Source organism: Schistocerca gregaria, chromosome 2, assembly GCF_023897955.1.
Source record: "Schistocerca gregaria isolate iqSchGreg1 chromosome 2, iqSchGreg1.2, whole genome shotgun sequence".
NCBI classification, from domain to species: Eukaryota; Metazoa; Arthropoda; class Insecta; order Orthoptera; family Acrididae; genus Schistocerca; species Schistocerca gregaria.
Window position 1 is genome coordinate 154,655,204 of NC_064921.1, and position 144,179 is coordinate 154,799,382.

Here is a 144,179-nt window from a genome sequence, read left to right on the forward strand (position 1 = left end):
GACAGCACGGCGTAAACCAGTTAACTTTCCGTTAGTGTACATACGCAGGGCTAATGACTGGACAGTGAGAGCAGGGACGTGCGACAGAGATAACGTGTTAGCATTCTGAGCCGTGACTCACAGATCTCGTCAACACGACGACAACGAGACTGTATGTAAATACCGGTGCAGCTGTTTTAGATTTCGTGTTTGCTTTTGCTGGCCGCGTTATAAACCCACGGCCAGATCACGTTGCCAGTCCAGCAGAGCTTTATGTGGGTAATAAGTCCCTCCTGTTACGTGTTCACTGGCAGCAGAGATATATGGCAGAAGTTATACGTTGCTGTTTCCCTCCAGCGACTCAAACTCGAAGAGAGAAATGTGTCCAACACGGATGTTTCACAATCCCTATTACAGGCTTCTGGGATTGCTGATGTCGGTTTGCAAAGTTAGGCCCAGAAATTCAATGAAGTGTCTGTGTCAATCAGCAGACCACTCATACTGTATTCGAAAATTACAGGATTGTATTTCCTTCTCATGTGCATTAAGTTAAATTTTTCCTCGTATTGAGGAAGCTGCTGTTACGTACTAATTTGAAATTCTATCCGCGCAGTTATATTCCTAAGATAAATAAGAATGTTGCACTAATGGGCACGCTCCACCAAAGTGGAGAAATAAGTGACAGGGCTGATAAGCAGTCAAAAATGATTTTAGATTATAATTCTATGAAAGGGGCTGTACACACACTCGATCAGCTAACAGGTACGTATACATGCAAACGAAAAATCAGTAGATGGCCCATGATGGTTTCCTACAATGTTCTTGATGTTGCTGCTTATAATGCGTATGTCTTGTGGACTTCGATTGACCATAAATGGAATGCCAGAAAACTGACTGGAAGGAGAATATTTTTGGTCAAACTTGGAAAGTCACTGGTTGCAGAGCACATTGCATCAAGGAAGCATTTTATAAAAACAGAAGAAACCTTTGAGAATAATCAGGAGCATCCAAAACATTGAAGGAGTGGCGGGTGTGGCTAAATCAATAAGAACAAGAGACTACTTAACGTGAACGCCGTAAGTTTTGTCCTTCAAGCAGTAACAATAAAACTAACATATTGCGTGGAAAGTGTCATAAACATGGTCGCTAAACGTCACCTACTTGCGGCCAAACAGCAGTGAGTAAGAAGGAAAGAAATTGATATGAACAGACGGACGATTGCTTGTCGCGAATGACTTTTTGGTGGAAATGTCTACATGAAACTAATATAATAAATTCTCTTCACTGAAGTTCTGTGTATTATTATTATTTCTTTCTTATCTCAGACGTTACGTCTGGTCAGAAGTAGAGAGTGACGCGGACCTTGATCAAGCGTGACTTCCTTTTAACTGTACGGTATATGTTATATTGCATTTAGGAACTTTCGGGTAATTGAAAATGTATCAATAATTACGGATTTCTGTAGTTGTATATATAAGTTTGGGTGTAGCTGTATTGCATTGATGTACTGGTGGATATTGTGTGGTATGACTCCTGTAGTTGATAGTATAATTAGTATAATGTCAACTTTATCCTGATGCCACATATCCTTGACTTCCTCAGCCAGTTGGATGTATTTTTCAATTTTTTCTCATGTTTTCTTTTTTATATTTGTTGTATTGGGTATGGATATTTCGATTAGTTGTGTTAATTTCTTCTTTTTATTGGTGAGTATGATGTCAGGTTTGTTATGTGGTGTTGTTTTATCTGTCATAATGGTTCTGTTCCAGTATAATTTGTATTCATCATTCTCCAGTACATTTTGTGGTGCATACTTGTATGTGGGAACGTGTTGTTTTATAAGTTTATGTTGTAAGGCAACCTGTTGATGTATTATTTTTGCTACATTGTCATGTCTTCTGGGGTATTCTGTATTTGCTAGTATTGTACATCCGCTTGTGATGTGATCTACTGTTTCTATTTGTTGTTTGCAATTCTGCATTTATCTGTTGTGATATTGGGATCTTTAATAATATGCTTGCTGTAATATCTGGTGTTTATTGTTTGATCCTGTGTTGCAATCATGAATCCTTCCATCTCACTGTATATATTGCCTTTTCTTAGCCATGTGTTGCATGCGTCTTGATCGATGTTAGATGATACGGGTGCTTGTCATGTAGTGTTTTCTTTTTCCAATTTACTTTCTTCGTATCTGTTTATGTTATGTGTTCTAAAGGGTTGTAGAAGTGGTTATGAAATTGCAGTGGTGTAGCCGATGTATTTATATGAGTGATTGCTTTGTGTATTTTGCTAGTTTCTGCTCGTTCTAGAAAGAATTTTCTTAAATTGTCTACCTGTCCATAATGTAGGTTTCTTATGTCGATAAATCCCCTTCCTCCTTCCTTTCTGCTTAATGTGAATCGTTCTGTTGCTGAATGTATGTGATGTATTCTATATTTGTGGCATTGTGATCGTGTAAGTGTATTGAGTCCTTCTAGGTCTGTGTTACTCTATTTCACTACTCCAAATGAGTAGGTCAATATTGGTATAGCATAAGTATTTATAGCTTTTGTCTTGTTTCTTGCTGTCAATTCTGTTTTCAGTATTTTTGTTAGTCCTTGTCTATACTTTTCTTTTAGTTCTTCTTTAATATTTGTATTATCTATTCCTATTTTTTGTCTGTATCCTAGATATTTATAGGCATCTGTTTTTTCCATCGCTTCTATGCAGTCGCTGTAGTTATCCAACTTGTAATCTTCTTGTTTAGTGTGTTTTCCCTTGACTATGTATTTTTCTTACATTTGTCTGTTCCAAAAGCCATATTTATATCATTGCTGAATGCTTCTGTTATCTTTAGTAATTGGTTGAGTTGTTGATTTGTTGCTGCCAGTAGTTTTAGATCATACATGTATAGCAAATGTGTGATTTCCAGTAATATTGTATCCATAATTTGTATTATTTACCATGTTGGGTAGTAGGTTCAGAGCAAGGTAGAACCAGAAAGGACTTAATGAGTCTCCTTGGTATATTCCACACTTAATCTGTATTGGCTGTGATGTGATATTATTTGAATTTTTTTGGATATTAAGTGTGGTTTTCCAGTTTTTCATTACTATGTTTAGGAACTGTATCAATTTAGGATCTACTTTGTATATTTCCAATATTTGTAGTAACCATGAGTGGGGTACACTATCAAAAGCTTTTTGGTAATCAATATATGTGTAGTGTAGCGACCTTTGTTTGGTTTTAGCTTGCTATGTTACCTCTGCATCTATTATCAGTTGCTCTTAACATCCTCGTGCTCCTTTGCAATAGCCTTTTTGTTCTTCATTTATAATTTTGTTCTGTGTTGTATGTGTCATTAATTTCTGTGTAATGACTGAAGTTAATATTTTGTATATTGTTGGTAGGCATGTTATGGGGCGGTATTTAGCTGGTTTTGCTGTGTCTGCTTGATCTTTAGGTTTCATATAAGTTATTCCATGTGTAAGTGTATCAGGGAATGTGTATGGGTCTGCAATGTAACTGTTAAATAATTTAGTTAGATGTGAATGTGTTGAGGTGAACTTCTTTATCCAGAAATTTGCTATTTTAGCTTTTCCAGGGGCTTTCCAATTGTGAGTAGAATTAATTGCTTTGGTGACTTCATGTTGCAAAATTATCACTTCAGGCATTTGTGGTATCATCTTGTATGTGTCTGTTACTGCTTCTATCCACCGTGCATGCCTGTTATGTTGTACCGGGTTTGACCATATGTTGCTCCAGAAGTTTTCCATGTCTGTTATGTTTGGTGGATTGTCTATTTTAATGTGTGTGTTATCTATTGGCTGGTAAAATTTCTTTTGGTTTGTGTTGAATGTTTGGTTTTGTTTCCTTCTATTTTCACTTTTTTTGTATCTTCTAAGTCGTTTGGCTAATGCTTGTAATTTCTTCTTCTTTTCATCTAATTGCTCTATCGCTTCTTGTTGTAAGATTTTACCTAACCTTTTTCTTTTTTTTTTCTGACATTTGATGTCTCATAAATTGTGTTAGCTGTCCAATGTCTTTTCTCAGTTTTTCTATTCTGATCTGTAGCCTGTGTTGCCATACTGGTATTGTGGGTTTCTTCTGTGTGTTGGTTGGTTCTGATCTCTGCCTAGTGTGTATATTTAGTGTAGTGGGTGCTCCTATATAAACCAGTAGTTGTAACTCTTCCATAGTTGTGTTTTCATTTATTTTGTTGTGTATGATTGTGTTGATAGTTTTTACTGTTGTTTCGACTTGTGGGTTATTTGGCGGTCTATGCAAGAATGGTCGAATGCCTGTATTTGTGTCTTTGTATTCTATATATGTCAGCTGAAATTTTTCTTCTATATCTAACATGTGTGTCACTTCGTGATCTATTTGTACTTGTTCTGGTGGCTGTCTTAAGATTTCGTTTTCCTCTGATTGTTTAGTTGATGCGTGTTGTTCTCTGTTTGTTTGCTCTGGGATGTTTGAGTCCATTACTGTATTTTCTTCTTCTTCTGATTGCACATTATTTTGTTCCAGTATTTGTTGTACTTGTTGTTTGATGTTTTCTAATTCTGACTGGGGTATCCTGTTATTTTTGATTATTACACAGATCTGATCAGCTAGTCATTGTTCTGTTAAAAAATTTTAATTCTGGGTATCTGGTAATAAATGTTGTGTGTACTTGTGATCTGTATCCCGTTGTGTTGGTTCCTAGGTTTGTTGCTTGGTAATAACTTCATCTGACATCTCATCCTCTGTCTTTGTTTTTCTTCTAGGGTGGTTGCAGGAAGCAAATCCTGCAAAACACCTCTATTTGGATTTAAATCATTTTCCAGTTGACTAGCAGTGTCGTTACCATTGTGGGCGGGCATAGGGTTCAAGAGTTGTCCCCGACCATGACGGCGCTTGTCCAAGGCTTCTTTAGTTGTATCCTGAACCAACTAATCACACTAAAAGGGGGGTTAGCCCTATTAGTGGTTTATTCTTTTCGTCGCCTTTTACGACTGACAGAACATACCGGAGGCCTATTCTTTTCCCGGGCTTCCACGGGGATTATTATTATTATTATTATTATTATTATTATTATTATTGTTACTATCCCTGTGATCGTTAACAGCCTACTGTTATATAACAACAATGTCAATGGCTTACAAGTGTACGAAAAAAACATCAGGGTTATTGGCTACCAGTAGACTTCTCTTGGCCAAAGAATGCCGTCTTTGTCTGTAGTAGTCTGCTTTCTATGTCCTCATTGCTTCGTGTGTCATGGCTTATTTTGCTTCAAGGTAGCAGATTTCCATCACCTCGCATACTATGTGGGACCCAATTTGATGTGAATTTTATGGCAAAACTCATTTCTGCAGTTCCTGATTACTTTTGCCTATATTCGATTTACTCTCACTCCACAGTGTGTGCTCATTGTATTGTTCACTCATTTCAACGTGTACTGCAATTGGTTTTTGCTTTCAGTGAGAACAGTTATGTCACTGATATTCATACACCCTGAACTCTAATCCCTCTCCTGAGTACTGTTTCCACTTCTGTCGTTGCTTATTCGATGTACTGATTGAACAGGAGGGGCGAAAGACTGCACCACTGTCTTATACACTTTGTCATCGGTTCACTCGGATCTTAGTCTTACTCTGTTATTGTCCCCCTTTAGTTCCTGTTCTATTGTACCTTACATTCCTCATATTCTCCTGACTAATTCAAAGACTTTATTTTAATTCATTGAACAATTTTGCTGCGTTGGGAAAATCTCTGAACGTGTCGTGAGTCTTCAAAGTTTTGCTTCCATTATGAAGCACAATGTCAGAACCATTTCTCTGCTGAATTTACCTTTCCTAAAGCGAAACTAATCGTCTAGTAAGAGATTCTCATTTTTATTTTTCTTTCCCATTATCCCGTATATTAACGTTATCAGCAAGTTGGATGTACGGGCTGTTAAGCTGGTCGTGCGATAGTTATCGCACTTAACTGCCCTTGCTATTTTCGAGATATTGTTTGTTGGTGAGAATCTTATTTCACTCGTTTACTACACGAAAAACGCTTTCTGCATTTTTTTTCGTAGACGAGAATATCTCAAGACAGTGATAGACATTCCTACCAAACCTCAATTTCATACGTTCTCTGTTTTCTGATGTAATTTTATGTAAATCTGCGTGGCAGAATCTCAGTCTGATGAACTACCACATTCCTAATCTCTCATTTTGGTAACCTTGCCACCAATACCCTCTGTGATGCCCTCGGCTAGGATAACATACTTAAAAGGCAAAAGAAATTTGTTGCGACTTCAAGATAGATATTATGGTAACAAGTAAACGAATTTTTATATAGTACATCAAATTCTACAGGATAGACAAAATAAAGCTGAAGAGAGAAGGTGGGCAGAGGAAATAGACAGAGTTTGGACGGAGGTTGCAAGAGTAATTTATAAGCAATTACCTTTACAGACTGACTGAATTTCCCCAGTATTCTACCAATACACAGGATTCTACCACCTGCTTTACACATGACTGCGCCTATGTAATCATTCCATTTCACATCCCTACTAAGTATTACACCTAGGTAGTCGTGTGAGTTGACCAATTCCAGATGTGACTCTCTGATTTATAAGGACGATATTTTCTTATTGGTGAGGAGGAGAAAGAAAGGGAAGAGGAGGAGATGAACAGAAAGAGGGGGAGGATGGAATGAAAAAAGACAGTGAGTGAGGAGGAGATAGAAGGTGAAGGAGCGGATGGACAGAGAGAGCTTCAAGAAGAGATGGACAGAGAGTGGAAGTTTGAAGAGAAGGACAAAAAGTGGGGGAAGGAGGATTTGGATTAAAAGAACACTGGAAAAAATACATACCTGGGTGACGCATGTACTGAGCTAGTTATTCGACTTTATCTTCAGCCAGAATAACAATACAAGAAAAATTAATGAAGGTACACATAAACAAGTTGAATCACCTAAAATTTGCACCCCTAAAATAACGGAAACTGAAGTGTTATTGACGTGCGATTTTCATAGAATGGATTGGTAGTCGATGCCTTCTCATATTAGCAATGTAAAAGTAGGGTAAATTAGAACGTCAATGGTATTTGTTGCAGGATTCTAGTGGGAGTGGTTTACGAGATACCGTATTTTCAAAAGTTTCCACAGCAACACTTGTTTCTGCCATTCAACCTACGTATTTTTAAGGTATGGTGATGTTATGTTTGCTTATAACAGGATTGTGTGTTCTTTGAGTGCATTGCCACCTGCTAGTCACTTAGTGTGTAACAGTCCTAGCAGTAGGTCGTGAGTGGACGATGGCATTTACCAGTGCAGAAAAAGCCGGCATGCCCATGGTGAGTGGAGAAAGCAGTTGGTTTTTTTATGGTGGATGCGGCAAGATATGCCAATAGACGTCAACCATCTCAGCAATTATTTATCAACACATTCAACAAGTTACGTGAAAGTGGCCGTGTAACACGTAGACAACGTAACAGAAGCAAACAATTGACGGCAGGGGGATGGGGAAATTAATGTTCTTGCTGCTTCTGCACTTGATCCGCACATTAGCTTCCTCGCAATCTCACGAGGGAGTTGCATGGGTCATACAAGTGTCGTACACATTCTCCATCGATACAGGTTCCATTTCTCCCACGTCTCTCTCCATCAAGAGCTTCATTGAATCGATTATGAGAATCAGATTAAGAATGGGCATTAAGATAGGATACTCCAGATGTATCATATATCTTGCTTAGCGATGGGCGGGCCGGTGTGGCCGTGCGGTTCTAGGCGCTACAGTCTGGAACCGCGCGACTGTATGGTCGCACGTTCGAATCCTGCCTCGGACATGGATGTGTGTGATGTCCTTATTTAGTTAGGTTTTAGTAGTCCTAAGTTCTAAGTGACTGATGACCTCAGCAGTTGAGTCTCATAGTGCTCAGTCAGAGCCATTTGAAGCATTTGGGATTAGCGATGAAGCCACTTTTATCAAATATGGCCAGGTAAACCGCGCAAACATACACGATTGGTCTGTAGGCAATCCACGTTGGCTTCGTCATGTGTAGCGTCAAGGTCTATGGAGGTAAACGTATGGTGTGGTATAGTGAATTATCAGCTCATAGGCCCATGTTTCATAAATGGAACATTGAACGAACGCAAGTGCAGAGACTCCTAACAGACCATCTACCACAGACGTTAGAAGACGTTCCTATGTAGACTAGAAGGAACCTATGGTATGGACACGATGGCTGTCTACCCTATAGTGTACGAAGCAGTTGAGCAAGTCTTCACGAACTTTTTCCAAATCGCTTGATTGGATTCAGAGGATCTATACTTCGGCCGGCCCTTTCTCCAGAATTGAAGTATTTTGACAGTTTTTTGTGGGGGAAAGCTGAAAGACGCTGTCTATAGGGACATACCAACTACACCTGATGATACGCAATGACATATTTCTGCAGCCTGCTCCAACATCACAGCTGAATGCTACCACATGTGTTGTAGCCGTTGCACACCTGACTGGAAGTACGTATTGCAACTGCCTGTAGTCAATTTGAACACAACCGGTGATGGTCAGTTGTCTCGTTATTGGTCAGAATACACGTAACTGGTGTTAGTACTTGTGTTATCCTGTAGTGTGTGCTACCACAGGTAAAAACCTCTGACATTCCAATTTACCCTACCGTTAGTTTTTTAATGTTAACAGACATTGTTCCATTGAAAAAAAGTGTATGTTTACACAAAAAATAGTCTTTGTAAGTATTATTACAATCTGTTTATTGGCTAACCGTTTCATTCTGTAAAAACTGAACATGAATAGCATTTTACATTTGCGTTATATTTTGGGTGCATGTTTTAGGTGGTTCACACTCTATATTAAAGTTGCTGTTTACAGTCCTAATATGTGCTGAGGCCCTTCTGTGGAGTATGAGAAGGAATGGCGTACCCTTTACGTCATTGAAGCTCAGTCCGACTCGATACTCAGATAGGTTACAGGCAGTGTTGTTGCCAAGATGGCCTGGTCAGTGCACTAAAACTCGTAGTCTGTATACCCCCAAATCTATTAAAAAGTCTTCTTACTACAATATAGTAACATTCGCTATTTGTCATCCGTCGTCGTGCTGCAGTTTCAGAAGCTAGTATTTACAGGTGGAAAATTTGGTAACTATTGTAGTCCTTTGTCTATTTTCTATAATTTGAGACCAGTAAACAATCGTGCTGTAAAACCAGCCAGGGTAGCAGAGATCACTAACGAGCTGCTTCCTGGACTCGAGTAGGCGCGCCGGCCCCAGATCGAATCCGCCTGGCCGATTAAGGCCGAGGGCCGGTGTGCCGGCCAGCCTGGATGTGGTTTTTAGGTGGTTTTCCACATCCCGCTTGGTGAATACCGTGCTGGTCCCCAAGTTCCGGCTCAGTTACACGACTCGCAGACATCTGAACACGTTCGCACTATTCCATGAATTACACTAGACGCACACAGCAGGGGTACACCAATTCCGCCCCGAGGGGGTACAGGGTGGTGGCAGAAAGGGCATCCGGCCACCCCTTTCCGGTAACCTTGCCAAATCCGTTCCTAACAGTGCCGACCCTGCGTCAGCGCGGGACATGGCACCAGTGAAAGAAAGAAACAATTGTGCTGTAAAGCCGGAGCTGCGTAGACAATTTTCAGACTAGTTGTTCACATCACATTTTGTAAATGTAATCCTGATCAGAGGTGAAATGTACTGAATGTAATTAGTATCGATTATGTATTTATGAAACAAAGTCAAAAGCAATGGCTGAAATTTCCAATGCGAATTGTAAAAACAGAATGGAAATGGCAGTATGATGTTGTCAGTCGTCATAACAGACTGATATTTAAATAACATCTGACTAGGTAAAACTCCAGTTTTTTTTTTACTTATTAGAGAACAGCACTTTCCAAAAACGACCAACAGCATGTCAACATTGTGTGTTGCCGCTTCTACGGCATCTACCGGGCAACCACAGCTACAGTAATCCCTGTCGAGCCGTGCGCAGCGAGCGACACCAACGTTCTCGGCGGAAACGCGGGCTGCAGAGATACGCAGCCGGCGTTTGGGGAGATGAATGGGGCCGCGCTAGGGCTCCAGCGATCGATGTCTGACTGGCCGGCTCGCTCCAGCTGAGCGCGGTGGCCGCAGGCAGGCGGACAGACGCACTGGCGGCCGCTTTGCAAGTCTAGTGACACGGCCGCCCCAGGGAGCAGTTCGCGGGCCGCCGTGTCCCCACAGCGGACAATGCGCACACGGCGTGTGGCCGGAGTTCCTGTGTCACAGGGGCCAACTGCTGGGTCAGGAGGCGTGGTAGTTCGTGACTACAGAGCTCGCTCCTACACCGCTCGAACGACCACTCTAACGTCCCAAGCGTCTATGTGTTAAGGTAGTCAGTCATGTTATCGGCTTCATGCCGAAAATAAAAATTAATACTTTCGAAAACAATCTCCTTTAACACTTCCAGTACCAGAGGTTTTTGGCTCAAAACCACTATTCTATTTTGTTTTAATTAATTCTTTGTTTTTATTTTTACTTTATTTAATACGTATTTGGACCGTTGGTGACTTTAGCGTGTACACAATGCCAGAGGCATATAGACTGAGGTACTTTTAGGAATGTAGAGCGTACCAAAGCGCGCGTCATTTACGACGCCGGCCGAGTTTAGGTTCGTTCTGAGCATCAGACGTCACAAAACGCAGTCAGCCAATGAACAGAGAACGACGCTGCCAGAGCTCGACTGCAGAGCAGAGCACAGACCAGTGTCTTCAGTTTTAGAAACGTTCAGTCATAAATAAAGTAATTGAACAAAAGCAATGTCTTGTTAGCAGACTTACTTTTATAGAAAGTTTGGAAAAACCATTCTTTATACCAATTGCTTCATATTCTATTAATTAATTAAACGAAACAGGTAATAAGCCTCCTAATTCAGGCTATAGCAAGGAAAGGTGTTTGTATCATTCTCACTAACCGCCGGTAATTGTTTCTTTCCTATTCTACTTCGACGAAACGTGAGTAATTCATAGTCATGCCAACAGTGTTTGTCGGTATTTTGCGTGCTATTTTGAAGTCCTTCGGGAGGTCTATTGAATGACGAGCTGCATTTGCGTAAAGGTTAAAGTGTCTGCCGGCACGGTGGCTCAGCGTGTTCGGTCAGAGAGCCTGTTGGCCTCTGTAATAAAAAATTGAGTGGAAGGATCAACCACCAAACTTGAACAGGATGTCTTGCGACGTCAATAGCGGAAAAAAGGTGTTTGGCTGCTAAGTTAAAGGTTCTGAGTTCAAACCTTGTTCGGTGCTTAATATTTCCTTTATTTAAAAACAAAATATCGAAGCGTCACTTCATGAATTTCATTTGCTTGAATGTAATTTTTTGAAATTTTTAGTGGCAACTAAAATCGACCATATGGAAAGTATAGACTATAGACTTTTACCTCTGCAAACTCTTCAAAATTTCGTGCAATGCTTTACTACATCTAATGCTGCACAATAACTGCGTTGAACATCGAAGCCGGCCGTGGTGGTCTCGCGGTTCTAGGCGCGCAGTCCGGAACCGTGAGACTGCTACGGTCGCAGGTTCGAATGCTGTCTCGGGCATGGATGTGTGTGAAGTCCTTAGGTTACTTAGGTTTAAGTAGTTCTAAGTTCTAGCGGACTGATGACCACAGCAGTTTACTCCCATAGTGCTCAGAGCCATTTGAACCATTTTTTTTGAACATCGAAACAAAACTAATTTATTTATGGGGGGAAGGTATCAGTCAAGAAGATGTGTAAAAATCAAATTATTGGGCCAAATAGTTTTTGTGAAATCGAATGATAAAGTGTGTCAAAGCAATCGAAACACCATGTGTCTGCACAGGCGAGCAGTGCAGTGATGACAAAATAGGGCACAACGCGGAATGCGGGGAGCACGTGTCTGCAGCAGCAAAACGGTTAATGCGGCAGTGGTGGATATAGTTCATAAACTGCACGCTACCCCCTAAACGTAAGTTTTCGAACTATAATATGGCGCTGCTTCTCTGGCTCGTGCAACTGGCAACGCAGCAATCTCCCGGGTCTGGGCGGGCATGCGTGAACCGCCAAGATAAAAGAATTGAACTATAGCAGTCACAGCGCTGAAAGAAACAGTCAACGTGGAGATGAGCTACGTGATTTTAGATTTTTTTTGATGGCCGTGCTGAGTTGATCATTGACAGCGATAGTAAGTATACGTAAAGTTAATGTAACGTAAATTTGAGTGTGTTCAGGCTTTTATGAGTGATTTCCAAAAGAACTACTGGTGCCGTATGTAGTTTAGGTACAAAATTCATGAAACTATTGGTACATTTTGTTTGTTACATAAAATTATAATTTGTTTCAAACGTTATGTGTTCATTGAAGTTTAGAGATCTGGGATTTTGTCTAGGGAAAATCTAAATTTTCTTTAAAAAATATCACATAAAATGATATGTGGCTGAAAACTGTGTACCTCAGTGGTTCCAAAGTGAAACAGCTTCGAGTGGTTCCAAAATAAATCCACCTCCATACAACAACTGTTTCCCTTTTGCCAATTTCTTACCTACTATTATAATGAACATTAATTTCGTGACAATTTCTAAAATCACAAATATGAGATCGTGGTAGTTCCATAAAGTCACAAAGATGTGAAACAAAAATGATTTTAAAAATTTTCACGAAATTAATCTTTATTATCATACTAAGCAAGAAATTGGCACAAAGAAAATAGTTGTTTTATGGAAGTGGATTTATTTTGGAACTACTGGGCGTGGTTTCACTTTGGAACCTCTGAGATACACAGTTTTCAGTTACCAATCATTTTTTGTGATATATCTGACAGCAAGATAATAATGCTGCAGTATGTTAAGTGGTTGGATGACACATACTTCGTTTCAGTGATAGTCTTCTTGTGACATTATTCGCTCTCTGTAGTGTTTGAAAGCAAATTCGCATTTTTGTGGACAAAATCCGAGATCTCTAAACTTGCATGAACTCATAATGCTATGTTTTGTTAACACAGATACACTTTGAAACGTGTTTCCGACTTTGTCAAGCTTGTCCGACCGTTTCTCACTGTGAATTGTGAATTCAAGGTCTCCGTAACTGGGGTGCATTGGAAACTACTCTGATATGTACGTTAATTAAATAAACTGACACACTTTCGTTATGTATACACATTTTATTCCAAAAAATATGTAATCTAGACGATGTCAGATGTGTTCACTAACACAGGCTTGAAGTAAATACGCCATAATAACTGTTCTCTCATCAGTTACATACCCGGGCACAGTTAATGTTTCGGTGCTTAATTTACTCGTCTTCCATTGTCATCACGTTAGCACAGTTCTCGACAGTTCTTACAGTATCCCTGCGTGGCACACTTTACGATGTTCACATAGTCTTTCATGATTACTTTTAACACATTACGTGCTCTCGTGAATTCGGTATCGGACTCCCAATCCCATCTCATGTCCAGGTATTTATAATCTCACTTTCTCGGTAATGCGTCACTTCAAGAGAATCTTGCATTAATTAATAATAAAAAGAGAAAGAAATTGTAAAGGTAATGAGCCAGGATTTGCAGGACCATTTAGGCTATATGTAAAATGTTTTGCATCGTTATATTCCACAGCTGCCAAAGGCACAAATTTCTGATATCATGATGAAACCGTAACTTCATGTCAAACAGAACTCCCCAGGCTTCGAAGAGACCCATCATTTATGATTTTCTTAAAAAGCCTGTACACGGGAAATATGAGAAATGGCATTAATATTACCAGGATAGAATTTTGAAAAGTTATAGAAGTGCAAGATGTCTTGAAATGGTATCTTAATTAATTAAGAACTCTCGAATTCCGGAAATTTAAGTCAAATCTCTTGCTTCTAATCAGAAGGTTTCTGTTTTACATTTTAATTTTGATATAGGTATCTGTGAGTGATAATAAAAGTGTGATATCTTCAAATCTTGATATCTCTTGAATTAATTATCGATAACTGAAGTAATTACCCTCTTTTCCTCCCATGTTGACTATTGGAGACAGTATATCTGTAATAATTAATATGTGAAAGCCTTTAGGAAACGTGAAAGTAGATAACTGCATGTACATTTATGGTACTGCCGCAATCGCGTCTTTGTGATAGCAAGATAGTTACGAGTTACTGCAATATGTTAAGTGATTGAATGAAACGTACTTCGTTTCAGTGATAGTGGTCTAGTGACACTACTGTATCTCGGTAGTGTAACGTTCCCTGGCAGCACACACACTATTAATAAACTGAAATGACGTTTAATTGTACTATGTACGCCACTATGGTGATGGTGGTGGTGGTGGTGGTGGTGGTGGTGGTGGTGGTGGTGGTGGTGGTGCTGGTACTGGTGGTTAGTGTTTACCATCTTGTCGACAACGAGGTCATTAGAGACGGAGCACAAGCTCGGGTTAGGGGAGGAATGGGAAGGAAATCGGTCGTGCCCCTTCAAAGGAACCATCCCGGAATTTGCCTGAAACGATTTAAGGAAATCACGGAAAACCTAGATCAGGATGGCCGGAGACGGGATTGAACCGTCGTCCTCCCGAATGCGAGTCCAGTGTGCTAACCACTGCGCCACCTCGCTCGGTTACGGCGCTATGAAGCAATTCGTATGTACTGTAATTGTTTAACAAAAAATATTATTTAATTTTGTATGAAGGACGTTGGTTATTATTGTAATTTTTCTGTAATAATATTCTCGATGTATTTATGATTGTAATATTTCTATACTCATAATGTAAATACGAAATATGTTAATATCTGCAATGAAAAAATGTAAAATATAGCCACTGAGGAAAATAATGTTGTAAGATTGCAAAGAGATATTACTAATCAGCAATAGTATAAATAGCACTACATATTTTGCATTCTTTGTCGTCTTCCTCGAAAATGTAAAATATAGCCACAGAGGAAAATAATGTTGTAAGATTGCAAAGAGATATTACTAATCAGCAATAGTATAAATAGCACTACATATTTTGCATTCTTTGTCGTCTTCCTCGAGAGCTGAGAGAGAGAGGAACCTGTGACGTAGCATTTTATGCATGAGTAGATTTCTTTTGTCTGTATCTGTCTTTAGCAGCCATTAGAGGAGAAATTATAAAGGTGTGTAATTTTAATTATTCTTGTGGTCTAAATACATTATAATTTATGAAAATTGTGTACTACTAATGTAAATTAGCTTGTCCATGTCGTCTATAATATTTCTTTAAAGAATTTCCAGCACTTTTAGCGATTATCGTTGGTGTTGCTGGGCTGTGCCGCGACCGAACGATTTGCAGCGGGGGCACATTTAAAAAATTGTTCCGCTATGAAATTAACCAAACCCCGTAAATTGGGAGCAGGTAAAATTAGCAGTGAATTACGAAATATTTTTCTTTTACAGCGTTCCTGAGGCTAACTGAATTTATTACTGGTTTTACATTTGTGCATTCATAGGCGGATAATTAACGTTGAAGTTGTTAATCTGTTGGTTCTTTCAATTTCTAAAGCAAATGATTTAAACGTATAGTGAAGTGTGTTTTGTCAATGATAATTACAGGTTCAGGTCGGCTTGGCAATATTTAACCATTTTATGCTAACAGAGGCAGTCTTGTGTTCCATAGTTAACGCCGTGAAAGATTTCAGTAAATATTTAAAAACGCACTGCATTTAGAAAATGTGTGCCAAGGCCGAAATACGTAAAAAAAAAATAATTTAAATAATTTTCAAGGTCATAAATGTTATTAATCAGTTAGTTTGAATTTATCAGCATGAGAGGGTTGCTAAAGTTCACGTAACTTTAAATGTGCTTAATTCTGTCTAAATGAATTTTTATTACCACACGTAAAAAAAGGGTTCTACAACAATGTTCGTACTGAAAGAGTAAATAACAAAAATATTTAAGGCCATTTCTTCCCCATTTTCATCCATTTATTTTACATTATATATACACTCCTGGAAATGGAAAAAAGAACACATTGACACCGGTGTGTCAGACCCACCATACTTGCTCCGGACACTGCGAGAGGGCTGTACAAGCAATGATCACACGCACGGCACAGCGGACACACCAGGAACCGCGGTGTTGGCCGTCGAATGGCGCTAGCTGCGCAGCATTTGTGCACCGCCGCCGTCAGTGTCAGCCAGTTTGCCGTGGCATACGGAGCTCCATCGCAGTCTTTAACACTGGTAGCATGCCGCGACAGCGTGGACGTGAACCGTATGTGCAGTTGACGGACTTTGAGCGAGGGCGTATAGTGGGCATGCGGGAGGCCGGGTGGACGTACCGCCGAATTGCTCAACACGTGGGGCGTGAGGTCTCCACAGTACATCGATGTTATCACCAGTGGTCGGCGGAAGGTGCACGTGCCCGTCGACCTGGGACCGGACTGCAGCGACGCACGGATGCACGCCAAGACCGTAGGATCCTACGCAGTGCCGTAGGGGACCGCACCGCCACTTCCCAGCAAATTAGGGACACTGTTGCTCCTGGGGTATCGGCGAGGACCATTCGCAACCGTCTCCATGAAGCTGGGCTACGGTCCCGCACACCGTTAGGCCGTCTACCGCTCACGCCCCAACATCGTGCAGCCCGCCTCCAGTGGTGTCGCGACAGGCGTGAATGGAGGGACGAATGGAGACGTGTCGTCTTCAGCGATGAGAGTCGCTTCTGCCTTGGTGCCAATGATGGTCGTATGCGTGTTTGGCGCCGTGCAGGTGAGCGCCACAATCAGGACTGCATACGACCGAGGCACACAGGGCCAACACCCGGCATCATGGTGTGGGGAGCGATCTCCTACACTGGTCGTACACCTCTGGTGATCGTCGAGGGGATACTGAATAGTGCACGGTACATCCAAACCGTCATCGAACCCATCATTCTACCATTCCTAGACCGGCAAGGGAACTTGCTGTTCCAACAGGACAATGCACGTCCGCATGTATCCCGTGCCACCCAACGTGCTCTAGAAGATGTAAGTCAACCATTAAATTGGCGCCCAACAACCTGGGGCACGAATAACCAGTGGCCACAAAATACCCATGATATAATTAGGGAATTATTGTAGTCGAACTTCGTTGAAGAACAATTAATAATTTTTTCATGTATTGTATGTACTGCCTAATCAATATTGTGTGGTAATACCTGTATATGATGTTTTGCATGAGAACACTATATACACAGAGTCAAGCTGAAGAAGAGAGCTCATTATATCAAAAAATTAATTACCTACTACAATACCAGGGGGCAGCTGCACCCAAGATAGACCACCAAAAGGTGAAGCTACATTGTATTTGTCCTGTGGGTAATAATGTAGGCTCAGTGTTGTGTTCTCGGATCGTCAGTGGTGTGCTTGTTGTTAGTGTTTTTTTTTTTTTTAAGTATCAGGACATTTGAGTATTTAGTCATCGTTGTATATAATAAGTGTGTTTCAACAAATGACCATTTCTTGTGTGATTATGTCAGTGAAACCAGAGTGTTAGGATATTTATTTCAGATTTTGTTGACTATGGTTTGATTGCGTAGTCAGAAAAAGATAAACATAGATAACGAACAACAGTTAGCAAGCAGTGATACCGAGTTAGAAAGTGGGGCACAAAGTAATGTTGGTGGCGTAGCTGAGGAAGTACAATGTGAGAATCTGGGGGCAGAAGGGCAAGAAATGTTGCCACTGCCAGCCAGTGATTCAGTTGAAAGTAGAAATACTGTGCCACCCACACGCACTAGACACGGTCCAGAGAGTGGTGAGATGTCAGAAGTGCAATCATTAAGAGTTATGTTCGAGCGCATGCTCAATTTCCAAGCTACGTTTGTGCATGAACAAGCAGAGCGTGACCAGAGACTGGTAGCTGAATTCTCACGTAAGCAAGCAAAACACGTTAAGGAACGTGATGCTATGCAAGCAGAACGAGAAACGGAACGTGATGCTTAACAAGCAGAGCGTGATCGATGCCAGCATGAGAGAGATTTGCAGTTAATGCAATCTTTGGCAGCTATGCAAAGTGAGATAGTTTGAGACAAAACTATGAAACCATATCCAAAGCGGGGCAAGAACTGAGTGAAAGATTAGATAATATCCAAGTGGCTAACGCCAGTATCGTAGATGAAATCGGTGTACTGGCTAACAGCATGGAAAAATTAGTAATTGGCAAGTCAAGCAATAGAGCAGAAAATGTCCAAACAGGCTAACCAAATTGAAAAGGAATTTACGAACTGGTTACAGGCAAGACACCGACCTTAATCAAAAATAGACAAGAAGATGCAAGCCGCGATTGAGGCCAAAGACTTGGGCTCGAGTGCGGAAGTGCAGGACCTAAGAAAGGCGGTGCACACTGACATTCCGCTGTGGCAGGGCGGTGTCAGCGGAATGTCAACCGTCGTCGTGCGGAACTGGAAAACAACTTGTTGCAAGGCGACGCACAGGCCTGTGTGACGCCAGCTATGTCCAACGATGATAGGCTTATAAATAGAGCAGTGAAAAATTGGGACTGCCACACAGAACAGGCAATCAATGTTAGTGAAATAAACAGATGCCACTCCAAAATAGTGATTGAAGAAAGTCTGATTAAAAACCGACAGTTTCAGATCTTTACAACGGAGAAGAAATCTTTTCACCCTGTAGTATTTATCAAGGGATTTAGAAACATTTTGCCTAGTGTTTGGAGTCATACACAGAAAATACAGTACGTTATGTCTTACATACAAGGAGATGCTGCATGATGGGCAACCGTAGCAGCTGACAGTTGCGACACATACGAGCAATTTGAAAAGGCATTCTTGGCCAAATATTGGTCAACATGTATTCAGGAGAGATTACGGAATGAGGTATATAATCCAGAGCCGTATTCTCCACGATTAGGCAATTTGCGAAAATATTTTGAGAAATACATTAATAAGACCCGTTACTGGGACGAGCAGATTTCATCCCGGGATTTGATGAGACTTTTGTAATCACACTTGCCGATACACGTAAAGGAAAAACTTATACACGTACCGGAGAACGACATGGAACATTTCTTGTCTGATCTGGACTCAATTGACCTGATTCAGGAGGATGTTAAGGTAGCCTCTGAACAGGCTAGAAGTAACGAAAACGGTTAAAGAAATTGTCGAAATAACACGCCTCCACCAAATAATGGAAACGGCGGAGGTAACAATAGGAGACAAGATTATGTACAAAACGGGAATAGAGGTAGAGACCGGAACGGCAATAGTCCGCCGGTGAACAAAGACCGGAAAAGGAGGGTCGATGACCGATATGAAACAGGCCCATCAAGCAATAGTAGATGGAAAAATGCCAGGGGGCCGTGGAAAACCAATACCTATAACGATGCAAACCGAACTTGGCCACAGAACCTGAGGCCCAGTCCGGACCGGCAAAACAGTGAAAGATATGACAATAACCGACCGCCACCACAAAATGCGCCAATTGGCAACCGTGGCGGCCGGCGCAACACAACTTATAGTGGAGGTCAGCGACACAGAACAGCCACACCCATCCACCAGTGATAATCCAACAAACAAGATTCAGCCGAGATACGCTTTCCTTCGTCGGCTGAGGTTTGGGGTGAGAGCAGCCCGACACAGAACAAAACATGGGAAATCTGTATCCTCAGGTATAATGACGGGGTACAGATGGGACATGAATTAATAACAGAACCACCCACGTGCATAAAGGAGCACGAAGACAAAGTACAAGCGCTAATAGATATCAAAATTAACAATATTGATGTGCAAGCAATCGTAGTTACAGGTGCTTCTATCAGTGTCATGAGTGGTGGTGGTGGTGGTGGTGGTGGTGGTGGTGGTGGTGGTTAGTGTTTAACGTCCCGTCGACAACGAGGTCATTAGAAGCGGAGCGCAAGGAGTGGGAAGGAAATCGGCCATGCCCTTTCAAAGGAACCATTCCGGCATTTGCCTGAAACGATTTAGGGAAATCACGTAAAACCTAAATCAGGATGGCCGGAGACGGGATTGAACCGTCGTCCTTCAGAATGCGAGTGTCATGAGTATGGACCTATTCAGAGTACTGGGGAAAGAAAAGCGTATGCTGACTCTTCCTGTGAACAATTGCAAATTCACTGGAGCCATCAGCGCCCAGCGATAAATAATTAAACTTCAAGTGCTAGTAGAGATGTATATAGGGGGAGAAGCCATAGCGTGCACGTTCCTGTTAGTAAAGGGTTTAAAGGTAGCCTGCATTTTGGGGGTAGATTTTTTGAGAGAAAGGGACGCAGTAATCGACTTTTCTCGGGGAAAATTAAGTTTGATGAATACGGGTAGGAGGATAGAATTGTCCATGTTCAGATCTGAAGAGGTATCTGTGCCTAATTGTAATGTTATGAACATAAAATGTAGGAATCAGTGGATACTACATTTAGACAATCATACTGTAGGGCAAAATCTCTATTATCCAGACGTACAAGGTGATCAATTAAAAGCAAATGCGGACGCACTTGTGAACAAAGTATCACAGCCCGAAAATTTGAACACAATGCAACAGCAGGATTTGGTACAGTAATTATCTGACTATGAAGATGTATTTTCAGAACGAGCAGGAATTATTAAGGGATATCAATACAATAACGAGGTGAAGAATCACAAAACCTACTGCTGAGCCTCATACTCCATTCCTTGGTCAAAGAAGGAAATAGTGGCAAAAGAAATTTGAAAGTTGATCGAGTGGGGAATAATAGGACCGTCTTTGTCGCCTTATAGTAGTCCTTTGGTGGCGGTGGCAAAAGCAGACGGACAGGTACGGTTAGTATTAGATGCAAGAGACATAAACGAAATTATTGTACGTGTCAGGACTCATCCGGAAAACTTAGATCAGCAAATTCAATAATTCCATGGAGTGCAATATTTGACATCTGTTAACATGAAAAGTTCATTCTGGCAAATCCTGCTCACGCTCGAATCGAGGAAATATACTGCATTTATATTTGGGGGAGGGAGCTACCAATTTAGGGTACTACATTTTGGCCTAAATGTAAGTACATGAGTTCTGCAAAGGGTAATAGTGTAGGTAGACGATCTGGTGATTGCTACTGCCACCTGTGAGGAGCACGTAGAACTACTGGGTAGAGTCTTAGAAAGGTTTAAGCAAGTGGGAGTCACAGCGAATCTTGAGAAATCCAAATTTGGACGTAATCAGATTAAATTTCTAGGTCACATAATAACACCAGAAGGCATCAAACCTCACAGCAAAAAACTTGACGCAATTCTTGGGTTTCCGAGCCTGAGAACTAAGAGACAACTCGAATCGTTTATGGGTCTTGCATCCTTTTTTTAGACGGTTTGTTCCAAACCAATTAAATTCCCCTCCCGCCCCATGTGTCTCCTGCCTCTTCATGAACCCACTGATGCCCCTCCTCTCTTCATCCTGCCGATTCCCCAGCTGCCCCTTGCTCTCCCCGCCTATTCCATACTCTCTGACCTTTCCCCTCGGCAGGTCCAACCTGGCAGTTTTATTGTTCGTCGTGTGTGCTCCAAGTGGGTTTTAAGTGTGTTGTTCTGGAGTGTTTTTACTACTGTGACCGACTTGTAACATGTTCCTGCGTATTCAGTGTCTTCTATGTGTTTTAAGAATCGCCAGTTGTGTTTTTTTAACTTTCTGGTGACTTTTTTAACTGTCCCCCCATGAACGTCTCCATGTCAGTGTATATTTTACCTCCATTTTCTCCCCTTACTCTGTTTTACGTTCCCCTTTCTTATCTCCTTATGTATGTATCATTTTATTCTTGTTTTAGTTGTAGTGTCACTTGGCTGAAGAGCGGCGGATTGTGCCGCTGACAGCCCTCCCATGCCCATATGAGGCAGGGGAATGAAATCACAATAAAGGAAAAAACAACAATTAATGAATAACGAGTCGTTCTTGAGACTGTTGTGTAAAAATGCGCACTGGGTGTGGACAGAAGAATGTCAATGCTCATATGACGCTATCAAAGACGCCTTGGTGAATGCAAACATACTGCGACACCCAGACATGACAAAATATTTTTGCATAGCGACAGATTCGTGTTCATACGGTCTGGGCGCTTGTTTGTTTCAGTGGGACAGGAGCAACGACCACACAATAATCAATGTAATCGGTTTTGCCAGCCGCACACTAAACAGCTATGATAGAGCATATTCCGCTATCGAGCTAGAGGCTCTTGCAGTGGTTTGGGTGGTAAAGAAATTCAACTATTACGTCCATGGCAAAGAAATCAAAGTATTCAGTGACCACCAGGCTCTGAGCTATTTAATGTCTTGCAAATTATACCATACCTGCTTGCTAAGATGGAGGTTAGCATTGCAGGAATATAAAATTAAGATTATGTACATAAAAGGACAAGATAATGTTGTAGCTGACGCCTTGTCGAGGCTCCCACTAGGGTTATCCTCAGTGTCAAAGATTTTGGAACAATCAGAGGCATATCGAATACTCTTAGTAAAAGATAAGGTACATAGGAGGGACTTTTTACATATATGTAAGAATATGTCTACATTGCAGGAAACTGATCCGATTTGGCGAGATGTCATTAGCAAAATTAAAGAAGGTACCAATCTTAAAAGTGTGCAGAACATGGAGTCGTGTGTATACCGCAACAGGCTATCCCAACTGTAGTGTGGCACACGCACTTAGCATGGGGTCACGTTGGGATAGGCAAAACAATAAGGATTTTTACTTCAAGGGAATAAGGCAGCAGACTCGCACCATTATCAGGACTTTTCGTCTGTGCCAAAAAGCTGAGTTTCAAAATAAAGCCACAAGTTTTGAACTGCATCCTATAGTGCCTCAGCGGCCACTTCAGTTAGTATCTATAGACATAGCAGGACCCTACCCTCGAGCCAGGGGTGGATTAAAGTACATTTTAGCTGTATATGACATTTTCTCTAAATACTTTAAAATATACTGCCTTAAATCAGCCACCGCTCATGAAATAGTTAAATGGTTAGGGAAAGAATATTTTACACAGGTGGGTAAGCCTGAAGCGATAATATCAGATAATGCTTCCTGTTTTACAGGTCATACCTGGAAGAACTATTTACATGAACAAGGCATAAAGCACATACTAATATCCCGTTTTCACTCACAGGCAAGTTTAGTAGAAAGAACATTTGGAGAGTTAAATAAATTGTTCAGGTTATATATCGCATATTAGCACACAAGATGGCCAGATCTGATATCTAAATTTTTGGAAATTCACAACGCATCCCCGCATGCCTCTATGGGGTATCCATTATAATGAATAATAATAGAGTACTGAACGAGTGGCTGGCACCTTTACCTACGGTCTCAGTCATTCCTGAGCCTACGGAAGAGAGGATAAGGAAAGCAGGGTGCAACCTTACCAGGTGCGCTCAGAAAAGGAAAGAAAAATTTAATCGACATGTGACGAATAATCAAAAACTTAGTGTTTGGGGACTTGGTGCTCTCACGCAATCATCCTAAGTCCTTGGCACCCTTGAAACAGAATAGCAAGTGGAAATTGGTGTACAATGGACCTTTCAGAATAGTAAGTATGCCACATGAGTTTAGCTATCTCTTAGCAGATCCCCAATCAGGGAGAGTATGGGGACTGTATCCGTGTAAGGATTGAAAATATTCCTACAGTAAATGACTAATAGTCATGTGTGTTATGTGTAAAAAGGTACACCATTCTTTTGGAAATGAATGAACATTAATGATGTGTGATGTGTAGAGATAATGTTCTAGTGTAGAAGTATTTAGTTATGAGAATATGATTGACTTTCTCTTTTGTTTATGATTGTTTGTGTTATGTCTCCTTTTTAATTAGTGTTAGCTTAAACATGCTCTAAATGTCTGCACAGATAACCTCATTAGTGCAATTATTTGTAGTGTTAAACTGTGACAGAGATCAGTCAGGAAGAACATTTTAGTAGTAATTAGTTTGTGTACTGCATGATATATTTATATCAGATTGACAGATTCGAACCCAGAATAATATTAATAATATGAGACCCTGACACCTTTATTTTCAAACCAGTATTATCAAAGAGAATAATGCACCCAGTAGTGACCCTAGGGCACCATGGGAGGCAAACGTATTGCAAATTTAACTAATTTAAGTAACGCAAAGCTACGCACAAAGAAGCTTCAATTGAAGCATGTGCAGATTTAATCAGTAAAAAGAGCTAGCCTGATACAGTCCAAGTTAATTTTAGCCTACAGAGACTACACTGTAGTTACGTAGGGCCTTGCAAGTAAAGTGAGACATAATTTCAAAGGAGTTATTGAACAATATGCCTGAATCCGGCTGGGACGCACAAATAAAATCTACTCGAACATAAATATAGATGATTTTTGGGAAAACTAATACGAAATTTTCATATTTGTTACCATGTACGCAATTATCACACACCTTGGTAAAGAGCGAACAAAGAAGCTACGAATGTGCTGTTACAAAAATTTGCACAACGGACATTGTAACTGAAAAAACTTTAAAAAAGTGCAGTATTCTGTGGCAGAGACAGATAGTGACTGTTGAAACTTCAGCAATACGTCACCAGGTTGTTTTGAACAAGCAATAAGAAACTGTATCACCGCCGTTTGTGCAAGTGGACAAGCAACACGACACGAACAGTGAGCCGATAACAGACGGTGGACAAAGCTAGTGTCAAACTATAACTTGTACTGTGCGTGTGTAAAATATTCTTTGTGTGTCAAGGGACGCTGGGAAAGCGCATTGACTACAGAGATACATTTTGTTCTAAGGTGAAAACTTGCGTGTGACTAATGACAAGTCATGACATGGCGATAAAATATTGTGTGCCCATAAAACGCGTTACTGTGACAAGGAAACATTGTGCAAACCAGACTAGTGGTTCAAGTGGCTCTGAGCACTATGGGACTTAACATCTTGGGTCATCAGTCCCCTAGAACTTAGAACTACTTAAACCTAACTAACCTAAGGACATCATACACATCCATGCCCGAGGCAGGATTCGAACCTGCGACCGTAGCAGTCCCGCGGTTCCGGACCGCAGCGCCAGAACCACATGACCACCGCGGCCGGCCCAGACTAGTGAAGGCCTACTGAATAATAACTGCCACTAACTGTGTGCGTTCTGTCCCATAGCAGGAAAAATGCCCGTAAGGATAGTACACTGTTTGTGAACTTGTTGCATGTTTGCTGGAGCACTGGGAGAAGATGTCACACGGGAGAGCTGATATACAACGCGCATCCGGCTACTTCAGCCATGCAGCGGCCGCAGCAACCCGTAGCAGACCAGACAGCCACACGTCTCTCCGCGCCGTAGCTGTCAACACCGGGGGCGGTGACCTACACGGAACCGAGCACCGCTCAACAATCACTCCGCATCGCTCACCAACTACAGCATTATTGACATACTCCAAAATATTTACACAAACTGCATAACATGTCAATGAACTCGATTTTTGACAAACATTGAACACTTATTATGTATACCCGTAAATTGACTAGAGAAAATGAACACTGACAAGTGAAAGAGATGGATGTGTAACACGTAGGTAGTGAGAACATTATGAAAGTGACGTTGTACTAAAGGATTTCAAGAAACTAAGTGACATATCCTAGGACAAGAGACCTTGCAGTATATTGCAAAATGATAATTACGAGTTGTTAAACTCACACAACAAACTTTCGTTGAACTGTGACTATGATATTATGTAACCGTTGATGACAAACTGCTAAATCATTTCAAAACAATTACTGTTAAGGAGACAAGATTAATTATGAACCAACTGGGATGGCTGGGCTCGGGCACAGTTTTCCCCAGGTTTCCTGTCTGCCTTCGCCCAAATGGGGGAGCCATGAACATATATAACCCTGGGACTAATTAAAAGAGCCATTCCATAAAAAAAAACCAGAATTGTAAATTGTAAAGAACGTTACTGGCACCATTGTGTCAAAGTATAGAAACTCTTTGCCAAATGCTGCCAGGGGGCAATGTATCGTTCCCTGGCAACACACACACTGTTAATAAACTGAAATGACGTTTAATTGTACTATGTACGCCGCTATGAAGCAATTCGTATGTACTGTAATTGTTTAAAAAAATATTATTTAATTTTGTATGACGGACGTTGGTTATTATTGTAATTTTTCTGTAATAATATTCTCGATGTATTTATGATTTTAATATTTCTATACTCATAATGTAATTACGAAATATGTAAATATCTGCGATGAAAAAAATGTAAAATATAGCCACAGAGGAAAATAATGTTGTAAGATTGCAAAGAGATATTACTAATCAGCAATAGTATAAATAGCACTACATGTTGTGCATTCTTTGTCGTCTTCCTCGAGAGCTGAGAGAGAGAGGAACCTGTGACGTAGCATTTTATGCATGAGTAGATTTCTTTTGTCTGTATCTGTCTTTAGCAGCCATTAGAGGAGAAATTATAAAGGTGTGTAATTTTAATTATTCTTGTGGTCTAAATACATTATAATTTATGAAAATTGTGTACTACTAATGTAAATTAGCTTGTCCATGTCGTCTATAATATTTCTTTAAAGAATTTCCAGCACTTTTAGCGATTATCGTTGGTGTTGCTGGGCTGTGCCGCGACCGAACGATTTGCAGCGGCGGCACATTTAAAAAATTGTTCCGCTATAAAATTAACCAAACCCGTAAATTGGGAGCAGGTAAAATTAGCAGTGAATTACGAAATATTTTTCTTTTACAGCGTTCCTGAGGCTGACTGAATTTATTACTGGTTTTACATTTGTGCATTCATAGGCGGATAATTAACGTTGGTTCTTTCAATTTCTAAAGCAAATAACTTAAACGTATAGTGAAGTGTGTTTTGTCAATGATAATTACACGTTCAGGTCGGCTTGGCAATATTTGACCATTTTATGCTAACAGCGGCAGTCTTGTGTTCCATAGTTAACGCCAGGAAAGATTTCAGTAAATATTTAAAAACCCACCGCATTTAGAAAATGTGTGCCAAGGCTGAAATACGTAAAAAATTAATTTAAATAATTTTCAAATCATAAATGTTATTAATCTGTTAGTTTGAATTTATCAGCATGAGAGGGTTGCTAAAGTTCACGTAACTTTAAATGTGCTTAATTCTGTCTAAATGAATTTTTATTACCACACGTAAAAAAAGGGTTCCACAACAATGTTCGTACTGAAAGAGTAAATAACAAAAATATTTAAAGCCATTTCTTACCCATTTTCATCCATTCAGTTTACATATTTCAGTAAAGTGGTCCTATCGAGCCTTGCAAAATACTCGTCCACAGCTGAAATTACTTCTTGACTGAACAAAATATGCTGAGGAGGAAAACCAAGTTTTGGGAAGGATCAAGAGTCTGAGGGTGCAAAATCTGAGGAACAGATTACATGTTCCAAACCATCATGTCACAGATTCTTCTTTTTTCGCTTTATGGGCAGGTGCGTTGTCGTGAAGAAAGGTAACTTTTTCTTTCTGCAAACTAAATGTCGTTTGTTGAATTTTTGAAACGAGGCCGTTAGAAAGTTCGAAACTTGGGGTTAGCTGGAAACTTGAAACTAATCATTAACTTTGAAACCAATTAAGAAGAATGTCGGGGAGGGGGGGGGGGGGGGGGCGGTGAGTGTTGGAGGTAAAGGGGCGTACATGGCATAGGTAGTCGCGCATGCTGTGTTGGTTTCTGGGGGTTTTATGTATTCCACCTTCCCTCCTCTGCCCCAAATATAATTATCAGTCACCTCTACTTTTAATGTACTGCCGTTTCAGTTATAATGACAATAAAATATATGAAAATGACTTCATATAATGATGACAGGAACTTGTTTACTTTAACGCTTAGTACACAATTTTAGCATAACCTTCAAGAAATTGAAATTCAGAAATATCCATCAATTTCAAAACATTTGTGAACCGTGCAGGAGCCTCTATCGAATCCTATTGCGGTAGCGTAACGTCTTTGGCCAATAGCCTCGTGATTATGGCTCGCGCGTTGCACTAGGGGCAGCGACACAGAACTTCGTGAGGGTAAAGGCTCGCGCAAAAGCTCCGGCAAGGAGGTTGGTTGGGTGACAACTACGTTACTGTGACTTCTGGGTGACATTTTGCTGGCGACTCCGCGCAACGGCTGAAGGACTGAAAGCGGATTTGGGTCCGTTTGGAGTATGAACTCGGACGTGTTGACAGTTAACAGGGTGGCCCCGGTTTTGTAAGTAACTATTTGCTTTCTGTTTGGGCAGCGGCAAGTCGGACATCTGAGTGGCCGCGTACGCTGCCTTGGTTGGTTGTCTGCGTGATTGTGGCGGTTTTAATTTCAACCAGGAACAACGTGCAAACTACGGTGAGAATCTGGTTTATAGCCATTGGGTGCCAGGTGGGGAAATTTGAAAAATCCCTGTGCTATGCCGTAGGTTCCGCCTTACCGATCATCGAGACACATTGCGCTGTAACACTTGGCAGTTCAGAGCTGTGTTAACGCATTGGTTATCAGCTGTTCTTGTGCTCTTCCAAGAAATAGGCGAGGTACTACTTGTTAAATTTTTATAACGTTTTGCCTTACAATTTGGGTGAGAGTTGCCTTTTCAGTATAAATTATTTATTTGTGTTTACACTGAATATGCAATGAAGTGCAAAAGAAACTGGTATAGGCATGGGTATTCAAATACAGAGATATGTAAACAGGCAGAATACGGCGCTGTGCTCGGCAACGCGTATATAAGACGACACGTGTCTGTCGTAGTTGTTAGTTCGGTTAATGCTGCTACACTGGCAGGTTTTATGATTGAAATACGTTTGAACGTGGTATTATAGTCGGCGCACGAGGAATGGGGCAGAGCATCTCCGGGGTAGCGATGAATTGGCGGTAGTCCTGTACTACCTTTCACGAGTGTACCGTGAATATCAGGAGTCCGGTAAAACATCAAATCTCCGACATCGCTGCAGGAACGGTACCAACGACGAATGAAGAGAACCGTTCAGCGTGACAGAAGCGCAGCCCTTCCTCGAACTTCTGCAGATTTCAATGCTGGGCTATCAAAAAGTGTCACCGTGCGAAACATTCAACGAAACATCACGGATGTGGGCTTTCTGCACCGAAGGTCCACTCGTGTATGCTTTATGAGTGCATGTCACAAATGGGCCTGTCAACACCGTCCCTGGACTGTTTATGACTGGGAACATGTTGCCTGGTCGGACGAGTCTCTTTTCAAACTGTTCCCAGAGGATCGACGTGTGTGGGTATAGAGACAACCTTATGAATCCATGGACCCTGCATGTCAGCAGGAGACTGTTCAAGCTGCTAGAGGCTCTGTAATAGTGTGGGGCGTAAGCATTTGGATTGATATGGAACCCCTGTTACGTCTAGATACGACTCTGACAGGTGACACGTACGTAAGCATCCTGTCTGATTACCTGCATCCATTCATGTCCATTGTGCATGGACCTGGGCAATTCCAGCAGGACAATGCGACACCAGAAACGTCCAGAATTGCTACAGAGGTGCTCCAGGAACACTCTTCTGAGTTTAAACACTTCCGTTGGCCACCAAACATCCCAGACATGACCATTTTGAGCACATCTGGGATGACTTGCAACGTGCTGTTCAGAAGATATCTCCACCCCTTGTATTCTTAAGCCCGTCTCAGTCGGAGCAAGGTTCGCCGCAAGTTTGCGAGATGGCGTGCATGCATGCCGGGTTGTATGGAAAGGAGCCGGCTATTTTCCATGCCGAAGCTCTCCCACGGTGCAAGATCGGCAGCTAGTTGTGTTGTAATCGGCTGCATGTTAAATCGAACGAAGATGGCTGCTTCAGGTACAGATGTTCAGAGCGAACTGGCGTTATTAGCTGTTTTGGTGCTAAACGATGCAGAAATGCATGCTAAAGACAGAAGAAGAAAGAAAGAAAGAATGGAAGAAAAACTGGATTACGAGGAGAAACACTGGAAAAGGTGTGCTCTCCATGCTTCATAAAGAGTTGAGGTTAGTTTGCATAACACCTACTTTTGTTTGAAAAGTATCACCATTTCATTACTGTTTAACTTTATAAATATACCAATAATGATTGTGATATACGACTTTATTTTATGGGATAGAAGGTCGTACATCCTTTGCAAATTATATACGAAAGGATGTATTGGTATTTGAAGACCTGCTTTGTATGGTTTCGCCTCTGATTCAGAAGAAAGACACGGTGATGCGTCAGGTAATTTTTCTTGGCAGACAATGATCCGCCAGAAACAGTAACTTATGATAATACCATAAAGATGGTTTGTATATCTGCAAAATTGTAAGTTCATATTAACATAGTAAAATGTATGTGGTACAGCTACATCGTAATCCATTACCATTCAAGATTATGTGCTTTCAAAAATCGGATGAATATTAAGTGTGATATTTCTAGGATATGTGTCCGATTTTTGCAAGTAGTAGTTTTCTACATTCAACACAAAATTCATAGTTTTGTACTTACGTCGTTCATCCCAGCTCCACTGCTTTTCGATGATTTTACTTTGGCGTACTCCACGTTAAATTGAGTACGTAAATTGTGCATTTTGCTATAGCACTCCTTGCTCGTCGTTATATGGTCGAACAATACATACGGCACTTGCAACTCTTTCGAGTGCTTCTGCACGTAAGCCCTTATTATAGTAGTTTGCACTTTTCACGTCGTACAGACACTGTTCTTCCCTATAAGTACATATCAATGCTTCAATCGCTTCCTTGGACCACTGCGGTGCCATTATTTAACAATTGTAAGAACTTCCTACCGCACCTCACAATAACAGAAAAGTGACTATCAACAAAGGCTTCCCGCCCAAGCTTTCCGCGTCTGACGTCACAGACGAAATGTCTCACGATTGGCCAACGCAGGTAAGACGCAGGGAACCTTACAAGAAAAATAGCACCTGTCCTAACCTGGAAATCTTACAAGGTTCCCAGCAAAGTAGCCCGCTAGCAGACGACAGAGCCCGCAAGGTAGCCGTCGCGCGAGCCAGCAAGGAAACCTACGGCGAATCTTGCTCCGTATGAGACGGGCTTTACGGATTTATGGGCAGCCTTGCAGGTGTCGGTTCCCTCCAGCACTACTTCAGACATAGTGGAGCCCATGCCACGTCGTGTTGCGGCACCTCTCCGTGCTTGCGCGGGGCCTAGTCGATATTAGGCAGGTGTACCAGTTTGTTGGACTTTTCAGTGAAAAATTGCACGAGGCCGCTGGCATTGCCGGAAATACTGATCATGTTTATTATTACTTCGCTTTCGACTTGTTCTGTGCCACTTAATTAGTTTTTATATTTAGATTCTTGTGTATTCTTAATTTTTGTTTTTTTGTTTTACTGTCTGAAGATTAAATATCTGATCTGCTTCGTGCGTTTTGAATCCAGGTTTAATTCTGTGTGCTTGTCAAAGTAGTATTTTAAAGCTTAAAGACTTTTGTGGGTTTCAGTCAGCCTATTTCTATTTACGGGCGTTGACATTATAAGAAATTTAAAATCAATATAGGTAGCGCATTGGAAGTGTTGTTTCTTGAACGTTTCTGTTGAAGAGCTGTTTTTAAGTTTTGGTGACTCATTTGAAATGTTGTTGGCCACCTGAGACGGATAACTGAACTCTGATGTTCTTTGCTTTCATACTTTAATCCGAAAAGGTGACAAATGATTTTTTTTTTATTTTCTTATGTTGGTTGAGCCTAAGGCAAGCTACTAATTGCAATTGTTTGAAAACTGTAAACACAATGATCGCCGTGAAGGCGTTTAGTCAATTACTGTGTTTCTTTATGCAATTTCCTATAGTTGTTCTTCATATTTTATTGTTTGTGCCCTCATTAAGGCGATTAATTAATTACTGTGTTTGTTCATTCTATTGCCTTTTAAGATGGCTGATAGTTGCCACTGGTTTTCATATTTTATTGCTTGTGCACCCATTGTTCTGAATGTTTTGTAGTGCCAAAAGCTTAATAGGGTGCCAACTACTTTCCTAAAGATTCCATCTGCTACATGAAGAGAGCTTAAACTGCTAAATAAAAACCTACAGACGTATCAGTTTATTTGCTGTAACACATTACGACTCACCAACGTATCTCCCTACCTGTCCGAGAATTTAACTCATGTGTCATTTAAATGATTTAAGAACTACCTTAGCTAAAAAGTCCCCAAACACTGACAACGCCGTAATTCCCACAACATACAACGAAAATGTGCACATACCACTATCAGTGTTACCACTATGACAGAGAACACAGCTCTGCAGACTATGGCTGTGTGAACATGTAAATGGAGGGAGATATATTTATTTGAATAGTTTCTGCTTCCGTTAGTTATTTACTTATTAACAGAGTGTCTTTCCTTTTCTTAGGAGCAGTGTTGGGTTTGTCGTTCACCCCAGGTATGGCCAGAATTGTTGGTATTATCTTTCCAGGCGGTAATGTTGCAAGCGAATTCATGTGGACAGACCCTCAGGAACGTAATTGAAAAGTGTCGCATGTTAAATGTAGCCAGAAATTTTCTAGAATCCCTTCCCATTTCCAGACAATTTCATTGATACATTTTTTTGAAAAATTAGCTGAGAATCTCAGAAAACGATATATTATGTACAAATATAAATGTTGGTGCTTCATCCGTTCCAATGTGTGGGATAAATTATGCTACAAGCTTGTTAATTTTTATGTGTGTACACTCTCCGAGTTCATTTATTGTTTCTTGTTTAAGCTGCTGTATAGTTTGGTATTGTTTTTACAACCATGTAGCTTATGTTTTTCAAGAGGGGGGAGGGGGGAATTAGCTAACAGATAGATCATGAAATTAAGGGGTTATTGCAAAAATAAAATATAAATTCATCCATACCGCGTGGAATGTTTTGAGGGCTGCATCTGTACTGCAAATTTATGAAATAGTTTCTACTCCGCGAGCACTGCTTACTAATATTTAATTTGTACAGTGTGTTTTAGCAGCATGCTGTCATGAGGGGCGTCCAGTTATAGGTGAGTCATATTAACCTGAAGAGTTATTATGTTCATTTACTGTGAGTGCCAATGAGGTATTTATGGACATAAATCATGTATGAAAAGGTAATATATTTTATTGTGTTTATTTAGTGGTTTGCATGTTTCGATCATTTCATTAGAGCATTTACTTACGTTTTGTTAGAAATTTAGTTGTCTGGCATACATGAAAATCGCTAAATTTACGCATTAAAATATATTTATCTTTCTGTACAACTGTACAGGGTTGTGTGTCGATGCGTAAACTCAATAGCACACACAACATAAACATAGTCACCCTTCAGATTAATGTAATGTACATGTAACTGGAACTGATATGATGATTGCAGAATGCTGCTGAAATGTGTCGTGCAGATTAAATGTTATTAAAAATGTGTCTGAGGTGATAGAAATTATTTAAAAATAATGACAGCCACCGCAGCAATATGAGTCCGCCCAATTTACAGCAAATCCACCGTCATTTCAAGAACAGGAAACCTACAGCTCCATATATACTCTATCTGTAGCAGTGCGGTCTGCGGAGAAGCTGACCCGAAGATAGCGTGGGTCGTGCTGTAAGTGAGGGATCCGTGGTGGGCGTGAGCCGCTTACGTGCTGCATGCTGGGGAGCGCTCTAACAAGCTGAGGGAAGCTGCCTGTTGCTGCCGCCCCCTCCGCTCCCCCAATCGTAACGTGACGTACTTCCGCTACTGTGCTGTGGGGAGCAGAGAGGGGACCAAACTCTTCCCACCTCTGCAATGGGGGAGGAGCGGCTCACCACCCCAAAGTAGTTCCACCATCCTCTGTTGGCGTTACTGACGTATGTAATTTGCTAGGCAGTCTGGGTGCCACAACTGCGTCTCAACGAGTTCTATCAAAAGTTAGGTAATACCGTTTGTCTAATTCTGCACACGGGCCATAAAGAACTAGAAAATTCAGCATCATATCCTCGTCGTGTGGCAGGACACCCAAATATCGAGACGTACGTATGACTTCCTCCCAAACATAAGACATAGACGGAGAATCTGTTACTCTAAGGCCAACATATTATGCTATTCGTAATTTTGAATCATTTTTTTGAAATGTTTTGCCTATATTCACATAAATTTTTAATGTTTATTTCTGATTTTGTAATAATATTGTATGGTTACTGGTTCGTGTGTTGAATCGATTGAACTTTAACGGTAGGGTAGGAAAATCTACAGGGAAGTCCCTGCATATTAAGGAGGCAAAGTCGCGCCAATAGATGGGGTGGAAAGCACGCAGAGACCGCGCCATGTGAGGAAAAAGTACCAGCAAGTAGTCAGCTATCATAGTGAGCACTTCTCGAATCGTGTAAGAGGCTAAAATCTGTACAGCTGTATGGAAATATTGCTTCTAATGGTCGTTGACATCGTTAATAAATATGTGAAATGTTTGAAGAGTGTTCCATGGTACCATTAATTAGAAGAAGGCTTGTAAACGCAGAGGCTGAAAGTACACTGCACTCTACGACGCTGAAGGAACTCCTCACGCCGTCGCCTCCATGTAATATACTCTTCTCTATAGCATTGTAAAGCCAGTGGGTGAGTATTTATTGCCTGACAGGTTCCTGGTTCAAATTAAAATATTCTTTAGTGTTATAGTTTTAAAGAGAAAAGTGATCCATTTCCATAACATATGTTGTTAAGGAAATCACAACCTTGCCTTTTGCATAACGTTGTAATAGAATGAGATTTTTGTAAGAAGTCCATAATAGTCCAAAGGTAACGTATTATTCATCTGATGTTGAAGATGAACGATTAACCTTTTCTTTTGTTTACCATTTTATTATTTGCAAAGGATGACAATTGGGCTTTCATTGACGTGTACGTGAGAAACAGGCCAAGTGGCCATGGCTGACGAAGTTGCTATTGGGATCCTAGGGGCTGTAAGATGCTGGCGTCGGGCACGTAGTGCTTTAAGCTATTCTCCTTGGAAGACGCGGTCACCAAATGAAGTCTCACCTTTTTGCTGTGCCGCTCGTAAGAGATATCATAATTTTTATGGATTGAAGTTTTTGTGATGTAAATTAAGTGGTCAGTTTGTGTATTTATAGTGGACTTACGTTTATTTTAATGGAATTGTGTTGGAAGTGTCATACACTATATGATCAAAAGCACCCCGACACCCGGCTGAAAATGACGTAAGTTCGTGGCGCTCTCGATCGGTAACGCTGGAATTCAGTATGTTGTTGGCTCACCCTTAGCCTTGACAACAGCTTTCACTCTCGCAGGCATACGTTCGATCAGGTGCTGGAAGGTTTCTTGAGGAATGGTAACCCATTCTTCACGTAGTGCTGCAGTGAGTAGAGGTATCGATGTCGGTCGCTGAGACGTGGCACGATATCGGCGTTCCAAAACATCCCAAAGGTGTTCTGTAGGATTCAAGTCAGGACTCTGTGCAGGCCAGTCCATTACAGGGATGTTACTGTCGTGTAGCCACTACGCTGCATGCCATGCATTATGAATAGGTGCTCGATCGTGTTAAAAGATATAATCGCCATCCCCGAATTGCTCTTCAACAGTGGGAAGCAAAAAGATGCTTAAAACATAAATGCAGGCCTGTGCTGTAATAGTGCCAAGTGAAACAACAATTGGTGTAAGCCCCCTCCATAAAAAACAGGACCATACCGTAACACCAACGCCTCCGAATTTTACTGTTGCCACTACACACGCTGGCCGGTGACGTTCACCAGGCATCCGCCATACCCACGCCCTGCTATCGGATCGCCACATTGTGTGTCGTGAATGGTCACTCCACACAACGTTTTTGCACTGTTCAATCGTCCAATGTTTTAGCTCTTATCCCCCAAGCGAGACGTCGTTTGGCCTTTACGGTATGACATGTGGTTTATGAGCAGCTGCTCGACCATGAAAGCAAGTTTTCTCAACTCCCGCCTAACTGTCATAGTACTTGCAGTGGATCCTGATACAGTATGGAATTCCTGTGTGATGGTCTGAATAGATGTCTGCCTATTACACAGTACGACCCTCTTCAACTGTCGGCAGTCTCTATCAGCCAACAGACGAGGTCGGCCTGTACGATTTTGTGCTGTGCGTGTACCTTAACGTTTCCACTTCACTATCACATCGGGAACAGTAGACCCAGTGATGTTTAGGAGTGTGGAAGTCTCGCGTACAGACGTATGACACAAGTGACACCCAATCACCTGACGACGTTCGAAGTCCGTGAGTTCCGCAGAACTCCCCGTTCTGCTCTCTCACGATGTCTAATGACTACTGAGGTCGCTGATATGGAGTACCTGGCAGCACAATGCATCTAATATGAAAAACGTATGTTTTTGGGAGTGTCCGGATACTTTTGATCACGTATGGTAGCTTGTCTTCAAAATCATAATTAAGTTGTTGAAATTTCAGTCATGCTATTACACAACATCCATATTTTGTGCAATGGCTTCAATGCGGCAACGAGCCCACCTCAGTTCCTAACCACTTTGTGTAGGGATGGAAAGCAGCGTCCGAAAAAAGGGCTGAGCGGCGATACTTACAGCAAGTCCTTATAACAGTAACCTAGAAGCGGCAAATAAAGAATGGGAAGAAAGAAAATAAAAAGAACGAAAAAGGGGAGCACCCCAAGACAGGAAAGGCAAAAAGAAGAAGAGAGAAAAGGGCAGGAAATCCAACTCTAGAAGAGCCCATTTGACAACTATGGAGATAGAGAGTGCACGTACTGCGAATAAGTTTTCAAATTCAAGTACTGAAGAACGGTGGAATTACTGCCAATTGCGTTCTCTCTGGCCCCACTAACACTATACAGAAGACGAGGAACACAGTTGACTTTTATTCGTCAAAAGTGTAAACAATTCGATTCGAATCATGTTTTACAATAACATGTATTTAGTTCTCCATGAAAACTGGTTTAACCCTCATGTTGAGCACAGTCGCCATTTTGTTACTTTCTGAAATTTTAATTGCTTGAAGTACATAGTATTATCCTACATTACACATCAATAGTTGCAGATTATAATTATTCATTTCTATGCATTTCCGTCAATTGCTTCGCAGCTGAATAATTAGGAATTCCTTAGCCTGGCCACCTCTTTTACTTCTGTTTGTGGAAGATGTACGTAATCTACAGATCAATTTCTTTGGGTACTTTAGTTGTTGCTTAACTCTGAACTATAGAGAATATTTTTTAACCTTTATAAAGTGAAGTAGTTATGTCCTGGTTAATTACACGTAGAACATTGATTCAGCAGCTTCCTCGTGGAACAATTAATGCAGACAGTTAATTAGCAGTTGAGATTTTAGGTTCAGTTATAACAGTTTTTTCTTATTCCTCTTCGGCGTTAGTCCCTAGGAGTTCGCTGCTTTAGACCTCCACAGGCCTCTTCCGCCCCAGTCATCCAGTCTTAGGTTTCCGTCTTCCCGTGTTCCCTGTATGTATTTTTCTAATCTTAACGCTGGCCTCCTTCTCCTTCTCCGTCAGGCAGGCTCCTAGTTTAAAACATTCCTTGGCCACCTATGATTAGACCTTCTCTGTACGTGACCCCACCACTGAGGCGGTCTATTCTACATAGATTTTGTTGTGTAGTGCATTATCTCCATTCTCAACCATACCTCCTGATTTCGTGTCCTATCTCACCTCGTTAATTGCAGACACATTGCGGCATAGTCCATTTCCATTGTTCTAATTTTCTCTCTAAATTTCCTTGTTTGAGGCCAGATCTCACCTCCATATAGAACTATGTTTTCCACTACACGAAACGTTTGCTTCCAGTGCCCTGCCGAATGTTACAGTTCCAAACTATCCCACGTGAAGTTTTAGTACCTTTCATCCTCACTACGATTCTGGAACTAATTCCCTTGCAACATGTATTGTTATGTTATTCTTCCCCAATATTTGTAGCATTGCAAGCTTTTATCCCTTCTTCCTCTGCGTCAATTTTCACAAATCGTATTCCACACACATCTACTCCGTCTCGTCCAGTTTTATTCTCAAACCTCATTTTCTATCCTCGTGTTTAAGCTTTCTAATAGTGTGTTCCTCATCCCGTTCATCTTTAGAGTATATGGCCTGATAATCCGCAAATAAAAGAGAGTTGAAAATATCATTAGCAATCTTTATACCCACGATTGAGTGTTTGCTGTATCAGCCATTCAGTGCCTCATCCAAATAAATGTTATAGTGCATCAGTGACAATCCACAACCTTGGTTTAGACCTCTACCAATGGAGATACCTTTCGTAACTTTATTTCCAATTTTAATCATTACTTTTTTGTTCTCGCATATCCATTTTTTCTCTCACGTTAACCCTTCTTATTACTTCGTATAATATTATTCTAGGGACATTGTGACACGCTTTCTGCAGGTGCACAAAGCTAATGTATACGCTTTTATTTTTATTTTATCATTTTTCTGGTAACTATGCGATACAGCGAATCTCATCAACACACGGTCGTCCTTGACTAAAATCACATTGCTCTGCACTTAAAGCTGACACATTCTTTTCAAATTTTTTTACTCAAAATACAGGAGAAAAGCCTATCCATTTCTGAGGTAACACTCATTCCTCTATAATCTGTATATAATTTCTTGCTACCAATTTTTTATATACATGAGATATATGACAAATTCTACACCACAGTTGCAATTTCACCACTTCTATTATTTTCCCAAAATGTTTCCGTAGATATCTTGTCAGTGCACTCTCTCCATACTTCAGAAGCTCTATTCGTATATTTCTTGGTCGTGGGACGTTATTTACTTTTGCCGTGGTCAGCGCTGCTTGGTTATTTTTATATTGTTTCCTTCTAGGGTTTTAACTCCTCTTCGTCCCTTGCAGGCTAACCTATTTTCTTGCAGTAACGTTGAATAATATCCTACCCATTCTTGAGCGGGAATATTTTTGTTATTGTTCTTTTACTAGCTGTTATATTTCATTTTTTATTAATATGCATTGCTCTAAATCCTGACATTCATTTTCACCTGTTATCTGATCGTGACATGTAAATCTCTTGATTCTTACAGCTTGTCACTTAATTATTTCAGATGCGCTTTTTTCGTTTCCTGAATCATGTCTTCCAACTCTGCAATTCTTTTATTCATTAAAATTTTCTCTTGCAGCTACTCGTCGTTACAGATTTAACTAACCTAACAGAAACGACTTGCAATCGAATTTGTTTTCACACTGACTGTGGTATGTTTTGCAGATTACTTGAGTCCGATTGCTTGAATTAACCATTAGTAACACGATCATGGCTAAATGGGGCATACTTCCTGAAGGTCATGTATTTACGATATCTACTGGTATCTAACTGAACGAAGACTAATACCCGAATGCACCTGCGATGAAGATGACTGACGCTGCCTCCTGTGTCCCGATGTTACTGATACCGATTGGCCCTTGGGTAGGGCACAACCTGATCGATCACCCCTGTCTGCTGCACTACAGGTGGTTGCGAAGGAAGGTCGAGAAACAACATAGCGAACACAACTGAGGCCAGCTGTTGTGGAAGCCGAGCAGCCACCGACGCATGCACGCGGCCTTAACAACAGAGTGGAAGGGCCACCATGTACTCTTGTCTTGCCACCCAGAGAACTAGAACCAGACTGACGTGCGCCGGTATGAGGCTGCTCTTCTCACCTATGAATAGGGCAGTCACTCCTTGCAAGCAGAAAATCTGACAGATAATGGAAGAGGCAGATGCAACTACAGCCCCCTCCACAGTGCCCAAGGAACAGGCGAAGGTAACTCTGGGGAGATCAGAGATGCAGTGTGTTTAGGAATGCTACAGACAAACCACTGATGTTAACTGTTCACAAAAGTGTTTCCATTAGGTATAGTGTATACCAGTGATATCTAGGAGGGACATAAGTTGTATGGGTTAGCACTCTGGACTCGCATTCGGTAGGACGACGGTTCAGACGCCTGTCTGGTTGGAAGGGCATGGCCGATGTCCTTCCTTACCTATCCATAATCCGGGCTTGTGCTCTGTCTCTAACGACCCCGATGTCGACGGGATATTAAACACAGGTCTTCCTTGTTTTATAGCTGTTAGGCAATATTAACGATATATATAGTTATGTGTGATAGTAGTTGTAGCCTTCATTTATAGTGGAATAAATTACGGTGATATGTTGTAGTACTGTGTTTGAAATGCCTGGGCTAGCAGGGCAGAGCGGATTAGGTTGTGGAAAGGGGCCAAAATTAGTTCCGATCAGTTGCACTGAATATACAAACTTTATTTATCAACACACAAGATCACAACAACGATGCAAAATACTCAAAAGTTTAATCGACCTGCTTTGATTATCTTTAGATCGGCTGAAGGCCACATTCAAAATCCAAGACACAAGGCTTAAGCAAAATTGAAATACAAGGTTCCTCTGGAGGTTTCACCCAAGAATATATTCTAAATCTTCAATCTAATCGGCTGAAGGCCTTAGCAATTTTGAGGTTGCATATTAATCAATAAGAGGAGTTTCAATCAAAGTGCAGAAGGCCTTATCTTAAAACATTTCATGCAGATTGGGCTGAAGGCCCCATTCAAAAGCATAACAGTCTTATGTCTAAATGGCAAGAAAAGAAGATTAATTGAAGAGTTAAGTTTAGGTGAGACAGGCAGCCTGTCCAATGACTTCTTAATCTGGAGGCAGCCCAACCTACAGACAGTCGACCGACCAAACAACCAAATCAGTTCCTCTCCACGCATACCAGCAAAACGACGACAAGATTTCCGTACAGAACATTGGCGCCCTCACCGACCAACAACACCTCAGCTGTCGAACTACACACCACGATGGACAGCAACAAATCGAGGAGGAAAATACAATGCCTAAAATTACGTCAGGGTCCAGGGCAGGCAACCGGAACGTCAACGGCTACAAGGCAGAATATACCGCTGGCGAACTTCCATAACAGGGAATAAAATAAATTAAGTTAAATTTCACAGGAAGACGGCTGGAATCTTAGGCGACTTAAATATATACACGTTGTTGCTCGCGGGAGTGTCCCAAAAGCGACAACCAGGATCAAACGAAGAAATGTAAACAGTTGATACTCGATAGTAAGTTAACTTCCATGTTCAAGATCGGTGCGCGACGAACTTCGTAGCACTCGCATGCAGCACCTCACAGTCCAACCGCGCGTGCACGCTGCCAGCGGCTCCAGCCCGAATCCGGGCGACGGGGGCCTGCTTGCTGCTCCACGCCAACCGACCGACCAACTGCTACTTCGTAGCGGCTGCACTGCTGGTGCGGCTCCCACACACCGACTACCCGACACACGACGACCCGGAAATGCATCTACATCTACATGATTACTCTGCCATTCACATTTAAGTGCTTGGCAGAGGGTTCACCGAACCACAATCATACTATCTCCCCACCATTCCACTCCCGAACAGCGCGCGGGAAAAACGAACACCTAAACATTTCTGTTCGAGCTCTGATTTCTCTTATTTTATTTTCATGATCATTCCTACCTATGTAGGTTGGGCTCAACAACATATTTTCGCATTCGGAAGAGAAAGTTGGTGACTGAAATTTCGTAAATAGATCTCGCCACGATGAGAAACGTCTTTGCTTTAATGACTTCCATCCCAACTCGCGTTTCATATCTGCCACGCTCTCTCCCCTATTACGTGATAATACAAAACGATCTGCCCTTTTTTGCACCCTTTCGATGTCCTCCGTCAATCCCACTTGGTAAGGATCACACACCGCGCAGTAATATTCTAACAGAGGACGAACGAGTGTAGTGTAAGCTGTCTCTTTAGTGGACTTGTTCCATCTTCTAAGTGTCCTGCCAATGAAACGCAACCTTTGGCTCACCTTCCCCACAATATTATCTATGTGGTCTGTCAATCTGAAGTTTTTCGTAATTTTAACACCCAGGTACTTAGTTGAATTGACAGCCTTGAGAATTGTACTGTTTATCAAGTAATCGAATTCCAACGGATTTCTTTTGGAACTCATGTGGATCACCTCACACTTTTCGTTATTTAGCGTCAACTGCCACCTGCCACACCATACAGAAATCTTTTCTAAAACGCTTTGCAACTGATACTGGTCTTACGATGACCTTATTAGACGGTAAATCTGCGAACAACCTAAGAGAAATGCTCAGATTGCCACCCAGGTCATTTATATAGATCAGGAACAACAGAGGTCCAAGGACGCTTCCCTGGGGAATACCTGATATCACTTCAGTTTTACTCGATGATTACTTCGAACTGCGACCTTCCTGACAGGAAATCACGAATCCAGTCGCACAACTGAGACGATACCCCATAGGCCCACAGCTTGATTAGAAGTCGCTTGTGAGGAACGGTGTCAAAAGCTTTCCGGAAATCTAGAAATACGGAATGAACTTGAGATCCCCTGTCGATAGAGGCCATTACTTCGTGCGAATAAAGAGCTAACTGGATTGCACAAGAACGATGTTTTCTGAAACCATGCTGATTAAGTATCAGTAGATCGTTCCCTTCGAGGTGATTCATAATGTTTGAATACAGTATATGCTCCAAAGCCCTGCTGCAAACCGACGTCAATGATATAGGTCTGTAGTTAGATGGATTACTCCTACTACCCTTCTTAAACACTGGTGCGACCTGCGCAATTTTCCAATCTGCAGGTACAGATCTATCGGTGAGCGAGCCGGTTACATATGATTGCTAAGTAGGGTGCTATTGTATCAGCGTAATCCGAAAGGAACCTAATCGGTATACAAGCTGAACCTGAAGACTTGCCGTATCAAGCGATTTGAGTTGCTTCGCAACCCCTAAGGTATCTACTTCTAAGAAACTCATGCTAGCGGCTGTTCGTGTTTCAAATTCTGGAATATTCCATTCGTCTTCCCTGGTGAAGGAATTTCACTATCTCTAGCTCCAGAGATGGTACGACAGTCACTTATCGATAAGCGCTGCTGTTGCCACTCATGGGCAAGTAAGGCAGGAAGTTAGTGACGCCAGTAAATGGAATCAGAAAACGAGGCGGCACTACCGTAATAGAAGATGACAAACAATTAATGGGATGAACACGAGCCGTGCACGGCTCAGTGTTAGCCGTAATAGCTCATTTTATCTCAGTAGGTACTTACAGGTAGGAATAAAATAACCTGACAAGAATATTTTGAGTAAGAATGAATATACCGTATGTTAAGATTATAACACACAGGTTACACAATAATAATAAAATAAATGAAACTATGTGTAACGCCATGGAAGAAGCTGTGAAACGTCGAGAAATGCTGACGAAATATGGGTTTCTGTCGCTATGAATCAGTTACAACGGAATCGACTTTCAGACTCATGTTCTTCTCAAACCTTGTATAGTATTGTGTGTATTGAACCGGGAAACTATAAACGACGGAGAGACTTCGTCCCCTGCCGTAGCCCTTATTGGTTCCCCAATCCCGCAACAGCACTCCACTCACCCCCCCCCCTCCCCGCCGCCCCACACCGAAAACCAGAGTTATTGTTAATATGCATTGTTCCATTTAAAAAGTGTATATGTGCACAAAAAATACACTTTCCGTGTATTATTAAAATCTAGTTATTGGCTAACAACACGAGCCCCCGACTACCAATCCCTTTTGTGAATATCACACATGAATGGCACTTTCCATTTCTGCAACATTTACGCTACAATTTTAGGTGTTGCACCAGGGATACCTGCATATCTGAAATATATATGTTTTGTAGAAGTAATGTCGATTCTCATACAGTCATTTTATACTGTCATTGTATCGACAGTACCTATATATTTTTCCTACATATTTAGCTTCCACAAATTTGTATATTTAGCCTGTTACTACATATAAGTAATCCCTTTTTTTCAAACAGCCTGCGAAATAATCTTAACAAAGCAAAAATTCCTTACGTATTACTAGTGTAACACAGAGACATACACACTCCAACTCGTCTGTGTAGTGATTATGTAATTATTTCTAATGAATAAATATTTACTTCCTGATAGTAGATATATTTCACAAATATCACATAATTTCTTACTTTGTAAATTGGTGTAGCTCTCACTTTTACAATGGAGATTGATAGGCTTTCATTATACGTAACAAAATGAATTTTATGATTCGTAAAAGCGCGTATTACTTGATTTTTGTGACATCTCCAGTTTAGCAGAACTATTTTCTTCTTATTGTAGGTTTAACGTAATTAACCAGATACATACGCTTGATTTAATTGAATAACAATGAAAAAGTTAATTTTTTTATTTTTTTTTTTAATTTCTTGCGGAAGTTGTGTGTATGTAATGCCAGACATCGGTTATTTCATATTGGTTCCTGTTATGACTGCACACAAGATAGGATTCATCTCAGTCTGCGTTGGTTAAGAGGCCGAAAGATAATGTAATGCATCACCAAAACTGGTTGCGTAAATAAATTAAATGGAAAAGAGACAGCTGTTGGTGTTTTAATTTTAATTTCATGTTATAGAATAAGAGTAGACAATGTCAACGTTCCGCCTGAAACGTAACAACATTTTACAAAAAACTATCACTGTTTCTGATGTATAGAAATACAATAAAAATGGATCTGAACACTATGCGACTTAACTTCTGAGGTCATCAGTTGCCTAGAACTTAGAACTAATTAAACCTAACTAACCTAAGGACATCACACACATCCATGCCCGAGACAGGATTCGAACCTGCGACCGTGGCGGTCGCTCGGTTCCAGACTGCAGCGCCTAGAACCGCACGGCCACTCCGGCCGGCTAGAAATACAATAGCTGAAGATGAAGCAACGATAACCATTATGATGTGACATACTGAAACATATGTCTATACTATGGAATTAATGAGAAGGAAAGCAAGAGAATGGTCATCAAAGAAAAAAAGCAATGTTGGCATTTGTAAAAAGATATGAAGAACTGAGAAAATAAACCGTGCCATATACCTACCAGCCTCAGTCAAGGAGAAAACGACACATTGTGAACAAATGAAAACCAGAATTATAACGGTGAAGCAAATATTTAACAAGATGATAAAGTTATTACACGGAAAAGAATAACCTACAACTGAGGATGTTTGATCAAACATTCTGTGAGGGGTGGTTTTGTATGTAGCAGGATCATGGAGTATAGCGAAGGAAGACTAAATGAAATAAGAAGCCTTGAAGATGTTAGTGTGAAGGATCTTAGAAAGAATAACCTAGACAAAAAGTTTCATAACGAGAAATTGTTAAAAGTATTCATGAACGTAGACAAACATTACAACAGGTAATATCCAGAAAGAAGAATCAGTTTTTACTCTCCCTAAAAACACGATGTTTCCTAACAAATGAGTTTCAAGCAACAGCGTAACTTAAATAACGAAAAGTTAAACGTATGTTGGATGGTGTAAAACTGGAAGATGGATATTTAATGCAAGTTGAACAACGAAAGACAAAGTAAATTTACATCATATATATCAACCTAGTGAGAAAATTATAGTAATAGCTCTTGGTTTCTAGTTTTTTTTTACGACCTTATCTTTATCCTCAGATGTACTAATAACGGAATGAATATCAACTTTGCAGACAGGGCCAGCCAGAGTGGCCGAGCGGTTCTAGGCGCTACAGTGTGGAACCGCGCAACCGCTACGGTAGCAGGTTCGAATCCTGCCTCGGGCTTGGATGTGTGTGATGTCCTTAGGTTAGTTAGGTTTAAGTAGTTCTAAGTTCTAGGGGACTGATGGCCACCGCAGTTAAGTCCCATAGTGCTCGCAGCCATTCGAACCGTTTTTGCAGATAGGCAGGAACACCAAACGTGGAGCGAAACATCGTTAATTCACGGTAGTTCATACATCTACACAGGATGTTACTACTAAAGTGAACTTCGGTTTATAGAAATGGAACATGTATGGCGCAGCTGGGTTCTGAAAACCATACCTATTACGCGAATTTTTCGTTGATATTTCGCTTTAGGACTGTGTAATATTACTCGCCCTTTGCCTGCGAACTTGGTTTTACTTTCATTTTTCCTGGGGCACTTACACTTTCGTACATGAGTATTGTAAAGCGGTAAAAAATTTTGTTAATTTGCATTAAAGTAAAGCACTATGCAGTTAAGCCGTGCAAACTGCGTTCTGTAATATTCAAAGCACGGCTTTAAAGAAATTTTCAGAGCCATGATAGAAGCAAAGTATAGAATTATTCATGCATAAGATCTTTTATATTTATGAATTTTAGGTTCCGTGTTTCCTAAGTATTATTTTAAACTTCTCTAATGTCCCAAACAACCCGACGAATTTGGACCGCATTCATTGAATTCATAGTTTATTTAGCTGCACTTCATTCAGTTTACACAAATTATGCACAAAGGCATCTCTATTTTTACATCACAAGGGAGAATACCTCCTTTACGTTACTGACACCTCACCTTGAGTTATAAATACATCTCATTAAGCTCTTTACCCCGAAACTTGTAAAGGAACACAAATAAATAAAAATTTTCTAATGAAAAACGATTTTTCGGTGATAGTCTCTCCCTTATTAACAGATATCTGTCACTCTCGTTCCTTTACATTATCCTCACATTCTTTCAAACACTACCTCTCCGCTTATCTATCTATCTATCTATCTATCTATTTATCCCTCTCTCATCTAATTTCTTGTTGGATCTTTTATATATTCTACTCCCATCATCTGATGCTATGGTTCGGCATATCCTCCGTATCTGTTGTCCATTACTTTCTAATTTTTGCTCTTTGAAAAGAATTGTTAGGCTTTATCTTTTTTGAGCTACAAAACACAGAACTTCCTTTTCTTAATTATAGTACAACTAAAAGTAAGAGATAACTGTGTATGCAGACGAAAAAATATTTTCAGTATGTGTCACTTCCTTGGGGAAGCGAGTTTGGTGACAGAGTGCCAACGTTACGTTTTATAGTGTACAGGGCGTTAGTGAAATACGTGATGGTTAAGGACAGTGTAGTGAACAACATTACTTTACTATTTAATTCAGTTGCAGCTATTATGAGTAGTATGTTTTGAGGTTGGTTAGTACTTCCATGTAGACGTGGCATGAATATTGAACAGGGCAGCAGGTCAGATATTGTATTGCGTACATGTCTATACAGATAGGCGTAGTCCACTTTGTGTCGCAGTTACGACCATACAGAAAATATCAATTGGCACATTATGTGATGTGTTTGCGCATAGATTGTTAGATGTAATGAAAAACAACGAACACACTGAAGTGGCGATACACATTAAGGTACCAATGATCATAATGTCGGTTTTTATAAACCTAACACTACCCCGAACACCAGACAAGTTAGCTGTCATGGCAAAAATACTCTGCAAATTTTTTATAGAATATTGTAAGTATCTACAGTGCGTTTTTGATCACAGGACTGCTTGATGGGGGTACTTAGTATCGAAACTTGAGTCATTCGACAAAGTAAAACTGCGACTATCGATTAAAGCAAATAATTTTTATCTGAAAGCCTATTTAGTGTTATAAGAATCATCGTTACACGCTTTTGACATCGTCAGCGTGGGAGGGATGTGTAATATAATGAACACAGAATATATTTTGAACCGCACAATCGCTAAAACCATTTATTTATATAAGTAACCAGTTTCGGCATTTCTATGTTGCCATTTTCAGATCTATGTTAACTTCATTACACAATATTTTGCTTGAGTACAATAAGTGCTGCTGTACAATGCATATCGATGCTGGTATCGTGAGCTATGCTACAAGCAGGCAGGTCAGCGTTAAAATAACAGCTAGAAAAACAGATGTTATTGCTCCAATGGCAAAAGCATACAACCATCACCATTTTACAACTGCAGAAGTAGTGATAGATGTGGTCACTTGCAGTCGGCGCAACAACATATCTGTACATAGCTGTTATCTTAAAACTGACATGCTGATTTCCAGTGTAGCGCACGATACGAACATGGATATACTTTGTATAGTACCACTTATTGTACTGAAGGAGAAGACTGTATAATGATGTAAGCGTAGATCTGAAGACGGTAACAGACAATTGCTGAAACTGATTATCCGTATGAATAAATGATTTTACCGATCTTGGAAATTCAAAATTTATTCAGTGTTCGAATCATGTTTACCGTCTTGTGGATCATCTTCTTCTGTGATTAGTAGTACTGTGCATTTAAAGTGTTGACAGTAGGTTCGCTCCGTATATAATAAAATTATGGTACGTCTATTTAATATAGGTGCGGAAGTGAATTTCCCAACAATAATAATGGTTATCGTTGCTTATTCAGTGTTCTTCAAAGCCGCTACGCTACATGAGAGCTTTACTCTGAAATTAACAACGAACCACAGTATCAAAGTTTATTGTAACGATTTGTTTTCACACAGCGCAGTCTCTAATTGATCGTACTTGTGTCTGTTTTGATTCACAACAGTGGGATCCACTGTACGATTAGTCGCTAAAATAACTGAAATGCACATGTTGTTATTCCCACAGTTATTGACAGTCTCTGTGTTACTATCTGCAGTCGCCGATTCTATGTTCACCATCACATCCCCACGACTTCCTTACCTTCTCTCTTTCACAGTTCTACTGAACTCTACTTATTAATACATGCGACCAGTGCCACTCTCTCCCCCCTTGACAACTTACAATTAACATTCCTTCGACATAAAAGAAGTTTCACAGTGGTGGCCCTTGAACACTCTCTTCTCAATAGTTTGGTTTCCCTTATTCGGCTCTTCGTAGATATTACTTCCTGTAATCCAGTTTCTTTCAAAATCCCTCCGTAACAATTGAATCCAGGGTACTTTGGATTTGCTGCTCACAAAAACTGCAATATCTGTTGTATTAGTCACCTATGGCCCATTATATGAATGTGTCCGTCGAATATAGTTTTTTCCCCTTATGATATCGGAATACATTTCTGTCTGGATACGCTGTTCTTCGTTTCATTCGTCCTTATTTTAAAGATTTTCAGCTCTACTGGATCCAGTCACATTAACGGGATCACCGCTTATGTTCGATATTAACATGCAATAACCACTCACAGATGGCAGCATTTACAATGGAAGGGACATAAAGAGTGACGAGGTGACGCAGAAAACAGCGCAGTGCATGTAGGAACGGGGAAACGGAGCGATTTTTCTGATGCCCAAAAGGGCATGATCATTGGCTTTCAGGCCAAGGATGAACCATTTTCGAAACGGCTCAGGTTGCCAACGGTTCGTTTGCGGCGGTGGTAAAGGCATATCATGCTCGGTAAAATGGCGGTATCCAAAAATGGCTCTGAGACAACTGTGACGCACCATGGGCCATAAATGACAGGAGTGAGTGACAGCTGCTGGGATTTGTACGGGTGAACAGACGTGTAACTGCAGACCAGCTAACCACCGGAGGAGCCAAGAGTCAACCAACGATGTCTCCTCAACGACCGTTCAGTGAAAGTTGCTGCGTATGAGCTTCCGCGGCAGGCGATTGGTTCATGATCCCCTGCTGACTGCTGTTCAACTACAGCTGGAATTTGGCCACCAATGCGTCAATTGGACGGCCATTGAATAGCAACAGGTGACCTTTCCAGATAATCACGTTTTGTGTTTGATCAGACGAATGGCCTTTGGTGTGTACGGCGTGAAACGTCTGAAGGCAAACACCCTGTAGCCATGAGGGATCGTTGTTGTCTAGGGGACGTTTTCGTGGCACTCCCTGAGTGATAACGCGTTACTGGAAGGCTTAATGGATCTTGGGGACGGGGACTACCAGCAAGACAATGCATGGTGTCATTCAGTTTGTAGTGTAGGTATGTGGTTCAAAAAGCACAATGATGAGGTTACCGTGTTTCCCTGGCCACCAGACTCTCCGGGTTAAAACCCAACAGAGAAATCCGTGGCATCGCTTCGATCGGGCTACTCGCACCATGGATCCTCAGCGGAGAAACCTAGCGCAGCTGGCCACGACACTGGAATTAGCGTGGCTCTATATCCCTTACGGTTTCTTCCAGAACCTCACTCACTCTTCCTGCACGTCTCGCGCTGCAAAAGGTGGTTATTCAAGCTTTTAACAGGTGCTCTTATTAATGTGACTGGACGGTGTATTAGATCTCCCTTTTTCCACGTAATGCTGTTCCCAGATGGGTAGATTTTCTACTGTATGCAAGGGCTTTATTACAGTTTCAACATCTCTGTCTACATTCCTTGAGATACAGGACAATGAATTAACTTCGTCCATATCACAGTCCAACACAAACACACTCATTGCTGTCAAAGTTGTTAACCCCAGGGGGTATGATATTAGTTCGTCACTTAAAATCATATGGGCCGTAAGAATTATGTTTGTTTTTAATTCTTCTGCCTAGTTTTTAGTTTTGGTCCCAAGAATTAGCTAACTAGCAAGATACCCGAACTATAGTAAAAGAAATGTAAACAAATCCTAACTTCATGAATAAAACGGCATAAGGTACAAAATCTTTATGAAGAAATGCTCTAGAAATTTCATTTAGCTATAATTTACCCAACTGAAAACATAAAAGTATGAACACATATTTCATGCGTAAAAAGCGTATATTTGTGTTGGTGACTGTTCTCACGATATCGGTAGGCACTTTATTTGAGACACAACATTTTTGCACAGACTGTAAAGAATTGCATATTCTTACACTTCACTTGGCTATCCCGCTCACCAATCCTTTTTAGGATTATTTTTTCCTCCACTGATGACTGTATTGAAAAGATCTAAGGTTTGTCGCTCTGACGTAGCAATTAACACAGAATTTTTTCGTTTTATTTTCTCGCCTGTGTGATAATTTCCTCTTCAGCTAAAGTTAAGGTGGCTTACTTGCTACATCAAATAGTGTAGCTACTATATTACACACTAGTTTCTTATTTTAAAATTCATAACTGCTTTTGCTCGAAGTATAGTGAATAAAATCTTCACTCTGTTGTCTAGATACATGACATATTTCAGCAGAAAGTCGCGTATCCTGCTGTTTCATTTTCTTCCTTAAAAAGAAGCGCCATTCTCCAGTATATGTCTGTAGGTTACAACAAAATCGGAATTCAACAGTCCTGTAATGTGATAGTTCACATACCATGTGGTCCTCAGAAAACCTCTAAAATGGCAGATTTGATGTCTTCTTTTTGTTATTCCTGAAATTAATTGGGCTAAGTACGCTCTGTCTAATGTAAAAAATATTTTGCAAATATAAACTGTGTTGCAGATGAATATAGACGATACAGATGGCATTCACCGGATATCATACTCAGAATTGTAGCTTACTGACCATTTGGAGCACTACTGTCGCAGTGTATAACGTAAGTATCAGGTAAAATTTTATAGAACAAGCATGGCATTAGAGTACAGATAGACTAACACAAATTAATCAATAGATCGAAAAGAAAATGAAAATCACAGAGCATGGAGTGCTGTTAGTAAATTAAACATAGATTTAAAATTAAATTTTCGAAATATCTGAAATGAAAACTATAACTTCTATTATCACTTTTGACTAATGGCAATGGACCATTGAGATAAAGAGAGAAGAAGAGGGCGAAAATGTGGGTTCTCAGTGAGGAAAGGGGATGTCATGATAAGAAAACAAATGAATAAGGAACAGATTACAGTGGTAGATACGATAATTGTAAATGAAATAAAACTGAAGTAGGTGAGTACATATAGACAGGTGAATGGATGATAGATGAACCAAATAACTGTTTGTTATGTTCCAAGGGAGCTGCCGTAGCCGTGGATTGAATTAGTTGCAGGAATACAGAAATCAGCAGCTTTGTCGCATAAGGAAAGCCGGAACGATGAAAATCACAAAATTAACGTTTTTTTTGGTTTTTTCATTATAAAATTATTTGGAGTTTTCTGAATAAAACAAATCAAGTTTCACTCTTCTAAGTGTGTCTTTTATCGCTGCAAATTTGACGCGCCACGTAAACGGTTGTAGCGACCTGGTGTGTCACCTCTCACGGCGCCGCTCGCTGGCTGCAAGCAGGGTATCTTTTCTGAATTAGACAGTTTTTGGTTTCCAAAAGTATATGGTGACTCTTTATATTGGTAAACATAAACTCTATACCGTGTGTGTTGACTTGTGGAGTGTGCTTTATGTTGTTTAGCTATTCAATTTTGCGAATTGACGAATTTTGCTCATACCTGTTTTCCGTATTTTGTTTCAGTAATCGAGTGTTTAAGAAATGGCACAATGAGTGGAAGAAGAAATCTTTTGTTGTTTCGAAGGGAGATGCAGCGCAGACTGCTTCATCGATTACTCCAGATGAATGTGATAGAACTTCTTCCAGCAAGAAACCTTTGTGACAGCAAAAAAAAAAAAATTTAAAAACTATGTAAGTGACAGTAATTATGTGAATGAAATAATTAACATTTCCTTGCTCTCAAATTTTTGAAACATCACGTATTATGACAAGTTTGCAAAGAAAGAGGACTGGAATTGAAAATAACTTCACACATTGGTTTGGCGTGTAAAATGTTATTGAAGTGTAACAAATGTGCTGAAGAAGTTTCGTTTTGTAATTCAAACAGTAGTGGTAATAGTGGAAATAAGGTGTGTGATATAAATGTTAGGCTAGTGTATGGGTTGCGTTGCATTAGCAAAACACAGTGCTGCAGGGACAATGTTATGGGGAATTATAATCTTGCCAAAACCACCAATGAAGTTTGGATTTTATAGTGAATTGGTGAGATCTTCTGCTGAAAATACTGCTCAAGCAACAATGAAAGAAGCAGTTGAAGAAGCTAATTACAGATAATGGGACTTGTAGAGATTTGACTGTTGCTTTAGATGGATCATGGCAATATAGAGGTCATCAATCTCTAAATGGAGTTGTGACAGCTACCAGTGGTGACAGCTGCAAAGTAACTGATGTTGCTATTCTCTCAAAATATTGTAGATGTTAGGGCAATACCAAGGAAGAACATAGTGAAAGATATGAAGCAAATTTTCACGGCGAGAGTGGAGCGATGGAAGTAGAGGGAGTGAAAGCAATTTTTTTCAGATCACAGGAGTGGTATAATGTATGATACACTAACTATATAGGATATGGTGATTCTTAGGAATATAAAGCTGTAGAGGAACTCAAACCTTATGGCAATGAAATTCACTTTAAAAAAACAGGAGTGCATTGGAGATGGGCAGAAGCGCATGGGGGCTCACTTGCGCAAACTAAAGCAGACTGTAGGATCCCAGGAACTTAGTGATGGTAAGACCCTTGCAGGAAGAGGAAGACAGACAGATGAAACAATTGACAGATTTCAAATAGACAAAATACAAGAAACATTGAGCATATGAGGAGAGAAGTATGGACACTATTTTTTCATACTGCGTCAATAAATGAACACCCACAACGTGCACTGTGTCTCACAGGTGATGACTCGTGGTGTAAGTACCAATCAGGAAAGGAATATGCACATAAAAACAGTTTGCCCAATGGTGTAATTGATGTAATTAAGCCCATATTCAGAGATTTATCACAGCCAAGTTTATTGGAAAAGTGCTTACATGGGAAAACACAAAATCCAAATGAAAGTGTAAATAATTTAATTTGGATTAGAATTCCCAAATGAGTGTTTTTACAGATAAAAACATTGCATTTTTGAGTGTATGATGCAGTGGCAACATACAACGAAGGAAACATTATCAAATGTGATGTGCTCAAACGTTTAGGTTTCTAACCAGGACACAACATCATTTCCACAATGCGCCTAATTCATAAAGAAAGACTAAGAGGTGCAGGAAGAAGACACAAAAGCCTACAACATGCAGCAAAAGGGAAGAAAAGACCAGTGAAAAGAAAAATAACACTGGAAAAAGAAGAGGATGATGATAATCCATCATATGGGGCAGGAATGTATTAAAAAAATTTGGAAGTCATTTACCGTAACTTTAAAATTTCCATCTTTGTGGAACATTTTCTTAAAAACTGCTAACAGTATATCAATGAAATTTATACACAATATTGTTTACTTCTTTCCCTTCATTTGTATAGCATATTGTAAAAAAAAATTGTATAATTCAAGAGTTATAGAAGAAAAAGTGCAACATTTTAGAGAAAAATAAGCATTTGTATAAAAAATTGTATAACAAAAACCAATAAATGTTTATGAACATGGCATTTTAACTTTGTAACGAAATATTCGCCGAATATATAGTCAAAATTTCACAGCAATATGTTTAACGGTTTTAGAAAAAAATGTTCATTCTATCTGCTAAAATTAACATGGAGTAGATGGATCATTCCGGCTCCCCATAAATTAAGCTATACAAAAAAGTTACTGGTCGCTGTATTTCTTCAAGTAAACGTTAGCACACTGGACTCCCATTCAGGAGGATGACGGTTCCAATTCGCGTCCGACCATCCTGATTTAGGTTTTCCTTGATTTCCCAAAATCACTTCAGGCAAATGCCGGGATTGTTCCCTTGCAAGGGCATGACCGACATCCTTACCCGTCCTTCCCTAATCCGATGGGATCGATGACCTCACTGTTTGGTCCCATCCGTCCGAATTACTAACCAACCACATTATGTACATGTGAAACTAAGATAGAACTCCTTTTGTGGAGACTATCTATCCTGAAAAAGCTATATTTATAATAATTATACCCGTATATTGTTTCTGAATTCTCTTTCCTTTCCTTTTCGGAGACCACAGATGCCTCCTCAAATTTTTATTAACACATAGATCATATTTCTTCCTAATATGTAAATGAATATCGAAACTGATCTCCAGCTCAGTGCTCCTTTGATGTAGCTGTTTTATCATAAAAGTATCGTAAGAAGAAGAAATTGCTAGTAGGAGTATTACGCTCCTGCAAGGATCGCGTGTAAGCCTCATTTGTTGTGACTTAGTTGCTGTCAACAGTCTGTACGTGTCATTATGGTGTACGGCACACGTGGACGCACGGAGCGAAATGATGCCAGCTCACTGTGGGCCAGGCCGTAGCACTGATGGGATGGACGCCGGGTCATGTACGAGCGTGCACAAAAATATTGATACAATTAACATTTCGGTTAGAATATCGGTGGTTCAAGACAGACTCAAATATTGCAGATACAATAATGAAACACTTATAGTCGACAAAGTCTGTGAGATGACTGACCAAAGTGGTGCATTTGAAACTAATTTTGTATGTTAATCCCATAGCTTACAATGTCGTGTGACAAACATCACCTAGACGTATCAGAGACGTGGTACGTTTACCGGACCGAACAAGCGCAATCCGTGTGAGAGACGTAGCGTACCGACCTGGCAAAACATCAACTAGACGTATCAGAGACGTGGTATGTTTACCGCGCCGGATAAGCACAAGTCGTGTGAGAGACGTCTTCGGTCAGCCGCGCCAAATGTAAACAGAACGTCTCTGACACGTTTGGGAGCTGATCGAGTACACGCGGCATACACGAAGTTTTCTTCACTGCATTCGGAGCTGCCAAATTTACAAAAATACTTTCACAATGTTCCCGACGTGTGGCAAACGTGATCACGAGGAAAGGGAGACATGTGGTGGCATAGCCAACAATGATTTTGCAGGATATTTTGACAGCGGCAGTGACAGTGGTAGCTACGTTTTACCTCCTGTATGTAAACGGTGTAAGCGGCTGGTGACTGAAGATGATACTGACGTGGAAGAGCAAACCTACCAGCAACAATCAGCGTCATGGATGTGGCAAAAGGAAGACAGTGAACCAACAATCTGGACATATAAGGAAGTTCCCGGAATAAAGGAAGCAGCTGTACATCACGTGTGTACAAGCGTAAGAGAATTACACATTTTATATGTAGTATTTAATAGTACATTTGGGGAAAACATCGTAACTGACACGAATAGGTATGCACAAGACGTGCTCAGCAATGAACAGAAGAGACGAAAAATAGAACAAAAGTAGTCTCCTATCGGATGTAATGAAATTAAAATATACATTGCGCTATTTATAGTCATGGCTGAAGTAAGGAAACCATCGATTGAGATGTATTGGTCTAGGAGGGCCTCTATAGAAACGCCAATATTTAGGAAGACGATGCCATTCAGGAGATTTCTGCACATAAGTAGATTTTTGCATCTAGCATCTAACAGTTTAGCCAACAACACAGATAAGCTGTACAAACTAAAGCTAGTCATAGATACAGTATGTTCAATCAAAAACTGAAGGAAATGAACACAATGCAAAAGAATATTGCCATTGAAGAATCGTTAATGACATTCAAACCACCAAAAAGAGCGAGGTTTGGTATTAAAATTTATAAATTGAGAGAGTCACGTTCAGGATAGTGGTATGATTTTAAGATACACAGGGGTAGTGGCAAACGTTATGATAGTGGTATTGCCTCCGAAAGTGCAGTACTAGAACTATCACAGTCGGTATTACACAGAGGGTACACTCTATAGCCGGCCGCGGTGGTCTCGTGGTTCTAGGCGCTCAGTCCGGAACCGCGCGACTGCTACGGTCGCAGGTTCGAATCCTGCCTCGGGCATGGATGTGTGTGATGTCCTTAGGTTACTTAGGTTTATTTAATTCTAAGTTCTAGGCGACTGATGACCACAGATGTTAAGTCGCATAGTGCTCAGAGCCATTTGAACCATTTTCGCATAGTCTATATTTAGATAACTGGTTTTCTTCAGCGAAACTTTTCAAAACTCTCCTCATCAAAGAAAACTAATGTGATGGGAATAGCGGGCCCAAACAGAAAAAAACCGCCCGCAGAGTTCGTGAAGGCAAAATTAAAGAAGGGAGAATATACGGTGAGGAGTTTTAATGTAATATTGGCACTAAAATGGAAAGATCAACAAGACGTTTACATGCTTTCCACAAAACATTCAACAGCAGAAATCATTGCCACAGACACACCTCTCCGCAATGCGTCGTGGAAACCGAAATGTGTCGTAGAATACAATACAGGCATGATTGGAATTGATCGCTAAGATATCAGATGCTCTCATGCTTCCCTGTGATGCGAAAACGTATGAAAGGATACCGCAATACATTCTTTTACCTATTTGATGTTGCTTCATTTAACACGTAGATTTTGTATTACAACATTCATTGAGGCAAACGACAGAGCTACGCAGAATATGGGATTCACATTGCAGAATCAGAGTTCAAAACTACACCTTTACCGGAATATAATCGGAAGGAACGATTAGCATCCGCCGATATACCACAAAGACTGAACGCACAACATTGGGCACATTTTCCCAAACATATTGATCCAACACAATCAAAAGTAAATCCTGCGAGAGCTTGTGTAGTGTGCAGAAAGCATAAACGACACAGCACTGTGTACGAATCAACATGGATTCCGGAAACAGCGATCGTGTGAGACCCGACTCGCTTTATTTGTTCATGAGACCCAGAAAATATTAGATACAGGCTCCCAGGTAGATGCTATTTTTCTTGACTTCCGGAAGACGATCGATACAGTTCCGCACTGTCGCCTGATAAACAAAGTAAGAGCCTACGGAATATCAGGCCAGCTGTGTGGCTGGATTGAAGAGTTTTTAGCAAACAGAACACAGCATGTTGTTATCAATGGAGAGACGTCTACAGACGTTAAAGTAACCTCTGGCGTGTCACAGGGGAATGTTATGGGACCATTGCTTTTCACAATATATATATATATATATATATGACCTAGTAGATAGTGTCCGAAGTTCCATGCGGCTTTTCGCGGATGATGCTGTAGTATACAGAGAAGCTGCAGCATTAGAAAATTGTAGCGAAATGCAGGAAGATCTCCAGCGGATAGGCACTTGGTGCAGGGAGTGGCAACTGACCCTTAACATAGACAAATGTAATGTATTGCGAATACATAGAAAGAAGGATCCTTTATTGTATGATTATATGATAGCGGAACAAACACTGGTAGCAGTTACTTCTGTAAAATACCTGGGAGTATGCATACGGAACGATTAGAGGTGGAATTATCATATAAAATTAATTGTTGGTAAGGCGGGTGCCAGGTTGAGATTGATTGGGAGAGTCCTTAGAAAATGTAGTCCATCAACAAAGGAGGTGGCTTACAAAACACTCGTTCGACCTATACTTGAGTATTGCTCATCAGTGTGGGATCCGTGCCAGATCGGGTTGACGGAGGAGAGAGAGAAGATCCAAAGAAGAGCGGAGCATTTCGTCACAGGGTTATTTGGAAACCGTGATAGCGTTACGGAGATGTTTAACTAACTCAAGTGGCAGACTCTGCAAGAGAGGCGCTCTGCATCGCGGTGTAGCTTGCTCGCCAGGTTTCGAGAGGGTGCGTTTCTGGATGAGGTATCGAATATATTATTCCCCCTACTTATACCTCCCGAGGAGATCACGAATGTAAAATTAGAGAGATTAGAGCGCGCACGGAGTCTTTCCGGCAGTCGTTCTTCCCGCGAACCATACGCGACTGGAACAGGAAAGGGAGGTAATGACAGTGGCACGTAAAGTGCCCTCCGCCACACACCGTTGGGTGGCTTGCGGAGTATAAATGTAGATGTAGATGTAGCAAAACAACCTGGGAATGCAAAGTGCAGGGTTGCATTACATGTGCCAGATTGTTTCGAACGATATCATACAATTGAAGACTATTAAATTCATGTACATCTCATTGTGAAGAAGTTGCGTTTGAAAATATGTTTGCCAACGTACTGACGTAACAGTCCCAGAATTTTTTTAACGAAATACTGTATGATACAGTCTTAGATCAATGCATTGTTGTGAATACTATTATTAAGATGTATTTTATCAATGTATGTTTGCTTATAGACGGAAATAAAACGTTTGTGAATATATCGTTGCGTTTGAGACAATGAATGTTTCGTTTCCAGTGTGCAACTAATCGTCACTATTAATGATACCTGTAGAAATGTTACTGGTATCTCACACACGTACTTACAAATCCCGAGGGCGTCTGGACGACTTCAGACGCCAGCAGGCATAGTGCACTGCAGCCTTAGCGTGTGTAACAGCCGGGAATCGTGAGGCGCATCCGTACCTTGCAGCCACTCACGGCTCACGCTAACAGAACTTAAATCGTAAGGCAAAGGGTTAACGGCTGGTGCCGACAAACAAAGTGAAAACTAAAAATTTGCATCTCAGAATGAATAATTGTTGGTTTACACATTTAATTAATCACTTTTCAACAAAATGCGATCATGGAAGAAGCGTCGCATTTAACCAGTGCCAATCGTCATCTTCAAGGCAAAACACAGCGCGTTATTGGCATGCTTCGGAAACTACCTTTTCAAGCATAGAATACGGGTCACGGCATATTTCTAAGATAAAGTCGATGGGAATCAGTGCTCAGGTGTAAGTATTACATGTATCAGAATATTTCACAAACATTTCCTTCTGCATATCGTACAAAAGTTAAAACCGTTGTGCAAATAAAAGTAAAAATTGGCATGGAAGTGTCAAAATCGAACTGAGAAGGAAAAATTAACTGCGATCAACAGGAAGAAGCTTAACGATATGAGAGTTGCAGATTAGATTATGCTATTAGTTTTGGAACTGCAGACTGTGGTATCGGATCTCGTCTCGGAAATGTCAGGCAGTGAGTCTCAACATAAACTTTTCCAAGACAAAATTTATGTCACATAAATAGATCACATTAGGGAAGGCACAACTAAGAAAAACTACGGGATAGTATCAGCGAATATATTTGTCCTGGCTACCTTGTAAATGTTGTAAGGTTTGATGAGTTCCCCGCAATGCTCCGGTATGTGTCGATTACAATCTTCTATCAATCCACTTGATGGTCCCCTTGCTTTTGCCTATCTATTGCTCCCTCTGTCTCTGTCCATTTCCTCCTCTTTCTGTTCTCCGTCCCTCTCCTCCTCGTCTATCTCCCTGTCCATTTACCCCTCTCTGTCCATGTATGACCTTCTCCACCTGCTCCCCTCCTCTCCTCTCACCTCTCCCCATGTCATCACACTCACCCCTAAAGAAGGCCAGTGTTTCTACCCCTACAGTAGCTTTTCCAGATTGTAACTAAAATGTGTATCAACTTTGATGTAATACATTCCATGTATTTGCGTTGGGCATTCCACCTGTGGCTTTGCCTGCATACGCTCATGTCAAATATATTTCGAAGGTATTTGACATCTTTCACACGTATTTGTATACATACACAGACACAAAAATATCTTAAAATAAAAAATAATCAATGTAGGGTAATTACATTTCGGGAATACATTTGCCTAGGTAACATATTTAAGTGATTAACATTGCAAGAGCACAGATTAATCTAAGTGCAAGCTAAGTTATTAAAAGTGGAAATGTTGGTCATTAATATGCGCTGTAACCGCCAGATAGATGACTGAAGGCATGCAAACTCGAATGCATTGAGTTGTACCGATACAGGATGTCAGATTGTCGAATTGAGTTCCACGCCTGTTGTCACTCAATACAGTGGCGATTAAGGCTGACTGTGGATGCGGCTGGAGTTACCGCTCAGTGATGTCCCACGTGTGCTCCATTGAAGACAGATCCGTGATCGAGCAGGCCATACACTCTGTATGTGCGGTATGTGGGCGGGCGCTATCCTGTTGGAAAACACCCCCTGGAACGCTGTACATAAAGGACAGCAGCTCAGATCGAATCACCAGACTGACATACAAATTAACAGTCACGGTGCACGGGATAAACACGATAGTGCTCCTGCCATCGTACGAAATCACACCCCAGACCATAACTCCAGATACAGGTCCAGTGTGTTTAGCACACAAACCGGTTGGCTCCAGCTCCTCTACTGCTCTTATCCAAACTAACACATGGCCATCACTGGCACCGAGGCAGAACTAGGTTTCATCACAAACAGGCCTAGGGACCGATGACCATAGGAGTCTGGTCCCTTTAATACCACAAACCAACCAACAAACAGGTTCCACCCTGCTCTCTAATGAACCCTCTCGCTTGTCGCCATTGAAGTCGCAGATGGCGGTGATTTGGGACCAATGAAATATGTGCGACAGGGCGTCGGTCTCTAAGATGTCCTTGACGTAACCGATTTGTAACAGTTCGTTGTGTCACTGTGATGCCTAATGCTGCTCAGACTACTGCTGGAGATGCAGTACTATAACCCAGAACCATACGCTGAACACGATGGTCTTTCACTTAGGTAGTGCCACGTGGCCGTCGGGATCCAGGTCGTCTTGCAGCCGTACGTTTTCGCGACACCGCTGCCAGCAATCATGTACAGTGTCTGCAGTTTCACAGAAGAAACATCTAGCCTCAAAATGGTTCAAATGCCTCTGAGCACTATGGGACTTCACATCTATGGTCATCAGTCCCCTACAACTTAGAACTACTTGAACCTAACTAACCTAAGGACAGCACACAACAGCCAGCCATCACGAGGCAGAGAAAATCCCTAACCCCGCCGGGAATCGAACTCGGGAACCCGGGCGTGGGAAACGAGAACGCTACCGCACCACCACGAGATGCGGCCACCAGCCTCTTGTAGCCCTATTATACGACATCATTCAAACTCAGTATTGTGTTGATAATAGAATCTTTGTCGCCTTTAATGGATTCTTGATTAACATAAACTCGCCACGGTCAAACTCAAAACTAACACTCAAGGCCGTCCGGAGCGAGGTCGTCTTGCAGCCGTAAATTTTTGCGATCACCGTTGCCAGCAATCATGTACAGTGTCTGCAGTCCTATCAAGCCTTTCTGCAGTTTCGCAGAAGAAACATCTAGCCTCAAAATGGTTCAAATGCCTCTGAGCACTATGGGACTTCACATCTATGGTCATCAGTCCCCTAGAACTTAGAACTACTTGAACCTAACTAACCTAAGGACAGCACACAACAGCCAGCCATCACGAGGCAGAGAAAATCCCTAACCCCGCCGGGAATCGAACCCGGGAACCCGGGCGTGGGAAGCGAGAACGCTATCGCACCACCACGAGATGCGGGCACCAGCCTCTTGTAGCCCTATTACACGACATCATTCAAACTCAGTATTGTGTTGATAATAGAATCTTTGTCGCCTTTAATGGATTCTTGACTAACATAAACTCGCCACGGCCAAACTCAAAACTAACACTCAAGGCTGTTAGAGTGAGTATTTAAAGCAACCCTAATTTGCATCCTCATAGTGGCGATACTAGCGCCGCTGTTGTTATTGTAGTGCAAAATTTGATTGGACTTAATCTTTCAGATATAGAAACACGCCAAGCAAGTTTCGCTTACGTCACACAACTTCTGGCTGGTGTAGAGATTTTTTTCCGTCTGTGTGTTTTACCCGTATCTCCATAGAACTTCGCTCTACAATTTTATATTCATGTATTATAACTACTTTCTGTATAATGAAACACTGATGAGCTAGAGAAACGGGTACCCTTACCAAACATCGTGCATGTCCCCCACGAGCTGCACCACGATGGGGCGTGGAGTCGACTAATGTCTGAAGTAGTGCTGGAAGGAACTGACGCCATGAATCCTGCAGGGCTGGGCAGGAGTGGGTTGAGACCTCTTCCGAATAGCACTTTGCAAGGCATCCCAGATATGATCAGTAATGTTCATGTCTGGGGAGTTTGGTGACCAGCGGAAGTGTTTAAACGCAGAAGAGTGTTTCTGGAACTACCCTGTAGCAATTCTGGATGTACAGAGTGGGAGTGTCGCATTGTCTTGCTGGAATTGCCGAAGTCCGTCGGAATGTACAATGTACATGAATGGATGCAGGCAATCAGACACTATGCTTACGAACGTGTCACCTGTTAGATTCGTATCTATACGTATCACGGGTCCCATATCACTCCAACTGCACACGCCCCACACTCTTACAGAGCCTCCACCAGCTTGAACAGTCATCTGCTGGCATGAATGGTCCATGGATTCATGAGTTTTTCTCCGTACCCATAGTCTACACGTCCATCCACTCCATACAAATTGAAATCAGACCCGCCAAACCAAGCAACTTGTTTTCAATCATCATCAGTCCAATGTCGGTGCTGACGGGCCCAGGCGAGGCGTAAAGCTTTTTGTGGTGCAGTCATAAAGGGTACACGAGTGGCCTTCGGCTCCGAAAGCCCTTATTGATTACGTTTCGTTGAATGGTTCGCACCAATTTACGGAAAGGTTGCACTTGTCTCACGATGAACGATTCTCTTCAGTCGCCGTTGGGCCCCTTCTTGCAGTATATTTCTCCGGCCGCAGAGATGGCGAAGATTTGGTGTTTTATCGGTTTCCTTGTATTCTCGGTACACTCCTGAAATGGTCGTACTGGAAAATCTCCACTTTATCACCACCTCGGAGATGATGTGTCCCATCGTTTGTGCGCCGACTATAACATCACGTTCAAGTTCGCTTGAATCTTGGTATCCTGCCACTGCAGCGGCAGTAACCGATATATCAACTGGGCCAAATACGTTTTGTCATATATAGGCGTTGCTGAGCGCAGAACTGTATTCTCCGTTTACACAGGTATGTATTTGAATATGCGTGCGTGGACAAGTTTGTTTGGACCTTCAGTGTGTTACTTTGGAGGTACGTGCAGTGATATTTGTGGCTTCTGAGTGTGTAATTTGTTGCTAATGTAGTTAGTAGTAAAGGTTTGATAAATTAATACGTCATTTGAGACGTGGCTGTTTTACACTCATCTCAGTATTTTACTAGAATAAATGATCATTAGTTGAAACCCTCTGTTGCCGGCAGGAGTTGTTAATATACTTTGATAGGGACACACATTTCCAGTCGTCTCCATCGAGTTATATCAACAAGACCTGTTGGCAGCTGACCGTTACAACTAATTATCATTTATTCTAGAGAAGCTGCACGGCGATCAATAGTATCTGTTGTTTCAAGAACAGTTACTATCTTATATATCGGTATTCCACTCATATATCATGAACTGTGTGTGGTACAATGATATAACTTTTGTGGTATATTCAGTGGTATATGTGAAAAAGTTCTGCAAAATGTGTCACGAATAGAGTTAGTAGCAAAGAAGTAATAAAATAAAACTTCATGCTTCATGCGTCATTTTTACAACGTGAAGAGCAAAAATATAGTAAGCGATAAACTTTTTTCGTTCCATCATCTGGTTGGGGTAGACAGGTTTGAAATTATTTCTAAAGTTTGTCGGAAGTCTCTAAGTGCTCCCATTCTGAAATACTGGATGACTAAATTATGGGTATTAGCGAGTCATGGGCTGGACTGTTTTTTCACCACGACTCCTTTGATAGGAAGGTGGTTCGTGCTCCTACAGCGATGCTTTCCAGGCAGAAAGTGATGTGTGAATGAGTTTGGTAGAAATCAGTCCACTGATTTAGGAGGTGAGGGAGATACATATATTAATAACTTATTCATAAGCTCACTGGACCAAAAAATAGTCACCCCTAGAGAAATTATTAAAAAAATGGCTCTGAGCACTATGGGACTTAACATCTGTGGTCATCAGTCCCCTATAACGGAGAACTACTTAAACCTAACTAGCCGAAGAACATCACAGAACACCCAGTCATCACGAGGCAGAGAAATGATTATGAGAAATAATTACAAGAATCATTTAACACCGTGTAATTCTGCCTCTGGACTTGATACTCGTCTGGATTCTGTTCAGAAGCGAGTCCACAATGTTGCTCAGTACTGGCGTAATGCAGTTACGCCTTCGCTGAGAATCTGATCGCTTTCACCGAATTGCCGGGATGCTGATGTTGGCGTTTTACCTGCTATTCCAACATGTCCCACGGATTTTTTATAAGGTTCAAGTCATGAGCTTTTATAGGTCAGTCGAGATCTAATGGTGTGGAGAAGTATACAGAAAACCAGTCACAAATTTATCCAGCTCAATGAGCTTTGCTATCATCGTCTTTACGTACCTTTGTGAACAATGGCCCCTTGGGAGATGACCGGCTCGAAATATTCGTTTCTTGCCGTTGCTGTGCCAGTATTCTTTACCCAACAGGTTGGAACGGACCTTCTTTCACGGTCTACAGCTTTTACTGTCGGGTTTGGAAGCGATTTCGATTCACAAACCGCGAAAAGCATCTCCGTTCCCTCTCAGATGCTATCTTTTTCCGACCGCAGTTCTGAAGTTGTGTTTCATGACCATCAATGCTTGTTGACACGTTGAACAAGACGGCGCGAAACACCAGCAAAACAAGCAACTTCACACACAATATGGCCATGGGCGCGACGAAAAGCGACTGCCCTTTTTGTTACTCTTGTCATGTCCTACCATCTACCCATATTTATGTACAATGTCTGCTTGAAACATGTATATCTCACTCATCGCTACTGCCTGATGCTTATGTAGAGGCAGTGCGAGCATGGTTGAGCCCCATGTGTAAGGGCTTACTTATTCATCTGTGCCTAAGTGCTGGATAGCTAATTTTTGTCCGGTGAACTAATAAATGTGCATTAATTTTTATATTATGACAAATTTTGATTCATTCACAAGTTAGTGAAAGAACACTGCACAGCAACAGCAACCAACTAAAATTTGGAGCCAGTCATCTCGCAAGGGGCTATTGTTCACACAGGCAAACAAAGACGACGATACCAAATTTCATCGGGAAGGTTTTCCTCCCACTGTGATCTTTGGGTAGCATTTTCGGCAGGAGGCGGTAGATGAATCTCATTAGGAAAGGCGAAGATGCCCTGGGAGCTGGGCGGTTTTGATGGAAGCAGGGCCGTGGGCTGATTCGTGCTTTTGGTGGCAGGCTCAGTGCCTCTCGTAGCCCTAAGTGGTTGGCACCGTGCTGTAAATAATTGAGCACAGCGTATTTGCCTATTCTAGGTATGAAAGAACGGTACGCTGAGATGCCGTCTAACCAAAGTTTTGATGTCTGTCGCTTTCACTCCACAATTTGGTACACCCAGGTGAAAGAGTCACCCAGCCATCAGGCTCAGCCGAATATGCTGACCAGTCGATGGGATACTGCTCCATCCCAGTATTTGTTACGATGTGTTTTGCACATCAACAGTGGGAAGTTTCTGCAGCATTCCCCAATTCTTTCACGAAGTAAATAATATTATTGTCCAAAAACCCACTCAAAAGCCAAGATCGTATATAATATTGTTTATTCAAGACATCCGGTTTTGAATACTCTTAGCAATCGTCATCAGATGTTCAAATGGCTCTGAGCACTATGGGACTTAACATCTGTGATCATTAGTCCACTAGAACGTAGAACTACTTAAACCTAACTAACCTAAGGACATCACGCATATGCATGCCCGAGGCAGGATTCGTACCTGCGACCGTAGCGGTCACGCTGTTCCAGACTGAAGCGCCTTTAACCGCACGGCCGGCCGGCCGTCATAAGATGTATAAGAAAATGCAATACATGGAGTATATCTTATATGTTACACTGTAACATTTGATATAAAAGTTTTAGTTTGGTATTAAAAAACACCAGAAGAGGACCTGTACATTTACATACCTTAAACATTTGTAGTAAAAGAAGTTCATTTTACGCTGAACCTCACGCACAAGATGTCAAGTGGTTTTTTCCCCTTTATTGTCATATCCATTCCCCATCAGCGGCAGGGCGCCAGCAGCATAAGCGCTGTTCTTCAGCCAAGAGACATAAATAGACAGGAAGACAATTAAAAACAATATAAAGAAGATAACATATCGGAATATAGTAACACAAATAGGCAGAACAGAAGCAAAGAAAGCATACAAAGTGGTGACTCTGAATCGGAGATAAAAATCTAAAAATTTATGTTACAAAATAAAACACACACTAAATTAAAAGGCACCAGGCAATCTACGGCCAGAGTATAAAAATTCGTAGGATGATTAAAACAGCCCCGTGACGGACGGCTAGCAAGGACCAGGTCATGGACGAAAAATAGGTCGAGCGCACAGTTAAAACCACATCACTAGACTACACTGCATAATGGCACCAAAACACACCTCTAATGCAGCACACAGATAAAGGATAAAAACCTGGGAGGATCTGCCGGGGCCATGGGGAAGGGATAAGGAGAAAGGGAAGAAGGGGAAAAGGAGGCGAGGAGGATGGGAGAGAAAGGGGGATGAGGTGGAGGGAATGCCGAAGGAGGAATGGGGAGCGAAGGGACAGGAGAGGAGAACATCCAAAGAGGAGGTGCAGGGACTCAGGGGTAAGGAGGGATATCCTCTCTGAGAAGAGGGCAGAGAAAGAATGGGGCCCTGGGGAGGGGTGGAACAAGGCCACGTTACAGTTGGAAGGAAGGGTAGATGTCACAGCTTAGTGCAATATACAGTTGAGGGAGGAGCAGAAATTGCCCTGATGGAGATGGAGGGTGTGCAGGTGGAGAGAGGGAGGGATACAGCAATAGAGGCGCGGCAGTGGGTGGGGAGTGGAGAGGAAGGAGAAAACCAGAGGGTGGGGAGATCAAGCCTGCGGTGTAACGGATGCGGATATGTTTGAGGAAAAGGAGGAAGTGGGGGAAGGGGATGAGGTCATACAGGAGTTGTGTGGGGGAAGGAAGGCAGATACAGAAGGCAAGGCAGAGCACATGGTGTTTGAGGATTTGGAGAACCTTGCAAAAGCAGGGGGGGGGGGGGGGGGGGGTTGGCAGAAATACAGACAACGCTGGCATAACTGAGGAAAGGACGAATAAGGGATTTGTAGGTGTGGAGAGTGGTGGTGTCTGGCTAGACAGGTGTTTCAGGAGGCAGAGGTGGGAATGGGCTTTCTGATGGATGGTCAGGAGGTGAGTGGTATAGGTAAGGTGATGGTCGAAGGTGAGGTCAAGGTATCTCATGGTGGGAGTGAACTAGATGGGACGACCATAAATGGTGAGGTAGAAATCGTGGAGCAGGTGGTGTGGCCTATGACGGTTCGTGGAGCAGGTGGTGTGCCCTATGACTGTTGCCTGGGTGTTGGAGGGGTTGAGACGAAGGAACCACTGGTTACACCAAGAGGTGAACTGACCAAGGTGGGTTTGGAGCGTGCATTTGGACCGTTGAAGGGTAGGATAGAGAGCTAGGAAGGCAGTGTCATCAGCAAGTTGGAGAAGGGGGACAGGTGGGGATTGCTTTGGGATATCGGTAGTGTACAGGAGATAGAGAAGATGGGCGAGGACAGAGACCTGGGATAAAAGATACAGGAGTTGGTGTTGTGGAGGGTGACATAGGAAGGACGGCATTAGATGAAGGAAGTGACCAGACAGAGTTAAACTGGAGGGAGAGACGATGGACGAGGTTAAGGAGCTGGTCTTCAGTGGAGAAGGAGGGTCGGAAGCCACACTGGGTAAGGGGGAGGAGGTGGTGTTGATTAAGATGCTGCTGGATACAGCAAGAGAGAATAGATTCGAAGATCTGAAGACGGAGGTGAGGCAGGTGGGACGATAGGAAGAGCCGATGGAAGGGGTTTGTTGAGTTTGAGGAATAAGAGGAGGGGGGAAGTCTTCCACAGGTCGGGGTAGAAACCGGCATAGAGGGTGACGTTATAGAGATGGGCAAGAACAGTCAGGATGGAGAAGGGGGCTTTCTCTAAGGTAGCGGTAGGTGACACAGTCTTGACCAGGGACTGTGTTGCGTTATGTCAAGTGGAAAACTCAGCTCATTATAAACGTCTATCGTCGCTAAAATATTTAAAAACTCACAGCACCTTATCCAAGAGGCCATGTTCATATACATATCGGTGACAGATTTTTGTTACATGTTACAAATACGGGACACAGTAGTTCATCTGTTACATGCGCTGGTCGCATAGTAAACAGTGCGAATCCACTTTAAATGGCGTATAAGGTACAAGTGACAGACGTTATTCCAAAGGTAACTGTAGTATAATTTGTTGCAGCCACTAGATGGCTCTTACATTGACACTATATGACAAGTGGCAAATACATCTCATTTTATATTTAAAATTAACTAGTTAAGCAAGTGGCCTTCGAGAATAGTATAGATTACAAGGCCACTGACTGCAGTAGTTAGCATAGCACGTGGTTTGTACAATGTATGCATCGCTCACCGTGCCAGTGAACTATACAGCATTTGTGTTACAGTTTTCTCCTTAATAAGTACTGCTCAAGTTGCACCACGTGCTGATATCTCTGAATGATATGTTTGCCTTTATGTAATATCATGGTCTTAGTGTTTTTATAAATTTCTCCGATATCGGGCCACCATCTGACGTCACACAAGAACATTTTGTGCGCAGCTGGCTTCTAAGTGCAAATGTGACTTCCACAGTGGCAATTACTTCCGCTCCAGCTCAGAGGTACTATTTTATCGGCACCCTGCGTGGGCGCTCTGGAAATTTGCCAACGATGCTCCGTGCCAAGTTTCAAGCCGAATACTGACCAGTCCAATACGGAAGCGAGACGTCTCAGCGGGAAAAAGCGGATATAATTCAGATTGTGTGGCTGTATCCTTCAACACTCGAAACGTCAAACTGAAAGTAGCAGACACGACATCCTTGTATACGTCAGTGGCCATTATATTACACAAAAACAAATAATTTTCTTGTAGTGGCTATACTTTACTATTTCTTATTTTGATTGCAACTTTCGTCTAACTGCCATAGTCGAATGAAATACTTCAAAACATGAATAGAATATATATCGTCAAACAGTACGAGGTGTAGTCAATAAAGAGCGAAACACACTTTCTTTTCTGAAAGCAGGATGGTTTTGTTCATGATTCCATATTATTCCCCATTCTTTGGTTACAGAAGCCCATATTTCTGCCATTATGCCATTATGACGGACGCCTTGTCCAACGAGTCACCGTTCTTTTGTTCTCTGCCATGTCTTCGCAGACATTCCACGAGCGCCTATAAATATTTATCATGCACTGCTTTTCAGCCAAAAGAAATTTAATGACAGCTCTCGGCTTGAAACGCACCTCCTTCTCGGACGCCATTTTAAAGACTACATTATTCCACGATGTTCCACAACAAATTCCGTGTTTTTTTTAACCGAAACAGGCCTAGAAAAGAAATGTGTTGCATTACTTATTAAACTCTCGTACATATTTGATATTTGTATGAGGTATAGCTGCAGATTCATGTACCTGCAAGTCGTATAAGTATCCCTCACGTTACGATATCACAACAGTAATAGGTTCAGCTGCCGGGCCTTCGGCGTTCATAGCGCGATTTCAACAGGAGTCTCTCGTACAGTATCTGCTATTTAACAGTTACTCGCCACTTACCATTCGGCATCCAGCGATGTCTGTGAAGGGCAGCCTGGCTACTCATGAAGGAAAGAAATAAAAAAAAAAGAAAAACACCGAAAGGTGACTTATGCAATCGCAATCGGAGCTTATAAATTTTCGTAGGAATAATGTAAACTGACTACAGTTCACTGAAAACATTCCACAACAACACGTAACTCTTCAAATCACAATTAATTACAGTATTATGAGACGTGACGTTGATTTTCAGTTTCTTACTGATAAGATCTCTAAGCATTGGTTTCTAATCAGAAGCGCTATGGATGTGGATGTGTTAATAGAAACATATGTGACCAACGACTGTCTTTTTTCCTCGTTAACCTTGTACGAACTTCAGAGTTTGAATAACGCAATGGTACGCAATAATTAACAAGTAATGGCGCTTACGTCGATAGCCCTTTCTTATGGTGGCACAGCCAACGATCTTTCTCAGGCATTCGGCTGTAACCTCCCCCCCCCCCCCCCCACCACCACCACCACAACCACGTGACGTTGATCTGACGAGGACACGACACGGCAATCGGATTTCCGTGTTTCTGCATATTTATGGTACATGAAGTTCAGAACTCAATTGTAATGCCAAAGAAGTTCCATGGAATTCACAAAAATTCTCGGTAAGATCGGCTTTGAAAATTTCTGAGCGTTTTCAGCACTCTGAAGCAAAAGCGCAGGAGAGCTTCTGTAAAGTTAGGAAGGCAGGGGACGAAGCAGAAGTATAGCTGTGAGGACCGGGCGTGAGTCGTGCTTCGGTAGCTCAGATGGTAGAGCACTTGCCCGCGAAAGGCAAAGGTCCGAAGTTCGAGTCTCAGTCGGGCACACAGTTTTAATCGACCAGGAAGTTTGGTTTCTTTGATGTTCCTTGGAATTCTGACTGGGATGCATCTGAGTCGCCCAGGTTGTGCTCTGGAGGATATAATCTTTTTACAAATGTTGGCGTTCTACGAGAACTTCCATGAAGCGTTAAATATATGAAGACGAAAAAAATTAATTTGCAAGTTTTTAAAATTGAAATAATTTCTTTTCTAAGAGATTGACAATTCATAATTTTTATTTCCAATAAAAACTGGATTCTTACCCACAGTGTGTATTGGAAACAAGAATTGAATTTTTTTATAAAAATGACAATTAGGTATGTGCTAAAAGCATATAGTGGCTGAGCGGTTCTAGGCGCTACAGTCTGCAACCGCGCGACCACTACGGTCGCAGGTTCGAATCCTGCCTGTGGCATGGATGTGTGTGATGTCCTTAGGTTACTTAGGTTTAAGTAATTCTGAGTTCTAGGGGACTGATGACCTCAGAAGTCCCATAGTGCTCACAGCCATTTGAAAAGCATGTATTGACGAATTTTATATTTATATGAGGCGGGTATTCGAATTGAAATAAAAATAAACGGAACGAGAAACGATCTAGCAATTACCAATCTTGAGCCCTGTTGACTTTTATTCCTTCTTAATATCATTTACACTTCACGGAAACGCTCTTCCGACATGTACCATTGTTTAAAAATGTGATTGCACCAGCAAGCGAACCGAGGACCCTCGAATGAGAGGTGAGTGCTCTACCACAGAGCCACGCTGCCTCTCGAAAAGCCGTCCTTATTCTAACGTATCAAAGCAACTCGGAAAATTGCAGCGTCTACATTCTTGGGAATTTTTGACAGCTGCACTGGAAGCTTTGTCCGACTGAGATCAAAGTTTTGAAATTCACGTACCATAAATATAAAAAATTAGATAAACCCTATTGACGTTCGGTCTCCATCTGAGCAATATACTTCCATTTTCAAAGTGATGAATGCAGTCATGCCAGTAAACTATCTTCCTCCTTCTATACTTCAATAACACAGTATGTACAAGAATTAAGGTATCTACTTTTAATTTATGATGAAATGGGCTGTATGAAGTATGACGAAAAGTGTAAAGCAGCCAGAAGACACGATCGGATGTCACAGGTCAGGAGGTATTTAAATGATAAAGAGTTGCAATGATCTGTAACAGGTGGAACGTCCACCAAATGCAGTTACTGTTGTTGGAGTTCGGTGTTTTTACCAGACCCTTTGGGGGAAAAAACGGGCGTGAGCAGGGTCATATGCTAAGTGATATCTGTGGAAGACACGGACATGCCACTCACTCTTGCGGGGCACCAATACCACCATTCGACAGAGTATGAAACTGGCCTCATTGAGTGTCTCCATTTGCAGGCTGTTCGAATGGTGCAGTATCCGGATTTTTAGGCATTCGAAACTTGAAGGCAACATACTCTTCATCAGTATTCCCGCAGACCACGTGTCACCACCACAAGGGATGATCGTCTTATTGTGCACCTAGCACGTCGTAACCCTTGAAAATCCATTGTAGAAGACGGTGGGAACACAGCCGTACATGATTAGTAATTGCAAACGAAATATCCACTGGTTCCAAGGATGGTCTTATAACTTTTTTACTGTGTGATCGATTTCAGGACTGCCAGTTCAGTCTTGAGATATGCCGTAAGTACGCAATAAAGATGTGTACTTAAGCTGCCTCTGAAGACGGAATTGAGAGCCCCAAAAGTGATCATGTCATAAAAAAAGTTGTAACACCATCCTTGCAAGCAGAAGCTATTTTATTAGTAATTGCACATCGTAGTCCCTTCACATCGGCGCCTGTCATTCGCGAGCATGACTCCGGACAACATTCCGTGTCACCCTGCAATAGTGGTAGCAGACTAGCAGCAGCCGGACCGTTCCATTCGTAGGCTGCCTTTACCACAAACAACTGCTTTCAGTGCGATACCGTCGTCGGGAAGAAGAGATGGCTGATAGAGGTAGTCTAGCTGTGGTCAGCTATCAATGGTGGTTCGACAATATCCTACACTACTGGCCATTAAAATTGCTACACCAAGAAGAAATGCAGATGCTAAATGGGTATTCATTGGACAAATATATTATACTACAACTGACATGTGATTACATTTTCACGAAATTTGGGTGCATAGATCCTGAGAAATCAGTACCTAGGACAACCACCTCTGGCCCTAATAACGGCCTGGATACGCCTGGGCTTTGATTCAAACAGAGCTTGGATGTCGTGTACAGGTACAGCTGCTCATGCAGCTTCAGCACGATACCACAGTTCATCAAGAGTAGTGACTGGCGTATTGTGACGAGCCAGTTGCTCAGCCACCATTGACCGGACGTTTTCAGTTGGTGAGAGATCTGGAGAATGTGCTGGCCAGGGCAGCTGTCGAACATTTTCTGTATCCAGAAAGGTCCGTACACGACCTGCAACATGCGGTCGTGCATTATCCTGCTGAAATGTAGGGTTTCGCAGGGATCAAATGAAGGGTAGAGCCAAGGGTCGTGACACATTTGAAATGTAACGTCCACTGTTCAAAGTGCCGTCAATGCGAACGAGAGGTGACCGAGACGTGTAACCAATGGCATCCCATACCATCACGCAGGGTGATACGCCAGTATGGCGATGACGAATACACGCTTCCAATGTGCGTTCACCGCGATGTCGCCAAACACGGATGCGACGATCACGAAGCTGTAAACAGAACCTTGATTCATCCGAAAAAATGACGTTTTGCCATTCGTGCACCTAGGTTCGTCGTTGAGTACACTATCACATGCGCTCCTGTCTGTGATACAGCGTCAAGGGTAACGGCAGCCATGGTCTCCGAGCTGATAGTCCATGCTGCTGCAAACGTCGTCGAACTGTTCGCGCAGATGGTTGTTGTCTTGCAAACGTCCCCATCTGTTGACTCAGGGATGGAGACGTGGCTGCACGATCCCTTACAGCCATGCGGGTAAGATGCCTGTCATTTCGACTGCTAGTGATACGAGGCCGCTGGGATCCACCACGGCGTTCCGTATTACCCTCCTGAACCCAACGATTCCATATTCTGCTCACAGTCATTGGATCTCGACCAACGCGAGCAGCAATGTCGCGATACGATAAACCGCAATCGCGATAGGCTACAATCCGACCTTATCAATGTCGGAAACGTGATGGTACGCATTTCTCTTTATTACACGAAGCATCGCAACAACGTTTCACCAGGAACGCCGGTCAACTGCTGTTTGTGTATGAGAAATCGGTTGGAAACGTTCCTCCTGTCAGCACGTTGTAGGTGTCGCGACCGGCGGCAACGTTGTGTGAATGCTTTGAGAAGCTAATCATTTGCATATCACAGCATATTCTTCCTGTCGGTAAAATGTTGCATCTGTAGCACGTCATCTTGGTGGTGTAGCAATTTTAATGGCCAGTAGTGTAGATGACCCACCTCAGCGAGTATGGCGGTGACCTTGAGAGAGGTCCCATTCTTGCAATATTTTGGAGAGGAACAGCAGCGTTATTCCTAGCGTAGTGGCGTCAGAAGCCTTGAGGTTTTACTTCCGCTCAAGTTCGGTAGTGGCTGAGGGAACTCTTTCGACACTACGGTACGTCACAGACATCCTGCGTCCTAAACAAATGTTCAAATGTGTGTGAATTCCTAAGGGACCAAACTGCTGAGGTCATCGGTCCCTAGACTTACTCACTACTTAAACTAACTTAAACTAGCTTATACTAAGAACAACACACACACCTAAGTCCGAGGGAGGACTTGAACCTCAGGCGGGAGGGACCGCGCAATCCGTGATATGGTGCCTCAAACCGCGCGGCCACACCGTGCGGCTCACATGTTTCCCGTCTGCCCCGATAGCTGAACGGACATCGTGACGGATTGCCGTCCTAAGGGGCCCGGGTTTGATATCCCGGCTGGGTCGGGGATTTTCTGCGCTCAGAGACTGGGTGTTGTGTTGTCTTCATCATCATTTCATCTCCATCCGGCGCGCAGATCGCCCAATGTGGCGTCGAATGTAGTAATACCTGGACCAAGGCGGCCGGACCTGCCCAGTATGGTGCCTCACGGCCAATGACGCCAAAAGCTCATTTCCATTTTCCATGTGTTTCCTGTCGTTGGATGATTTAGCAGTGCCCCTTTTCTATAGGACTACGTTTCTCCTCCCACTGAGTTGACAGAAGTCTTGGGATACTACCTAGTAACGCGTCGCACTTCCTTTCGCCTGGCGTATTACAGCAACTCGACGTGGCATTGTCTCATCAAGTCGTTGACAGTCACCTGTGAAAACACTGAGCCACCCTACAGCCGTCCATAATTGCAGAAGTTTTGCCAGAGCAGTATTTTGCGTACGAACTGTCCTCTTGGCTGTGCCCATTAATGTTCGACGAGATTAATGTCGGGCGATCTGGGTACTATATCCGCTGGAATGGATCAGAATGCTTTGAAATCAATCGCAAGAAATTGTGGACCGGTGACGCAGCGCATTGTCATCTATAAAAATTCCATTGAAGTTTCAGAATATGAAGTCCATGAACGGCTGAAAATGGCCTCCAAGTAGTCGAGCATGACCAATTCAAGTCAATGATTGGTGCAGTTGGACCAGGGGCCACAGACTATTCCCTGTAAACACACTCCACATCTTATATTGGCACCACCAGTTTGCCTTGTTGACACCTGGGTGTATGTCCACCCCCATAGCTGAGTGGTCAGCGTGACGGATTGACGTCCTATGGGTCCGGGTTCGATTCATGGCTGGGTTGGAGATCTTCTCCTCTCAGGGACTGGATGTTGTGTTGTCTTCATCATAATTTCATCCCCATCCGGCGCGCAGATCGCCCAATGTTCCGTCGAATGTAATAAGACCTGCACCGAGGCGGCCGGACGTGCCACGCAAGGAGCCTCCCAGCCAATGACGCCAAACGCTCATTTCCATTTACCTGTGTGTATGGCTCCGTGGGGTCTGCGCCAAACTGGAACCCTACCGTCAGCTCTTGCCAAGTGAAATCGAGACTTATCTGACTTGGCCACAGTTTTGCAGATTTCTGGGGTCCTGGAGAGGAGCTGCAGGCGATGTCGTGCTGTTAGCAAAGGTACTCGCGTAGGTCGTTTACTACCATAGCCCATTAACGCCAAATTTTGCCGCACTGTCCTCACGGATACGGCCCACATTGATTTCTGCGGTTATTTCACGCAATATTGCTTGTTTCTTAGTACTGACAACTCTACACGCACTTCGCTGCTGTCGGTCGTTAAGTGAAGGCCGCCGGCCTCTGCCTCGTCCGTGGCGAAAGTTAATGCCTGAAATGCGCTATTCCCTTCACACTCTTGTCGCTGTGGTTTCGGAATATAAACTTCCTAACGATTTCCGAAATATAATGTCGCGCGCGCCGAGCTCCAACTACCATTCCGCGCTCGAAGTCCTTTAATTACCGTCGTGCGGTCATAATCACGTCGGAAACCTTCTCACATGTGTCACCTGAGTACGAATGACAGCTCCGCCAATGCACTGCCATTCCATACCTTCTGTACGCAATACTACCGCCGTCTCTATATGTGTATATCACTATTCCATATGTCTATGGAATACTGAAGTACTACTGTGGCCAGCAAGATTCTCGCAACTGTCCCTGATAGACCACATGTGGGACCTGCTCGGTCGATAAATCTGTCTCAGTGCGCCGTCGCAGGATATCAAGCACCAGTTGCAACAACTGTGGGTCAGTTAGTCTTACTAGAGGAATACATCGGCTTTCTGACCCCCTTCTTAACTCCGTAAGTGCAAGAATACAGACCAGAAGAGGTGCAACGTTACATTGATAAGAGGGCTCATACTGCCAAGCTCTTTGTAAATTTGGCTCTATTTCGTAATAACTCTTGAAGTTTCATTTACTCTCCTCCTCCGCTTCAGATTTTCTTCTCTGTATTTGTGAGGCAGTGTAGAATAAAATTGGGGATGCAGGATGAATAGGGTTTTACTATAGTTTCTCTTACAATTTAGGAAATAGTCTCAATTGGAAGTCGTCAAAAGTTTCTGTATATCTTACACGTGTCATATTTTTCGACACAGCAGGTAGAAGTATGTTAGAAACAGAAGCTCGTACTTACGTCGATGGCCAAATACTGCAAGTGTTCTGTGGGCAGCATTTCATTCCGATGCTGACATCCCCGTGCGCGGATCTAGTTAAAGTTACAGTGTTGATCATAAACATATACCACGTCAGCTTCGGCTGCACATAGAAACTAATCTTTACCTAGGTTTCAGCGAAAATAATTTGGTCTTCTTGAAAAGCTACAAACATTAAATTATTGCATGCCAAAGTTTGGCCATGACAGATATAAAACCACAGTACCGTAGTACCCAGTCATAAATCTACATTATTTAACCAAAGAGAAACAGCAGGCCCCACTGCGCGGAAGAGGTCGGTAGGCCGCGACAGCTGCCCCGGAATTAATCGCAGCCATCAGCTACGTACCGAGCATCGCGCGTGGAAATGTAGAGATCCAACAGCGGCTACCTTTACGTTAGGAATTGGATTAATGTAAAACTCTTAATGGCGTAATATATAACCGAACTTATTTCTGAGGAGAATGAGAAACGCTATAAACGGATTCGGAGCCCGTAAGAAAGACTAGCTATTACACGGCAAAATTAGTCCTAAGTTTTGTATACATTACTATTCTACGAAAGAAAGTGGAGTCAGGCATCGGCGACTGCAAAGGCAACGTAACATCAGAACCGTTCAAGCAAAGGCAGAAAATCTTCAAAAAAAATCTTATATCTCAAGTGAAGCTGGTCATTAAGTAAGTTTTCTTTATCAAGCAAGTGTTCGAAGATTTGCAACTCCTCAAGGATGTCAAGCCTAGTGCGATTGGGAGCATGAGCCATTTGAACAATGTGCTCGCCAAAATTCGGGCCTAACGCGCCATCACCACTTTTCGTGGTTATATGTTCTTCATATCTAGCTGAGAGGGCTTTCCCTGCCTGGCCGATGTAATAACTCGGGAAATCGCTATAGGTGATATTGTACACCCCAGAACGAGATAATTTGTCATTAGTATTCTTTAAAGAGTGGACCAAGTTCTGTTCGAGGCTGTCATTCCTAGAATATGCAGTCTTAAAGAGGTTGATGTCTATTGCGCTCTGTGCAGTTTTGTGTGTCAGATTGAAATTTGCAGTCTCCCGAGTTGCTCTAGACGCTTCTCATACGTATCAAAACTATAGCGGAGAGAGAATATTTGTCGTTAGTTTGTTTTGTGTGGTTAATTATACACACATCAACGAAAGTTTTGCATCATCCCAATATGCCGTAGAGATGTGTTGCAATCGTGATGGTTCTTACGTCGATAGGAAGGTCACCCCTGAGAGTGTTTGTATACTTACATAGATACATTTGCCATGAGTACTACCTATTTCATATACGGTCCAGTCACATTAATTTGACCACCTGTCAGAAGCCTGGAAAACCACCTTTTTCAGATTCTCAAAGGTACCGAAAGAAGTGCCGTGGCCAGCTGCACCAGGTTGTCCAGTTGAGGACCCATGGCGCTAAAAGCCTTATCGAGGTGGTATTTTGTTGGCCGGGGAGTACGGTAAACTCATCCTGTTAGTCTTCGAACCACGCACGCACACCGCGGGCTGAGTTACACGTTGTACTATCCTGCTGGTGGATGCCATCGCGCCGAGGTAAAACAAACGGCATGCAGGGGCGTCGATGGTCCCCAAGGACTTGGGTTGATCCATTGTATTTGCGAGAGCGACGACACGCAGCGAAAGTAGTGACAACACACCCCGGACATTTTTTCCAGAATAGTTAATTTGTTTACTTTGTAAAGCTGTGAGAGCGGGTTGCGAGTAGCACTGGGGTAGCTCAGGCGGACAGTGTTTTCCCGCGACATGCAAAGGACCTGGGCTCGAGCCCCTGTCTGACACACAGCTTTAATCCGCCAGAAAGTTTGGAGGGTCTTATTTATTACGAAGACAGTGTCCTGACATGCCTAAACCGCCACACATCACGAACACAAGTTTCTGACAGACAGACGTCTCGTCGTCTCGTCGAAGCCACACGAGGTGATCAACAGTGTGAGAGCCAGGTCGCCGCTGACTTGAATGAGAGGCGTAAGAAAACTATTTCTGTCAAGACGATATAGCGACAAATACATCGGAAAGGTTTCAGCCGTGGTGCCCGACTTGGTATTAACATGAGTTCCTTTGTCTTGCAATGACTCCCAGACTTTCAATATAATTTGCCCACGAGATCTTCCATTTAAATTCAGAGAATGTAAATTCCGCCCCTCGCAAGAAAACTATTTTCATAAAGTGTAAATTTCACGTACTTCTGGTGAGTGCCATAAAAACTTTCATCTGTCGCCAGAGACTCTGAAAACATTAAAATAATTCCTCGGTTCATAAGCTGAGAGCAACTTTCTGAGCGTAGGTTTACTACACCTGCCCTTTTACGAAATGGAGTGACCTGCGAAACGCAAGATACATTAATGAGAAAGCTTTCAGGAGAGCGTTTGATCTTCATTCCGGTAAGAGGTAGGGCGGTGATCGAGATTTGGTCTCGCATGCAGGAACAGTGGGGTCAGCTTCCCGTGCGACCACACCGATTAGTTTCCAGGAATTTCTGAAGTTGGTTGTGGCACACGTCTTGATCGTTCTTTTCAGAAGGACGCGGTGCACTTTCTTCCTTGTCCCTTATGGAGATCTGATTCTAATGACCTTGTCGTTAACGCAGCCATTAAGACAAATCTTCCTTTCTTTTGAACCTGATTGTATATTTCCACTTTACTTATGAAATGAACAGTTTATCTTTTTCAGTTAAATTCTTCTTTACCAAAAATTACTGCTCTTGTTACCGATGCATTATGTGCATTATTACCAGCAATAGATTACTGTGCCTCATAAACCTTTCACCTCAAAATTTGTTCTAGTATACTGCTCTCATTTTCGGTCGAGGTGGTACTTATATACCTACACAAACATTCAGTTCTCTGTCCGCAGATTTTGAACAATTCTTACAGGATATATAAAACATTTTATTGCCCATTTAGATACATAGTCATTAACATGGATTGAATATGCAATATCCCAAATGTTTACCAACGGTGACTTAACATTTCTTATTGTATTGCCAATAGGATTTTTATAGCATACTTCCTCTGTGTACCACATATCTGTGTTGTTTACTCGTTTTAGGAAACAGTGGCTGTAAAACTTTTCTCGAAATGTTTCCTTTGTTAAGCCTACGTAACTTCTGACCAGGGTACAACTTACAGTGATATGTACTCTGCAGTGTCAGCACAAACTGTTGTGTAACATTTTTAGTCTTGAGATGGAAATATGGGAAAAAAAATCTTTACGACTTTTACCTTCAGAAAATATTTAAATAACATGCATCCTAGACTACCGTAACAGCATCAGCAGAAGCAAACTTATTTAACTACCAATCCATAAGCTAGAAGGGTAAAAACAGAAAATAATATTCGTTACTGAAAGCTGGTCCTTACAGTAAAGCACAGCTCGTGTCAGACGGATTTATTCAGTACTCACCTTTTTCTGAAGGAAGCTGTCACCTGGATTCATACTGAAAAACAAAACAGAAACAACTATTACTTTCTTGTGAGAAGCTGTATGCATAATAACAAGTCAATAACTCCACCATGCCAAAACAATTGGTGCTGTATCGCTCTGAACAGATAAAGTTACAAAAATATAATTCAATTGCTCTTAACGTAAGGTACTGCTAAAGGACCAATTAAGTTCACAATAAATGGCTGGTTTCATTCCTCGTTAATGTAACAGATTTCCAATATATTTGTATAAAGTTCCAAAATCGCCTTTGAGGGTGATCAGGAGCAGTTTGAAAATCTTGTAATGGTGTTGAAAGCTAGATTGTGTTGAGAAATAATTGTCAAGGAAAAAATTCGATACGTTCCGCCGTTTCCGAGTTAATTAACGCTGAAGTTAGCAAATCAGGCCCCAGCGCGCACAAATTCAAGCGGATCGTCAGATACAATTAGTGTCAGTTGTTCTCATAACGTAGATGATAGCGCACGAGACTGCTCATCATTTGATTCGGACTCGATTCTTACTTTCGTGCCATATCCAGTTTCTATATCGCTGTCTTCTCGGCTTTGGGAAAGAAAACGAAGATAACTTTTGGCGACACCCTATCTGGTTGGTCGCTTGGATTTGCTCGTGCAACAGCGTGATTGGCTAACTTCAGTGCTAATTAACTCGGAAACGGCGCAACGTATCGAACGCTTCTTAACAATTATTTCCCAGCACAACCTACCCTGCAGCATCCTTGTAAGATTTTCAGACTGTTTCTTACCTCTATGCAGAAGTTTCTACATTTACATCACCTATTGTCACCACGACACTACGTGGCAGTACAGCCAAGATTTACTGAAGGTCCTCTCCAACGTTATACAGAATTAGCGAGATTACAAATTATGTAAACCATATTGAGAGAGCTGTGTGAGAGACTAGTCTTCGGGTAAAATTCGTACTGAGCTTCAGTTATCACTAGTAAACACCTGAAACTTCTGTTAGGCCCTATCACCAGTGAACAAATTCAGACTTTCTGCCTACATCTGGTATGTAAAGGGTTCCTAACCCTAATTTTTTTTTGCTAAATTCCCTGCTAAATTCAGCTTTCCTCTGTGACGTCACATTTAATATATTCACAGCAGAGTCAAAAATCGTGTCGACGAACATTGACATAATCAAAAACAAACAAGAAATACATATTGAGCACTTCAGAATTCAATACTGTTTATTATGTATAAATACAAATAACGCCAACAGAAGATATAAATTCGTTCATAACGTATTTTAAACTTTTATCTTTTCCCTCATTGGAAAGATGTGGCAACGATGCTCTTCGTTTCTTTGCTGTTTCTTTATCGCACCTGCCACTTAGTGGCCGTTAGTGAATGTCATAGGACTCTTGTGCAAAACAAAAATAAAGTACAATTAAATAAAAGTTAACATCAAAATACGGAAGATGACAGTAAAAGCTCTTAAAAACTCAAAAATCTTATTTTATACAACATTTTGAAAATCAGACAAACATCAAAATACACTCCTGGAAATGGAAAAAAGAACACATTGACACCGGTGTGTCAGACCCACCATACTTGCTCCGGACACTGCGAGAGGGCTATACAAGCAATGATCACATGCACGGCACAGTGGACACACCAGGAACCGCGGTGTTGGCCGTCGAATGGCGCTAGCTGCGCAGCATTTGTGCACCGCCACCGTCAGTGTCAGCCAGTTTGCCGTGGCATACGGAGCTCCATCGCAGTCTTTAACACTGGTAGCATGCCGCGACAGCTTGGACGTGAACCGTATGTGCAGTTGACGGACTTTGAGCGAGGGCGTATAGTGGGCATGCGGGAGGCCGGGTGGACGTACCGCCGAATTGCTCAACACGTGGGGCGTGAGGTCTCCACAGTACATCGATGTTATCACCAGTGGTCGGCGGAAGGTGCACGTGCCCGTCGACCTGGGACCGGACTGCAGCGACGCACGGATGCACGCCAAGACCGTAGGATCCTACGCAGTGCCGTAGGGGACCGCACCGCCACTTCCCAGCAAATTATGGACACTGTTGCTCCTGGGGTATCGGCGAGGACCATTCGCAACCGTCTCCAAGAAGCTGGGCTACGGTCCCGCACACCGTTAGGCCGTCTTCCGCTCACGCCCCAACATCGTGCAGCCCGCCTCCAGTGGTGTCGCGACAGGCGTGAATGGAGGGACGAATGGAGACGTGTCGTCTTCAGCGATGAAAGTCGCTTCTGCCTTGGTGCCAATGATGGTCGTATGCGTGTTTGGCGCCGTGCAGGTGAGCGCCACAATCAGGACTGCACACGACCGAGGCACACAGGGCCAACACCCGCGATCATGGTGTGGGGAGCGATCTCCTACACTGGCCGTACACCTCTGGTGATCGTCGAGAGGACACTGAATAGTGCACGGTACATCCAAACCGTCATCGAACCCATCGTTCTACCATTCCTAGACCGGCAAGGGAACTTGCTGTTCCAACAGGACAATGCACGTTCGCATGTATCCCGTGCCACCCAACGTGCTCTAGAAGGTGTAAGTCAACTACCCTGGCCAGCAAGATCTCCGGATCTGTCCCACATTGAGCATGTTTGGGACTGGATGAAGCGTCGTCTCACGCGGTCTGCACGTCTAGCACGAACGCTGGTCCAACTGAGGCGCCAGGTGGAAATGGCATGGCAAGCCCGTCCATAGGACTACATCCAGCATCTCTACGATCGTCTCCATTGGAGAATAGCAGCCTGCATTGCTGCGAAAGGTGGATATATACTGTACTAGTGCCGACATTGTGCATGCTCTGTTGCCTGTATCTATGTGCCTGTGGTTCTGTCAGTGTGATCATGTGATGTATCTGACCCCAGGAATGTGTCAATAAAGTTTCCCCTTCCTGGGACAATGAATTCACGGTGTCCTTATTTCAATTTCCAGGAGTGTAGTTACTAACTGCTATACCACATCTCATATTTAAAATAGCTGTTCACTGGAGTTATATTTTTATCTTCAGGATCTAAAATAGATACAAGTCACAACCCAAAAATTAGCACCATCCTGATTTAGGCTTTCCTTGATTTCCTTAAATCGCTCCACGCAAATGCTGGGATGGTTCCTCTGAAAGGGCACGGCCGACTTCCTTCCCCGTTCTTCCCTGATCCGACGAGACCGATGACCTCGCAGTTTGGTCTCTTCCCACAAACAACCCAACCCAAAAAGTAGCCGTCGAATATTTGGCTGAAATCCACCTTTTAAATAATAGGTATGTTTATAATGTATAATTTGAATTTACTGTTGCTAATGATATCGATACCCTGTATGAAAGTGAGGAAGATGTGTAGTACTTATTTGGTATAATTGACACAGAAAATGCATTCACAGTGAACCAAGTAAGTACTGATGACCAGAAAAAAATGAGACTAGCAAAACGTGAACATTTTAATTGGGGACCATCAACGAGACGAAATGTAGGAATTCAGTACCTTGGAAACAAAAACAGAAACCAGCAGTGGCACTTTAATTACTACCATTAATTTTACTGTTTTTTGTTATAGTAACATGATTATTATCAATAATATTAATATTCCCTCTTTTATGTCGAAGGATGACATTGTAATCAATCAAAAGATGTAGCAATTTCAAAAAGCGTTGAAACACTTTCTCTTGCATATATTGATGTTGTTGTGGGTTCAGTCTTGAGAGTGGTTTGATGCAGCTCTCCAAGCTACTCTATCCTGTGCAAGGTTCTTCATCTCCCAGTACCTACTGCAACCTACATCCTTCGGATTCTTCTTAGAGTATTCATCTCTTGGTCTCCCTCTACGATTTTTACCCTCCACGCTGCCCTCCAATACTAAATTGATGATATCTTGATGCCTCAGAACATGCCCTACCAACCGATCCGTTCCTCTAGTCAAGTTGTGCCACAAACTTCTCTTCTCCCCAATCCTATTCAGTTCCTCCTCATTAGTTACGTGATCTATCCACCTTATCTTCAGTATTCTTCTGTAGCACCACATTTCGAAAGCTTCTATTCTCTTCTTGTCCAAACTATTTATTGTCCATGTTTCACTTTCATACATGGCTACACTCCATAAAAATACTTTCAGAAACGACTTCCTGACACTTAAATCTATACTCGATGTTAACAAATCTCTCTTCTTCAGAAAAGCTTTCCTTGCCGTGGCCAGTCTACATTTTATATCCTCTCCATTTCGACCATCATCAGTTATTTTGCTCCCCAAATAGCAAAACCCTTTACTACTTAAAGTGTCTCATTTCCTAATCTAATTCCCTCTGCATCACCCGACTTAATTCGACTGCATTCCATTATCCTCGTTTTGCTTTCGTTGATGTTCATCTTATATCCTCATTTCAAGACATTATCCATTTTGTTCAACTGCTCTTTCAATTCTTTTGCTGTCTCTGACAGAATTACAATGTCATCGGAGAACCAGTGAGTTTGTATTTCTTCTCCATGGATTGTAATACGTACTCCGAATTTTTCTTTTGTTTCCTTTACTGCTTGCTCAATATACAGATCGAATAACATCGAGAATAGGCTACAACCCTGTCTCACTCCCTTGCCAACCACTGCCTCCCTTTCCTGCCCCTCGACTCTTATAACTGCCGTCTGGTTTCTGTACAAACTGTAAATAGCCTTTCGCTCCCTGTATTTTACCCCTGCCACCTTCAGAATCTGAAAGAGAGTATTCCAGTCACCGCTGTCAAAAGCTTTCTCTACGTCTACAAATGCTATAAATGTAGGTTTTCCTTTCCTTAATATGTCTTCTAAGATAAGTCGTAGGGTCAGTATTGCCTCACGTGTTCGAATATTTCTACGGAATCCAAACTGATCTTCCCCGAGGTCGGCTTCTACCAGATTTTCCATTCGTCTGTAAAAGAATGGCGTTAGTATTTTGCAGCAGTGACTTATTAAACTGATAGTTTAGTAATTTTCACATCTGTCCGCACCAGATTTCTTTGGGATTGGAATTATTATATTCTTCTTGAAGTCTGAGGGTATTTCGCCTGTCTCATACATCTTGCTCACCAGCTGGTAGAGTTTTGTCAGGACTGGCTCTCCCGACTTTCAATAGTTGTAATGGAATGTTGTTTACTGCCGGGGCCTTGTTTCGACTCAGGTCTTTCAGTGCTCTGTCAAACTCTCTCCCATTTCATCTTCATCTACATTCTCTTCCATTTCCATAATATTGTCCTCAAGTACATCGCCCTTGAATAGACCCTCTATATGCTCCTTCCACCTTTCTGCTTTCCCTTCTTTGCTTAGAACTGGGTTTCCTTCTGAGCTCTTGATATTCATGCGATTGGTTCTCTTTTCTCCAAAGGGCTCTTTAATTTTCCTGTAGGCAGTATCTATCTTACCCCTAGTGACATAAGCCTCTACATCCTTACATTTGTCCTCTAGCCATCCCTGCTTAGCCATTTTGCACTTCCTGTCGATCTCATCTTTGAGACGTTTGTATTTTTTTTTTTTTTTGCCTGCTTCATTTACTGCATTTTTATATTTTCTCCTTTCATCAATGAAATTCATTATTTCTTCTGTTACCCAAGGATTTCTACTAGCCCTCTTACATATATAGAGCTATTAGGTCTGATAAATATAAAGGTGGCAAAACACAGCACAAATATGGAACATAGTCTGATTTTGACATCACGAATAACTGTTTCGAGCTAAGAGGTATCGGTTGAGCATAACATAACACTCTATAGAAATAAGTCGCCACAGGAATATTGTCAGTGGGAATGAAAGTTTTCAGCGAAGCTACGTTCACAGTGGCATCAACGATGTTTGTCAGACGGCATCGGCAGAGATCACCCAATAACTTCGGCCGACAGCTTTGTGACACTGCGTCCCATCTTACCCATCTTTTTTTGCCGGAGTGAGTGCAACGACCCTTCTGAGCCTCTATACGAGTCTTGTATTGAGGTTTTTGTTGTTAAAACGTCGTCGAATGCAAGTGGGTGAGGCACATCTGTCTCGAGAAGGACAGGGCAAATGTCATACACTATTTGCTCGATTATTGGAACAACCAGGCAAGTTTTACCAACATATGGGAGTAAACAGAAAAACGTCCTATTATACGGCCGAAGTAATTTCTGGTGACAATATAAAGGAATCAGACTCCATAAAATTCATTTCAGCGGAAGGAGGGTAGTCAAAATCACACGGTAATATTTTCATTCATATTATTCAATAACTTGTTCAAAAATTGATTTTTATCTGTTACTATTATTAACCCCGATTCTCCTAGAGCACTACTCAGTAGAGAATTTCACGATAAGCGTGGCAAAGTAATATAATGAGTAGGATAGAATTTTGTGAGTGAATCTGATAGCAAATTGCCTGAATCCTTCATCCTCGGAACCGAATAATTTTAATTAACCTTTGGTTAACTTATACTTCATAGTTAATAGAGAAATAATGTTACAATTTTGAAATGACAATGAACTGAAGACGGATTTATTGCAAAAATAAGGACTTAGATCTTACAAGCAATTTCACGACGTAAAAAAAAAATCGATGTTCCCAATTCGGCAAAATGTGTTCCGCTTTGCCAATCTGTATCTTCAGTTTGTAGTTTCCAATCAAGTAACTTTTTCGGACTATGGATTCCGACATAAACCCCTGTTACGATTTTATTCTCCATCAGGATGTCCGCCCCCGGTAGCTGAGTGGTCAGCGCGATGGACTGTCAATCCTAAGGGCCCGGGTTCGATTCCCGGCTGGGTCGGAGGTTTTTCTCCGCTCAGGGACTGGGTGTTGTGTTGTCCTAATCATCATCATTTCATCCCCATCGACGCGCAAGTCGCCGAAGTGGCGTCAAATCGAAAGACTTGCACCAGGCGAACGGTCTACCCGACGGGAGATCCCAGCCACACGACATTACAGTTTCACCATCAGGATGTCACAAATTCATTCTTTCATCTACTAAACTTGTATTTCGTGTGTGAACATTGTGTTCGACCGAAGAAAATAGACGGATTCGAGACATGGCTGATATTTGATCTACGGGCATAATAATGCGCGTAACGTTTCGTCTTCCGCTGCTGGGATCTTCAGCACAGGTTTTAGTGACCCTAAAAGCAGTTATATAACCAAAGAAGCTCGGCAAGACGAACTGTTTATATGTATCTACGCAACTATCTGTTCGGGATGCCATCAGACCGTTGCCTAAGATCACCGAGTCTCGGCGACGTATGCCATGGAGATTGTACTAAGGAAGAGCTGGCGCTGTTTTTTTATTTAGAAGTAGGGCCCACAGCTTGTCTGGTGTGTCTTCATTCATGTTGAAACTTAGTGCTTCTGAATTTCTATGGCCCGTCTGTACATCCTATCGTAGTAATTATTAAATCTTGCTAAGCCGACGAGAAACGAGTTTGGTGATTCCCAGGTCCTAGTGCGTGATCTGTTACAGCTACATTCGCACAGAGTCAAAGCCTTCATTGTATGATCCGATTTAAATTCCGCCTACTATTGTCGCTAGGCGCTGAGATCGGCTGCAATGAAACCGCAAGCATAATGTCCACCCAGGGATTCGATCGTCACCGACGCGACCTCCGGGCGCAACCTTAGGGTATATACCGGCCGTTCTTGGCGAATAAGCGGATGAACGTTCGACATATCTCGACACTTCACGATAAGAGATTGAGCTTGATACCAGTCGAAACGTCGCAGCAGTCCAAAACTGCCAACCGGCTGTAATAACCTCGAGAGCTTTTTATGAACTCGAAGTTCAAGTAAGAAAAGTAAGACAAGAATCATGAATTTGTAAACAATGATAGCGATCGTAAAATAAATGCTGAAATAAACTGCAATTAATGCCACTCGGTATCATAAACATACGGATGCAAAGGTAACGAGAATCAGTCCAGAAGGAATTTAAGAACGTTTAGAAAAAAATCTGCGAAAAATTATGCTCCTTCCGCTCAAACATTTCTACGACATTCATCACTTACTGTAATAGTGCGCCGTTATAATTACGGAGATTCTTGGGAGAGCCAGCAATGACAAAACTATCCCATCTTGCATATAAGATGTCTCAGAATACCCTGAGACATGAAGAATGCAGCAATTCGTATTGCAAAGGAGGCGAGTGTTGACAGGTTTAAATATAATCATGGTTGCAAACACTGAGACGACTTATTTACAGAGTAATGGTAAAACTGGTAGAAGCCCATCTCGGGGAAGATCACCCTCGGTTTCGGACAAGTGTAGGAACATGTGAGGCCATACTGTCCCGACGACTTATCTCAGAAGACTGGCTGAAGAAAGACAAACCTGTGTTTATAGCATTTACGTCTTTGGAGCGAAGGCCACCTCAACAATAGTGTGTCTCAAGTTAATAAATCGTAGTAGAGGAAATGATTCACTGTTTTCTTCCCAGACATCACGTTCGTTCCTGCGGACCAAGCGGTGCCCACCGACCGGGGTATCATCCACTGCCAATGTCTTCTTGATGCGGCATGGTGCGAAATGGAGTCGTCAAACCGATCTCGAGGCCGTTGTCAATTTTTTAGCCCTTAGGGCCGTTACTTCTGATACAAATAGCTCCTCTATTGGCATCATGAGGCTGAATGGACCCCATTACATTCATCCCACGAAGGAAAACTACTTTCAGTACACTGGGATTCGAACCCAAGTCCATTGCGTGCAGCTACGAAAGCAGACCTCGTGAACATTACCTAATCAAATACGGAATAATACATAAACGCATTGACTGTTACATTCAGCAATGACCAGATTGTTTTCCTAAAATAGTCTTTCGTACTTCATTTAACAAATTATCAAAAATCGATCTTCTAGATGTTCACCATTTGCTGGAATCATTATTTGGTTTTCATTTACAGCTTTCTCTGGAGAAGTGCATTGACGGATGTAAAGAATTTTTTTCCGAACACTCAATATTCTCGCGAGTGAACGATAATTTTCGAACTAAAAGGAAACTCTGTTTACAATATAGGACGAGGAATTCCGCCTTATACAAGACACCATTTTTTGTTTTGTTTCACGCAGACATGTTTCAGCAATTTCTCTGCCGTCTTCAGTGGTTTTTTTATTTTCTAACCGTAAAATTGTTGTTACATATTAAGATTTAGGGAAACTTTTGGTACATAATATTTACAATTGCCAATTAATAGTTGTTGTAAAATATTATACATCATTTGTTCATAGTTCACAGTTGAGATACGTGTTAATGACCTGATGCACTGTGTGTTGTTTATAATGTTATGTCAAAGTTCTATTTATAACTTAACTCGCAAAAAATAAGTGGACATATGCATTAGTTGACATACCTTACATGATGCTGTTGGACATTTATATTCGTAGCTATTCTGATACACAATCTAAAACGTCTCATCTGCAAACAGCAAAACGTAATTTTTACTTTGCTGTTTATTATGCATTTACAAACAGAAATGGGTATATATAACGTTTTCTGTGCGTAACCTGTGGTTTTGATAATGTGATGCTTCCTCATATATTGTTGGCGAAGTGAATAGGCTGGTGTCGTGACCTATGGTCGCTTGACACTGCACTTTCTCCGATTTTACATAACGTACGCACAGTTTTCGCCGCCATTACGTGTTGTTGGGGCTGTGTAGTATTCTTTTGTTTCGTAGCGTGTTTGGCTCGGTGAGTGTGCATGGGTTCAGGATTGTGGCAGAGAGAGAGAGAGAGAGAGAGAGAGAGAGAGAGAGAGAGAGAGAGTTCAACTGTGGGGAGGAGAGTTTTATTGCACTGTGATGTGTATTCATTGAGTACTTTCATTCCTTGGGCTATTGATCTTTGGATTTTTTGGATGTGATAGTTTTCTTCTATAGCTAATTTTTGGTATAAGCCGCTGATAGTTTTAAGATTTTTACAGTTTGAATATAAAAAAGTAACCCACTGCAGATAGCACAAAAGTGCTGAACCAAGTCTGTGTGAAACAAAAAAGGAAAAGTTGTCTTGCATAAGGCGGAATTCCTCATCCTACTTTCGTAGCAAGCGCAAATGAACAGTACAACATGCATGGAGCAATTAATCTACTTTACTACCATACATACACTTGCAGTAACACTTACACAGACTATGGCTTCGTACCTTTCACTGAAGTATATTGTTTTGCAGGTACAACAGTTATTCGTTATTTCAACTTGTATGTCAATTGGTACTTTGAGGAAAACAGCAAAATAATCGTTACAGTACAATCTTATAAAAATATACAGACAAATAAAGTAACAATTCGGCTGAGTTATTAGTTACATTATGTCAAAATTTTTCGACGGACATTGAAATGTCACAGATATGAGTTATGCAATAAAAGCTGTCAGTCGCTACAAAATATTGGTCCGTAGACATGTCAGTCTAATGTTGCGGCTGAGATTTCAATTTTGCTGAGCCTTCCAGAAATTTTGATCCCCAAAAACGTACGGCACGCTACTTCATATAAGCACAGCGATCTCGTACAATATATTGGCTATATTTCCGGAGGAATTCCATTATTGACCTCGTAACATAGTTCCTGGTTCCACCGATGCTTTTCTCTGGCGACACAGACAGTGGTTTCGCAGCTTTGATACCACAGAATTCCAGGAGCAATACAGAAGCACACAGTAGCAAGCTGAGAGAATTATTCTCCATCGGGGAACTTGCTATGATCTGGCTTAATATTGTTATTGAACATCAAGTACACAACGCGGTGTAGTCTAGAGCCTATTAAGCTTTCCACAAGGAATAAAACTCAGTTAATCCCTCCAGTGTGGGTCACGTACAAAGCGCCCCCCAGAGGAGAGGATATAAGTCGGCGTTGCGCTCTCAGGGTTCACAACAACTAAATATTCGTATCTGGTGTCGAGAAATCACCCCACAAACTCAAGTAACATACGGTGGAATTTACTTAGACTAACTGTGATGAAATTGAGGTGTGCGTCGGCTTCCGCTTCGCAGCCTTCGTGAGATCTGAAAATCTTAGCAGCCGCACATAGGCGTGTATTCAATACATTTTGCGCAAAAAAACATTGTCTTTTATAATTTAATAAACTACAAGTATCACCGGCCCCCTCATTAGGTACAAATGGCCACTTTTCGTTAGTAATACAGTGTCTGCCGACAGGAGAATGATATGAATGGTTTTTACTACTGCCTTCTTACGCGAAACTCTCAACAAAAAGAAAATACGGGATAGATTCAAAAAGCAATGCACTAGAGATGAATTCAACAAATTAAAATACCCTGGATACATGAATCTTTCCTCCACCATCAAACTTCAAATATTCACTTTTGTTAAAAATGCCATACCCTCAAGGTCTGGGTTCATTGGCATTGGTGTGATAATACACTGAAGATCCAAAGAAACTGGTACACCTGCCTAATAGCATGTAGGGCCCCCGTGAGCACGAAGAAGTGCCGCCACACAACATGGAATGGACTCTACTAATGTCTGCACCAGTGCTGGAGGGAACTGACGCCAAGAAATCAACCCGCAAACGCGCGTTGTATACCATGGGATTTACTTACACGAACTGTGATGAAATGCAGTTAGGGATATGACATCCAATCACTCTAAGAAGATCAGATTATGGAAGTCAATGTCCTGGTCACGTAATACTTTATTAAAATTGATTACTGCCTATAAATCGGTATGAGTGCGAGGAGGTGGAGATCTCTTCTGTACAGCACGATGCAAGGCATTCCAGATATATTCAGTAATATTCATGTCTGGGGATTTTGGTGGCCAGCGGAAGTATTCAAACTCAGAGGAGTGTTCCTGGAGCCACTCTGTAGCTATTCTGGACGTGCGGGGTGTCGTATTGTCCTGTTGGAAATGCCCAAATCCGTCGGATTGTACAATGAACGTAAATGGATGCAGGTGATCAGACAGGATGCTTACGTCCGTGTCACCTGTAACAGTTGTATCTAGACGTATCTGGGGTCCCACATTATTCTAACTGCACACTCCGCTCACCATTACACAGTCTTCACCATCACAGAGTCTTGAACAGTCCCCTGCTGACATGCAGGTTCATGGATTCGTGAGGGGATCTCCATAACCGTACACGTCCATCCATTCGATACACTCTGAAACGACAGTCGTTCGACCAGGTAACATGTTTCCAGTAATCAATAGTCCAATGTCGGTGTTGACAGGCCCAGGCGAGGCGTAATGCTTTGTGTCGTGCAGTCATCAAGGGTACACGAGTGTGCCTTCAACTCCAAAAGCCCATATCGATGATGTTTCGTTGAATGGCTCGCACGCTGGCACTTGTTGACGGGCCAGCACTGAAGTCTGCAGCAATCTGCGGAAGGGTTGCACTGCTGTCACGTTGAACGATTCTCTTCAGTCGTCGATGGTCCCGTTAAAGAACACCACGTTCAAACTTTCTAAACTCGCTTAAATCTTGATAACCTGCCATTGTAGCAGCAGTAACCAATCTAACAACGACACCAGACGCTTATTGTCTTGTACAGGCGTTTCCGACCGCAGCAGTGAATTTTTCTTGTTTATACACCTCTGTATTTGCGTACTCATGCCTATACCAGTTGCATTGGCGCTTCAGTGTATGTGCACATTGAACGGCTGTGACGTGATTCATTTGTCATGGTCATGGCCAACAGGTGGCTCTCAGGACGCTCGTCCACGCACACTCCGTTTTGATTCTGCAGGCAATATCTGTGCGTAGATCAGAGGCAAACAATGTCTGCAACATTTATTCTAGGGTAGTGAGAACTGGTGGTCAAGGAAGGCAGGATTCGGTTACGATTGTAGACGGGGCCGTAATCAGTTACTACTGGTTGGTTTTTCTTTCAATCACATACAATCTATTTAAAACAAACAACAAATTAAAATAATGGCAATAATTTAAGAATTGTTTCACGACGGAACACCTTAACAGTAATAAATTGAGAATTGATTAGACTAGCTGCAACTTACAATTACAGTGATTAAAATATAAAAGACAAAAAGCTGGTTGCAAAAATGCAATTGCCACATTACAACTTTAGCGACAGTCACGGCTGAAGGCGTTTAACGCCAAGAAAGGCAACTATTTTAAAAACAATTTACAAATATACTGTCAAACAACAATGCAATAGCAAAAGTTAATTTAAAATACAGGCAACTGATCACCAAACAGGTGAGATAAAATGACAGCAAACTTGGTAGCACAAGCGTTTAAACTTGGTATAACGCCAAGAATGGCAATTATATTAAAAATATAGAAACATAAAGTAAAACAGCAAGTATAAAAACAAGTTTAATTCAAACTGACAAGCGAATGATCACCAAACAGGTGAGACAAATGATCGTAACTTGATAATACAATAATGAAATGAAAACACAATAATAAAACACAAGGGTTAGTCACAGATGGTGCTCCATGAATCGACTCCTAAGTAGGTCAGGCCCAAAACACTTCCGCGAGCGATGAGTAAGGCAGCCAAGAGTTGCATTCACTTCACAAGATGGCAACTCGGAGTAGTGGCAGTCTAACGAATGACTAATGGTAATCTGCTGAAGCTACCTAAGGTCCGATAACCAATGCAACGATGGAACATCACGCCAAAGCCGGAACCTTCGATGAGCACTACATCCTTAGAATGCTGTGTGTAGAGCGTCCGAAAGGAGAAAGGAACCACTACTATCAGAATAGAAGAAACACCAACGGACTTACAAATCAAGAAAACTGTCAAAACTACACGCTTACCCGACAGCAGCGGCGACGCGAGAAACTTACACTGCCGCTACATACACTAACCCCCAGCGCTGGTCATTGGGGCGTTAGCGGCCACCAGGCAGGAAAAATACCGCTGGATGAACTCAACAAATAGTAACACATAGAATGCAGCAATTAGTAACAAGAAGCTGAGGAAAGCTAATTAGAGCCTCCTTCCCCAAGCACTCCACTCGCCGCTCTTCATCTCGGCAACACTGCGAGCAGCAACACGAACCCAAATCACTGGAGAATCGCGAGATCTCACAATGATGGAGGTTTCACTGTGTAACATTACACGACATATTGGGACATATTGAAGTATTCGATACTGTAGACTTTTAGGGGATGTCGATACAGATATGCAAAATGTAAAGGGAAACTTTGGTGATGTTTAAATGTTGTACTGTGTCAATATTAGGACATTTTGCACAGAAAGAACAAAAATAGAATTAATGTAAATATATATTAGTGTTAGTAACGTATTTTCATTCAATTTTGTAATTATATTTCATTTTGTAAAAGAAAGACTTACTGTTTGCTGTAGCTCTGATTAATTGTATAAATTATCAGTTTTGAGCTAAATTATTTCGTATAATATGGACAAGATACTTTTAAAAACTCACCAGCTAAAGAGAAAGTCTGTGAATGATCGTTTAATGTACACTTCTGGAACTTTCTATGGAGAAATTCTATATTATGATCGCAAAAATACGAAAACTTGTGAAAACTGTTTCATAATCTAATTTCGAAAGACGATTTGTATCAAGAAACATTGCTAGAAAGATTTGTTTGCGTTTTGAAACACGATTTAAATAATTTTACATATAGATAGTTGTTCTAAATCACTCAAGAAATATCCAGAATCAAATGTCAAGACATTTCTGGAAACATCGGTACAAATCTGGTGAAGGTTATCCAGAAGCTGGTAGAAAAATGTTATAAAATCTATTTGGAAATTATGCTTGTAAGAATTTATATGAACTGATCCTTTTACTTACTTTAATCTGTACTAAAATTCTGTAATGTGTAATTTAGTTTTAAGTCGTGAATTGCTATCGTATTGTAAACAAAACATTGTCAAAGACTCTCATTGTTTGGAAAGATATTAATACACCTAGGAGTTGTCAGTTGCCAGTTCAGTTCAGTTCGGATATGCAGTGCGGTTAGCTCGGAGAGTCAGTTGTTGAGTCTGTGAAGTTCGTCAGTTCTGTTTGTAAATAAACGTCTGTAATGAAGAATTACTTGTTGTCGTCAATATGAACTGAAGACCTTTTTGCACGAAGCAGACACCTCCTAATGCAACGTTTTAATTTGGTGTTGAGGAGCTGAAATGTTATAATTTGGTGCAGAAAGTCCTGGAACGTTTTAATTTGGTGTTGAGGAGCTGAAATGTTATAATTTGGTTGAGGAAGCTGGGATGTTATAACTGCTAGGATTAAAATCCACTCATCTTAAAGCTTGTTGGGTCCGGTTGACGACTAGGCCGTGTGCCCTCACGACCACAACCCTTCCTCCCAGCAGTGCATGCGTGCCGCCAGCGGTTCCAGTGTGTTCTCTCACTGCCCTCTTGGCTCGTGCGGAGTCCCCAACCGAACTGCCCACTCACACGACCCGGAAGAACAACGACGTCACTCCAAAGATAGGGCCACAGTTAGTACATATCGATAACGCCACTGCTGTCACTAGCGGACAGGCAACACTTGCGAAACGAAGTGGCGTCAGTCAACACAAGAATAATACCAACAACCGCAACCATGTCATCTAAAAGACACAGTTTGGCCTCCGACAGAGGACGGAAACCTACAACAGCACCAACACGAGCCGCAGTACGGCTCAGGTAGAAGCATGCCCTCACAGTTGAGTAAATACTCCAGTTGAACAGCTTCAGCCATTTGAAAGTGGTCGCATTGTAGGCCTGCAGGAAGTTGGGTGGACATTTGGACGGATCACTGCATACGTATTAGTGCTGGGCCGCTGCTTGTAGCAGTGGTCTGTGGACCATTCCCATATCTGCAGCCCGGATTCAGGCCGTCGTTGCAGTACAGACGCAAATAAAAATCGACGCATTGCGCGAGCAGCGGTGGTCGACTGAAAATCATCCAGGGACCAAATTTGGGCACATGTTGCTGCTGCTGTGTCATCAGGGATCATTTGGAGCCGCCTAGTTGCAACAGGACAAACACATGTGTGTCTCTGTCCATGCTACCACTGACACGACGACACCGACAATTCTGATTCTCTGTTGCCGTGAAAGAGTTGACTGGAGAGTGGAACGGCGCTTTTTTGCCTTCAGTGATGAGAGTAGGTTCTGTCTGTATGTCAGTGATGGACGTACGTGTGTATGGCGTGGATGTGCTGAGCTGTCTACTCCTGACTGCATTCGCGCATGACACACAGGTTCCACCCCATGATTTATGGTCGGGAAGTGGATAATCATTTGCAAATCACGGTCACGGTTAATGTTTCTGCTGGGTAAAGTAACCAGTGCGCACTACATTGCTCAGGCTGTTATTCCCATGTTAATGCTGTTTCTTTGACAGGAAGGAGTAGTCCTGTATCAGCAGGATCATGCATGTCCACATAACATACTGTTGCAGTGAGCAAACGTGCTCTTTATGATATACAACAACTGGCCATATTCGCCAATTGAAAACGTATGGGCCTGAAAAATCGGTAACTTTCTTGTATTACAGGGTCTGCAAGCATCATTGCCGAACTGCAACAAAATCTGTGAAATTCTTTGGACAGTATCTCGGAGGTTGCCGTTCGGCACTTTTGTGATCGTTCACGTGCGGAAATACACGCCCGCGTTGCCACCAGAGGGGGCTATACTATGTACTAATGTAACTGTTTGTGCACTCTTTACTGTTATATGCGTGTTTAGTCTCGATATGTTATATACGCTCCAGCAACGTCACCTCACTTGTGAATAAAACGACCTTTTCCCTGAGGATTATGTGTTTTTCCCGGCAGTTCAGCACGAATTCCTCTTCAGTGCCAACCTCTTCATCTCAGAGTAATTGAATCTGAAGATCCACGCACTACATGAGTATCAGCCAGCAGTACCCAGGCTCAAGTCAAGGAAAAGCTTTCTCCATTCAACTGGAAGCCTCACTGAACCAACTTCGAACTTCAGAGTCAACTCATGGCGTTCCAGATCCAGCGACATTGGAGGGTGGAGATCCCGTCAGGAAGCCTCCCATCAGGTCACGAAGAAAGCGGGTCAATATGGAAGACCCTCAGCAGGCTGCCTTCTCGAGTTGGAAGAAAGAACAACAACTTGAAAAAGTGGGGATTTGCATGCGACCCCACAACATGTGAATGTGGTGAAGAACAGACAATGAGTCATCTTCGTGTCTGCAGCCTATGCCCAACGTCATTCATGCCACAGAATGCTATGCATGCCACCAAGGAAGCATGCGAAGTTGCTACATACTGGTCACGCAGCATTGAATTGTAATCGTAATGCTTACAGTACCATGTTTTAGAACACTTTGTTTAACTTGTAAGCTATTGTGTGTGTTTCTGACACGATTAAATAAATAAAATCTCAGAGTATCACTAGTAACCAATGACCTCAATTATTTGCTGGATGAATTCCAATCTCTGCCTTCCTCTACAGTTCTTGTACTCTACAGCTCACTCTAGTATGGAAGTAATTCCCTGATGTTTTAACAGGTGTGCTATCATCCTGTCCCTTTATTCCATATATTCCTTTAATCTCCGATTCTGCGCAGAACCTCCTCATTCTTTACCTTTTCACTCCATCTAATTTTCAACAGTCTTGTGTAGCACCAGATCTCAAATTGTCCGATTATCTTCTGTTCCGGTTTTCCTGTAGACCATGTTTCACAACCATACAATGTTGTGCTCCAAACACACATTCTCAGAAATCTCTTCATCTAATTAAGGCCTATGTTTGAACCTCAGGAATGACCTTCTTCGCAGGGCTAGTCTGTTTTTTATGTCCTCCTTGCTCCGTCCAGGACGGGTTATTTCATTGACTAAGTAGCCGAATTTCTTAATTTCATTTACTTCGCGATCACCAATCCTTATGTTACGTTCCTCGCTGTTCTCATTTCTACTACTTCAAATTACGTTCGTCTTTCTTCAGATAACTCTCAGCCCATATTCTGTACCCATTAGAATGCCATTCCATTCATCACTTCCTGTAATTCTACTTCACCTTAAATGAGGATAGCAATGTCATCTGCGAATATGATCATTGACATACTTTAAGCTTAGTTTCAGTACCATTCCTGAACCTTCCTTTTATTCCCATCCTTGCATCTTCGATGTATAGTCTGAACAGAAGAGGTGCATGGCTACGCCTCTGTCTTACCTCCTTTTTAATCCGAACATTTCATCATTTCATATTTCGTCTTCCAATTCTTATGATTCGCTCTTGGCCCCTGTACATGTTGTACATTACCCGTCTCTCCCTATGGCTTACCCCTACTTTCCTCAGAATTTCGAACATTCTGCACCATTTGACATTGTCGAAGGCCTTTTCCAGGTCGACAAATAGTATGATCATCTTTTTCTTTTTAGTGTAGCTTACCTTGTCAGCCGCTACGACAGAATTGCCTAAGGGTGTCTTTACCTTTTCTAGAGCCAAATTATCGTCATATAACAGAGCTTAAATTTCCTTTTTTACTGTATGACCGCCGCTTGTGGTCTCGTGGTAGCGTTCTCGCGTCCCGAGCACGGGGTCCCCGTTTCGATTCCCGGCGAGGTCAGGGATTTTCACCTGCCCCGAGATGACAGGGTGGTGTTGTGTCGTCTTCATCATCATCATCATCATTCATCGCCATTACGGTCGGAGGAAGGCAACGACAAACCACTCCTATTAGGACCTTGCCTAGTACGGCAGTGCGGGTCTCCCACATGTTTCCCTACGCTCTGACAAGAAGCATGGGACTTCATTTCCATTTCCACTTATCAATACATTATTTTTGACAGCAGCTTGGATGCATAAGTTATTAAGCTGATTGTGAAATAATTCTCGCACTTGTAAACTCTTGTAGTCTTCGGAATGATGTGGATGACATTTTTCGGATGGAATACCGCCAGACTCATATATTCTCCACGGCAAAGGGAATAGTCGTTTTGTTGTCGCTTACTCCAATGATTTTAGAATTTCTGATGGAATATTATCTATCTCTTCTGCCGTATTCGATTGTGAGTCTTGCAAAGCTCGTTTATGTTCTGATTCTAATACTAGATTCCCTCTCCCTTCCTTATCGATACCTGTTTCTTCTTCAATCACATCAGATAAGTCTTCCACCTCGATGATGCCTCCGGTGTACTCTTTCCATCCGTCAGATGTCTCCTCCCCATTTAACAGTGGAATACCTATTGCATTATTAATGTTACCGCCCTTGCTTTTATTTTCCCCAGTTGGTTCTTTTGACTTTTCTGTAAGCCGAATCAGTCCTTCCGACAGTCTTTTTTCTTACTTTTTCGATTTCATCACACTTTTCATGCAGCCATTTCGACTTAGCTTCCCTGCACTTTCTGTTTATTTCATTCCTAAGCGATTTGATTTCCATATTCCTGAGTTTCTATGCTACGCTTTACTTACTTCCTGTTTATTTCATTCCTAAGCGATTTCATTTCCATATTTCTGAGTTTCTATGCTACGCTTAACTTCACTAGAATTCCTCAACACCTGGATATACTGAAAAACGTTTAATAGTAAACGAGGAGATGAAAAAATTTTTCGCGCTTAAAGACAGCATGCGAAGAAGAAGAATAAAGCCGTATTTTCTATCTTGTCAAATTTTCTCAAAGTACAGTTAATCGTCGTTCCCGCTATAATTTACTCTTTTACGTGCTTACTGTGTGCTAACAGTCCACATATCGTATGTCACTGCTTTATTTTTTTGGGGAGGGGATAAAACGTGTTACTGTGTTTATCGTAGTCGTTTTATGCCACATATTTTCGATATAGTGTTCGACATGATTTCGATATTCTAACGTGAATGAAAGAAGTTGTTCAAAGTTTCCCTGATGTTCCTCAGTTCCGATGATGTGGGGCAGGAACTGCAATGATGGTTCCCTTGTTATACTTGTCGTTTTCGCCTACACCGATGCGATATTTTGATCTCCAAAATTTCTCCGTCTCTTATAATTCAATCTGGGCACAAATCTACGTCGACTGCATTTATAGTATAGAACATTCATATAACCCAACAACTTTCTTGCTACCACAAAACGAGAAACGCAGTCTCCATATCTTCGTGACTGACTGTTCTCTTCCGTTTTCTGTCTGGTTCGAAGACACTACTCTGAATTATTGCCATGATTTAGATTTTATTTTTAAGTTATCGTAGACAATGTAGAGGAAGCTATGTCGAACTCTTCAGAGATTTTCGTTTTTGACAAAAGTTCCTGGTCTATACCTCTGATCAGCGCTTTCTTCAAAAGCTACCAGCGAGCAGTTTGTCGTCATGATTTCTCTGCCATTGAAAGTAAAGAAACAAATTCTTGCTTTACCTGCATCTGAAAACAAAACAAAACGAGCACCACGAAACTATTTTCACACAACATTCACTGATTTGGACACACATTTCATGGTTTTGACGTACCCATCACCGAATTAGAAAACCGAACAGACTAGAGATTTTTGACAAGCGTTTACGAAACACCAGTAACAACCGTCGTTTTCATCGTTCAGTGAATCGAGAACCAGAACCCCGAAAAAGCTATGTGAGGTGGGGGGCTGCAGAAATAGGGTACACTGTTCGGTAGTCAGCAAAATCTTTTTCGTGTTAAAAACTGTTTCGTGCCAAAAGGAAACAGATGTATACATTTGTGTAATATTTTGTGGATACCAAAATGTTAGTTCGTGCTATAAAGTTTTTCGTTTTAACCCAAGGGAAAAAGAAAAACAAAGAAAAAAGATATCGAAGGGACGGAAATCGGTAGATATGATGTACATGAACAGACAAAAAACTGATTATATTGTGAGTGATATATTCAAGACAAAGAGCTCCACAAACTGAGCAAGTCAATAACGCGTTGCTCCACCTCTTGCTATTATGTAAAGACTTACTTGGCTTAGTGTTGCTTGAGAGATCAGTGTGTGAAATCTTATGGGACTTAACTTCTCAGATCAACAGTCCCTAAGCTTACACACTACTTAACCTAAATTATCCTAAGGACAAACACACACACCCATGCCCGAGGGAGGACTCGAACCTCCACCAGGACCAGCCGCACAGTCCATGACTGCAGCGCCTTAGGCCGCTCGGCTGATTGAGGGATTTGTTGGACTCAAAATCCTGAGATGGTTCTGGGACTACCTAAATCTCCAAAAGTTCTCAACTGGAGAGACATCCGGGTCCCTAGCTGGCAGGGTTTGAGAAGCGTGAAGACAGTAGTAGGAACTCTCGCCGTTTATGAGCCTGCATTATCTTGCTGAAATGTAAGCCCAGGGTGCCTTCCCATGAAGGCAACAGAACAGAGCATAGAATATCGTCAATGTAACGCTGTGCTGTAAGAGTGCCAAGGTTGAGAATCAAAGGGGTCCTGTTATGAAACGAGATGGCACCCCAGGCCATGACTCCTGGTTGTCGGGCCATATGGCGAACGACTGTCAGATTGGTACTCCATCATTCTCTGGAGAATCTCCAGGCAGGTCTTAGCTAGTCATCGGTGCTCATTTCGAGATGTGTCTTATCGCAACAGATAATTATATTCCATTCAATGAGATTACAGGCCGAACGCGTCCGTCACCACTGCAGACGGACTTCTTGGAGTACAGAGGTCAAAGGTAGTAGGCGCAATGGGCGTTTTGGGCTCAGCCCCCTTTCTGTGAGCCCCTAATTAGTGGTCCTTGTGGTCAGTGTAGCACCAATTGCATAGTTCGCCCATTCCTGCCAACATCGTCGAATAGTGGCATAGGGCCTATTGAAATAGCGATCAATTCGCCGATTGTTCTAGCCGGCTAGTTTGATCACAGCCATACGTTCTCTAACATATGCTGAGTTCAACGCATATTGTTCCCGTGCCTATTTGCGAGACATAGCTGTTGTTCAACTGAGTACGTAGTATGAAAATCCCAAAGATGTCCCCTGCAGCTCCATGTGAAATTGCCCCGTAGTGTCACACATTCATCAGCCGACCCCGAAAGCCTAGGATTTGGCATTCTCTGTCGATCCCTGTACGAGTATCAATTTGTGGCCCATTTCCATAACTCCGGATATCGATTCCAGAACAAATGTACCGCCCAAAGCTGAAGAAAATGATTCATGTCCATGATTTATTTAACTCCCACTCACTTCTTAAATTCAGGGCTGTTACTTGTATCCGTAACTGCTAAGACAGTTCTACTTTTAGCACTGTGTCTTTTCAGTTGTGTCAATTCGCGTCAGTAATTGTGATTCTGTGTATCTGCTTAGTTTGAAGTGTGTGTGTGTGTGTGTGTGTATGTGTGTGTGTGTGTGTGTGTGTGTGTGTGTGTAACCTTATGGAACTTAACTGCTAAGGTAATCAGTCCCTAAGCTCACACAGTACTGAAACTAAATTATTCTAAGGATAAAGACACACATCCATGCCCGAGGGAGGACACAAACCTCCGCCGAGATCAGCCGCTTAGTTCGAGGTATTTCTTTCAGAATCTACTACACCGAGAGAGTAAAAGTGTAGCGCTTTCCCCGCCATCCCCCGTGCGTGTACACAGGACGGTATAACAAGACAGAGAATTCATCGCGGAAGGATCGGTGTACCGCTCCTTTGTTTACGGACGTTACACGGTGCGCGTTGTTCACCCCTGGTGCAACGTCGCGGAACATGGCAGAGCGTGTTTGCGGGTGGGGGCACCCATTCAATGCGACTGCGACTGCGCCCGCAGGCGCGCCGGCCTACAGGCGATTGCAGTCGAAGTGGCAGCGGCAGGCAGCTACAGGCGCGACTTCGCAGTTAGCCCGGACGAGCGACGAGCCACGCAGCTGCACCATCGAATATCGATGCGCGACGCCTGCACTGTACTACCCGCTGGGCCCACGTGCGTCGCTGTTTGCCTATCAGACAGCTGGCAGGCGTTCCTCAATGGTAACATGCAGCGCGCTGCGGTGCTAGCGACCAGTTAGCGGTAAATCCCACACGTAAGCGATCTTATTCCCTGACGTATTTCGGAATATGCAGGGTGTATGAGATAAGGTTCTCCCTCTGTAACTTGCAAAATTATTAGTAAAAGGAATATTTATTTAAATAGTTAAGGGAGGTAGGACGTCAAACGGGCTGACTTGGAGCAGGAGAGGCACCACAAGACATTTTCTTTTCTACTGTCTATACTTTTACAAATAAATTCATAAAACTTTGTCAGAATGACCAGGAATAATTCAGGGTTAACACTCATAGCAGTGGAAGTCCAAAAACATAACAAAATAATTTTTTTAGATATGAAATTTCATAATTTTTTCACTTACTGTTTTGGCTGCATTTGTTCCTATAGGTACATTTGTCTTCACAAGTAAGAGAGATTCTTTGATGAATTTTGCACAGCATACAAACCATACTTACAAGTGTATAAAACTGTAGAATTTTCCAAATCTATTAAAATATGTGGTGAAAATGGAGATAATTAACTACAAAATTTGATTTTTTTCTAAACAAAGTTTAAAACGTAACAGCTCATTCATTTTTTATAAATTAAATAGATTCTAGAGTTTCAGACACCTGTAAGTGTGGTTTGTATGCTGTGCAAAAGTCATCGAATAGTCTCTCTTACTTATGAAGAGAAGTGTACCTATAGCAACAAATGCAAGTGAAAAAATGATGAAATTTCACATTTAAAAAAATTATTTCGTTATGTTTTTGAACTTCCGCTGCTACGAGTGTGCATCCTGAATCCTTCCTGATCATGCTGACAAAGTTTTATGAATTTACTTGTAAAAGTATAGACAGTGGAAATTAAAATGTCGTGCGATGCCTCTCCTGCTCCAAGTCGGCCCGTTTGACGTCCTACCCCCCTTAAACGTAATCAAGTTGCTCTTTCTGCAGAGTTATGAATACACAAAAAAATTAAACTAAATTCCGCCCGAACAGGCCATGAAGGCTCAACGGCACCACCGACCGCCGTGTCATCCTCATCCACAGATGTCACTGGATGTGGATATGGAGGGGCATGTGGTCAGCAGACCGCTCTCCCGTCCGTATGACAGTTTTTGAGACCGGAGCCGTTACTTCTCAATCAAGTAGCTCCTCCGTTTGCCTCACAGAGGCTGACTGTACCGCGCTTGCTAACAGCGCGCGACAGACCTGGGGTCCCCCTCAAGTGCTAGTCCAGCTCGACATCGCTTAACTTCGGTGGTCTGACGAGAACCGCTTTTACCATCGCGGCCAGGCCGTTGGCTATGAATATACAAGGATTGGACCAAAATATGTGATCACCGAACGTCCGACATATTATCATGCCTAACACGGTGTAGGAAATCCGTTGGCACTAGAAACAGCTTCCAATTTGTCTCGGAACGGATAAATACAGGTCCTGTATGAGTTCCAAGTGAGGCTTCTACTATTATTCCTCCAAAATAGGGGTAAGTTCAGTTATAGTTGATGATCACGCACACTACTCTCAGCCAGCCGTGGTGGCCGAGCGGTTCTAGGCGCTTCACTCTGGAACGGCGCTACCGCTACGGTCGCAGGTGCGAATCCTGCCTCGGGCATGGATGTGTGTGGTGTCCTTAGGTTAGTTGGGTTTAAGTAGTTCTGAGTTCTAAGGGACTGCTGACCTCAGATGTCAAGTCCCATAGTGCTCAGAGTCATTTGAACCAACACTTTTCTCCAAAAGAGAGCAGGATGTCTCTACACTATTGAGATCTGGTGATAGTGGTGATCAGTGCAGGTGCGACAATTTATCCTGACAGAATTACCCAATATCGTCACATGATTCTTGGAAGTAATGCGAGCATGTAGATCGCGCTTGGGACCCACGGAATACCACCATATTCTTCCCGAATCATCACCCAGCACCCGAGATACTTCGCTCTCGAAACGTAAACATGGTCAGAAGTTGCAAACAATGTCGAACTAGAGTCATTCTATCAAACAACGTTCTTCCATTGCTCCACAGTCCAGGTTTTTATGGCTCTGTCACCACGTTTTCTTTTTGCGGGCATTTGAATCACAGATGAGTGATTTTAAAATTCTAGCTCGCCGTATAATTTCCAGCATGTTGACAGCGTTCGCGGGTGCGAAATTCAGTTCTGCATTGACTTTTGCAGCTGTCGTCCCTTATTTTTAGTTTCAGTCCTTTCTAGCGAACGTTAATACACTCTTCCTCCACGTTGTGACTTAACGGATGATATTTTTCCGATGTCCCTGTATGCGTTATAAATCTTCGGTATGATGCCTTTTAAAACACTAAACGCTTCCGCTACCTTGGCTTCGGAAGCATCTTCCATACGAGAACTATTTACTCATATGCAACTTCACTTAGCTCGGACATTGTAATACGCTCACAATTACAAAGAACAGTGTTCTGATCCAACTGACACCAGCAACTTACTGTAGAAATTGCACCGTTGGCGTTCGTGTCAAACGCAACATTGCAATCTGCAGTCTCGACATTTATGTCCGGGCATGCAGTTGCCGCGGTATTACCATATTTTTGTCCAATCCCTGAAATTTACTTTTGTATAACTGCATGCTTCCTTGGAAGTTGTCACTGAAGGCAAAATCTTCTAGGTTGTTATGCTACGTCATGTTGCTCCTCAATGTCTTGTACGCAACAGACGTTTCGACCCTTCTGCTGGGGTCTTCTTCATGATGTTCTGTGTTTCGCGATTAGCTGAATACTGTCAAAGACCAGTTAGAGTTAGGGTGGAAAATTCTCATTTATAAGTGAACGCAACACATCACTGACAATGTTCACCTGACTGTCAACACCAGAAAATCCTGAAGATGATGCCAACAAATTGGTCGAAACGTCAAACGTGTAAAAGAAACTGAAGAGGAACAAGGCGCTGCCTCGCAACCTGGAAAATTTTATCTCCATACTTTATTTGCTTAATTTAGAGAGTTTCAAAATGAACATTATTCCTTTCATTCATGTAACTCTTGGTTTCAAAACCAACTTTGTAAAAATCAACTGACATCACACTGCTGTCATTTTAGTCAGTTAGGTAGAAACAATCAATGTTTCAGGAGTGGAGGCGTCATACTGTAAGCAGTTGGCTGTGTTCGCATGTGTGTTCTGGTGGCGAAATGTTCATTTAAGTGATATGTCCAAACGACATCCCATTTCGCTAAATGAACAATACAATGCATCTGATAACTGCCGGTATCACGGAGCGACGGGTTTATTTGATGCGTTGTTTGAGGTGATATGAGGTTATTGCTCCAGCAACGTAACACATATGTTTTCGTTTGTGCCTTCTATACAGCAGTGTGTGGATACATACGACAAACCAACAGAACATGAAATCCAACAACAGAACGAGGAATTTGTATTTCCATGACACCAGCAGCTTTAGATCTGCTCTGGTGGGCATTCAAATTGCAGCACCAGCAAGCAAAAGCAAACAAAGAATAATTAGTTATTGTGCGTACAAAAATAGTATTAAAACACACCATTAAACCTGTTGGTGATTTGAGAGTACACAGGATGCGAAATTAATAAGGAACGATAAAAAATATTCCGTTCGAAGGCCATACATTCCAGAATCGTAATGCCAATTAGTCAAAATCGCCGTGAGTATTGAGGGCATCATCCCATCGACGCAACAGGTTTAAAATACCCGTTTGGTAAAACTCTCCTTTTGCGGGAAGCAGTCAGTAACTGCCTGCTGCGCGAATACGTCCGACGGGAATAGTCGACTTTTCAAGGACTTCTTTACAGGACCGAAGGCGTGATAATCGATTAGGGCGAGATCAGGACTATAGGGTGGGTTCTCGAGTGTCTCCCTCTTAAGTTGGTGCCATTTTTGCGTCACGAAAATTACGATATGGGGAATTGCGTTATCATGAAGCAGCAGCACTCCTTGTCACTATTTTCCATACACATTCTGCTCCGTATACATTTTTCATTATCTGATGCATGTCTACCGACATTTGTCCTTCGGCAGCCAAGAAAAGAATCATAGCACGTTGTTCCTGTTTGCACTCATTCTGTAAGAACTTCGCCATTTATTCACATTCCCGCATCGTCTCAAAAGAGACGTGGTGGCGCTCTTGTGTCGAGTGAAAATGGCTCTGAGCACTATGGATCTTAACTACTCTGGTCATCAGCCCCCTAGAACTTAGAACTACTTAAACCCAACTAACCTAAGGACATCACACACATCCATGCCCGAAGCAGGATTCGAACCAGCGACCGTAGCAGTCGCGCGGGTCTGGACTGCGCGCCTAGAACTGCACGGCCACCGCGGCCGGCTTGTGTCGAGTGACTATTACAGCGCCATCTATCACAAAGCGATAAAAGTGGTCCAACTAAAACATTCGTATTTCTTTACTTACTACACGAATATGTAATAAAAATAGGGGTTCCTATTTAAAAAAAAAAAAGCGCAGTTGATATCCGTTTGACCTATGGCAGCGCCATCTAGCGGGTCAACCATAGCGCCATCTGGTTTCCCCCTTCAAACTAGACGCGTTTCGTTCTTTTTAGTTTTTTCGTTTGACGCTTATTTAGTAATATACTGGGCCAGGTCTGATAAACATTTCAAAACAAAAGTTAATGTAAGCGCGGGACGAGTCTTTGTAAATGTGAAACGCTAGTACCTTAGTAACGACTGTAGCCCGTAGAATGCTGATTGCAAGCATGCTCACAGGCATGCATTGTGTCGTACAGGTGCCAGATGATAGTTTGTGGGAGGAAGTTGCATGCCTGCTGCACTTGTTCGGTCAGTACAGGGACAGTTAACGATGGTTGTGGACAACGCTGGAGTTATCCGATAATCTCCCGTATGTGCTGGAGTGGGGACAGATCTGGTGATCGAGAAAGCCAAGGCAACATGTCGATACCCCTTAGAGCACATTGCGTTGCGACAGCGGTATGTGAGCGAGCGTTATCCTGTTGGAATGCTGTTCATGGATGACAGCACAACAGGTCGAATCACCAGACTAACACACCAATTTGCAATCAGGGTCTGCGAGATAAATGCGAGAGTGCTCCTGTTATACGAAGTCGCCCCACAGACCATAATTCCAGGTGTAGATCCAGTATGTCTATCGTGCAGAATACTGGCCTCTTTTGAACCGACACAAGACCATCATTGGTACCGACGCAGAAGCAGCTTTCATCAGAAAACACAACAGATCTCCAGCCTGTCCTCCAATGAGCTCTCGCTTGACACACCTGAAGTCGCTGATGCTGGTAGATTGGTGTCACTGGCATGCACGCTACATGGCGTCCGTCTCAGAGCTGCCCTTGAAGTAATCGATTAGTAATAGTTCATGCCATCTGCCGCCTGTTACACAAATTACTACTGCAAGTGCAGTACGATGCAACAGAGACCAGAGCCATACGCCGAACAAAATAGTTCTCCCTCTAGGTAGTGCCATGTGGCCGTCCAGATTCCAGTCTTCCTACGATCGTCCGTTGTCGTAACCACCGCTGCCAGTAATAATGTTCAGTGGCTACATTCCTGCCAAGCCTTTCTGCAGAAGGAACATAATTGTTTTCGCAACCCTGTTATACGGCTTAGTTCAAACTCAATGAGCTACTGATAATGGCGTCTTTGTCGCGTTGAAGACATTCTTGACTAATACCAACTCACCATGTCCAATCTCAAAGATAACTAACCGTCACGACCGTATTTAAAGCAAATCTAATATGCTTTCTCATAGCGGCGCCACTCTTAAATGACTGGCACGAAATTTATAAAGACATCATGTATCAGATGTAAATTCCTAGCAACTTTCGTTTATGTTGCACATCTCTTTGTTGATGTTGTGTTTTTTTTTTTTTTTCGTCAATGCATATATTCCGAAATACATCATGAGAAATATATGTAGATCGCTGCAGTATATCACATTCATTTCTCATAATTCCTCTAGATGAGCAGCAGTAAAAGATCCAGGTATGTTCATTCCAAATCCTTATCATTTCCTGAGCAGCGTTCATCTCCTAGCCGGGGTCGTTATGAGACGTTTGTATGATGGATGTGGCCATTTGGAATTTTGGTGGATACATTTTTGAACTCCTGTAAGGGGGTGGATATGCGTTGAGGTAAATTTCTAAACTACAGGAAGTTTGCACCAATGTTGTGCATTAAATTCCAAATATTTCCTCAGATACTCGTTGAGTAAGGGTATGTGAAGTTGATGATGCTTATTGCTCCATATGATGGGTATTCAAGCTTGGTGGCGGTCTTGATGCTGTTAGAGAGTAGCAGACGGCGTCGCGCATCAGGGTTTCGCACTCTTCCTTTCCTCAATTCGTAGCAACAAGGCAACACCACACTGCACAAGCTCTTTTCACAACCATACAAATGATGCAGATACGAATGACGAGTGCTCAAATGAAAAGGTGCGATACGTCGTAACAACAAAACCGGTTAAAATTTGCATATACCGTTTTGAGATAATGTAGTAAGAAATCTATGGAGAGGAATGTAATGTTCGACATTGGTTTGCGCATTCCCCTAAATAATTCAAAGCTGTGCCCGCAGCAGGCAAGCTGACGTTCACCATCTTTTTTGAATATATGAAGATAGTAACTGTTCTCGAAAGAACACATACCATTGTTGACCGTGCAGCTTCTCTAAAATAAATGATAATTAATTGAAACCCTAAGCTGCCGACAGGTGGTGTTGATATACCTCGATGGGGACAGCTGAAAATGTGTGCACCGATCGGGACTCGACCCTAGGATCTCCTGCGTACATGGCAGACGCTATAGCCATCTGAGCCACCGAGGACACAGATGAATAGCGCGACTGCAGGGACTTATCCCTTGCACGCTTCCCGTGAGACCCACATTCCCAACTGTCCACAATCTACATACGTTATGTTCCTAATAGACATTTGCCCTTCTGCTAATTACTGGCGCACGCTAAGGTGACGATTACCGTAAGATGTCGAGCAACCTGTACGCATTCGCACAGACGAAGGTCAATGGACGGCTAGCCATTTAACTATATACGAATATAGTAACTGTTATCGAAAGAACAGATATCACTGATTACCGTACAGCTCTAATAACCATCTTGTGCTCCGTCTCTAATGAGACGTTCAACCTAATCTACCTTCCTTCCTTAACTCTATCTACTGCCGGCCGGTGTGGCCGAGCGGTTCTAGGCGCTACAGTCTGGAACCGCGCGACCGCTACAGTCGCAGGTTCGAATCCTGCCTCGGGCATGGATGTGTGTGATGTCTTTAGGTTAGTTAGTTTTAAGTAGTTCTAAGTTCTAGGGGAGTGATGACCTCAGAAGTTAAGTCCCATAGTGCTCAGAGCCATCCAACTCCATCTACTTCATTATCACCAATTTTGACGTTAAGTTTCTCGCTGTTCTCATATCTGCTACTTATGATTACTTTCGTCTTTCACCTATTTACTCTCATTCTGTATTCTGTCCTCATTAGACTGTTCAGTCCATTCAGCAGCTCCTGTAACTCTTCTTCAGTTTCACTGAGAATAGCAATGTCATCAGCGAATCTTATTATTGATTAATCCTACTCTGCTGAACAGTATTATACCAGTATGTACTTCATTTTCAGACCAATATTTACAGCTATTAAGAGTAGTGTGTTTTTAGTCTGGTTAGTACTTCCAAGTACATGTGACAAGAGCAAGTTATTAATGCTTAGTTCGTCCTGCGCTAACAGGTCAGGTATTCAAGTGTGGTCGCATGGACGCGATACGTTTGGTCTGTACTGACTGACGGCAGTGACATGTTTGCGAGAAGACTATTATACGCAGAGAAAAACAAGTAACACACTGAAGCGGGTACATATTAAACTACCAACGATCGTAACACTTGTAAGCGTAACACCCTGTGTTGCAAATTTTCATTCGAATCTTCGAGACAATATACGGACAATACAATACACGGTCTTGTTTTGTTCCTATACACCAAGAGACAGTATAATGGCTCCAAATATCTATTAACTGAATAAAACGTGGCCAGAATTTCTTGTTTCTGAGTAGTCGATAAATGGTAGCGAAATTCTTTACTGGCGAATACTATTTTTTAAAGAAACTTCAGACTGAAGTGATTTATGGAGGCGGAGTACTTTAACTGCAGAAGGCGATTTGAATGCGGATCATTCAGAGTGACTATAGAGTGTCATTTATTGCGCCTTTTTAATCGATAACCGCATTTGAAATGAAAGAGTGGGCGCGAGGTGGGAGCGAATGTGTGAGCATTAGAGAGGGAAAGGCAGATGGGAGGGGTAGAGAGAGAGAGAGAGAGAGAGAGAGAGAGAGAGAGAGAGAGAGAGAGAGTGCGCTTCCGCCCGCAGCGCGCTCAGTATGCGTCCCGGCGTGTCCAGCACTCTCTCTGCAGAATCTGAATGGGCGGGCCGCATTGGCATTCTGCGCCGGCGACCGACAGCCGCGAACCGCCTATCGCCATCCACAACCACGGCTGCGGGCCGTATGCACAGCTACTGCCTGCGTCATCGCGCCGCCACCACACGCCATTGCTGGGTTTATTTGTGAGCCTCTATTCCCTTCCAGCTGTTGTCTCGGTGAAGGAAGATCTGCAGCGGATAGGCACTTGGTGCAGGGAGTGGCAACTGACCCTTAACATAGACAAATGTTATGTATTGCGAATACATAGAAAGAAGGATCCTTTATTGTATGATTATATGACAGCGGAACAAACACTGGTAGCAGTTACTTCTGTAAAATACCTGGGAGTATGCATACGGAACGATTAGAGGTGGAATTATCATATAAAATTAATTGTTGGTAAGGCGGGTGCCAGGTTGAGATTGATTGGGAGAGTCCTTAGAAAATGTAGTCCATCAACAAAGGAGGTGGCTTACAAAACACTAGTTCGACCTATACTTGAGTATTGCTCATCAGTCTGGGATGCCTACCAGGTCTGGTTGACGGAGGAGATAGAGAAGATCCAAAGAAGAGCGGAGCGTTTCGTCACAGGGTTATTTGGTAAGCGTGATAGGGTTATGGAGATGTTTAGCAAACTCAAGTGGCAGACTCTACAAGAGAGTCGCTGTGCATCGCGGTGTAGCTTGCTGTCCAGGTTTCGAGAGGGTGCGTTTCTGGATGAGGTGTCGAATATATTGCTTCCCCTTACTTATACCTCCCGAGGAGATCACGAATGTAAAATTAGAGATATTCGAGCGCGCACGGAGTCTTTCCTGCAGTCGTTCTTCCCGCGAAGCATACGCGACTGGAACAGGAAAGGAAGTAATGACAGTGGCACGTAAAGTGCCCTCCACCACACCACCGTTGGGTGGCTTACGGAGTATAGATGTAGATGTAGATGAAAGATCTACCAAGTATCTCACCAGATGTATGTGTCGAAATGGAAAGTTCGACCGATACACCCGCCGCATACATTCTACAACTCCACATAGAATATACTCCTTACAGTTAGTGACCGCCAGTCATGTACCACTGTACTTCCTATTCCGTAGGGTGAATGGTTCGTGGGTAGAAAGTTAAAGCTTTGCCTTCCAGAAGAGCAATATTTCACCAACCTTTCTTCTGAGGAAATCAATTACACGTGTATAACTCTGAAACAATTTGGTTTATTATGCTGAATTTTTTTGTGCAACTAACTAGTACACAAGGTGTTATAGGAGGAGTGGTCAATGCTCAGGGATATCACAGGATCGGCCAAAGGAAAAAAAAATCCAGTAAACATGGGCTCTAAAATCCATACCTTACGGGCTATAACTTCATCTTCGATACTATGAAACAAATCTCTTCTACTTGATGCTCTTTGGTATTCATGTTGTGAGACGCGGCATTGTGGACCAACTCTTCCACTTCAAATTTCTCTGGAACAACAATAGATATTCAACAACTTGAATGTACGGTAGGGACTTAGGAAACCAAGTAATATGCGAAATTTTAAAAAGGAAACAAATACTATTTTCAAGGCAAACTTGTGTATTTTTGAATGGACACCACCTACTATTTCGTATGCAATCTATAGCATGAACAATCTCAAAAATAATGGCCTTGGTTGCATCGCAATACATCAATTACATCCCGAGAAATTGCGAAGCGAAGTTGAACCTTGAAATAAATGAAGCGCCACAGATAGCGCACGTCCTGAGACTCAAGCGTGCACCTCACGCTGCCTGTGTCAGGGATTCACACAATGGAAAGGTATGCACAATCCACAAAAATAGACAAGTAACACGTCCAGCGCAAAGTTAGATTTTTCAAATTGTAAATGTGTGTTTATTATAGCGAAATGACAGCTAGAGCTAAAATTAGAGAAAACACTCTTGAATTCACTTTGCTAAACACATTCACTAGTGCCCTGTCGCCCACAGAAACCGTATTGTTGTTCATTACATCCATCATAGAAAATACACCCACACCTTGACCAATGAAACTGTGTCACGTCAACATAGGTTTTAAGTGCCCTCCGTTTGCATCAATACACGTTTGCAGACGGATAACGGGAGAGTGTTGCACAGACTATAGAGTTTCTACAGATACTGCCGTACATGCAGCAGTAATACGATGTTGCATATCCTCTACTGTCGTTGGGGGTTCTTGATACACTCTGTCTCTCATTGCGCACAAGAGAAAGAAGTCTAATAGTGTCCAGTGGGGGGAACGTGCTGGTCATCGCACAGTACCTCCCCACCCCATCCACCTATTTCGAAATGTCGCATCTGGAACGTCTTTAGCAAGTTTTGCATTGTGTGCGGGACGTCCATCATGTTGGAACCACACTGATAGACGATTTTCCAATCTTATCTCCACCATGAGGAGCGCTAGTTAGTGTTGAAGAGATGATGCATATTGCTGTCCATTCAATGTTCCACGGTAAAAATAGGGACCTACAATACAGTTAGCAATAATACCGCACCAAACACTGACACTCCACTGTCGTTGATGAGCAACTTGGCGAATCCAGTGAGAACTTTACACGGACCAGTGGTGCATGTTCCGCAGGTTCACATTACCATGATTTGTAAATGAAGCCTCGTCCGTAAACAACGTATTGCTTAGGAATACTGGATTACCTTGCAACTGATGAAGTGCCAAACAACAGAATGCAATGCGGGATTCAAAGTCATTCCCGTACAGTTCTTGATGCAGTGAGATATAAAAAGGATGAAACCGATGCCGATGCAAGATTCTGGACACACTACTGTGACTTATTCCTACGCCTAGTGCAATTTCTCGTACACCCACCTAAGGGTTTTACACTACAGCAGCCAGAAGAACAATTTCGTTTCCATTGCCAGACGCTGGCGATGTACGTCGACGTTTTGTGGGAACCCAGCTTACTGTTTCCGTGAGTGTCTTGCAGATGTTGCCAATGGTTCTACGTGACTGACAACACCGTTCTGGGTAGCGTTCAGCATACAGTGTCACAGCTGCGGTTGAATTTCTTTGACATTCGCCATAAATTAAAATAATATCTAGTTTACAGCAAATGTAACAAGCCACGATAAAACAGGTTTTAATGTGGCAACGTATGTGAATTACGTTACGGTATGAGAGCAGTTCAGGAGACCAGATTAGGAGACACTTGTACACTGAAGGTAGAGCGTGCCGTGGTGATACTGGTATGTTTACGGCAGGATACAGGCGCCAGTGCTGGCAACCCCTGCTCTGAGCACAGTACTACGTGCGATGCATTACGTCAGCTTTACAAGCCAAATATTTCGGAACTTACGAGGTTTAAAAACGTGAAATCAAGTGTGTTAACTCTAATTCTACCTCTAGTTTTCATTTCGCAACAATAAACATTATGCGCAGGACATCCATCATTCTGATACCGCATTATTTGACACATTATAAGAGGTGGACCGGTTCAAGCAAGGTACAGCTCAAGAAGGGGCTGAACTATCCCATTTTTGGAGTGTCATGAATGAAATATGGGCCAATGATGTGTTGTCATACAATACCACACCATACATTAACATTCCACTGACGTAGTACGTCAGTCACATCACGATCACCGGCAGTATGAGGTTCTGAGGTTCACGCTTGAGTCTCAAGACGTGCGCTAGCTATGCGCTTCATTTATTTCAAGCGTCAACTTCGCTTCGCAATTTCTCGGGATGTAATTGACGTATTGCGATGCAACCAACGCCGTTATTTTTGTGATTGTTCATGCTATTGACTTCATACGAAATAATAGGGGGTGTCCATTTAAAAATACACAAATTTGTCTTGAACATAGCATTTCTTTCCTTTTTAGAATTTCGCATAGTATTTGGTTTCCTAAGCCCCTGCCGTATATTCATTTTGGTGAAAACCGTTCTTGAATGTCTATTGTTGTTCCAGAGATATTTGAGGTGGCAGAGTTACGTGAGACGCCCATACGGTGTTACAAAAAGGTACGGCCAAACTTTCAGGAAACATTCCTCACACACAAAGAAAGTAAATATGTTAGGTGGACATGTGTCCGGAAACCCTTACTTTCCATGTTAGAGCTCATTTTATTACTTCTCTTCAAATCACATTAATCATTGAATGGAAACACAGAGCAACAGAACGTACCGGCGTGACTGCAAACACTATGTTACTGGAAATGTTCAAAATGTCTTCCGTTAGCGAGGATACGTGCATCCACCCTCCGACGCATCGAGTCCCTGATGCGCTGATGAAGCCCTGTAGAACGGCGTATTGTATCACAGCCGTCCACAATACGAGCACGAAGAGTCTCTACATTTAGTATCGGGGTTGCGTAGACAAGAGCTTTCAAATGCCCCCATAAATAAAAGTCAAGAGGGTCCGCCTCTACCAATCCATCGGTCACCGAATCGGTTGTTGAGAAGCGTACGAACACTTCGTCTGAAATGTGGAGGAGCTCCATCGTGCAAGGATCACATGTTGTGTCGTACTTGTAAAGGCACATGTTCTAGCAGCACAGGTAGAGTATCCCGTACGAAATCATCATAACGTGCTCCATTGAGCGTAGGTGGAAGAACGAAACTAAAATGAGCTCTTACATGGAATTTTTGTAACACCCGAACAATGATCACTTGTTGACCTTCGATACTGTGAAACGAATATCTTCTACTCACAGCTCTTACGATATGCGTTTTAGAGGCAATGAGTACTAGACACTGTTTTTTTTTGTTTTTTTTTTTTTTGCTACCTTCTCCGAGTTTGGAGTAGAAGAGATCAAAATTGAAGTATTCTGCGGTCTTACGGAACGCACTATGGAGCCCACATTTCCTAGACATTTTTGCTTTGAGTGATCGTTCCCCTCATTTCCCTGAAAACTGACTGCTCCTCCTGGAAAAATGATTCAAATGGCTCTGAGCACTATGGGACTTAACTTCTCAGGTCACCAGTCCCCTGGAACGTAGAACTACTTAAACCTAACTATCCTAAGGACATCAAACACGTCCATGCCGGAGGCAGGAGTCGATCCTGCGACCGTAGCGATCCCGCGGTTCCAGACAGTACTGCCTAGAGCCGCTTGGCCAAACCGGCCGGGGTCCTCCTGGTACACCCTGTACCTATATGTAACCTCTTTTCAGGTCACTAAATCCAGTGAATGGCCGAAGTTTGAAAAAAAAAAAACGTTAAAAAATCTTGTTTTCGTGGTGTTATGGAAGGAGTTGTATTGTAGGCTGTGCAACGTCACAGTATGAGGTCCCAAATAATGTTAGCAAGATGGAAACTCTATTCGTTTGATTTAATTTTTTTTTTTACAATTGTGGCAATAATACATTCGTACTTTTAATCCGTGTTCCACACTTGCCATTCTGAATCTGCATGTTTCTCCTTTTGCGTTTCGCATTTCTGCTTCAGACACTCAAAGTATCGGCGATGATCTGGATTGCTGGAAACTATATCGTTCCCAAGGTTCTTTGCCTTACGAACTTATACTGGCATGCCGTCTACGTAACAACATGTGAGCAACTCATCATCAAAAATCTTTTTCTGTCGGAACTGAGAAGTATCGGTAACAAATACACTTGCAGCGCTGCTTCCAGTCACACAGTTTATAAGCGTTTCAATGCCTTTATTTTTCGTGACTGTCCACTTTCCATGATCAGTTTTCAGAAGGAAAGGTTGCTTCACAAATGGTTCAAATGGCTCTGAGCACTATGGGACTTAACTGCTGTGGTCATCAGTCTCCTAGAACTTAGAACTACTTAAACCTAACTAACCTAAGGACACCACACACATCCACGCCAGAGGCAGGATTCGAACCTGCGACCGTAGCGGTCGCGCGGCTCCAGACTGTAGCGCGTAGAACCGCTCGGCCACTCCGGCCGGCCAGGTTGCTTCACAGTAGAGAAGAAGATTACGTAATCTTTGATCATGCATTACAAGATATCAACAACTTAACACGTCGCACTTAACGAGAAAAAAATCGACAAATTTAAAGATAATGTCCCGAGTACCGCAAGGAACTGTGACAGAACCCTTACTGGTTGGCTGGTTGATTTGGAGGAGGAGACCAAACAGCGAGGTCATCGGTCCCATCGATTAGGGAAGGAAGTCGGCCGTATCCTTTTAAAGGAACCATCCCGGAATTTGCCTGAAGCGATTTAGGGAAATCACTGAAAACCTAAATTAGGATGGCCGGACGCTGGTTTGAACAGTTCTCCTCCCGAATGCGAGTCAAGTGTGCTAACCACTGCGCCCCTCGCTCGGTGACACTGACTGTTTACAGCGTACATTTGGTGGTCAGAAACAGTCTGATAAATTTTAATGATATTGCAGCGTTGGTTGTGGTGACAAATGATTGTTAAAAAAATCGATACGTTGAGCCGTTTCCAAGTTAATTAACATCGAAGTTAGCCCATCAGGCCACTGCGAGAGCAGGTTCAAGCGGCCCGTTGTCGCCAAACGTGATATATGAGTACGTTTAGTTTCCTGAAGCCTGACAAGAGAGTAACGCAAAAATTGGGCACGGATTGGTAGTAAGGATCGAACCCGAGCAACAGGATAAGAAGTCTCGTGAGCTATCATAAAAAAAACTGATATTAATTATATCTAGCGGGCCACTTGAATTTGCCCCCAACGGTCCTATTTACTAACAGTGCTAATCAACTCCGAAGCGACAGAACGAATTAAATGCTTTTCCTAACAATTGTTTCTCAGCACAACCTGCCTTGCGACACCCTTTCAAGCTTTTCAGGCTGTTTCTGGCTACCCTGTATACGAAGTAGCGTCTGAAGCTCTTTGAGACGGTTCGCAGTTGATACGGTTGTCGATAAGCAAGTAGCAACATCAGAAGACAGCATAGATCTGCAGAATGGCGTACGGAGGGTTGATGAATGGTGCAGGCTCTGACAGCTGACCTTAAACGTAAATAACATGCTGCGCATACATAGGAAAAGAATTCCACTACTGTAAAACAACACTGTTCATGTTAAAATGCTGGAAACACTATCTACCTTGAAACTTCCTGGCAGATTATAACTGTGTGCCCGACCGAGACTCGAACTCGGGACCTATGCCTTTCGCTGGCAAGTGCCCTACCATCTGAGCTACCGAAGCACGACTCACGCCCCGTACTCACAGCTTTACTTCTGCCAGTATCTCGTCTCCTACCTTCCAAACTTTACAGAAGCTCTTCTGCGAACCTTGCAGAACTAGCACTCCTGAAAGAAAGGATATAGCGGAGACATGGCTTAGCCACAGCCTGGGGGATGTTTCCTGAATGAGATTTTCACTCTGCAGCGAAAACTGTCTACTTTATCTAGGACCAGCTATCCAGAGTTATCGGAATGACCACATGAACCAAATTTCAGGACAACCAGATGCCAAACTGAGAGTCATAGCAAGAACGTTAAGTAAATGTAGCAGATCCAAGAAAGGAGTGGCTTACAAGGCGCTTCTTCGACAGATGTTTAATATTGTTTATTAATCCGGGTCTCTTACAAGCTAGGGCCGATAGAACAGATGGAGAAGATCCAAAGAAGAGCGGCGCCTTTCGTCTCGGTTTCGTGTATCAAGCACGAAAACGTTATAGAAAAGCTCAACGTTCTCCAACGCTATGAGAAAGGTGTTGTGCATCACTGAGAGGTTTACTGCTGGAATTAAGAGAGAATATTTCCCAGGAAGAGTCGATCAATATATTACTTTCTCCCACATACAATGCGTAAATGGCCGCAACAAGAATATAGTGGAAAAAAAAGCCAATGCGAAGGTTTACCGACAGTGATTTTATCCACGCACCATTCGCGAGTGGAACAGGGAAGGTAGAATTAGTTAGTTGTACCAGAAGTACCCTTTAGACACCATCAGGTGGCTTGCGGAGTACTGATGTGGATGGAGATACACACGTTCTAACTTTGAGACTTATTGTGTTAACCCTTGAAATTAAGAGTATATTTCTTAATGAGTTGATTCGAAGTAGGCCTACACTAGAAACTTTTTAATTCGGTTAATAATTATGTAAAATATTGAAAATAAAATTTTTGTTGCCCCAGAAATCCGTGAGAGAGGCAACCTGCAACTGGAACTGGGTGATCATTTTAGACGGTCAGTAATACAGATGTTAGTTTGACTCTGTCGACAACTGTTGTTGACATAGCGTTGTGATCTGCCCACTTGTCTTTAATTTCTGCTAGTGGCTTGGTCATAGTCGTAGCGATTAAGAGAGACGTCAAAGTTAATTACACCTGCATGAACGAAGAGAAGTTAATGTCTGGAGGACAGGAAGCTGTACATTAGGCGACCAGTACGAAAAACATCATCCCTAGGGGCTTTTTATTATAGTAAGACAGAATAAGAACTCTAATTTGTCTGGTTATTTTGTTGTGATCATTTACCAAAGAGTGTCTAGAAGGCTGTCGCAGGTTCGAATACTGCCTCGGGCATGGATGTGTGTGATGTCCTTAGGTAAGTTAGGTTTAAGTAGTTCTAAGTTCTAGAGAAGTAGTAGAAATTAGAACAGAGAGAAACTTAACATCAGAATTGATGGTCACGAAGTCAATGAAGTTAAGGAATTCTGCTACCGAGGCAGTAAAATAAACAATGACGGACGGAGCAAGGAGGACATCAAAAGCAGACTCGTTATGGCAAAAAAGGCATTTCTGGCCAAGAGATGTCTTCTGATATCAAATACCGACCTTAATTTGAGGAAGAAATTTCTGAGGGTGTACGTCTGGAGTACAGCATTGTATGGTAGTGAAACATGGACTGTGGGAAAACCGGAACAGAAGAGAATCGAAGCATTTGAGATGTGGTGCTATAAACGAATGTTGAAAATTAGGTGGACTGATAAGGTAAGGAATGCGGAGGTTCTACGCATGAATCGGAGAGGAAAGGAATATGTGGAAAACACTGATAAGGAGAAGGGACAGGATGATAGGTCATCTGATAAGATATGAGGGAATGACTTCCATGGTACTAGAGGGAGCTGTAGAGGGCAAAAACTGTAGAGGAAGACAGATATTGGAATACGTCAAGCAAATAATTGAGGACGTAGGTTGCAAGTGCTACTCTGAGATGAAGAGGTTAGCACAGGAAAGGAATTCGTGGCGGGCCGCATCAAACCAGTCAGTAGACTGATGACAAAAAAAAAAAAAAAAAAAAAAAAAAAAAAAAAAAAAAGTTCTACGGGACTGATGACCACAGATGTTAAATCCCATAGTGCTCAGAGCCATTTTTGTAACAGTATCTCAAAATAAGACCACTTTCGCTATTAGTTTGCTTTTTGAATAAACATTATTCTAATCAAATGGCAACTGGGTGGCCTACACCATTTATGGGTCGTTAATGTAGTTACCGATATTATTATTACTGTAGTTATATGCTATGTTAACTTTGTATTTCTCAAACTTTCCATCAGCCAGACAGATTAACCAAAGGGTCACACGTGTCTAATTTAGGGTGTGTAATGCGACACGAGTAGTTCAACGGCCAGACAAGTTTGAGCCAAGACATTTAGACGAAGGGGGACCGCTTGTGAGCCCGAACATCTTTGGGGCGTTAGCTGCCACGTTTCGGCATCAGAAAGATCGTTGACATTTTAAAAGAGAAATGTCATCTTTTATTGTTGGCAAAGCAAAGCGGTTTTGAAGTATTACCTTTAGCAGTCGCTAATTGACGACCAATTTGTGCCCCCAAATTTTGAGGCTGTTCTCCGGTAAAAATGCCGTAACTTTTCAATTACTCCATTAGTTTATCATTTGGGAATTGCTCAATTTATGGTGAACATAGAATGATCTTGTTTCAACCGAACATGTCGAAGAGAGATTTTGTGATTGTTTTGGTTTATAGCTGAATTTACCAAAGAGCTCAGCGGACAAGTAGGCTTAAGAGTTATATGTTAGTTTGAAAGTAGTCATTAGGTTTTGGTGTACGAGTGGTAAGCGCCAAATCAAAGACAAAAATACTCGTGAACTTGTGACGGTCTGTTAGCGGGCAGTACGTTTGCCTTGAGAATTATAGAATGCAATAAATGGTTGTCGTCAACGATCCTTTGATAAACGCGAATAATTGTTCCGAAACTTAGGCAGAACTGGCTGCCGCTAGAGAAGTTTTGACGGGGGAGGGAGAGCTTATTCTTTTCATTATCTGCAAACCGGGATCTCATCGATATGCAAGGAGCAGACCTAACAACTCTGACAGAATTTGTGGACGCTTTCATGCCTCAGATTTTCAGTTTAGCTGGGATCACTGAAATCTGCTTCTTATTCGCAGTTAATCCAGTCTAGAGAGGCAAATAAACCGACGAAGGTCGTCTTACTTCTTGGAATAAGACCCACCGGATGGCAAAAGTGTTTTTTTTATGGTCGTACAAAACGTCATGTGCACCGAAAGATCTGTGATATGTCAATGAAGAGCAGTAAGATAAAGTCCAAATGTGAGAGGAAGGGCTAGAAAATTTCACCGACGTTGCAGGCCGCAGTAGTTGCATGCGAAGGCGTTCCAGTCAGCAAAAATAAACTTCATACAGAAAATGGGTTTGCCATTCCAGCTTATATTGCTAGCAGAAAAGTCCGTTTGGGTTCTCGAAAAATATGGACGTATGCGAGGTATTAACTTTTTATACCTGAGGTTCACAGTCATGTAGAACTTTATAAAAGAAGTCATATTTACGCCAGTGATGTCTTTTATAAAGTATACTAAGTAGTACGGATCCTGCGACTTACCTTAGAAGATGGACAGAAGGAAGCAAACCTAATTTTATAGAGAAAGCTGTTGACAGCTTTGACTTGTAAATTCTGAACGTAGCAGGACTAAAATAAAGCAAGCGAAAAGTTATCTACAACTTGAACAGAAACGGGACTTCACTTACAGGACTCGACGTAAATGAACGAGAAGCAGTACTGAGAAGGGGAGAAGCCTATAACCGACGTCATTCAATGCGTACACTGAGCAAACAGTGAAGGATACCGCGCAGAGATTTGGAAAGGGAATTAGAATTCAAGGAGGAGAAATTGAAACTTTGCGGTTTGTCGATGATATTATAGTTCTTTCAGAGACGACAAAGTACTTGAAAATCAGTTGAGCGGAATGGGCAGTTTCTTGATGAGAAGTTAAAAGGTAAATATCAACTAAAACTACGACAATGTTATGGGTAGAACTAAATCAAGCTACACTGAAAGAATGAAATTATGAAATGAGATACTAAAAATGGTAGATGAATTTTGCGTTTTGGGCAGAATAATAACTGATGAGCGAAGTAGTGGCGATGTAAACATTACACCAGCAGTAACAAGAAAAACTTTTCTGAAAAAGAGATACATTTTAACACCGAATACAGAGTGTCTGATTTTACTTGAGACAATTGAGTATCTCGAAAATAAAGAATCGTACGAAAATAAATGTTATAGGTGAAACTTTAGTGCTGGTTAAGGGGACATACGTCTATGCTACAGTTGGTCACGTCGTAACAATCTCGGTGGACTACCAGAGTCTTCCCAACCACCCTTCCAGCGTGGGCGAGGTCAACTTCGTAAACTCAAATCAGGAACCCCTTTTTTCTTGCATATAAGGATTCCATGAAAAAAATACGTACGGTTTACTCAAACAACCCTTTCCCATTCGTTTAGATGGCGCTGCGATTGACAAGTACCAAATGTGCCTGTTTTTGCAAGTAAGAACCGACGCATTTTATTCTGCATTTCGTTTACCATATAAACGCTAACCTTTGTGTTCTAACTGTTGATATTTATGATCTAAATTTACCTTACTGCTGCAATACAAATAATATGTCTAGACATTGGCATTTCTAACAAATAGGCTATTTGTATGGTGACGTAGCTTTCTATTCTCTACAGGGCTGATAGTTCTGAACTACTAAGCAAACGTATTGTTTGATTTCGGTGGCCACCGTCGGAACCCACCATCGGGGTGACTGATTTCGATGTGTGTTTCCATCCAACCCCTCTAACTCTCGCGCTTGCCGCTATTCCGCTGCCGGCGGAATACGAACCACAACCATTGTAATATGGTAAAATGTTCATGAAGTGATAGTGACGCGTGCACCTGTCTTGGATACTCACCGAAATCAAGCACCCCAATGGTGAGAGGCAAGGGGATTCAACGATATGAAGCATCCTGATGGGAAAAGAAAACTATTATAATCATGTAGTTGTTCAAAAATGGTTCAAATGGCTCTCAGCACTATTGGACTTAACGTCTGAGGCCATCAGCCCCCTAGAACTTAGAACTACTTAAACCTAACTAACCTAAAGACATCACACGTATCCATGCCCGAGGCAGGAGTCGAACCTGTGACCGGAGTGGTTGCGCGGCTCCAGACTGTAGCCCCTAGAACCAGTCGGCCACTGTATTTGTTCGTGAGTCATACTAATCGTAGGTTCTATCGAGTAACAAGAAAAACTTTTCTGAAAAAGAGATACATTTTAACACCGAATACAGAGTGTCTGATTTTACTTGAGACAATTGAGTATCTCGAAAATAAAGAATCGTACGAAAATAAATGTTATAGGTGAAACTTTAGTGCTGGTTAAGGGGACATACGTCTATGCTACAGTTGGTCACGTCGTAACAATCTCGGTGGACTACCAGAGTCTTCCCAATCACCCTTCCAGCGTGGGCGAGGTCAACTTCGTAAACTCAAATCAGGAACCCCTTTTTTCTTGCATATAAGGATTCCATGAAAAAAATACGTACGGTTTACTCAAACAACCCTTTCCCATTCGTTTAGATGGCGCTGCGATTGACAAGTACCAAATGTGCCTATTTTTTGCAAGTAAGAACCGACGCATTTTATTCTGCATTTCGTTTACCATATAAACGCTAACCTTTGTGTTCTAACTGTTGATATTTATGATCTAAATTTACCTTACTGCTGCAATACAAATAATATGTCTAGACATTGGCATTTCTAACAAATAGGCTATTTGTATGGTGACGTAGCTTTCTATTCTCTACAGGGCTGATAGTTCTGAACTACTAAGCAAACGTATTGTTTGATTTCGGTGGCCACCGTCGGAACCCACCATCGGGGTGACTGATTTCGATGTGTGTTTCCATCCAACCCCTCTAACTCTCGCGCTTGCCGCTATTCCGCTGCCGGCGGAATACGAACCACAACCATTGTAATATGGTAAAATGTTCATGAAGTGATAGTGACGCGTGCACCTGTCTTGGATACTCACCGAAATCAAGCACCCCAATGGTGAGAGGCAAGGGGATTCAACGATATGAAGCATCCTGATGGGAAAAGAAAACTATTATAATCATGTAGTTGTTCAAAAATGTTTCAAATGGCTCTCAGCACTATTGGACTTAACTTCTGAGGCCATCAGCCCCCTAGAACTTAGAACTACTTAAACCTAACTAACCTAAAGACATCACACGTATCCATGCCCGAGGCAGGAGTCGAACCTGTGACCGGAGTGGTTGTTCGGCTCCAGACTGTAGCCCCTAGAACCAGTCGGCCACTGTAGTTGTTCGTGAGTCATACTAATCGTAGGTTCTATCGAGACATCGGAAAAGCTAATCATATTGTTCAGTAAAATCATATTTGCAACACTAAAGTAAATTTCTAACATAAATAACAACCATCAGAAGAGGAAGATATAGATTTACATCGTGAATGAGGATGTAGAAACACACACGTCGCTTATTACGAAGGCTATTCGCAAAGTGATGACCGATTGGTCGCGAAATGGAAACCAATGTGAAAATCCGACATGCTTTTCACAGACAATTTGGACAGTGTCTCTCGTATGGCCCTCGATCGCATCAAGACGCTCTTTTCAGTTGTGAGCGAGCAAAGGTGCCGGGAGTAACAATGTCTCCCGCCAAATAGGAGAGCCCATTGAGAGGCTTCGCCTTAATGTATGCAACCCACCTAACACAACTGTCACGCACTTTCTTCTTCATGGCATTTCTCAGCCGCAATCTGCAGGGGCAGTGAAGACGCTCCCGTAGCCTTTTCAATGGGAAGTGTTCGATCACCCACAACACTGCCCTAACTGGCTCGTCCTGAGTATCATCTCCGTTCACATAAAACGCTGGATACGAAGACAACACTTGGGCGCAGGCTACTCGCTATAGACCAATGTAGAGGATTATTGGAAAGCACAGGCGGCTGCCTTCTATGACGATGGTGTTGGAAATTTGGTGTAACGCTCCGACAAATGTCTAAGTCGGAGTGGCAACTACGTAAAGAAGTACCTGGAAGGTGTAGCTAAATGTGCAAGGAAAACAGTTTTGATTTTCACTGTGGTTTCCATTTCGCGACCGATCGTTCCTTACTTTCCGAACAACCCTCGCAATTGCAAAAACAGGCAAACTTGGCATCTGTCGATTACATCCCACTATCTGCTACTAATGGGAGATAATGGTTTGAGTAAACCGTACGTATTTCTTGGTGTAGAATCCTAATATGTAGTAAAAACGGAGCATTCACATTTGAAAATACGAACTTGACTCAGTCCAAGCAAGAGGAGAGGTCAGGAGGCGACCAGTTGTAGCACAGACACAAGTCCTCCTTACTAATATTCGTTTCCGAAATGTTTTGTGGTATGAAGTTTAAACTAACGCCCTGTACAAATTTCAGTAGTAGGAAGACGTTTCTGGTAATACTTGCCAGGTGCATAGCCTTGTCTGGCAGTGGAATGTGGACACGACAAACGTTACAGACAGAAAGAGGAAGAGAGTTTCTCTTATATAGTGCTACAAAAGAATGCTAAAGGCTAGAAGGTTAAAATTGATAACTACATTCGTGGTAGTGAAACTTACTGATAGAAAAGAAATTTTTCACAGGACTTTATTGAAAGAAACGATCAGATAATAGAACACATTTTAAGGCATTACGGAATAGTCAAAACATACTCACGTATTTCTTCTTATAATTAGGGCCGATGCTTAATACAGTACAATTCTTTTTTCCAGGACTACCATCTTCATCTGAGCTCGTGTGATTTTCATGTCCTCCTCTCTTCGTCCTTCATGTTATATTTGGCTTCCATGATATAAAAATGCCTTAACTTTGTCTGCTTCGTTGTCCTCGGTTTTTATGCTGTCGCTAGTCTCATCTCTGCTACCCATCATTAGTATAGCCTTCCTTTGGTTTATTCTAAAGCCACAGTGTGTGCTTATCACACCGTTTTCTCGATGTAACTGACACCGCAATCCTTCCTCACTTTCGTCTAGGGTAGTACTGTCATAGCGTGTCTTATCATTCATTTTCTTGCACTTTGAATTCAAATATCACTCCTAAACCATTCTTTCATTTCCACCACTACATCTTCGGTGTATGGATTGAACAATATGGGCGAAATACAGGACCCAGTCTCCTACCTTTCTAATTCGAACTTTCCTTTCTTGGAATCCTATTCTTACTTCTTCCTATGGGTTTTTATCCATATTGTAAATAACTCGACATTCTCTATAGATTACTCCTTTTTTCCTGAGAATGATCTACATCATCTCTTGACGGCACGGACACAAAAAGCATCGTTCTTGTGAAACACAACTAACTTTTTATTGCCACGAAGTAGTGAGTGCTGTCGACATGGCATCTCAAGCTGATTCCATATTTCCAGATTTCCAAAAGGCTTCTGACACCGTTCCTCACAAGAGACATTTAAGTTTTAATCAGATTGCGGCGCTACGGAACATCGGTTCAGTTGTGTGACTGTATTCGTGATCTCCTGTATGCAAACTTACGAAACGCAGCATCGGATGGAAAGTCATTGGGTAAAGCGTAAGTGATACCCGGCGTTCCTCGAAGAAGTGTTATAGGTCCTCTGCTGTTCATGATCTATATAAACGATTATGAGACAAACTGCGCAGCCCTCTTCGATTGTGTGGAGATGATGCTGTCATTTCCCATCTAGTAAAGTCATGGGAGGATCGAAAACAATTGCAGAATTACTTTTATACGCCATCTGTAACGTGCGAAAAACGCCAATGGTCTCTGAATAAGGTAAGGTCATCCACATTATTACGAAACAAATTCGATATAACGAATTCCTCAATCCTTCCTCGGCTTCTTCTAGGGTAGTACTGTCATAGCGAGTCTTACCATTCATTTTCTTGCACTTTGATTTCAAATACCATTCCATGGTACGTCATTTAACTCTAAAGGCTGACATTGAATTACATGTGCAACCAACTTAAATAGGAACGATCACGTAGATATGGCAAACCGAAGACTGCGTTTTATTGCCAGAATACGTAGAAGAGGCAGCATGCCTACTAAAATGACTGTCTACACTCCTCTTGCCCGTCCTATGTTAAAGTCTTGGTATGCAGTATGGAATCCTTAAAAGACAGGATTGACGAAGGCGATCGAAAACGTCCAAAGAAGGGCAGTTCGTTTTGTATTATCGCGAAATAGTGGAGAGAGTTTCACGGATATGATTAGCGCATTGGGATGACAGTCAGTAAAATAAAGGCCTCTCTCGTTGCGGCGAGATGTTTTCACGAAATTGCAATCATCAACATTCTCCTCTGAATGCGAAACTGGTTTACTGTCACTAAAATAGAGTATTCATTTTTCTCACAAGATGTAAAAGTATGCAACGGTAGAGAAATAGTGTGACGGTGGTTCGGTGAACACTGCGTCAGGCATATAAATGTATTGCAGAACAGTCATGCTGAAGTGGAAGTCTAAAACGTTTTTGTAAGTCAATAAATTCTATGAATGGGCGTTGATTTTCATTGAATTTTCCTTCCATTTTCTAGCGTAACTTCGGAAAGTCTTCTTTGGTGCCTTTACCATGCCTCAAGACAAACTCATCGTCTTCTGACAAATGTTCAACATTTTAAGAATTGGAACAGATATATACCAAACACAGGTCTTAATTCGAAGAGAAAATGTCTGAGAATGTACGTCTGGAGTACAGCATAGTACAGAAGTTAATCGTGGACAGTGGAAAAGGCGGATAGAAAGAGAATCGAAGCCTTTGACATGAGGTACTTAGAGGACTGTGAAAATTAAGTGGAGTGATATGATTAGAAACGAAAAAGTCGTCCACAGAATCGGCCAAGAAAAAATGTATGGAAAATACTGAGTAGTGAAGGGGACAAGAAGAGACTTTTCGCAGGATATCTGGGAATAACTTTCGTGACTTTTATTCAAAATGCAAACGGTGGCTGGGTTCCAACCCAGAATCCATGACGTATTGATTAAAGTTAAAATGCTACCCTGGGCCACAGGGGGCCGTAAAGTGCAAAGACTGTAGTGGATGCCATGGGCTGCCATAATTATACAGGGTTATTTGGCTGCCTCTGCCAATGAGTTTTACGCAGTACGCAATGCCTTTAAAAACGAAGACACGAGATTTTCGAATTAGTTCTCTTAGTAAATGCAAACTATTAGTCCTACAGAATAAATGAGCAGGAACTTTCTTTAGGAAATTTAACTTTGTTAAATTTTGTATTGGTATACGTGTTTGCTGGAGGCCAGTGTCTTAGAGTTATTCAAGAACAACGCGTTTGAAGGTCAGTTTCGTTAACTTTTTCTTCAATAATTTGGAAACTACGGCCTCCAGCTTCGATGTATGCCAGTACAAAATTTAACTGCATTACATATCCTGCAAAACAGTCCTGTTCATTTTTACTGTAGGGCTAGTAGTCTGAATGTAATAAGCGAGAGAATACGAAAATACAAAGTGTAGTATTTGAAAGCGTTGCAGGTTGCATAAAACCCATACGCAGGAACAGCTGAATCACCTTGTATATGAAACAAATAATTCAGGAGATTAGTTGCAAGTGCTAAGTGCTGAAATGAAGAGGTTGAGTCGGGAGAGGAAGATGTGACAGGTCGCATGAACCTAGCCAGAAGACGTATGTCTCTTTCTCCTCGGAAAAAAAAGTTTCGCTTAAACAAACCGTCAAGTTTCTCAGCTGGTCCCACGCCCACATCAGACTGTGCAGTCGTACAGTGGAAAGAAGCCGGTCTCCTGCTTCAGTGGGAAGGACGCGGTTTTCCTGGCGCCGGTCCTATTGGCGCCAGCTCTCGTTATTTGGAGAGAGCCGTATCTACCGAGGGCAGGCCGTGTTTGTCCTCGCTGGCGTGTTATCGTTATGCGGCCGGCGGAGACGGAGGGACCAAAGTAGGTCGCCGAGGAACGCCTCGAGTGTTGGCACTGTCGCAGGAGGCTCGCCCTGCTTATTTCGCGTTCCCTGCGGAGGCGAATTTGCGGCTGCAGATGGAGCTATTTGTGTTCCAGGGGCTGCAACGGCGTTCAGAGCACTCCGTCCGTAGCAACATTATCGCACGGTACCTACAGTTGAACACATACCTGGCCGTCGTCATGGTTATGAGCGTTGTCAACAGCACACAATATCTAGAGTAACTACATGGAAACACTATGTTGTAATTTTTTCCCCCTGTAGTCTTCAGTTCCAAGGTTGGTTCGATGCAGCTTTCCTCGCTAGTCTGTCATTGTTGTTGTTGTAGTTGTTTCTCCTGCTGCTGTTCCTGTTGTTTTCGTCTACAGATTGAAGACTCGTTTGATGCAGCTCTCCATGTTACTCTACCCTGTGCAATCTCCTCATAACTACGGAAACCTCGATACTTCTGAATCTATTTACAGTATTCATCTCTCTGTCTCTTTCCATAGTTTTACCCACAAAACGTCCCTCCAATACTAAACTGGTGATCCCTTGATTTCTCAGAATATGTCCTACCAATTCCTTCTTCTAGTTAGATTGCGTCACAAACACTTATCACCCCAACTCTGTTCAGTACCTTCTCAGTAAGTACATGATCTACTCATCTAAACTTCAGCATTCTTCTGTACCAGCACACCTTCTAATCTCTTCCTGTATGAAATGTTTACCGTCCATGTTGCACTTCCATACCTGGCTCTACTCCGCATAAATACTTCCAAAAGTAGAATGCAATTTTTAATCTACAGCGGAGTGTTCGCTGATACGAAACTTCCTGGCAGATTAAAACTGTCTGCCGCAACGAGACTCGAACTCGGGACCTTTGCCATTCGCGGGCAAGTGCTCTACCGACTGAGATACCCAAGCACGACTCCCGGCCCGTCCTCACAGCTTTAATTCCGCCAGTACCTCGTCTCCTACTTTCCAAACTTCACAGAAGCTCTCCTGCGAACCTTGAAGAACTAGCACTCCTGGAAGATATCCTTTCTTCCAGGAGTGCTAGTTCTGCAAGCATGTACATTTTCCTACAGCACTATTTCTCAAACGTTTCGATTGTATTGTTATCCGTTTTTACTACAATCCATGATTAAGTACCGTTCAATGCTGTGCTCCAGATGTACATTCTCAGAAATTCCTTTCTGAGATTATGGCCGTTACTAGTAGAATTTTTTTGGCCAGGAATGCAGTCTTAGCTTCATTTACTTCGTGATCACCAACTCTGATGTTACGTTTTGCTCTTATCTAATTTCGCTGTTCCCTATTTCTTTAATCTATCTTCTATTTACTTTCAGTGTATATTCTGTATTCATTAGATTGTTCATTGCACCGAACACGTTCTGCAGTTCTTTTTCATTTTCACTGAGAATAGAAACGTCACCAGTGAACCTAATCATTCATATCCTTTCATATTACATTTTAATCCCACTCTTCAACCTTCCTTTTATTTCCGTCATTGCTTCTTCGATTCTTGGATTTAACAGTAGGGGCAAAAGACTACATCTCTGACCCTCTTTAATCCGGTCACTTCGTTTTTGGTCTTCCCTGTTGGTACCTGAACGTCTTTCAATACCCCTTTCTCCAATTTTTCTCATAATTTCAAACATCTTGCACAATTTTACACTGTAAGTTGAAAAATACTATGACAGTGTCTCGATCTAATTTTCAGTCTTGCTTCCATTATCAAGGTCTACGTTAGAGCTGCCTCACTCGTGGCTTTACCTTTCGTAAAACGGAACTGATTGCCCTCTAATAGATCCTCAATTTTCTTTTCCACTCTTCTTTACATTATTCATGTCAGTAATTTGAAGGTTGTTAAGCTGATTATGCTCTGATATACGCATTTACCTCCCCTAATGTTCGTTAGATAGTGTGAATAATATCTTTCTGAAAACCAGATGGTACGTCGCCAATGAGCCGGCTGCGGTGGCCGAGCGGTTCTAGGTTCTTCACTCAGAACCGCGCGACTGCTACGGTCGCAGGTTCGAATCCTGCCACGGGCATGGATGTGTGTGATGTCCTTAGGTTAGTTAGGTTTAAGTAGTTGTAAGTGCTAGGGGACTATTGACCTCAGATGTGTCACTTGCTCTAATGATTTTACAAATTGCACTGGAATGTTGTCTGTACCTCGTGCTTTACTTGATTCCAAATCATCCTGACCTCTGCTACAATATGCGTCTAATTCTGGATCCGCAGTGCCTTTTACATCGCCTCCAATTTCTTTTTTTACCACGTCGTCAGACAATTCCTCCCCCTCACAGAGGCCGTCAAAGTACTCTTTCTATTTTTCCGCTCTCTCCTCTGCTTTAACAGTGGAATTCCAACTGCACTATTAATTGTTTTTACTTTCACCATATGATACATCGCCACGATATCGGTGTCTTTACCCCCAGAGTGGAACGCACTACCAGCAAACTTATAAATGGCAAATTAAAACTGCTGTCAGGGTTACCATTAAGTTTCGATGTTTAAGTTAAATTTACCCCAATTCTATATTCATTCACTAGCTGCGTACTTGGGGTTGCCTAGGAATGTATTTATTCTAGTCTTCTATTACTCATCTCCTCCTCCCCCTTCTCTCTGTCCATCTGGTCCTCCCCAATCTCTCTCTCCATCTATACCTCCCATTCTCTCCACCTGTATCCTCTTTCCCCCTCTAATTTCATTTCCTCCTCAGTTCTCTTTCTGTGATATTCTCCTCCACGCCCCCTGTCTCATTCATCCCCTCTCTGTCCATCTACTCCTCCCCTCTCTCAGCCCACCTCCTTTCCCCACTCTCTGTTTCCATTTCTTCCTCTCTCTATCTCCTCAGCCAGCCCCTTTCTGTCCATCTCCTTATCTACCTCGTCCATCCATCTGAACCTCTCCCTCTTTCTGTCCATCTCCTTCTCCCCATCTCCTCCTTTCCCTTCTTCTGTCCACTCCTTTCTCCCCATGTCAACCTCCTTCTCTCCATGTGTTCATCATCTGTGCCCTCTCCCTCTTTCCTTTCTGTATCCACCTTATCTTCCACCTTTTTTCTCCACTTCTCTCTCACCTTCTCTCTGTCCATCCCCTTTCCCCCCTTTACATAACTACATCCTCCTACGTATCTCTATCTCCTCCTCACCCTTATCTTTCCACGTTATCAACCCCGCTCCAATAGGAAGTTGCTGCTTATTACTCTCATAGTATTTCTTTTTGTACAGTAATATGTGTACCAAGTTTGGTAGAATCAATCCAGGAACATTTTACCTGTACTTTTGACAGAGCTGGCACATGCCACATATGGTTCACATATACTGAGCTTATTTCACTCATATTTGTAAAGACATTGTGCCTATCTCTGTAGCGAATTTCATCTTGCAGGTTCGATTTCACGTTGCTTGATATTATGACACCATATGGTCTGAACAAGGTGTCGTACAGTGATATAATTTTGCAGGTATGTTCAGTATTACATTCGTATACCGTCTGGGAAGTTATAAACTTAAACGTCATGCATGATGTGCAGTTTTTCACGAGCCTCAGAGTTTGTGTCATCAAATCTCCTTAACACTGTGGATGGCGTAACTTTGTAGGTACATTCAGCGGCATTGTAAGGTGTCTGGCAAATCCAACACCTTCCATGAAAACCCTGACATCATAAGCAAATCCAGTAGTATGTCACATAGCTCCGAATAAATCATGACATTAAATTAACCAAAGTAATACGAGTAACGAGTGGGCAAATGGAATACCACAGACTAACAGAAGAATGCCTAAATGCATGTCGTACCTTCCCACCGTGAGACCGCCGCAGTTCCGAGGAGAGAAACGAGAACAGAGCCGAGAGCAGAAACGTGTTAAGCTAGAAGGCCCTACGATAAGGGACGGACTGGACACCCAAGTCGGCAGCCTACCGCTAAGACTACCACCTCCACGGTTTAGTGTGAGACTTTGTCGCGTCTCTGTTACGTCAAGGACCACCCCCAGCCCATGTTAAAAGCTAGAGCCCTCCAAAAAACAGTATAGATCTTACGATAACACAAAAAGGGCCACTACCACCCGCAAGTTTTAGCGTGTGACTTTTTCGCGTGTCTGTTACAGTATGACCACCCGCCAGCCCATATTAAAAGATAGAGCCCTCCAAAAGAATAGTACAGATCTTACGATAACGCTAACAGGACCACACCAGCTGCAGGTTTTAGCGTGAGACTTTTTCGCGTCTCTGATACGTTGCAAACTTTAAAAACATTGCCCCACCACGAAAAGTATAACGTTTCTCATTGGATAGACAGAATTTTTGTAGGCGGAGCTTAAGGTTAACATTGAGACCCTGATTGGTCAGATGAAAACACAGCCAGATAGTTTTTTTTTTAAACCAACTTCGGTAAATTGTAGTAAGGAGAAGTTAGAAGGGAGTTGTTCCGAGATGGCGAGGTGAGCGGAGCTGTGCGCCGGGCGCTGCACCCCTGAAGCTGCCTAAACACCGACAAGGTAATGAAAGCACGCGATGTCGCATTTTTGAGCGCATAAGGCTTCACTCAGAACTGCAGAAGTCTCATCTGTTACACCCCCTTTTTGCGTAATACTAGTGTCGATTGTCAATTAAAGCTCATGATGTTCACATTTGCCACTTGAACAGATATGAAACGCGATGATTTTTCTTTTACATAGTTATTGAGAAGCCACATCAGCCACTGTAATTTACAAGTTAGATAAGTAATTAAAGATAATTGAGGGTCACTGTAGACCATTTTGATAGTTTTCTCTTTTGTGAAACTTAACTTAAATGTAGATTATAGATGAGGTATGGCATAGGTCATCCTTCAATCTATTGTAGAACTTGGAAACCCATTCATTAAATATTCGTTCCCCTTTTTGTTGAACGCAGTTGATTTTTACCTGTATTAAAACATTTCGTTTTATCAATAGTGCAATTTATAAACGATGTTTTGTGAGTAGAATAAAATTTCCAATGGTAAACTTAACTGCTTTTTCGACGTTATTTTACCAGCTAACTAAAAATAGGAAAGCCTTGAACCCCTTCCACTAACTTTAGTTAGTATTAAGATTCTTTTACAGGGAGTGCATTGGAGCTGACGCTGAGATCATTTAGTATTTGGTTATATCATCGCTAGTCTCACTGAACTCTTATGAATTCTACATGTCATGTGTGGTCTGGCGTCTCCTTACCAGCAACAGGTCTCAGGTTCAAACTAGTCAATTCCCTAAAAAATACGCTCAGAGCGTCGTTGCGCGAAAGTAGTAAGGAGACACGATATAGAACAAACAGACACCACCATGAATGTTTAGAGCATAGCCGAGCACCATCTTCAAAATTTGTCGCGAGTAGCGTTAGTAATAGTGAAGCCATAATCTTAAACTTCACGCATGATACGGAAGTTTTTCACGTATCTCAGGTTTTATGGCGTCTAATATCAAATGGTTCAATTGCTCTGAGCACTATGGGACTTAACATCTGAGGTCATAAGTCCCCTAGAACTTAGAACTACTTAAACCTAACTAACCTAAGGATATCACACACATCTATGCCCGAGGCAGGATTCGAACCTGCGACAGTAGCAGTCGCGCGGTTCCAGGCTGAAGCACCTAGAACCGCTCGGCCACAGCGGACGGCTCGTCTTATATCCTGAACTATGTGTGGTACAGTGGTAAATTTATTTAGTGACGTATTTGGACATTACCATTAAAACTTGTCGTGAATAATGTGGATAGTAAAGAACTAATAAAGTAAAAGCGAAACCTGATGGGGAAGATTTACTACATGTACAGCGTGAAAGTGGTAAGCAGTCAACTTGTTTCCTTTCATCATTTTGTGGCAACACTTGAGCACTTCTCTGCTCTCATGAGTAAAGACGCGCGTCATAGAACATATGGTGTCACCGCCAGACACCACACTTGCTAGGTGGTAGCCTTTAAATTGGCCGCAGTCCGGTAGTAAACGTCGGACCCGCGTGTCGCCACTATCAATGACTGCAGACCGAGCGCCGCCAAACAGCAGGTCTAGAGAGATTTCCTAGCACTCCGCCCCTGTGGTACAGCCGACTTTGCTAGCGATGTTTCACTGACAAATTACACTCTCATTTGCCGAGACGATAGTTAGCATAGCCTTCAGCTACGTTATTTGCTACGACCTAGCAAGGCGCCAGTGTCCGTGCTATTGCTATTGTGGATCATGTACCATAAAGAGCGACGTTCTCCATGAATGAATTAAAGTTAAGTATTCCACCAGCTACGTCCGTTATTCTCAATTCTAATTCCCTTGTTATGTTCCAGACCTCACGCCAGCCTGCGTGAGCTAAAACGCGTGCATATCGGCCTCCTTTAATAACACAGGGTTATAACTATACACATATGCGATTTAGCGAGTGTAATGAGAACTGATTTTGTGAAGTGACGGTAATGCGCTGCCATCTCGTGGCTAAGGTTGCATCTAACGATGCTGTAGACGTTCATAAACGAAATTTTCAAAATATGTACATTTATAGTGCTTTATTTATTTTGTTCAAAAGATTTTGTTATTATGAATAATGTAAAGTACTGTATTTCTCTTTGCAAGGAGACATGGCTTCAGTATTAAGAAATGATCTGTATGGAAATCCCAACAGATGTATACGTATGGTGTATCCCGCCTTTTTCCGTAACTGTATTTCCGCAACAGTACAATGTAAGGAGCCCTAGTTCAGAATGGATATGTGGTGTATGGTGTTAATTGAGCTAATTACAATGCGAACTTGAAAGACAACGATAGAATGTTACGATTCTACATGAAGAGAAGCTAAACAAATACCTATAATTAGCTATGAACCAGAGGACACCAATTTTATACAAAAAGTATTTCAGGAGTTTTGTGGATTCGTGGGTTCTGCAAAACTTCAATGTACATTGCGTTTGCTATTACTACAATGGAGGAACAGTACTGCTGAGAGCCAAAAAGATGTAAATATCGAGGTGCATTTTATAGTAGCATTCCCGACATAGCTCACCACACACGTTTACACAGGGACTTAACTGCTATGGTCATCAGTCCCTAAGCTTACACACTACTTGACCTAAATTTTCCTAAGGACAAATACACACACCCATGCCCGAGGGAGGGTCGAACCTCCGCGAGGTCAGCCGCAAAGCCTACTACTGCAGAGCCCGAGACCGCACGGCTAATCCCGCGCGGTCCGATTTTCAAATTACGTAATAATTATTTGAGAATTTGTATAGACAGGAACTGATTCGTTTCTCTCTTAAGAGTACGTATTAAACTGATTATATTTGTTGCTGATGAAAGCTGATAGAAATATGAATATAAATGTTTGTCAACTACTTAAATGAGGCTAATACATAAATAATGAACCAGGTAAATCCTCTTAAGTGTTACGTGTTGCTGATGCTGAACTAAGAAAATTGTATCGAAACGCAACGTGAAACTTTTAATGTTGTTAAAAAGCACTGTTGTGGATAGTTTTTTGTTTTTGAGTCGTCAATCTTCTGTATGGTTTGACGCGTCCCGCCACGAATTCCTCTCAGAGTAGTACTTGCAACCTACGTCCCATTTGCCAGAGGTATTCCAATCACCATCATCTACAGTTTTTGCTCTCTACAGCTCCCTCTAGTACCATGGAAGTCATTCCCTGGTGTCTTAACAGACGTCTTATCATCCTGTCCCTTCTTCTTGTGAGTGTTTTCCACCTATCCCTCACCTCCCTGATTCTGCGAAGAACCTCCTCATTCCTTACCGTACCAGGCAACCAAATCTGTAGCACCACATCCCAAATGTTTCGGTTGTCTTCTGTAACGGTTATTCCATAGCCCATGTTTGACTAACATACAATGCTGTACTACAAACGTACGTTCTTAGATATTTCTACCTCAAATTAAGTGCTATGTTTCATACTTTTAGACTTCTCCTGGTCACGAATGCAAAAAAAATGGGTCAAATGGCTCTGAGAACTATGGGACTTAACTTCTATGGTCATCACTTCCCTAGAACTTAGAACAACTTAAACCTAACTAACCTAAGGACACCACACACATTCACGCCCGAGGCAGGATTCGAACCTGCGACCGTAGCGGTCACGCGGTTCCAGGCTGAAGCGCCTAGAACCGCTAGCCCACACCGGCCGGCTCAGGAATGCACTTCATGAATGTGCTAGTCTGCTTTTGATTTCCTCCTTGCTCCGTCCGCCACTGAGGTTGTGTTACCTAGGTGGTAGAATTCCTTAATTGCACCTACTACATGAGCATCAATCCTGATGTGAAGTTTCTCGCTGTTCTTATTCCTGTAATTCTCACTCCATTCGTCTTTCTTCAATATACTCTCAATCCATACTTTGTACCCATTAGACTGTTCACTCCATTCAGGAGATCCTGTAATTCTTCACTTTCCCTCAGGATAGGAATGTCACCTAAAATTTTAATTCCATTCCTGAACGTTTCTTTCATTTCCATCATTGGTTTTTCGATGTACAAACTGAACAGTTGCAGTGAAAGACTACATCCCTGTCTTACACACTTTTTAATCGGAGCAGTTTGTTCTTGGTCGCCCACTCTTATTATTCCCGCTTGGCACTTGTGGATATTGTATATTACCCGTCTGTCCCTATAGCTTAACCCTACTCACCTCGGAATTTCGAGCATCTTGCATCGTTTTACACGGTCGAACGCTTTTCGCTTTTTCCAGGTCGACAAATCCTATGAACGTGTCTTGATGTTTCTTTAGTTTTGCTTCCATTATGAACCGCAACATCAGAATTGCCTCTCCGGTGCCTTTACCTTTCCTTAAGCTGAATTTATAGTCGTCTAACACTTTATCGATTTTCTTTTCCATTTTCTGTACATTATTCTTGTAAGCAATTTGAATACATGAACTGCTAAGCTGATTCTAATTCTCGCACTTGTCAGCTATTACAGTCTTTGGAATTGTGTGGTTGATATTCTTCCGAAGTCAGATGGTGTGTCGCCAGATTTATACAATCCACACACCAAACTCAGTAGCCGCGTGGGATTAGCAGAGCGGTCATAGGCGCTGCAGTCCTGGACTGTGCAGCTGGTCCCGGCGGAGGTTCGAGTCTTCCCTCGGGCATGGGCGTGTGTGTTTGTCCATAGGATAATTTATGTTAAGTAGTGTGTAACCTTAGGGGCTGATGACCTTAGCGGATTTCACACACATTTGAACATTTGAACCAAGTCAATAGTCGTTTTCTTTCCACTTCCCGTAATATTTTAGAAATTCTGATGGTATGTTATAATTCCCTTCTGCTTTATTTGATCTTACGCCCTCCAAAGGTCTTTTAAATTCTGATTCTAATACTGGATCCCCTATCCCTACTAAATCGACTCCTGTTTCTTCTTCTTACTACTGAGCTATTGCGTGTTTCTGTAAATATAGCCTTGGAGAATTTCAGCGTATCGCGTCATTCCTTAGTCATACTGATTCTTCCTGACTAATCTCTTGTACTTGAGCCTACTCTTCATCTTTACTACATAGTGACCTTAGTCTATCTCTGCTCCTGGGAACGCCTTGCAATCCAGTATCTGATATCGGAATCTCTGTCTGACCATGCTGTATTCTAAATGAGCTGGCCGGTGTGGCCGAGCCGTTCTAGGCGCTACAATCTGGAACCGCGCGACCGCTACGGTCGCAGGTTCGAATACTGCCTCGGACATGGATGTGTCTGATGTCGTTAGGTTAGTTAGGTTTAAGTAGTTCTAAGTTTTCGGGGACTGATGACCTCAGCAGTTATGTCCCATAGTGCTCAGAGCCATTTGCACCATTATTCTAACTGAAATTATCCCGCCTCATCTGGCTTTTCCAAGTATATCTCTTCCCCTTCTGGTTCTTGAGCAGAGTATTCGCTATTACTAACTAAAATTTGTTAGAAAATTTACTTAGTCCTTCTCTCATTCTTTGCCTCATTTCAATGTTCTCCTGTAGGCTTTTCTTCTACTTCTTCCCCTACAACTGTATTCCAGTCCCCCACGACTATTAGATATCCATCTCCCTTTACGCACTGTATTACCCTCTCAATAACCTCATACACTTTCTCTATCTCTTCACCTTCACGATATGTACGCCTGAACAATCGTTGTTGGTGTTGATTTGCTGTCAATTCTGATAAGAATAACCATATCATTGAACTGTTCATAGTAGCACACTTTCTACCCTACCTTCCTGTTCATAACAAATATTACTTCGTTACACCCTTTTCTGCTGCTGTTTGTGTTATCCTATGTTCATCTAACCAGCAGTCCTTGTCTTCTTTCCATTTCATATCACTGAGCCCTATAATATCTAGATTAAGACTTACCACTTCCCCTTTGAAATTTTCTAGCTTCCCTACCACATCAAAGCTTCAGGCACTCCAAGCCCCGACTCGTAGGACGTTAACCTTTCGTTGATTACTGAATCTTTTCCTCATTGTTAACTTCCCCTTGGCAGTCTCCTTCCGAAGATCCGAACTGGGAACTATTGTGGAATCTTTTTCCAATGGAGAGAACATCAAGATCCTTTTTTAGTTACACGCCAAAGACACATGGCACAACTTATATGTCTTAAATGCAGTAGTTTCCATTGCCTTCTGCAGGCTCATGCCGTTGATCATTGCTGATTCTTCCGCATTTAGGAACAGTTTCCCACCCCAAGGACAAGAGTGCCCTGAACCTCTTTCCGCTCCTCCGCCCTCTTGATTTTGTATGCCGGAAATCTTCGGCCGCCAATGGTGATTATTAATCAGAATTCAAGCGGTGGCGTGTTTCGCACTCGGTACGTAGGATGCTTTGATTTCTAATCAAAGACGCTAACCATAGTCCATGGGTGGACTGTATACTACTAAGATACTCAATTAGTGTGTTGTGACGAAATAATATTCTGCATATTTAAAGATGGGATAAAACAGGATAAAACTTAAACGAACGGGAATTCGCAGCACTCGGGCCTTGTGGCGAGCGATTCAGATTTGTATTGCATCGCTCTGAGAGCGTCCCCTGACTCGTCTTTGGTCTGGAATCTGACTGACTGGAGCAGAACTATCTTCTGTGATGAGTCCCACTTCGAACTGAGATCCAACGATTAACGAAGGCGTGCCTGGGGACGTTCCAGACAGCGATTGGATACCATCCCGACTGTCACCCGTGTCTGAGGGGTCATTTCATTTGACAGCGGGAACCCCTGGCTTTCACCGACGGGGGCCTAACAGCACAGTGGTACGTCGGCAGTTTCCTACGCCCCATTTTGTTTCCTTTCATGGCAAGTCACCCTGAGCTTACATTTCAGTAACATAATGCTCGCCTGCACAGGGAAACCCTACCTTGCCGAGCTAGGTCACCAGATATCTCGACAATTGAAAACGTTTGGAACATGATGAGGAAGACCCTCCAGCAAACTAGGAACTTTGATGATCTAGCGTGGCAGTTGAACAGACCAGGCTCGACATCAGTCTGGAGGATATCCAACAATTCTATCAATCAATGAGGAGCCGAATAACTGCTCACATAAAGGCCAGAGGTGGACCGACGCGGTGCTGACTTATTCAGTTTGTCGAGTTCTTTCTCTTGAATAAGTCATTCAATTTTTCTGAAATTATAGTAATTTGTTTGGCACGTCTCCAGATTTCCGTCCCATATGGATTTTTCTTCATGTTGTGTCGTTTCTGTCTTAGAGTCTATATGCATGCATACATGTGTACGTACAAATATATTTAAGTGCATTTTATAATATACAGGGTGGGTCACTAACTATTGCCACCAAGAGTAACTCCGAAAGTATGATAGGAGCTTTAAAGTTTGTGGGTCAAAAGCTGCATGGGTCAACGGGGGCCTTAATGTGACGTTGGTTTTTTGTTGCTAGGTGGGGTCGCTTCAGATATATGAAGGTCAGCTTTGATTTTAAATGGGATTCTATAGTTTTGTACTTATCTTCTGATAGCGGCTATCGAGACGAATCCAATTATGTGTTACAGTGAGGCTTTTGAAGGTCAACGAAGGTAAAAAAGGTGGCATGAACGCCCATTTAGAGAAGGTGTTCGAAGTGACAACCACTGGTATCAATGCAGTGCTGCAGTCATCTGATCGTGGATTGAGTGGTATTTCTTATCACATCGGCACTTGTCTTTCTCGCACATCTTCAAGTGTAGTTGGAACGTCTTTATAAACAATGTCTTTTGCGAATCCCCACAAGAAAAAATCCAGAGGCGCCAAGTCTAGCGAACGAGCCGGCCACGACATACCGCCTCCTCGTCCAATACAACGATTTAGGAATTGTCTCAGCAACTTATTTCTAGCCATCAGCGAAAAATGTGCCGGACACCCATTGTGTTGATACCACATTCTGTTCCTTCTTCCTAAAGGTATGTCTTCCAATAACAGACCTAATGTTTCTAGCAGGAATGTGGTGTACTTTCTACCATTAAGATTTCCTTTGATGCGATAGGAGCCTATTATTCTGTACTCCAGAATCCCACACCATACATTCACTGACCTCGGTTTGTGGTGAGCAACTTGCCGCAGCCAACATGGATTTTCAGTTGCCCAATAATGCATGTTATGCCAGTTAACATTCCCATGGTTCGTGAATGTAGCCTCGTCAATAAATAAAAACAAATTCATAAATGGGCCATTCCTATGAATCTGAAATTGAGCTCATCGGCAGAATTCAATGCGATGCATACAATCCGTACCAGTTATTTCTTGGTGGAGACTGATATGGTAAGGATGATATTTATGGCGATGCAGAACACGAACAAGACTACTCAGACTCGTGTCAGATTTCCTTTCGATTTGACGCGAACAAACACAATGATCTCGAACCACAGTGGCCGGCCGTGGTGACCGAGCGGTTCTAGGCGCTGACTGCTACGGTCGCAGGTTCGAATTGTGCCTCGGGCATGGATGTGTGTGATGTACTTAGGTTAGTTAGGTTTAAGTAGTTGTAATTTCTAGGGCACTGATGACCTCACATGTTAAGTCCTATAGTGCTCAGAGTCATTTGAACCATTTTGAACCACACTGGCAAGAGTACCAATTTCCGTTTCCTCGTCAGTAACTTTCCTCTGCCGGATATGTTTAAAGATCCAGTTCTTCTCAATTTATCATACACATATTTAAACGTACGACGTGTAGTGTTAGTATGTTGAGGATATCTTTCAGCGTATAAGTCCCTAGCTGTCACTGAATTTCGTTGGCATTCTCCGTAAATGAGAAGCATACCGACTTGATCTTCGAAGGAATACATCATTCACATTCGCTTGATTCGACGATATTAGTCTTACCGTTCTTATTAGTGTTGCAATGCGAAACCGTCGAATGGGGTTTACATGTCAGTGACACGGTATATGGATAATATTTACTATTTGCTCGATATACAAGAGAAAATTGTCAGAGCATGTGCTTCGACGAGTGCTTCAGTAATCAGGAATTCCATTCAATCCACGATAAGAAGATTGCAGCACTGCATTGATACCAATGATCATCACTTCGAACACATTCTGTAAACGGACATTTATGCCACGTCAATGACCTTCGTTGACATTGAAAGACCTTACTGTTACACATCATTGGATTCGTCTCGATAGCCACTATAATACCAAACTACAGTATCACATTAAAAAAAAGTTGGCCTTCATATCTCTGACGCGACTCCACCTAGTAACAAAAAGCCAACGTCATATTATGGCCCCCGTTGTCCGGTCCCACATACCTTTCAGCTACTCTATCATACTTTCGGAGTTATTCTAGGTTTCAATAGTTAGTGACTCACCCTGTATATGGATGTACGAGGGTCGGTCAAAAAGTAATGCCTCCCATTTTTTTTCTACTTAAAAAAATTAAGTTAAGTGAAAAATTTGAATTTGGCGCCATTCCTCAAACCTCCTTCTGCAATCCACTGCAGTAGTAACTTCCTGTGTCAACAGGTGGCAGCACAGCAGAAGTTTGTAAGATGGCCGACATCGATGTTCGTTTGAGACAGCGTTGTGTGATTGAATTCTTGACTGCAGAAGGTGAAACGCCCATACGCATTCATGAAAGACTGAAGAAGGTGTATGGTGTTGTGACAGTGGATGTCAGCACTGTTAGACGATGGGTTCGTCGTTGTAAGGAAGCTGAAGGGCAAACACCGTTGACTGACGAAAAGCGGAGCGGCAGGCCGGTGAGTGCAGTGACTCCACACAACATTCAGCAAGTTGATGACATCATTCGTGGTGACCGTCGGGTGACTGCAGATGAAGTGTGTCGCATTATTTCTCTTAGTAAAGGCAGTGTGATCAAGATTATTAAACAATTGGGGTACTCAAAAGTTTGTGCACGGTGGGTTCCAAGAATGTTAACCGATCAGAATAAAGAGGCAAGGAAAACAATAGCCTCCCAACACTTGCAGCGCTTCCGTTTGGAGGGAGATGAGTTTCTGAAAAAAATTGTGACCGGGGACGAAACATGGGTGCATTTTTTTGAACCAGAATCAAAGAGGCAGTCAATGGAGTGGCGTCACACAAGCTCGCCGAGGAAGAAAAAATTCAAAACTGTGCGATCGGCAGG